The sequence below is a fragment of the Balaenoptera musculus genome, chromosome 10, assembly GCF_009873245.2.
Source record: "Balaenoptera musculus isolate JJ_BM4_2016_0621 chromosome 10, mBalMus1.pri.v3, whole genome shotgun sequence".
Taxonomy (NCBI): domain Eukaryota; kingdom Metazoa; phylum Chordata; class Mammalia; order Artiodactyla; family Balaenopteridae; genus Balaenoptera; species Balaenoptera musculus.
This window is the reverse complement of record NC_045794.1, coordinates 75,248,260-75,392,438: the sequence shown is the minus strand read 5'-3', so window position 1 is coordinate 75,392,438 and position 144,179 is coordinate 75,248,260. Positions and strand designations below refer to the sequence as shown.

Here is a 144,179-nt window from a genome sequence, read left to right as displayed (position 1 = left end):
TCCAGCTGACCCCCAGCTCCTCCACTTCCATACTTCTGGGAGTAATAAATTAATGATGACTTTTACAAACAAGCAAGTCTTCAAATGAGAAGTTAGAGTTTTGTTCAGATTAAAATGTTTAAGACAAAATGATATCTTCTAAATACAGGGTATGCTCTAAGCTATATTCAGCAATAATTGTCAGTACATAAAGGAATCAGTCCATTTGTTCCTTTAGGAATCAACCCCAGAAAATATTAAAATGGTCATATAAATGGAAAACCCAGCCAAAAAAAAAAAAAAAATGGGTTTGTGTGGCAATGTTTTTACAGAACCAAGATATAACCACATTTTTCTGCAACGAAGATATAACCACATTTTTCTGCAACATTTTTACATAACCAAGATATGACCAAATTTCTGCAACTATAACCACATTTTTCTGCAACCAAGATATAGCTACATTTTTCTGCAAGTTTTTTCATTTTGCAATTGATTATGGGCAGCCCTTTAGTTGAGTAGGCAAAGATTTATTCCATCCATGATGAACACTCACATTGTTCCCAATGTTGCCATTATAAGCAGTGAGGCAAACAAACAAACGAGAACATCATATTGGGTTGGCCAAAAGGTTGTTCAGTTTTTTCCATAAGACGGCTCTAGTAGCACTTAGTTGTCTTTAACTTCATTCTAAACTATTTTGTTAGATTGTATGTGACAGCTGTCATATCAGTGTGTGTTTAAAAAAAGATTGATCAAAATTGATGAATTTTTGTGTAACCATTTTAATATTGAAGATGGAAGAAAAAAAGGAACATTTTCAGCATATTATGCTTTATTATTTCAAGAAAGGTAAAAACACAACTGAAACACAAAAAAAGATTTGTGCAGTGTATGGAGAAGGCGCTGTGACTGATTGAATGTGTCAAAAGTGGTTTGCGAAGTTTTGTGCTGGAGATTGCTCGCTGAAAGATGCTCCACGTTCCGGTAGACCAATTGAAGTTGTTAGCGATCCAATTGAGACATTAATTGAGAACAATCAATGTTATACCACGCAGGAGATAGCCAACATACTCAAAATATCCAAATCAAGCACTGAAAATCATTTGCATCAGCTTGGTTATGTTAGTTGCTTTGATGTTTGGGTTCCACATAAACGGAAGCAAAAAAAAAAAAAAACCTCTTGACCGTATTTATGCAAGCGATTCTCTACTTAATGAAAACGTTCCATTTTTAAAACAAATTGTGATGGGCGATGTAAAGCAGATACAGTACAATAATGTGGAATGGAAGAGATCGTGGGGCAAGCAAAATAAACCACTACCAACCACACCAAAGGCCGGTCTTCATCCAAAGAAGGTGATGTTGTGTATATGGTGGGATTGGAGGGGAGTCCTCTATTATGAGCTCCTTCCGGAAAACCAAATGATTAACTCCAGCAAGTACTGCTCCCAATTAGACCAACTGAAAGCAGCACTCGATGAAAAGCATCCAGAATTAGTCAACAGAAAACGCATACTCTTCCATCAGGATAACACAAGACCACATATTTTTTGATGACCAGGCAAAAACTGTTACAGCTTGGCTGGGAAGTTCTGATTCATCCGCTGTATTCACCAGACTTGAAACTTCGGATTGCCATTTATTTCAGTCTTTACAAAATTTGCCTAATGGAAAAACTTTCAATTCCCTGGAAGACTGTAAAATGCACCTGGAACAGTTCTTTGCTCAAAAAGATAAAGAGTTTTGGGAAGATGGAATTATGAAATTGCCTGAAAAATGGCAGAAGGTAGTGGAACAAAAGGGTGAATATGTTGTTCAATAAAGTTCTTGGTGAAAATGAAAAATGTGTCTTTTATTTTTACTTAAAAACTGAAGGCACTTTTTGGCCAACCCAATACATATATTTTTATATATGTTACTATCATTTTGGTAGAGCCAAACAAAGGGCTTATAAAATTTTAATTATAATAGATATTACCAGACTATTTTGAAGAAAAGTTTCAGTTAACACCCTCCCACTAGCATTTTGGCTAAGAAAGTTTCAGTTTTCTCACATTATTAGACCTGAATGTTACAGGTATTTTATTATTGTTTAAACTTGCATTTTCTTTTGAACTCTGATTGACACCTTTGAAATTAATTTTTTCCGTCTTTGAATTGTCTCTCCTGTGAATTGCCTGTCCATCTCTTTTACCAACTGACTCTTTCCTTTTTAGTTGTTTTGTATCAATTTGTAGGATGCCTTTATATATTCTGGAACTTAGGTCATCTCCTAATTTATTCAGGTTTTATTTTATAGTTTATTTCATATAGGCAACTTACTTATGTTACTAATTTTGTCACTAGGTATTTATAGTTTTGTCGTATTTAGAATTTTTTTTGTCTTTTTAATTAAGAAGTAGAGCACATCTATAGCAAAGTGCAAGAAAATATAAATGTACACTTCAATGAATCAATACCAAGCACACATCTAAGTAACCATTTTTAGCACTTTTAGATCAGAAAATAGGCTATCACTAGCACCCAAGATGTTCTCTGCTATGCCACCTCCAAATTGCTATCCCTCCCTCTCCCAAAAGGTCACCCCTTTCTTAACTTTGAATATTATATATTTTGCTTTTTTTTTTATTGAACCATATACACAAAGAATAATACAATGTCTATTCTGCTGTGTCTGACTATGTGGGGACAGCAATATGTATTTCAGACTCATAGGATGTATATCTAGATACTTTATTGTCACTGTGCTGTATATCCATTCTATTGTTAATGGACATAAAGATTGTTTTCAGTTTGGGATTATTACATATGCAGTTATTGTGATTTTTATCTGCATTTACCTAATGATTAGTGGTGTTAAACATTTTTTTGTGTGCTTATTAGCCATTCGTGTCTTCTTTGGACAAATATCAACTCTTTTGCCCATTTTTGAATAAGGTTGTTTGTTTTTTGTTGCTGTTGAATTTTAGGACTTCTCTATATATTGGATATTAATCTCTTATCAGGTAAATGATTTGCAAATATTTTCTCCCATTTCATAGGTCACCTCTTTACTCTGTTGATAGCGTTCTTTGATGTACAACTGTATGTAACTTTTATGGAGTTCGATTTGTTTAATTTTGCTTTTATTGCCTTGTCTTTTGTGTCAGATCAAAAAAATCATTGCCAAATCCAATGTTGTGAAGTTTTGCCCTGTGTTATCTTCTAGGAGTTTTATTGTTTCTGATCTTACATTTAGGTATTTGATCCATTTTGAGTCAGCTTTTGCATATGTGTTAGGTAAGGGTCCAAATTCATTCTTTTGCATGTGGATATCCAATTTTGAATGATCTTAGAAGCCTTGTTGAAACTAATTTAACCATATATGTAAAGCTTTATTTCTGGGCTCTCTATTCTATTCCATAGGTCTATAGGTCTGTATTTATGCCAGCACCACACTATTTTGATTATCTTTGTAGGAAGTTTGTATCTTTGTAGTAAGTTTCGAAGTCTGAAAGTATGAATCCTCCAACTTTGTTCTTTTTCAAAATTGTTTGGGCAATTTGGGGTCCCTTGAAATTCCATATGAATTTTAGATGGATTTTTCTATTTCTGCAAAAAAAGTTGTTAAAATTTTGATTGGGATTGCATTGAATCTGTAGATCATTTTGATAAGTATTGGCATCTTAATAATATTAAATCTTCCAGTCTATGAACATGGGTTGTCTTTCCATTTATTTATGTCTTTCATTTCTTTCAGCAATGCTTTATAGTGTTCATTGTGTCTTCCGCCTCCTTGGCTAATTACTCAGTTTTAATTTTTTTGATGCTATTGTAAATAGAATTGTTTTCTTAATTTCCTTTTCAGATTGTTCATTGTTAGTGTATAGAAATGCAACTGACTTTTGTGTGTTGACTTTGTATTCCACAACTTTGATAAATTTGTTTTATTAGCTCAAACAAAATTTTTGGAGTCTTTAGGGACTCTTGTATATAAGATCATATCATCTGTGAACAGAGATCATTTTCCTTCTTTATTTTTAATTTGGATGCATTTTATTTATTTTTTCTTGCTCAGTTGCTGTTTAGGACATCCAGTACTATGTTAAATAAAAGTGGTGAAAGCAAGCAACCTTGCCTTGTTCCTGATCTTAGAAGAAAAGCTTTCAGTACTTTACTATTGAGTATAATGTTCACTGTGGATTTTTCATGCATAGCTTTTATTATGTTGGGGTAGTTTTCTTCTATTTCTTTTTTGTCTTTATATCATGAAAAGTTGTTGAATTGTGTCAAATGCTTCTTTCTGCATCAAATGAGATAATCATGTGTTTTTTTTCTCTTCATCCTGGTAATGTGATGTATCAAATTGATCAATTTTCATATGTTGAACGTTCCTTGCTTTCCAGGAATAAATCCCACATGGTCATGGTGCATAATCCTTTACGCTGTTGAATTTAGTTTGCAAGTATTTTGTTAAGGATTTTTGCTATTTTTCTAGACACCTTCAGTGTTCTTATGGAAAACAGAGCCAATTTCCTGGCTTCCCAGTTTCTTGACTTTATTTGCAAAGACTTTCTCCTTCAATATATCTAAGTCACTGACACCTTCAATCACACATATCTGCCTGGCCCCCAACCTTGTCCTTCTCTATTCTTCCCTGTCTGTGAATGGGCACGTTAAGTTTGAGGTATTAGTGAAGAATTAAAATGGAAATCTAACATATACAGTTAGATTTGAGTCTGGAATTCAGAAAAGTTGTATGGATTGGAGATATAAACTTTAGAGGCATGACCTTAATTAAGATGGCATGGGGATAGACTATAGAGTGAGAATAAGAGAGGGCCTAGGACTGAACAATGACTAGCTTCAATATTTAAAGACCAGAAGATAACCAAGAGACAAGGAAAAAAGTAGCCATAGAGGTAAAAGGAGATACTATTGTCATGGAAGTCAACAGAATAGAGTGCTCTGGAAAGAGGCAATTTAATGATGTCCTAAGCAGTCAAGATTGGAAAATAAGCAGGAGTTCGAATGTTACTGAGGATATTTGAGTCCATATTAAAAACTATTTTAGTGACATAGAGGAATGGAAACCACATTAAAGAAGGTAAATAAGAAGAGAGGAAATTTAAAAATAAAAAATATATCAGCTACTTTTCTGAAAGCCGGAGAAGGAAGCTTGTTTATTTAATTATTTTTTTTAAGGGTACAGTACACAATTTCTGATGTGTTTATCATTTACATTTCTTTCAAACAATACCAGGTCTCTGTCTCCTCTTCTGATCCACCTCTACCACCACCAGCAATACTACCCTCTCCTACCACCACCACTACTTTCTTGTTCCAAGTTACCACCTTTTTTACAAAGAATATAGCAATAGCATCTTATTGATGTTTCCTTATCCATTCCTCTCCTCTAGCAATAGATTCTTCACACAAAGCCAGTGATCTTTCATAAACATAAATCATATCATCTCTAAGCTTAAAACACTTTGATGGCTTCCCGTTGCTCTTAGCATAAAGAGTAAAATTCCTTATCTAATTTACAACACCCCCTGTGATGTGTTCCTGCTTTCTTTTCTAACCTCATTTCATGATATTTCCCTACTTCTAACTTTAAGTGACACTAGGTTTATTTCAGTTCCCTGAAGATGTCAAGCTTGTTCACTAGACTCTAGTTTCATGAGAGATGGATTTAGGTCTGTCTTGCTCAGAAAATTTTCTCAGGATCTAGCAGATTTCTTATATGTTCAAGGTGTGCAATGAAGATTTCTTGAATGAATAAATGATACTTCTTGTGCTTAAATAAAATATGGGGGGGCGGGGAAGACATGAGGGGAAAGAAAGGAGGAGAAAAAAAGCAGAGAAGAGAAAGAAAAAGTGGGGTAGAAAAAAAAGAAGTGAAAGAAAATGAGCAATAATTACCTTTTGTTCTAAATAAAATCCAAAATCTTTAAGGTATCTGTGGCTTACAAACCTCTTAATGGTTTACCTCTTAACTAAGCTTGAAGTTCTCTTCTGACCATTTGTCCATCCTCAGACATTTTTGCACCTATAGGCCTGAAAAACTACATGCATGAATTCCATATGGATAATCTGCATTATTTGCTATATTCTCTCTGACCACTAGGCCTTTAAATTGCTGTTCCTTATGCTGCTATTACTCATTCCTACCTACCCAAAGCCCAAATCACTTTTTTAAACTGTTTCCTACTAAATTTTATGTCTCAGCTTAGATCTTGCTACTTTCTGAAGTCTTTCCTTATACTAGTGAAGATTAGCATTATAGCAATAAATAGATTAAAAAATAACACTGCTCTTGGGGCACCGTGTCAGTTCATAAAATAATGAGTACTATTATTGTTGTGGTTGTTTTTGTTTTTATATAATACTCAGAGACATGAGAGGAATATGTTTTATTTCCTCCTAGAATTTATTACTAGGCTCTGATTTTTAGAGTTGAATTTTAATAGCAACGATGGGCCACAAAATGATTAAATCCATTATAATAACCAAATTGCTGCTAGTTTTAAGCCAAATCTAACTCATAGTATACAAGCAATATTTCTGTTGATTGAATTAATAAAATTGATGTTAAAATTGTTTTATTATTATTATTATTATTATTATTATTATTATCATCATCATTTTGTAATAGTGGCTAATAGTTGTTACACCAGGGATTTATTGTTGGTTGGGAGTTTGCAGTGATTGACAAGCCCCCTAGTGATGCACACGTCCTGGTACTCAGAAACAGAGAGAGACACTGGTGTGTTCCTTTGAAATCACACAAATGCAGGAGGGAGGTGGTTACACAGACAGTGATGGCTTGAATACAGAGTGAGTACTTTATCCTTGAATCCATGCTTTCCTTCACTTGAGGGGACGCCTTCTAAGCAAAACCCTATTTTAGTGACTTTGACAAGAGATACACTCTTAGGAACAATGATACATGCTTGGTTTTCTTCTGAGACAATCAGTCTTATTTTCTTTAAGAACGCAAGGCCTGAAACAAACAAAAACCTGACAAAATTTTAGTTATATTATAAACAGGGTAAATTGGCAGAAATGCTATAATCATTCTCCTGTATATCTGACACCATTAAAGTAGCACTTCATTTAAAATCTGGTATCAGGATTTACATGGTGAAGGGCAAAGACATATTCAATTGAATTCAAGTAAATAATACCTTAGATAGTCACAATTCCAGGTTAGAGCTATTTCTATAAGTATCATAGTTTTATATCAATTTCAAAATATTGAATTGACTTCATCCTGCATATATCTTATAACCCACTTTTCAAAGGGGAGGAAATCAATAATTCATTCATCAAATATATACTGCATGTTTACTATGTGGCACATATATGCTGTACACATATAATATGTATACTATATATTTTAGTAGCTGAGGATATAGCGGTAAACAAAAACATCTCCACCTTTCTTCAGTTCTAGTCTAATATGAGTGGAGAAATTAATAAACTTATGTCAGAGTCTCGAGTGCCATGAAAAAAATAAGTAGGATGGGTGGGGGGAGAGGAAGTGCAAGGAGCACGGGAGAGTTGCTGTTTGAGAAAGAACGTAAGGGCGGCTTCTGAGAAGGTAGATGAGACCTGAAGGTGGTAAGAAGGTTGCTATCAGATATCTGGAGGAAGAGCATTTCCAAGGGCAGAGAAGAGCAAGAGCAAAGACCCACATATGAGGCTGTACTTAATGTGTTTGGGAAATGGGGAGGAAGCCAGTGTGCCTGGAGCTGGTTAATTGTTTTAGGAGATACGGTCAGTGAGATAGAAGGAGCCCAATTGTATAGGGCCTGTAAGCAACTAGCATTTACTGTAATGAAATTGTGTATCATTGTGAGGGCTTTGAAATAAAAGGAGTGTCAAGAGAACAACTGGTTATATGAGTCTGGGTTTTGAGAGAGAGGTCCAGGCTAGAGCTAAAATTTGGGTGTATAGTTGCTTTGAAAATCATGATAAAATGTCCTAGTGAGTAAAAAAAAAAAAAATCACTGGCCAAACTATCAAGAAAATATTTAGTGGAGTAGTGGTGGTGGTGGTGGGTGAATGGATTCAATAAGAGGAAGAAGAAAATAAATACGGATAGCAAATATAGACGGTTTTTTTGAGGAGTAACGTTATAAAGAGAAACAGAAAAACGGGGTGATAGCTGGAAGAGAATGTGAAATCAAAAGGGACTTTTAAGATGTGAAAGCCTATAGCATATTTTTAAGTCAAATGGAATGTCCCAGGACTTCCCTGGTGGTGCAGTGGTTGAGAATCTGCCTGCCAATGCAGGGGACACGGGTTCGAGCCCTGGTCTGGGAAGATCCCACATGCCGTGGAGCAACTGGGCCCGTGAGCCACAACTACTGAGCCTGCGTGTCTGGAGCCTGTGCTCTGAAACAAGAGAGGCCGCGATAGTGAGAGGCCCGCACACCGCGACGAAGAGTGGCCCCCGCTCGCCGCAACTAGAGAAAGCCCTCGCACAGAAATGAAGACCCAACACAGCCAAAAATAAATTAAAAAAAAAAAAAAATGGAATGTCCCAGTAGAGAAGGTAAAAATGTAAAAATGAAGGTGTTGAAGAGATAGGGGTTACATGCTGGAGAAATGCCCTGAATGGGCAGTAAACTGAGGGGTTTGTCTTGAGAACAATAATAGAACCTCCATAATAATAAAAGCAAATACAAGCAGGTATATGGGGAGATGAGGTGGTGAGAACATGTGGATGTAGGCTTTTGATTGCCTCTATTGTCTCAGTGGAATCGGACCCAAAGGCATCAACTAAAAATGAGGGTGAAGGAAAATTGTGTAAGTTGGGAGAGATCAGAAAGTGACTGGACTAGGGGATTGTGATATAATTGCTATTATCATTAAAGACTCACTTAAGGTTAGTGACATGGATGTTTTTGTTTTTCTCCAGCATATTTGGTTTATGTGGATCCAGGTTCTGAGTAGATGAAAAGGGGATTTAACCAAGGTTATGGGTGTAGTTAGCCAGGTGAGATGAAGGGAGAGGACAATGTGATTGAAAATATGTGTCAAGTAATGATTATAATGTAGATAATGAAATCTAAACTAAATGAAAAGTATGGACATGGTAGAAACAGTGAAAAGTTCACAGGGCTAGTAGTTATAGGATTGCCAGAGATGGGATACTAGGGAAATGGAGGTCAAAATTGGGCTAACTGAAATCAAGAAAAAGGAGTGGCATTTATTGATAATGACCAACTCTAAAGTATGACTGTGAGAATAGTTGAATGGGATAGGGTGAAGGACAAGGACAAGGAAAAAAATGGATGTCAGGGAACAGAGAGGCGAACAATTGGAAGGATTATTTATGTGGCTATTGAAGTCATCATGAATGATCACATAAGTAATGGTGGAAAGAATGAATGAGGTAGGAAACTCTTTAAGAAATGAACAGAGTGACCTAGGGCTTGGTAGATGAGAACAACAAAAAATTGGTTTAGTATTCTGATAATAAGACATTCGATGGAGAGTGGCCTGGAATGAGCAGCTTCTGAAAGAGAAGAGAAGACACCTGGTTGGAGTGTTTGGGAGAGAAAAGAGCCAGTCTCGGTTTATGAAGGATGTGGGAGAAAAAAACAACCACCACTTATGAGGGCTGCCAAATAAGCAGTGACCTTGGGGGAAAGATGTAATTCAACTAAAGTAATAAAACAAAGGCAGAGGGTCAAAATTAAAGGTAGGAGATTTTGTTGATGACTGACAGTGAGTCAGTTACAAAATACCCAATGATTTGTCAACTTCACAAAAGATGTTTTGTGGTTTGGCCTCCAAGGTTTTATTTTTAAAACCACATACACGAATCAGTTATCATATGTGTTCACAGATTTGGAGGTAGAGACACAAGTGATGCCAAGTTTTCATAACTAGTCTGAATATAAAACACACAGAACCTTGGCTTGGTTCCGGTTATAGAAATCACTATTGTAAACATCTTTTTGAATTTAATTTCATTTTTCAGAAGAGGGGTCCTAAGCAGGCATAAAAGCAACAATTTATCAAACTGCCTGAAGGGTAAGATGTGAAAAACGATGATGAAAAACAACCACCTGGACAGGACAAGAAATGAAACTAAGAGGATTTTGAAGAGTTTCTACCCAATTTCCCTAAGTTCCAGGAAGTTTTCTTAGGAGAAATGGTGATGCTTGAAAAACACATCATTCCTAGGATAGTAGAGACTTCTGGTCAGCATATGTGACTTTAGGGAGAAATAAATAATTCACATTTTAGAAAAAATAATTAACTAAAGGTGAGTCTTTAATAAAGTCATAAAGTAAGCAGGAAATGGACATATGTCTTGTCTTCACAAACTCTTTCGGGACTCAGTGAATAGTAAATGGAGGTAACAACATAATTTTAAGGGAGCTTGTTTTCACTCTCTTTGTCCAGACTTACATTAGTGTGTGAAATAGTTATTTTATTGTATATGATGTGTGCCAGTGTATTTTATAATATTTCCTTAGTAAAGGCAGTGAATGTCTCATGTTTGCCTTTATATCCCCCACATTCTGGAAACAGAGTGGATATTCAAATATTGATTCAACTTGAAAAACATGAATAGTTCTAATTTTCCAAATTTTGCATTTTTCACAACATGAGTGAGTACCAATATCAGGGATAGTTTCAGAGGGTAAAAAGAATAAAAAAATAAAGATTAAGTAAAAATATTCAAAGATTATATAATTGAAAGTTGTTAAGGGAGTAAATATTAAATGCCATCAACACCAAAAAAAAAAGAAGAGAGATAATTCTGTGAGGGGATTGTGGTCATTGTTTCACAATATACACGTGTATCAAATCACCATGTTGTATACCTTAAACATACATATATGTTAATAATATCTCAATAAAATGGAGAAAAGAAAAAAATATTTAAGAGAGTTAAGTAAAAATAAACATAAATGAATATAGAAATATTTGTGATTAGCGTTTGTAACTCATTGTCATTTCTCTTTCTTCTTAGTGTTGCTTGATAGTAGTTATGTGAAAAAATTTCAACTCTGGGGAGTAGACAGTTGACTTTTTTGAATGTATGATGAACGCACTCATGACTTTTCCATAAAGAACATGTCAACTTTTAAATGTATATAAAAACTTGCTTTCTCATTGTCTTGTACCAACATCACTTTCAAACAAATAACAGCCTGTCAACCAAGAAGCAGTTCAAAGCATATTGCATTTTTACTGAGTTCTCTCTTGAAATTACCAAGAAGGCGGAGATGGAGAATATATTCTTAACACTTAGAAAAAACTTCTAATACATGTCCTTTCATCATATTTCTTACTTTAAAATATCTCCCACAAAGAAGTTGCTCTCCTAAATGTCTCTTCTTCTTTCTGATCTACCTCAAACTCTCCCTTCACCTTTGCTTATGTTAATCTTATATTTTTTCCTCCATTTCCTTTATTCTACCCCCTGATCTGCTACAGTCTTCATTTACATAGAAGGACCCAGAAATCTGTTAGCAAGACAAAATATTCTTTAGCTGAAGTGGGAAGGAAACTAGGCTGTGAAAACTCAAGCTTTAATATCTTACTCTTGGCCAAATAAATTGTAGTGGAGGCTTGAGTAGAAGGGGGTGAGAAAAAGAATTTTTTTACTCGATCTTTAAGATTTTCAACTGAAAATCTTGTAAGATGTATTTACATTAAGTCAAAGGATTTTGCTTGATCTTTGTTTTAGTTTAAATTGGAATAGAGATAAAAACCCAAGGCTTTCATTCAATATATGGATTAATTCCTTATCCAGACATTCTTTTGCTCCAGCTCACTAAGATCCCTAGATCTTAGGGATTTTCTCAGTAGTATCCCCATGGAAGAGAGAAGAGTACTCAACGAGATGCTTCCAACACAGAGCTCTGTAGAAAGTTGAGGAAAAAAGGAACTACTATTTTGCAGAAAGTCCTTAAAGTGAAACAGACCACAAATTCTCTAATTACCAAGAGCATACCCAAGGCAAGCAGGCAGCCTTCTGTTTACCTCAAGACTAGGAAGGAGACCTGCTGGCTTTCCCTCAAAGATAACAAATGGTATTTATTGCTGTGTGAAAGAATCTTGCCAGATTAAGTGTATTTGCAAAAAAAAAAAAAGGTTCACATTGGCATTTTTTAAACCCTTGAAGAAAATGAGTTTGTTATAAGAAGCAGCTTTGGACGTCAAGCTATGTGCTGTTCCTTTCCTTTCTTCGATACAAAATGAAAATAGTAGTACTTAGCCTACCCAGCCTCTTGAATTTGTTGTGAGGATCACATAAGATGATTCTTCTGACGGCATTAGAAGAAATGAGCTATAGGTTTCCATTTACATTCTACAGATGTAAAGTATTGCTCTGTACCTCCTGACTATTATCGTTATTGTTATTAGGCCAGTTTATAAAACTTGCTTTATTGAAATACAATTAATAGGAGGGTTTGACTACTGGATCCTCATGGAGCATGTAGAGCATTTTAGAAAATAATTGAATATTAAATAATCATTTAAAAATCACTTAGATGCAGCATTAGCTTTGAGGCTTCTAGGCTGCAGTGCACATTTAATACATATAATAATGTTTTCTTGATATTTGCATGTGTGATAAAAGAGGCAAACTTCTATGAAAAATGAGAAAAAAACTAATGAGATGCACATAATACCAAAAGAAAAAAGGAAGGAAAAGAATAATCAAAACAAGTGCTTCCAGATAGCAGAGTATCTTAATAATGTAAATAAGAGCAAAATGCAAGCTGAGAGATCACCAAAATAAAGAATAAATCTAGACTGATAAATGACCTTTCATATTGACTTAGAAAACAAAGAAAACCACTTTAATGTAAATATAACATTTATGATATGTACAAAAATTGTGTTTCTAGGTAGGAGATTCACTTGGTAAGCCAATAAGTGTTGGTATTGGTCGATATCACCAATAACTGTTCTATGTCAGGCCTTGTCAGTTGGAAGAGACTTCCGAAATATTCTAGTTTTTTTCCTGGGGTAGACGCTACTACTGAGATTCAGACTGAGAAAATTCTTTATTCTGTTTGGAAATGCTTGGCATCCCTGTTCTCAGGTAAACAAACATGAGGCGTCTCTCCTAGTCATTTTGACAAAATTGCCAAAATATCTTTACAGACTTCCAGTACACCATAGCTGGTGGTAAATCCCACTCCATCTTCCCAGGAGCCACTTCATTTTGCACCTCAGGAATCACAGAGTCCCAAGGAAGTTAAGTGATCCTCCAAAAGCCACTGAGAGGCAGACCTGGGAAGTGACTTTTCCATCGTGGTGCTTTTCCTCTACCTCAAGCTGCCTCCTCTCCAAGTCCCCTAAAGTGCAATTGGAACAGCTCTGGAAGACTACACAACAAACTTCTAACTGAGGTTGCTTTTTTACAGTGGGAATGAAGAGACAGCAGTGAAAAGAATTTTACCTTTTCTCCATATTCCTGTGACTTTTTTGAAGAATTCACAAGAAGTATGCATTAGATTTGTGATTTTTAAAATAAATAAATTCTATTTGGTGTCTCTTTTTTTCTATTCCTAAGATAATTGGAGAGAACATTTTGTATTACTCGGTGGAGTATTTCTTTCCATTTTTATACATTGAAAGAAATGACACATCATGCTCTTCTGGAGGTGTTATTTTTCTACATGATTACCACTTCTACTCTCTCTGTTCCTTTTAAATATTAAGAATTCTGAATAGAATTTTCCTTCCATTTGATTTTCCCATTGTTTTTGTTTTTTTTCCTCTTATCTTACTATGCAATGTTGATGAAGTATTCCACATTTCATGTATTGGTGTCCATGCACTGAAAAATAGCAAAATCATGGCAGGATGAAATATGTTGGACCATTGAAAACACAAAGGACAAAATAAAAATCACACATTTACAAATGTGTTTTTTCAATAAAGGCAGAATGCAAACTAAATTAAGTCATTTCTAAACTGACAAGTAAGATACCCATTTGAGAATCAATAGCATCACTTACCGATGTAAGATCACTAGTTTCTTTTACCAAATTAAGACCTCCCTCTTAAGTAGTGAGCAGACTACGTTCTTTGGGGCATTATTCATTTCTTCACATATTTTCTTCACCAAAGCCTTTCATCCTGTATAAATTCAGAAGGAAATTAAGTTGAAATAAAAAGAAACTCAAGGTACTATCAAGACCTATCCTCTGGAATTAGGCCAACTTCTCTCTCCTTATTCCCCCATGTCCACACTTGCTGGGACTTAGCATCTCCTTTGAATTTATTGTTGTCATAGAAACATGTGTTCCTAGTTGACCTTTTGTTTTTCAAGGGGAAAGATAAACATACCACCCACTTTGGGGCCCCAACTAGAGGCTATTCCCAGAGAAATGCACCTTCCCAGCTGCAGAGTCTGACATGCCCAGGAGAGCAGCCATCTCCCAGCCTTGTTGGCAGCAATAGGCAGAGAATGGATGCCAGCTGTACTGCAGCTGGAGCTTCGTGAACCTTTTCCTATTAGGCCACATCCTGTCTGTCTTTTAGGAGTGAAGGAATGCTTCAGGTCAAATAAAGAACAGTCTTCTGCAATATAACCCCTAAGATTAATCATTTGAAGATAAGAGCAGGCAGGCCACCTAAGGTAAAGGCTAAGTAATAGAATATCTCCAACTGGACATAATGGAAATATACTGCATGTTATAGATTAGAATGCTTAAAGGGAGGAAAATTCTAATGTTTCTAAGTCCTGCATACTATAAATGAATTTTAGATTTGGAAGACATTTCGGGTATTGAGGCTTATAATCTGGACCCACATCATAGCAGTGACCAGTGACACATCTAGTGTATCCTGGGCCATCGTGTAGAGTTTCTTAAAAGTGCCACTTCTGGGGATATGCCACTGAGTGCCTTTGTGTAACGCATTAGCTGCACAAGTACTGTACGAGCCCTGCTGGTATGTCTCACTGTATACTTAGCATTTTGACTTAGATGTTTCAGAAACATCTCAGACTCAACAGAGAACTCTTGGTTTCTTCCACAAACCTGATTCTCCTCCATACCCATCCCCACTTCAGTAAATGGAAGGCAAATGCATACAGTTGTTTAAGTCAAAATTGTGGTTGTTCTAGAGCCTTCCCTTTCCCCTTGGAAGCCCCCACCCCATTTGCCACATTTAAATGGTCTGAAAGTCCACCAATGTCACCTCCAAAGTGCTTCTGGAATATACGTTCTTCCAGTAGCCTCTAGTTAATCTCCTTTCTCCCATACATTCCACTAGCATGTTTCATTCTCCCCGCAGCAAGCAAAGTGTTCTTTTATAAAACCAACCAGTCTAGGTCACTTTTTCCTACTAAAACCCTTAAGTGTCTTCCACACTTTCTTGTAGTTAAATTCAACTCTTTATCATGACCTAAAAGGCTGTGCATGTTCTGAACTCTGCTTAGCTCTCTACCCTCCTCACACCATTATCTACCTTACTCATTGCACTTCATACTCTTCCCTCAAAAATACCAATCCATTTCGTGCTCAGAGATTTACATATGCTGATCCTCTGCCTGAACTATTCATTCCCTAGAACTTTCACATGACACCCAACTTCACTTCACTCAGCACTGTGCTCTAGCAGCATCTTTTCAGAAAGGCCTTCCCTTGGCAACACTCTTTATAATGAAGATAATAAATTAATTAAAACACTTAAAGAAATAAAACCCTTTCCTTGTTATTATTACATCACCCAGTGTATTTTCTCTATACCACTTATTGCATTCCAAGTTTACCCTTTTTGTTTCCCTATTCATTGACTATCTTACCCTACTAGAAGGTAGGGACCTCAACTGTTCCTAAAACATTGCTTGGCAACATGGTGTGAGCTTTATATAAATATACACATACCCATACCTATTTTTATAAATGGAAATTATTCCTAACATTGTGCAATAACTAATTTCTCCTCTCTATCCTCAGTGACACCTTAGTTCACTTTCTTTTTTACTCTTTTATTTTAGTCTTCTTACTTCTTCTATAATTGAAGAGAAGCACAACTGAGACTTACTGCAAAGGAAAAAAGTGGGTTAATCTGTAACTAGTTTCATGTTACTCCTAGGTGGTAATCTGGGACCCTAGATCACCATTCCCCAAAGAATCCTTGCCAGGAAACACTTTGATTTGTTGCTTTAAAGGAGATTTAGAAACATCTCTCTCTGCCTGGTTTGGCATGGAAGAGCGAATAAACATACTTGAACTCACTACATGCTTCAGGGCATATGTGTATAGTTTAATATAACATTCTGAAAACTTCTTTCTCTGGGAATACAGACACACAACCATGCAAACAGAAGACACCCGTTATTGAGTCTAATTAGCTCCTGGGTGGTCTGGCACTAGAATCCTCACGTTGACAGCTTAGTGTATTCTTCATAGTGTCTTGACCCAAAGAAATCAAAGATTCACTCATTATATTATTTTATACATTGTTAGCATTAAAAAGTATAACTTCAGTTATAATTATCACAGATGATTTTATTATAAAAGCAATAAATACATATTTATGCCCATGCTTTTAATTCTTCTATAGCCATTGACAACAAATTTTCCACAGTTGTATCTTGGTCTTTATTATTATTATCATTTTGTATCTAATAATGTCTTTATCTCCCAAATTATAACATGTATTTTCTCTCTTTTTCTCATAATTTTAGTGAGCTCTCATAAACTCTTTATATGTGTAGCTTATTTGTTCATTCTCTCCTCTCTATATCACAACAGAGATTAGGTGATTCAAAGAGACTTTGATATAGCCCATTTAGAAATCAAACAGATGTCAGTGTGATTCCCTCCATCACATCTCCTCCTAAGGCAGTCTCTGACTTTTTCTATAGAATTCCATTTCTGCATAACCTGATGATTTAGAAACTTTAATTCTCCAAATTCTTGGAAGTTCCAAGGTGAAGTGTCAAAGAGTATGATATGGTGAGGAGGGGGAAAGGGGCAGAGAGCAAGGCTGCGACATCCCCCTTGTTTCCATCTGCCAGAGAAGATCCTCTTTATCTCTTTTAAATATTAGACTTCCGAATAGTATTTATTTTGAAGAAATTATTTCTACTCCAAAAAAAAATTGAAAATTATTGTTTGACTCATGATTTGTGCAACTGTGTATAGCACGAGACAAGCACCAGGTTGAGGTAGGCTTAGTATACCTGATTCTACTCGAGGAACTTGGGTCTACAAGGCACTGAACTGTTTACACTTCCCAGACGCCTGGAAATGTGACCCTCAGACCTCAGGCTTGTGGGAGAACCTCAGGTCCTCCCATGTGTGTGCCTGGGAACTCTCTTGTTTCTAAAATTAATTAGACCATCTTGAAAGTGCACCATGTTCCTCAGTACTTGATTACAGTTGAATGAAACAATAGCCTACATCTTGATCCATTATATTTTCTACTTCCTCTTCTTTGCTTTTGATTATAATGTTCCTTAAGCCTAGCATCCCTCAACAGGAATCCCTACCTTCTTCACTCCAGGCATTTCCCTATCAAAAATCTTACTCATTCTTCTAGACTTAATTAAAAACCTATCTCATCTGTGAAGCCCCCCATGATTCCATCAGTCAGAAATGATTGTTACTTCTTCTGTACTGAACAGCCTGTACTTCAGCATAGGACTTACATCATCCTGCCCCAGTTTTTGGTTGTTTTATGCAGCTTGCCCCTGAGAGCCGACCTGTGTCTTACATTTCAGTATTCACCTCTTCCCCACCTGCTCACCCCAGGACATAATGTGGTTCCCTGTGCATGCAGTAAATATTCAATAGGAGATTACAGTTCTGGATTTGTTAGAAAGGTAGATGACCAGTCAAGCTTCTTCATTTTAGATATCATAAACCAACCCAGGCCACTGTAAAGAGAAAAGGAATTTTTAAAAGAATATTTAGAACTTGTGCTTAGACACTACACTATCAGGAACAATCTCTAAAGTGATGTCAGAGAATTGATTCCATACAGACCTCTATGCAACCACCACTGTGCACCGGCGCAGCTGTTGTACTGTGGAAACCATGAATGCTACAACTTGGGCAGGCTGACAGAATCACAACCATTGGCTGCTTTGGAACTGGATACATCTTTATTTGCTGCCGTACTCTTGCCTGCATGGATTTCTCATTAGTCCTGTTTCTTTGCATTAAATATCTTTGAGTTGAAGTGTTAGAATCTGAGGAGATTGTGTCTGAGAAAATGAGTTTTCACTTCTCCTGGAGGCCACCTCTGCCCCTACCAAGACTCACCAGGTAGAGAAGTGACCTAAAAGAGAAAAAGGTTTTAGAGGCCAAATGTCAAAAATGAATTTGATTACAGGTGTCATTTTTAATTCAACATTTCACACTTTATATTTATTGAAATCTGCAAATCTTCATTTTCTCACCTCTGAAAGAAAATCCTTAATCTTTTTTTGCCTTCCTGTATATGATTTGTTTACTTTCAGTGCTGTCACAATTTATATTTATTGAAATGTCCAAATCTTCACTTTCTCAACTCTGAAAGAAAATCCTTAATTTCTTTTTGCCTCGTCAATGATTTGTTTACTTTCAGTGCCTCTACGTATAAGATTGAGTTAAAATTCACTCCCAAATCCAATGCTTTTATTGTATAAAATAAAATGCCCCATGCTTAACTTATTTTATGTATACGTCTTCAGCCACATCTGTAGAATGTCTTTTTCCACCAAAATTTCTCACGTCAATTGATTAAAACAATACTTGGTATCTAGGCTATATGCATCATCTTGCCCTTACAACAGCTCCCTTTCCTTCACTCACTTTCCAGCTAAAACTCTTAATCCATCTGCTACTTTTCCTGAAACCATTGATATATCCTGATATCCTTTTACCAGGACCCAGCTGTGCCTTCATCCACTGTTGCATTATTGAAAATGAGGAACAGAAGTCTTTATTCTTGATCTGCTATGTGGAAGAAGTCCTAATCCTTTTGTAATTGTATGGTCTCCAAAATAAATCCATGTTCTCCCATCATCTGAAACTTGTATAAAAGCTTCTTTGGAAGCTTACATAAAATATTCTGTAGGCCACAAATAAGACATAATAATCAAGGCTCCTAAATGACCCATTACTAACAGCTTCTCTCACTGCTTTACTAAGTTGAGTGCATTCATATAACATATATTCTCTTTAAAAATCTTGTATGTATTGAAATTTAATTTATTTGAACCAGCCTTTATTGAGATAAAATATGAATCAGACTGTTCTAGGTTATGGGAATAGAAACTATATAAGTAAGACAAAGCCTCTACCTTCAAGAGGTTATGGACTAACAGGAGAGAGAGATGGTGAACAAAAATTGCAGTATTTTGTGAAAAGTACAAGAAGTAGGTTTAAGATATTTACAATGATAATATAGTGGTGGGGGGGGGATGGATTTTTGTCTGGGTACAGAGGTCACATTTTTTTGAGTAGATGATGTTTAGCTAGGTTTTGAAAGATACATAGGAACGTTTCAGAGTTGAAAAGAGAAAGAGATGACCAGTCAGAGCAGAGGGAATAGCATGCACAAAAGTTCAAGAACTTGAAGCAACATTAAGTAGAGAATTTTAAGCAGTTAATTAACAAGCTAGTTGTGGCTGGACAAGTATATAGGAACCAAAACATGCAGGTTCTTATACGCCTACTGAAGACATTTAGCAATAATTTAGCTTTAATGCTGCAGGTGATGGGAAGATGTTGAGGGAATTTTGAACAAGAAAATGACATGATCAGACTTATATTTTACTTTTATTAGAGATATCCCTCTTGGCAGCATGTGTAGGAAAGGATGGAAGAGGGTGAGATTGGAAAGAAGAAGGCTAATTTAATAGGAAGCTATTGTAGTAGTACACACAAGATGGTTAAAAGCTTAGCGACTAATGAAGGATAGCTGTTGACTTGATTCCCGTATTTCTTGCTTGGGAGACTATCTGTCTCTAACCAAGCCAGGAAATCAGAAACAAGAGCTCAGTGATGAGTGGAGAAAACGTAACTTCTAGTGAGATATTTTAGTGCAAATACCTAGTAGGCAATAGTTTCTATGGTCAGACACTTTGCAGAGAAGCCTAAGTAGAGATATAAAGTTGAAAGGTACCAGCATGTAGGTTTGGGAATTAGGTTCCCTAGGGAAGAAGATAGAGACTGAGAAGAGATATATAGTCAGAAACATAGAAATTTAAATAGCAGGGAAAAACATTTCCAGCAAATGAATCATATATGTAGGAAGAGAACCAAAAGAAAATGTCAGAGAAACAAAGAACATAGAGTTTCTACAAAGAAGGAATAATTAATAAAATGTCATAGTGAGACCAAGTCCTATGGATTTGATATTCAAATCATTTATTATCTGTCAGTGTGGCTTCCATAATATTGTATGAGTGGAAGAAGCAAGTCTAAACTTTTATGTTATTTTATTTTTTTGAAAACCTAGCTAGAAAGCAATATACTGTATTGGAGAAATTTCTCGAAGATAGAGATTAAGCATACATCTGAGCTGAAAGGAAAGATTCTGTAGAAAATAAGAGTTTGAAGGGAAAACAAATAAACCAAAGTTTAAAGATGAGATGAAGAGTACAAATGGAGTTTTTTTAGCCTCAACATAGATATGTGGAACCTTCTTTTTGGAGACTTGAGAGAAGGAGAAAAAGATTCTTGTGGATGGAGATGCTATTGTCATTAGAATGGTAGAATGCTGAGTCATTTGGTCCCTGATGGTCTCACATTTTTGTGGTAGGAGAATAATTTAAATAATAGAGTGAGCCACTCCGGGACTGGATGGGGCTTTTGGAGGTGGTACAGATTTGAAATAGCTACTGGAGAAATGTAAGAGGAGGTGTATCAAAGTGGAGTGGAGCAAGTGTTCTTGCCATATTCATTATAAATTTTTCTATCTTTATTTCTTATGTCATTTTCCATCTCAGAAGAATAATTAAATAACTCAGTAGTCTCTTGTTTGTCATTTTCTTTCTTAATTGTATTCTTTCTTCTTTTTCCTCTCTCCTCTTCCAAACTGCCTCAAACTGTTAGTATTTCCTCTTCAAAATTCCTATTTGCAGCTGACAATTGACATTTGGGCCAAAGGGGAACATTCAGGCTTGAGAACAGCCAGATTACAGTTTCACCCTTCCTGTTTTGTTCTTACAGCATTTTTTTCTTCTACTACTACTACATCTGCATGGTTTGTGCCTACATTGCTCATTCAGTAATCTCCTTTTTCATTTTTTTTCTGGAATTTTGAAATGCTGCTTTAAAGCCTGTCATAGTCCAATCTACTTCTCTCCTCATGCTTAGGAGCCATGATGGACTTTTAGTGGCTTAAAAACAAAGACTTGAAGGAGTTATACATGCAGGTATCTGAGAGCTATGTCCTCAGTCTGGCTTCCTTCGTTGTAGAGAAATGGCATACAGAGGTTTCAACCTCATTTCTGCATATCATACTACCAAGAGAAAGACCTTGTTTTCCAGTCAAATAATAGTTCTGAACTTCAATAAGATTGGACCAATCTGAACAGATCACTTTGGTCTAGAATCTAGGCTTCAGACTGTTTGGCCTAAACCCGGGTTTACTGCATGTGTTACTGAGGTGAAGGGGATAAGATTGCACTGATTGGTTCATATCAATTAGGAGCCACTTGGATTTGAGGGTGGGGGTCAATTCCACCTTAGCCAAATGAATCGTATATAATAGGGATGGGATGGGATGGAATGGATGCCAGGGAGTCAATAAAATGCTTTACTACTATAGGTTCAGTAGTGCTCATCCTCAGTCTGTCTCCAGAGAAAAATCCCCCCATGCAGGCTCATTTCATGTGTATGAGACCTATGTAGCTGCACACAATTACCATTTATTACGCAGAGTATGCAACACATAGTATATTATGTACAGGGTACATAGAAATAATTATCAAATTTTTGGTCTTCCTCCCCAAGTCTAAATTGTAAGAGAAGGGAGATATATTCCTTTTTCTACCCCTAGGACTGAGTGCAATGAATGGTAACGAGACAGAGGTTATCTTCCCAAGGATACAAAGTGCTAGCACCTGCCTTGCCATGATAGACAATTTTTTTGTTTTCTTTCCTCATCTTGCAGAGGTGAAGCTCAACATCAACTAACGTTAAAGAAGCTACATTTGTGATTCAACATATGGTCTTGTGCAATTCACTTTTTTTTAAAGATAGATGGAAATGGTAATGGTAATAATCTCTGTACCTTGCTGGCATGTACTGAATCCTGGGCCACTCTGTTTTTGTTTGTTTATTGTTGCTTGCTCAATTGCTTTTTAATGCTGTTTGCTAAAGAACAAAATAGCAATGTTTTAAAAATTCATTGTACATTTTAAATATTTACATTTACCAAATTAAAACTTTATAGTGCATAAACGTTATAATAATGGGGTATATAACCTCATTTGGATTTATCCAGATGTTAAATTCAAGGCTATCAAATGTGAGAATGAGGCAAAACATTCCTACTAATTCCTGCATGATAGTCTCTGCCTACGCCATGATTGCAGGTAGCAGAATTACAGGGCCTTTACATGCAGTTGTATTGGCTGTGTGCTGCACACCGTAGGAGGTGTCAGTCACATCACAGTTCCTGTGAATGGCGCTTCCTGTAGTTGTGCAGTGTGGCATGTGATAACTACAAGTCAATATCTACATTATGTTAATCCATTAACTTAAATGTTTTTCTCTCCATCTTTTTAAAGGGTCTAGAGCCATTTTAGAAAATGAATAATAAAGTAATTGCATAAGTAGGAGCTTAGAACACCTTAAAGGAATAGCATAAATATCATCATTAAATATCATTAATATCATAAATAAAATATGCTTATATCCCTTTAAATTACCAACAACTGTCTTTAAAAACTGTTTCTTAAATTCATATGCTCTGTCAAATGAGAAGTTTGACAGATTTCAGAACCTCCTAGCCTTGTATCTGAACTTTTTTTTTTTTTTTTAATATTTTTGTCTTGTTCTCAGGGAAATGTTTATTTATTATTTATTTTATTTATTTATGGCTGTGTTGGGTCTTCGTTTCTGTGCAAGGACTTTCTCTAGTTGCGGCAAGCGGGGGCCGCTCTTCATCGCGGTGCGCGGGCCTCTCACTATCGTGGCCTCTCGTTGCGGAGCACAGGCTCCAGACGCGCAGGCTCAGCAATTGTGGCTCACGAGCCTAGTCGCTCCGCGGCATGTGGGATCTTCCCAGACCAGGGCTCGAACCCGTGTCCCCTGCATTGGCAGGCAGATTCTCAACCACTGCGCCACCAGGGAAGCCCCTGAACTCTTTTTTATATGAACTCAAGCATCTAGTACAGAGTCCCAAAATAGGCCCTTAGTGTTTTTAGTATGCATGAATGAATCACTAAGGTAACTAGCATGAGTAACATGAGTTATGATTCCATTTATAGCAGGATAGTTATTAGCTGTTTGTTATGTATGCTTTCCATTTCTTATTTATCTGAAAAGGGAACTATAGCCATTTACTCAGGTGTCTATACATTGGAGTAAATATACTATTCAGATATTTCAAAGACCATTGGACATTTGGTATGAGTGGATATGATACCTGGAAACTTGAATCATCATTGTGACCTCTCTCATCAAAAGGGTGACCTATAGGCCAGATAATAAATGGAGGGTCTTGATATAGTCTGGCTTTCAATAGGACCACTGAGTTCATTTTCCTGGTCATTGAATGCATAATGTGGGTTGCCATACTTGGCAATTGGGGTGATCCCACATTGGGCCTCAAGCCTGGGGACTAAGTGCTATGACCTTCAAGGATGCAGTGGTGATGGTTCTCATCATATATTCATTTAGTATGCTACTCTGGTCCCTGTGAAAACTGGACAGATCTTGGAGAATGACTGTAGTCTACACAAAGCCCCAATCAGAGCTGCTGTGCTTAACATGGTATGCTTGCATGAGACGACTAATAAAGTCTCAGGTGTATGGTATGTGGCCAATTATTTGGCAACTGCATTCTTTTGTATCCAATTCATAAAAAACAACATACCCTGTACACTTTCATGGGAGACAAGTAATAATATTTATTTACAGTTTTGCCCCAGAAATATGTTAACTCTAGTAACCTCTGTCATGATGTAGTCCAAAGAGACATAGACCATGTGAGAGAAGTACCCCACAGAACATCACATTGATTCATCCCATTGATGACATTTTACAGTTCAATCAGAATGAGCAAGAGTTTATTAAGATTCTGGAGGCTTTGGTAAGACACATGCACTTCAGAGGCAGTAAGATAATCCTTATGAAGATTCAAGGACATGACACTTCAGTGAATTTTAAAAGGGCCTGTGGTAGGAGTATGCTGATATAACCCCTACAAAGTAAAAGATAAACTCCTGCGTCTTGGCCCCTTATTACAGAGAAGGAAGTATCATGATTGGAGGGGTTGTTGGGTTCTAGAGGCAACAGATTTTACATGTAAGTCTACTTCTCTGGCTGATATACCAGGTGACACAAAAGGCTGCCAGCTCTGAGTAGAGCCAAAAGCAGTACAGGGTTCTGCAGAAAATTTAGGCTGCAAACAGCCCTGCCAGTTGGGCCAAATGATCCATCCCCGTTGTGTTTGACGAGTAAGTGGTTAAAAAGGTGCAGTGCGGCATTAATGACAAGCCCCGGAGGGAGAATCCTAACACAGGCCCCTCGGGTTCTGGACCATGGCCATGCTACCAGCAGAGGAGAATTATACTCCTTTTGAGAAACAGCTTCTTGTAAGTTACTGAGCCCTGGAAGATGGAGAATAATTTCCGCCGGGTACCAAATAACCACGTCTCTGAAACTGCTCATTCTAAGCTGTGTTCCATCAGACCTGCCAAGCATGATGTCAGAAGCGCCCAGCACAGTCCATCATAAGAAGAAAATGTAATTGAGTTTGAGGAAGATCAAGGGCCTGAATAAGATGCATGGCCCAGATCCCCATATCACCCACCAGAGTTGCTCCTGTGACCTTCCTTCAGTTTTCATTTTCCCGTGGCCACATGAGGGTTTTGCACATCCAGATCAAAGAGAAGGAAAAAGCCTAAGTTTGGTTTATGGAGGTATCAGCATGATGCATGCGTACAAAACACTAATGAACAGGGGCAGCATTACAGGCATACTGGAAGGAAGAGGAGTGGAGGATCAGAGACATGGATGTCTGCAGTGGAGACATGCGAATGAACATAAGGAAATGGGGCTGGTGTGAAGATTTTTGTTATTGCATAGTATTAATAATATCCACGAGAAAACATTCACCCTGGAGAGGCACTGAAAACTGAGTAGATAAAATGATTCAGCCAGCCTTTGTATTCAGCTATCCCAGAACTGATACAATGGGCACATGGGCAGAGTAGCCATAGTGGCAGAGATGGAAACCATGCATTGGCCCAATGGGCTTCCATTTAGTAAGACTACAGACATCTCTGAATGTCCAACCTGGCAGCCACAGAAACCATTGCTGAGATCTTAGTATGGCACTGTTCCTCAAGGAAAGCAACTGACCACTGATGGCAAGTCATCTACTTTGGACCCCCTTCATTCTAGAAGGGCCAGTGTTTATCTTCACAGGGACGTATACATATTGGAGATATTGGTTTGCTCTTTCTCTCTGCAGAGCCTCAAACAGCATGCCTATTCAGTGGCTTATATACTGCAGACCTACAAACAGGGACTCTCACATACAATAGCATTCGACTAAGGGACGCACTTCACAGCAAAGTGGGTGCAGGAATGACCATGGGACTCACATAGTATGAATTGCATCACATACCAGACTGTGTAGAAGCAGCTGTCCTGACAGAGCATTGGGATGGATGACTAATGGCACAGTCTAATCCTTGGAGCAAGTGGAAATGGTACTAATTTTTCTGATTTTTTCAGAAGAGTTGAAAAGAATCCATTAATTCAAGGAACATCAGAGATACTTATTCCAACCTCATGATTTCCCCTGGCTTCTTGATCTCTCTCAAAATACTGGATAAAATATTAAGGTACCACCCCACAGGCATGAATTGAAACCCCAATAAATACATAGTCTTTTAGCTACACAACAAATCCTTTAGTTTTTAGTCTTCCTGTAGAAAATAATGCCAGATGAGTCTAATTGTGAAATTTTGTGCTGACTTTCTGTGGGTAAAAAAAAAAAAAAAAAAAAGAATAAAAGTCAGATTTAGGAAATTAAATTCATGAGCTAAATCCTCCTTTAATTTCCCTTCAAATAAAACCCTTCATGTAGTTTTGTACAAAGCATAATCTTGAAGAATATATTCACTAAAAACTGACTCTAAAGTTTAAAATTTTCAACCCCTTAAACAAAATATATTTAGTTCTCTAAACTTAGAATTTATTAAATTTCCTTATCTTTTCCATTTATTTTATTTTATTAAAATGGATAGCAGGAGCCAGAAGACATGAATATGATTTCTATTTATTTTGAGTTATTAATAAAAAAAATTTAGACCTGGCTTAGGAAATTAATGTTGCTTTTCAAATTATTGATCATTCTAACTCATAAATCTGAAACATTCAGAGTATATTTCTCATGCAACATTAGAGAGTTAATCCTGATATTTAAAATTCAGTTGACTATGATATTTTTTTCCTTTACACCCAAGGTCTTCTGTGTACTGAATTTCAGAATTATATTGTATTGTATTGAATTTACAGAAATTCTGTAACTGAATTTCAGCTTGTTACTCTGAATTTATTATTAGGGATCCTTTCTAGTTCAAAAAGAGATAACTGATTACCTTCTGAACCGTAAATAGACAATTTGTTACTTCATTGTTATTCCCTTAATGTTAACTGTGGCCTTTTTTTACCTCTCAACTAGATTTTACAGCATCCTAGCTGTCAGTTGGCTTTCTCCCTCAGGCCACTCAATACATAACCACTTAAGCGAACAATTCTGTCACATTTCCTGCACTAGCCAATGCACTTGACCCTTTAGCCAAACTGAAATATTGTACTTGCTGTACCCTTTTACTTGGGCCCCTGCTCCTTAGGTGTGGGAAGCCCTTCTTATTAATCTTTAGAAATCTTTCTCCTCCTTTCACATCTTGCTCCAAAGAAGCATGCATTCAGAAAAGGAAAACTCAACTGTAACCAGGGGACTTGGATCTTCACCCCAGTTCTGTCACTAATGAGCTATACACATTTTGGCTAGTTTTCACCTCTCTCAGACTCAGTTTTCTCATCTGTAAGTTGAGAATATGTGAACTAGATCAGTGATCCTCAGAGTGTGGTCCCCGGACCAGCAGCATCAGTATCGCCTGAGAACTTGTTAGAAATGCAAATTCTTGGTGCCCACCTGGGCTTTAATAAATCAAGAATTCTGAAGATGGGACCAAGCAATCTGTGCTTTAACACAGATTCTAGGTAATTCTAATTCCTGCTAAAGTTTGAGAACAACTAGACTAGATGATCTCCAAGGTCCCTCATATATATAAAATATCTTTATTCTATAATATCTTCCTCTTAGGTGTTTTCATAGCATTTTAAATCTCTCTTACTACATACATCACATTATACATTGTGTTAGAATCTTTTTGATGTTTCCTCCATCTCTTACGAGATGTCCTTTTGAAGATTAGAATTTCATCTTATTTACCTTTATACCCTGGACAACATTTAGCCCAGAGCCTTACACATGTTAGATATTTAGTAAATCTTAAAACTGATTTGTAATTTATAAGTAATAAAATTCACCAATTTTAAGTATACAATTCAGTGTTTTGACAGATATATGCATTTGTTTAACAACCTCCACAGTCATGATATTGAACATTTGCATCTCTTCAAAAAGTTCCCTTGTGCCCTTTTGTAGTCAACCCCCCTTCCCCTCCCCCCAGAACCCTAGGAACAATGATTTGCTTTCTGTTGAAGAGTTTTGTCTTTTGTAGAATTTCACATAAATAGAATCATATAGCATATAGTCATTTCTGGCATTTTTCATTTAGCATAATAAATTTGATTTTCATTTATGTTATGTGTATCTCAGTAGTTCATTTATTTTTATTGCTAGTTAGTATTCCATTGTATGGATATGCAATATTTTGTTTATCCATTTACTATTCGATAGACATATGAGTTGTTTCCAATTTGGGGCTATTATGAATAAAACACGTACAAGTCATTGTAAAAGTCATTGTAGGGACATATGTTTTCTAAACTTGGGTAAACATCTAAGGGTGGACTGCTAAAAGATGATAAATTTGACTGCATAAAAATTTTAAATATTTTGCTTTTTAAAAGATACTATTAAGAAAATGAAAAGAGAAAATTTAGCAAAACTCACTTCTGATTAAAAAAAGAAAAGAAAAAGACTTTGGTCCAAAATATATGAGGAACTCTTACAACACAATAATAATATTTTTTTTTTTAAGGCAAAAGAATTAAACAGATATACGGCCAAACAAGAATTTGTTCATTATTCATTCCTATTATTTGTAGAATATTGTGGATTCTACAAATAAAATCAAAATCAACAATTAATAAACAATTAACAATAATTATTAATACATTTTTGCAAGCTGCATAATTACTAGGGGTCCAGTATCTTGGTTTCTTTCCTTGGTATTAATTTTCACATAGTGCATTATGACAAAAAGTATCCATACCTAAATTTGTCCTGAACCTTAAAAATCAGTTTAATTCAATTAGGATCAAGTTCCTTCCCCCTCAGTTGATATAAACCATATAAATTCTGTCAAAGGCATAATTATGAACATAATTGCTGTCAATCATAAAGACAAATACTAATATTCTATTGTAACCTGCTTTATTCAAGCATTAATTAATATTCCATGGCAAACACATGAAATACTAATTGAAAATAAGTCTTATCCATCTCATTAAATTAGTCACAGATTTCTGTTGTTTTATCAGTTGTCAGTAATAAACATTACAATGATGACTCTAGACAAAATATTTTAGCAGTTAGAGCCCTAAGATTCCAGGAAAGTGAAACATATATATAAGCTAAAATTTATATAATTCATTTATATTATTAATATAAATTATTTCATTTAAATTTAATTATATTACATAATTATAACAAATTTTGTTATATATAACGTTGTACATTAGAATTATATTTACAATTTGTATAATCTATGTAAATATTTTTGTTGTAGAAATGATATTAGAACAATCAAGAAAATATTTTTAAGTGTTAAGTCTATTACACTTGAAAAACTTCAATAGAAGAATTGAAATGGAAATATGAGTTCAGATTAAAAGGAATGATGGAAAATTTCTGGCTGCCAAAGAAGAGCTTGTTCATGTATACTTTAATGGATGGTGGTGAGTGACATATTGCTTTGCAGTTTAAATTTCATTGGATATGATACACTTAAAAGAGAGACACAGTTTTATTTTTAAAAATCAATATTTATGATATGCTATAAATGAAATTCTTTGGAACTATGTACATTGCTGATGAAAAATTTTAAATATCAACTTAAAATAGGCAAGAGAGTACATGAGTTTTAAAAATCTTTTTAGAGGGTAAATGAGAAAAATACCTGTAGATCAGTGCCTTAACCCACCCAATCTGAGTAAGAAGTGCTGTTTTGGAGTAGCTTGTGCTTTCTTCCATCATAGAATTTACTACAATCTTTTGTAACAGTCTGTTGTTTACTTCTCTGCTTCCTCCCCTGAGCAGGAAGCTCTTTGTTGTCAGATATCAGGCCTTATGTAAGCAGTCTTGAGACAGAGGTTGTTGATGAATGTTTTTTGACTGAAAGCACAGATGAACTGATTTGTTTTAGATGCAGATTTCTCAGTGTTTTTTTATGATTTTGTGTAACGCCATTTACGCTTCGATTCTTACCTCTGAATTTTAAGATCTTCATGAATGAAATCAACATCATACTATAATAGTAAGAATAATATACTAAGATTTTGGATGTAGTCCAGTCTCTGACAAAGTAATTATGTAACTTAGGCAAATCATAAATTCTTAAGTTTCAAATTTCCTTATTTGTAAAATCAGGGCCTTTAACTAGATGCATTCTTAGGTCCCTTCCTGCCTTAAATTGATTTTATTTTCCTCTATAGTCAGAAGTGACTTAATTCATAAGTTACTTATTTCCTATATAATCACAAGTGAGAGTGCACAGGAATGGCTGCTGCCCCATTGCCCTGCTCTGCTGTTCTTGGTAGAAAAGAAGTAACAGTGACTGAAATTAACAACTATCCATGATCAATGAATAATTACACTTAAAACTAAAAGGGACTTTATACATTAACTGTTCCACTTTTATTTTCAAAATGAGAAAGAGGTCAAAGAATTTTAAATCACTTGCCCAAGGTGACACAGAGCTATTACCAAAGCTTAGTATAAAATTTGGTCTCATTCTTAATCCAGTGCTGAGTCCATCAAAAACGGTTAAGAATTCAGGTTTTAGAGTCAAGTATATCTGAATTCAAATCTCAGCCATAGAGTTTTGGGAAAGTTATTTAAAATTTTCATTTTTGTATTTTTCTTTTACGTAATGAAATAATAATACCTTAACTCATAGCTTGTTTTGAGGTTATTAAATAATAGCTGTAAAATCCTAGGAACATAGAAAACCAAATAAGTGATAGTTATGATGATTACTATACCGTTCAGTACAAGGGCTGCAATATATCAAGCTGATAATGGTAATTTTATCTTAATATCACATATAACAGACAAAAACAGATCCTTAAAAATTATGCTTATCAATTTAACTTTTGGTGCTTTAAATTTTACTAAATATCTTTAAAATGGTAATGGGACCCATGATCTAAAACATGATTATTTATCAGTTAATCTATCTTCTTACCTATTTATCAATTGTATTTAAATTCAATTCAAGAAACGGTTGGTGAATATTGTGTGCAGGTCTCTGTGTTAGGTATTGGGGATTCACACAGGAATGAAGTATAATCCAGTCTCTAACTTCACTGAATTTCAATTTGACATTTTGAGTAAAAGGTCCTAATGAGTGTATGAACCATTTCCTACAGGAACTGTACCTGGTGCTATCTTACTGAAATTAAGAAATTTGGCTTTGAAACCCAAGATCCCTGTAGTATAGCCCTTGTCCCTCTTGATATTAAATTGCTTCATCCTACATGGTATCAACTGAGATGTAATGAAACCTGTTATATCAGATTTCCCTTAAGTGATGAGAAATCCTAACTAACTCCATGGAACTTCAGTTTACTTAACCCATTTAAAAGAGATTTTGGAAACTGGTATCTATCTGAAAAGACTGAAGAAGGGATGAGAACACAACAATATTCTGCATTACAAACAAAGAAAATCAGAATTACAAACTGCTCTGTGCTCAAAACAGTTCAGATTTTGTAATCAGAACTCTCCCAGATGTTCTCAAAGAGTCCCAGGGCAATCATGAGAAAAATAAGGAGATGAGGCAATGAAAGAAATGTATATTCTAGGGATTTGTTTCATTATAACAAAATTTCTTTAAAGTAATTTATCAAAGTCACTGGAGAACTGAGGACATTTAACATGGCTTATAAAACCTCAAACATAGTGCTCTCTTTTTGAAAATTGAAAAAGCTGCAGGCTTTTTTGATTAGCCTTTTCCTTATAAAGTCAGATTGCCACTTGGCATAAATAGGAGTAAGGGAGGATGAGAAAGAAACTGCTGTCACAATTCTAGTAGCAGCTTCCAACTTCCAGAAAGAGATGGAAGTTGGAAGCTACTAATAGAATTTATACTTGAGGACATATTTAAAAACATGATATGTAAATAAGGCATTGACTACATGACCAAGCTCCCATTTCTGCTTTTGAACAAAGAGCACATTCTGTGGATTTTAAGTCTGTAAACATCAGGAACTAATCTCTTACATAAGCCATTTCTATTATCTTCTCCAAAGTTGAGGTCATACACTAGGGAGATAGGGGTGGGTTTTTTTATTTCACACACACCCAGTGCTGGCTGAATATAATATATAAGTAAATTCGTTACCCTATTAACTATATGAGCTGAAAATAATTCTTATTCATATCAGTCAGAAGAATGTAACTGCCTTTATAATAAGTAAAGGTAGAAATCACTTTAAAATATTTTGAAGAATTTTGTAAAAACACAGTTAGGACAGAGTCTGCTGCCAGTTGTAGAACTGCTTTTAATTAAAACCTTGTTCAACATGCTTACTGCAGAGTTTTCTTATTTTCCTGTTGCATAAAGATGTACTGAATCAGCAATTATTGAACTCTGGATACAGTATAAAACTTTCTTCTGAGACTATCTAGCCAACAAAATCAGATGTGATTCATTAGATAATAGCACTACCAGGAAGAATGTTCCTAAGTTCTCCCTTAGTTATAGGTCTTTGGTGACTGTGGAATACAAAGGCCCAAACTAAGAAAAAAGCCTTCTCATTTCAAATTTAATAGATGTCTCTGTAATGAGATGGTAAAATAGATTTACATATGTAAGGCCAGTGAGTCTATTAAGCAGAGTGTGAAAGATAAACTTGGTTCCATTCACAACTTTGTTAGTGATTGCTTTGCTATATGCCCTAGTACAACTACTATTACTCAATATTTACTTATCACAAAAAGTCAACTTTGCCTATTAAGAAATGCTGTACAATTTTCACACAATATGAGCATATTATAGAGGACCAGAAGACCTACACAGAACTTAATTCTTCGGCATCTACTTGGACTTCTAGAGACCAACTGGTTACGATTTGCTACTTTTTCCAATGCCAAATTTGTGTGTTTTGTCACTACCTATATGGAATATATCAAATATCTGTTATTTTATCTCTCTGTACTTTCTGAGGAAGAAATTTGTAGTGGCAAAAGAAGAACTTTCAAGATCACATTCTTCTGGAGATCTAATGCACAGTGTAGTGATTATGGTCAACAATACTGTATTATATCCTTCAAAGTTGCCAAGAGACTAGATCTTAAATGTTCTCACCACAAAAAAGAAATGATAATTATGTGACATGATAGAGGTGTTAGCTAATTCTAGGTGGTAATCATACTATAACATGTAAATGTATCAAATCAACATATTGTACACCTTCAACCTACACAATGTTATATGTCAATTATACCTCAATTTTTGAAAAAGATCACATTCCACCATAATTCTAAGAATTATAAAGTGATTAAGCTGGTATCTAAATGCTCTTCAAAAAAATGACAAAATCGGGATTTCCCTCATGGCCCAGTGGTTAAGAATCCGCCTTCCAATGCAGGGGACTCAGGTTTGATCCCTGGTTGGGGAACTAAGATCCCACATGCCACAGGACAACTAAGCCCGTGTGCCACAAGTAGGGAGTCTGCGTGCCACAACTACTGAGCCTGTGCACTCTGGAACCCACGCGTCACAACTAGAGAGAAGCCCATGCACCACAACGAAGAGCCCAAGCACCGCAATGAAGGATCCCACATGCCACAACAAGGATCCCGCATGTCGCAAGTAAGACCCAAAGCAGCCAAATAAATAAATTTTTTTTAAATCACAAAATCATAATTATAGTTAGGGAATTCAGCAATCCCCCTCTCAGAAACAGATAGACCTACTAAGGAGAAAATCAGCAAGGATATGGAAGATCTGAAGAACACAACTAACCACAATAATATAATTGACATTTATAGAACACTACACAACAATAGCTAGATACACATTTTTTCAAGGACTCATGAAACATTCTTCAAGACAGACCAAATACTATGTGATAAAACAAACCTCAACAACTTTAAAAGAATTGAAATCATAATGACCATAATGGAATTAAACCAAAAATTAACAACAGAGAGACGACAAGAAAATCTCCATGCACTTTGAAGTTAAACAATACACTTCTTAATAATCATGGTTTGAAGACAAATTCTCAGAGGAAATAAAATTCATAGAACTGAATAAAAAGGAAAATACAAAATATCAAAATATGTGGGATGCAGGTAAAACTGTTCTGAGAGAAAATTTTATAGCACAAAATATTTACATTGAAAAAAGAGCAAATCTAAATTCTAACTTGAGAAACTAGAAAACTAATAGTAAAATAAATGCAAAACAGGTAAAGAGTAGAATAATAAGGACAAGAGCAGAAATCAATGATATTGAAAATCAGAAAATAATACAGAAAAACAATGAAATAAAAAAGTTCTTTCTTTGAAAATAAAATTAAATTGATGAACTTCTAGCAGAACTGACAAAAATAAGACAAGAAAAACCACAAATTACATATACATGTGATATAACTACAGTTCCTACAGCCATTAAAAGGATAAGAAGGGAATACTATGAATAACTTATGCTCATAAATTCAATCTAGGTTAATGAATGGACCAATTCATTTTAAGCCAAAAAATATAAAAACTCAACAAAAAGTGAAATTGATCATTTGAACAGTCCTGTAACCATTAAAGAAATTGAATTCATAATTAAAAGTTTCCTGAAGAATAAATTTCTATGCCCAAATAGCTTCACTGGAGAATTCTACCAATCATTTAAAGACTAATGAACACTAATTCTGTCCATTCTCTTTCAGAAAAAGAAAAAGGAGGAGAAACTTCTCAATTCATTTTATGGTGCCAGAATTACCCTGATAGCAAAATTAGACAAAGATAGTACAAATCAATACAAAACAAAACAAAATAAAAACTTCAGACCAATATTACCCATGAATATATATGCAAAACTTCTAAGATAATTGAATCTGACAATGCATAAAAAGAATTATACACCATGACCAAATGATGTTTATTCCAAGTAAGGAAGGCTGGTTCAAAATTCAAAAATCAATCAATGTAATCAACCATATTAACAAGCTAAAAAAGAAAATAATATATAATTAAATCAATTGAAAAAGAAGTGTTTGATAAAATCCAACACCCATTCATTATAAAAACCCTCAGCAAGTTAGGATTAGAATGTAATTATCTCAATATAATAATAAACATGTAAAAAAAACCTATAGCTAACATTATGTGTAATGGTGAAAGACTGAAAGCTTTGTCACTAAGATAAGGAATGTGTTAAAAATGCCTGCCCTCACCTCTTTTATTTAACAGTGCACTACAAGATCTAGCCACCACAGTGGCTAGATAAAAAGAAATAGAGGTATACAGATTGAAATGCAAGAAATAAAATTGTCCCTGTTTGAAGATGACATGATTGTCTATGAAGAAAATCCTAAGGGATTTCCAAAAATCTCCTAGAACTATTAAGCTATTTCAGTGATTTGTAAGATACCAAACCAACACAAAATATCTCATTTTTATGTATTAACAAAGCATATGTGGGAACTGAATTTAAAAACAAAATGCTATTTACAAAAACCCAAATAAAATGAAACATATAAACTTAATAAAATGCATACCAGATTTTCTGCTGAAGTTTACAAAATACTGTTGAAAAGAATCAAAGAAGACCTAAATAAACAGAGAGATGTACTGTGTTTATGGGTTGGAAGGCTGAAGATGTCATTTATCCCCAAATTGATGTATCTGATTAGTGTTAATTCCCAGCAAGGTTTTTTTTTTGTAGATATGTAGTCAAACTTATTCTAAAATAATATGGAAACACACAGTCAAGAATAGCTAAAACAATCTTGACAAGAAGAATACAATGGAAAGAATTATTCTACCCAATATTAAGGCTTACTACCAAGCTATGCTACAAAAAAGTGTATTACAGAGATACAACCACAGATAAATGGAAAAGAACAGAAAATCCAGAAATAGGCCCATATAAATATGGCCAACTGATTTTTTTTCCTTGAGTGAGTTTATTTATTTATTTATTTATTTTATTGGAGTATAATTGCTTTACAATGGTGTGTTAGTTTCTGCTTTATAACAAAGTGAATCAGCTATACATATACATATATCCCCATATCTCTTCCGTCTTGTGTCTCCCTCCGTCTCACCCTCCCTATCCCACCCCTCTAGGTGGTCGGTCACAAAGTACCAAGCTGATCTTGCTGTGCTATGTGGCTGCTTCCCACTAGCTATCGGATTTACATTTGGTAGTGTATATATGTCCATGCCACTCTCTCACTTTTTTCCAGCTTACCCTTCCCCCTCCCCGTATCCTCAAGTCCATACTCTAGTAGGTCTGCGTCTTTATTCCCGTCCTGCCCCTAGGTTCTTCATGACCTTTTTTTTCTTTTTTTTAAGATTCCATATATATGTGTTAGCATACGGTATTTGTTTTTCTCTTTCTGACTTACTTCACTCTGTATGACAGACTCTAGGTCCATCCACCTCACTACAAGTAACTACTAGAGCTAATCAATGAATTTGGTAAAGTAGCAGGATACAACTTAATGCACAGAAATCTCTTGCATTCCTATACAGTAATGATGAAAAATCTGAAAGTGAAATTAAGGAAACACTCCCATTTACCATTGCAACAAAAAGAGTAAAATACCTAGGAATAAACCTACCTAAGGAGACAAAAGACCTGTATGCAGAAAACTATAAGACACTGATGAAAGAAATTAAAGATGAAAAGATGATACAAATAGATGGAGAGATATACCATGTTCTTGGATTGGAAGAATCAACATTGTGAAAACGACTATACTATCCAAAGCAATCTACAGATTCAATGCAATCCCTATCAAACTACCACTGGCATTTTTCACAGAACTAGAACAAAAAATTTCTTAATTTGTATGGAAACACAAAAGATCCTGTATAGCCAAAGCAATCTTGAGAAAGAAAAATGGATCTGGAGGAATCAGGCCAACTGATTTTTGACAAAGGTTCAAAAGCAACCTAAGAGAAGAAGGTTAGACTTTTCAACAAATGGTACTGGAGCAACTGTATATCCATGGAATGAAATAAACCTTGACCTAAGCATCACACATTATACAAAATAATGAACTCAGAATGGATCACAGACTTAAATGTAAAACATAAAACATTGATTAAATTGAACCTCATCGAAATTTAAAACTTTTGCTCTGTGAAAGACCCTGTTAAAAGGATAAAAAGACAAGCCACAGACTTGGAGAAAACATTTGTAACCATATGTCTGACAAAAGACTGCATCTAGAACTTATAATAAACTCTCAAAACTCAACATTGAAAAGGAAACAATTCAAATAGAAAATGGGCAAAAGACATGAACAGACACTTTATTGATGAGGGTACACATGAAAAATATTCAACATCATTTAAAACTACAATGAACTCATTACTACACAAGTATCAGAATGGCTAAAATTAGAAAATAGTGACAAAATCAAATGCTGGTAAGGATGTGAGGAAAGCGGATCACTCATACATTGCTGGTGGGAATGTGAAATGATACAGCTACTCTGGAAAACAGTTTAGCAGTTTCTTATAAAACTAAACATGCAGTTATTTTATTACTCAGCAATTGAATTCTTGGGCATATATCCTTGAGAAACGAGAAGTAGTGTTCACAAAAAAACCTATGTAAAATGTTCACAGTAGCTTTATTCATAATAGCTCAAAACTGGAAACAATTCAGACGTTCTTCAGCTAGTGAATGGATAAACAACTGTGGTACATTCATACCTTGGAACACTACTCAGCAACAAAAAAAGGAGCAAGCTACACTACACCATAACGCAGATAAATCTCACAGGAATTATGCTCACTGAAAATGGAGATGAAAAATGTTACATATTGTATGATTCCATTTATATAACATTCTTGATGACAAAATTATAGAGATGGAGAAAAGATTAGTGGTTGTCAGGCATTATGGATGCCGGAGGGTAGGGGAAGGTAGGTGTTATTATGTAAGTACAACCAGAAGTATCTTTGCAATGATAATTTGTAGTTATATTTTAAACAATAGAGAGGATATAAAGGTAAAAGACAAGTCTTAAGAGCACTACTGAGGTAACTAGTTGAAGAAATAAGAAATCAAACAAGATATCCTTTGAAACATCAACAAAACATTGAATTCGTGTAAAAACAGCAAATACTTCTGCAACGTAAGTAGCAAAATGAATTCTTAGTAATATATAACATACCTTACTCTTTCTGGAAAGAAAAAGCATTAGATATGCAACTTAAATTTTCAGAAAATACCAACCAGCAATTCTTCTTCTGGGAATGTTTCATGTGGTTATGCAAGGACTTTGAATAGGGCTGCATATTTAGTCATAAAATTCAGTCCGTTCTTGACATCAAAATTTCAGAGGATTATGAATCATTTCAGAGTGTTTAAAAAATTTTCAGAACACGAGTAAAGAGTTGGAAGAAAAATATCTCTAAGTTAAATCTGGAAGAATCAGCATGTTTGAGGTAGGAAAGAGAATGACATGAAGAAGCTATAAGTTTTGCAAAACGTTATTTGCCAGCGATCGGAGTTGGCTATCGTTTGTTTATACAGAGGTTGAAGCAGGGTGACACAGGTTTACTTCTCTACTTGAAAAAATTATAGCCCAATAATGAAACTACTTCAGTGAGTACACAATAAGAACTTAAATTTACTTAACCCTTATGTTATTAAATAGAAATTGTTGTGCTTATAAAAATGAAGATAAAGAGGGTTTTATTTTGCCAAAAGTTGAACCATAACTGGTAGAATTTTCATTATGATCAAACAGCACAATGGAAACAGCAATGAACATGACATTTAAACTGGGTAGAATATATGGTCTGGATCAGTGTGTTCCCAAATCATGTAGTTCACCTTTTATGTTCTATAATATTAAGCTCTAAATTCACTTTTAAAAAGTCAAACAAAAATATAAACCTCAGGTTGATATTTCTGAAAAGAATTCAAATAAATAAATTTATTAACAGTAATGCTATCAGTGCATTATTTTCTTAAAATAAAATATTGAAGACTTCTACCGAAGAAATGAGTGAAAGGAACTGAAAGTTCTTATATCTAAGGCTCTCTTTCACAACCCGTAATGATACCCTCAGCTGAGTAGTCGTAATAGCAATCTCTGAAAGTTACTCAACACCCCTTCAAGTAGTGAAGCAGATGATTTTGGGGAAGATGGATGGAAAGGTAATTCCTCTTTACTTTCTCTGCTCTTTTCTTCATTTCAGAGATGCTGTTGACTTTCCCTTTGGCATATTTCTCTCTTCCTAGAGGGCTCCTACTCTTTAGTTTATATGCAGGTAAATTCTTTTGCAGTTAGACATTGTGCAGATTCTCATTTTTATTAATCAAACTAGGCTTTGAGAATCACTGTGTTAGAAGAAGCATTTAATATTTGAAAAATCTCTTGGGACTCTAGCAAACACAGTGTAACACTTATTCAAACAAATATTGCCTCTTGTCTTGATATCAGTTTTTTTTCCATTCATAAAATAAAATAAACAATCTCTAAACTAAGTCCTTTCCATGACCACCCTTAAATGAGCAAATAACTCTGGAGGCTAGTAAAGATAAACATGATAATAAACTCTGACCTTTTAAAAAAGAATTCATCCTACTCAGTCAATTAACCATCATTTTATTTCAATAGTAGTTTTGGCTTAAATAGCCTTGGGAGGCAGAAAGGGGACATTTTAAAGAATATCGGCGATGTCACTCTGACAACAAAACTGATATCATGACTTTGATCAAGCATTCTATAAATCAACACCTTGGCATAATAATGTGATAGATAAAGAAAGGAAAATGAATTCTGATTGGGTAGAGGCTGGGAGAAGCCACTGTATGATTCATTAGTGGCTTCAGTAGTTGAAGTTAAGAAAGAACCAAAAAGTTCTATTTTTCTATGACTAAGAGTGGATGTCTTGATAGGTTCAGAAAAAGTTCACATTGCCCTTGAACAAATATGTTTTCCATATTTCATTGCCAGAATGGGGAGAAACAGAAGGCCAGAAATTAGTGAAAAATTCTGATCTCATTTAGTTTTTCTGGACTACCCTAGAGTAGGAAGTACCAGATTACCCTGGAGAGACTAATGCTTTTTTCCTGTTGTTTTTGCCAGAAGTGAAAAGTATTTTGCATAGCTCTACGCCTAAGCTAGCAAGAGACTCTAAAATTTTAGATTTTTTTTTCAAGCTCTCAAACGCTGAGGCATTTTCATATATCCAGTTAAAAACTCAAATATTAGAAAAAGTAATACATGGAAATGATAAGCTAACTATAAAATATTTTACTCATATTGAAGTTAACATGATTTCTTTTCCCCCAAGGAAAATGATAACAAAAAGTTTTGTTTTTATAAAATAAAAAAATGATAAAAATTTATACTTTTTATTTAAATTTTAAGATATAACTATTTCCTTGATCATTAAGCAATACTTAATTTGCCCTGAAGTAGATTAAGTTAATTTTAAAAATCTTTGCCTTACTACAACATAAAATTATGTGAAAACTAGACAATCCATATAAAACTAAGCTGGGAGATGCTGATACATTTTTAAATTTCCTGAACTTCTGGATTGATTTATGTACGTATGTATGTATGTATTCATTCATTTATAACAGATCTTACGAGATAATATTTTGAAATTGAATATCTACGGGCAATTTTCACCCATGAATTTCACATTGTACCTAGTTTGTTACTCCAGTGCACTAGACATTTTAAAAGATTTTCACAACACATAGAAAATGGTACTATTGCTATGATTTAAAATATAGGTGAAAAAATAATACTGACTGGGTTTCAAATTCTAGCTTTCCCACTAATTAACTGAATAGCTTTTAGCAAGTTACATATCTTCTGACCCTCAGCTTTCTCATCATGAATATGGAATAATAATATACTTTTTGGCTGTTATAGATATTAAGTGAAATAATCTGTAAAATGTCGAGCATAATATCAGACCTGAAATATGTGGTCCATAAACAGGGGCTTCCCTATTTTTCTCTTTTCCTTTCTTTTCTACACCATCTTTATTATCTTCAAAACTAACGGTGACAATAATGTTTATCTCATGAGCCATTAGGTCTATACTGCAGGGACATATCTTTTTCTCTTTGTGTTTGCAACAGCTAGCACATGGTCTATCAGGGTCTAATAAAGATTTGTAGAATGAATGCTAAGTTTTCTTTATGCATGTGGATGCAGCTCCAAATTCCAATTCCAAACAACCACACATTATTCAGGAGAGGCTCTCATCTTCTTTGCTATTTCAGAGATTGCCATTTCTTGTTAAACTTACGCTTAACATTAAATGTTCTTATGGTTGTTCCAAAAGGTCAGGAATACTACTTATTTTGTTCAGTAATATATTACAAATGTTCCTGTCCTTTAATAGGGACTCATTAAATAGATGTTTAATTAATGATTAAATAAACTATGATTAATTAATGAATAAATGAAGAGCTAAAGTATGCTATGGGTATTTAAGTTTCACAGTCCATAGCTGTGCAAGCTGCTGTGTTATTTTGCTAGAAGTTTTACTTCAACTTTTGCCTACAGTTCGCCTTACTCTGTGGAGGCTACTTGGAAATTCCACTACTCAGTTCTCCCCAGGAGATATACAATCTGTTAGGTTTGTGCTAAAATACCCTTAAAAGACAAAATCTCAAGACTGTTAGCCAGTATTCAGGCTTGACATTTACCATCCAGTGCAACTCCAAGGTCATATTAAAGGAAATGGACAAGGTACTTAATATATTATCTATTTAAGGCCCAGAAGCTAGTCCTTTAAAGGATCAGACAACTTTCTGCAATTATATCTGAATGTTAGACAAACAATGATTAGCTAACTACCCACCATGAGGCAGCCACTGGCTATGTGCATTTCTTATATTATCTTATTTAATTTTTTCAACACCGTTATTAGTATGTTTATTATCATATATATAGGGTAAGATTCCAACTACCATCAACAATAAGAGAAATACATACCGACTTTTGAGACTACAATATCAAACCCCCATATCCCATGAAGACATTTAGAACTAGATCAAATATTTTTCTTTATTGGTAATAGAATAATGATTGGTGCTAATGGTTGGTAGCAGGTTTTTAACTCTATAACTAACTATAAACTTGGTCTATTGGTTGGATTCTCCTGGAGTAGCCTATCATAACATCTAATTTTCCATTATTATTAATAAGTGTGTGAAAGAGTAGAGTACATAATCAATGAATGCATATTTTTTGAATTAGAAATTATATATGTGCATTGTAGAAAAGGTAGACAATAAAGGAAAAAATAAGCAGGAAAATATAATAATGCAATCATTTATAACTACCATCTACAGTCAACCACTATTAACATTTTAACCTTTTTCTGTAATTATATATTTATATATAATATATACACACACACGTATACATATGAGAAACATTATATTGTATATATATTCATTTTGTATCTTTCTTTCATTTAACATCAGAGTAGCAAGAGTCACAGTATTTTCTCACGTCATTAAAATTTCTATAAAATATTCTTGTTACATGTCTAATATTCTATTGCATAGATTTATCATCATTTGCTTTACCCAAACCCTGCTGTTGAAAATGTTTATTGTTCCCAATTTATATTAAATATTATGACTATCTTTGAAATGAAGAGCTTATCCTCATTTTCTATCAAGTAGAAGACCATCTGCATGAAATACATACTTTCTAGATGACTTTTTCCAGGATATTTGATGACTCTCATCTTCTATTGAGTTAAAAATAATGCCAGTAAACATTTTCTGCAAGGACCCTGGTGCAGGATGAAATAATACTATATAGAAGAGATAAAAGGGCACTTTCTGTTATAATTTGTACTTTAATCCACTGGCATTAAGAAATAAAATGAACAAAGACGTTATGCATTTTGCTTATGCAAGATAGTAAATGACTACTAGTACTGAATATATGGCAAATGGCAGAATTTTGGAGAGCAAGAGATCATTGAGGGTCAGATTTTAATATTCTTCCAATTTTCATGATTTCAATTCCCATCTCTTTAGATATATTATTTCACTTCCCTGCTGTTTATTTGATATATGACGGTAAATACATATACAGCTTTTTTTCATTTAAGGAGTTAACTTGATTTACATCTTTCATTGCATTTTTCTAAGATAATTGAGAATGCAATGATTTTGTTGGTGCCAAGTTAAAACATCAAGAATATTTTTCAAAAATTTGACAAAGATCCAGACTTCCTCCATAGTATTATAGATTTCCCTCTACAAATTCCAATGAGATTTCCCTATAATTATATTTCATCTGACAACATTGTTTCTCTAATGAGTTGTTTGAAATATTAGTCCAGATATCAATTCTTCTAGTTCACAGGTTTGACAAATCCATTAAACTGTATTCCAGACCATGAATTTTTTTAAATTTAATTTAATTAATTTATTTTTTATACAGCAGGTTCTTATTACTTATCTATTTTATACATATTAGTGTATATATGCCAATCACAATCTCCCAATTAATCCCACCACCACCACACCCAACGCTTTCCCCCTTTTGTGTCCATACGTTTGTTCTCTACATCTGTGTCTCTATTTCTGCCTTGCAAACTGGTTCATCTGTACCATTTTTCTAGATTCCACATAAATGCCTTAATATACAATATTTGTCTTTCTCTTTCTGACTTACTTCACTCTGTATGACAGTCTCTAGGTCCATCCACGTCTCTGCAAATGACCCAATTTCGTTCCTTTTTATGGCTGAGTAATATTCTGTTGTATATATGTACCACATCTTCTTTATCCATTCATCTGTTGATGGGCATTTAGGTTGCTTCCATGACCTGGCTATTGTAAATAGTGCTGCACTGAACATTGGGGTGCATGTGTCTTTTTGAATTATGGTTTTCTCTGGGTATATGCCCAGTAGTGGGATTGCTGGGTCATATGGTAATTCTATTTTTAGGTTTTTAAGACACCTCCATACTGTTCTCTATAGTGGCTGTATCAATTTACATTCCCACCAACAGTGCAAGAGGGTTCCCTTTTCTCCACACCCTCTCCAGCATTATTGTTTCTGGATTTTTTGATGATGGCCATTCTAACTGGTGTGAGGTGGTACCTCATTGTAGTTTTGATTTGCGTTTCTCTAATAATTACTGATGTTGAGCAGCTTTTCATGTGCTTCTTGGCCATCTGTATGTCTTTGGAGAAATGTCTGTTTAGGTCTTCTGCCCATTTTTGGATTGGGTTGTTTGTTTTTTTAATATTGAGCTGCATGAGCTGTTTATATATTTTGGAGATTAATCCTTTGTCCGTTGATTCATTTGCAAATATTTTCTCCCATTCTGAGGGTTGTCTTTCCGTCTTGTTTATAGTTTCCATTGCTGTGCAAAAGCTTTTAAGTTTCATTAGGTCCCATTTGTTTATTTTTGTTTTTATTTCCATTATTCTAGGAAGTGGGTCAAAAAAGATCTTGCTGTGATTTATGTCAAAGAGTGTTCTTCCTATGTTTTCCTCTAAGAGTTTTATAGTGTCCAGTCTTACATTTAGGTCTTTAATCCATTTTGAGTTTATTTTTGTGTATGGTGTTAGGGAGTGTTCTAATTTCATTTTTTTACATGTATCTGTCCAGTTTTCCCAGCAGCAGTTATTGAAGAGGCTGTCTTTTCTCTATTGTATATTCTTGCCTCCTTTGTCATAGATTAGTTGAACATAGGTGCATGGGTTTATCTCTGGGCTTTCTATCCTGTTCTATCGATCTATATTTCTGTTTTTGTGCCAGTACAATATTGCTTGATTACTGTAGCTTTGTAGTATAGTCTGAAGTCAGGGAGCCTGATTCCTCCAGCTACGTTTTTTTCCCTCAAGATTGCTTTGGCTATTCGGGGTCTTTTGTGTCTCCATACAAATTTTAAGATTTTTTGTTCTAGTTCTGTGAAAAATGCCAGTGGTAGTTTGATAGGGATTGCATTGAATCTGTAGATTGCTTTGGATAGTATAGTCGTTTTCACAATATTGATTCTTCCAATCCACAAATGTGGTATATCTCTCCATCTGTTTGTGTCATCTTTGATTTCTTTCATCAGTGTCTTATTGTTTTCTACATACAGGTCTTTTGTCTCCCTAGGTAGGTTTATTCCTAGGTATTTTATTCTTTTTGTTGCAGTGGTGAATGGGATTGTTTCCTTAATTTCTCTTTGTGATCTTTTGTTGTTAGTGTATAGGAATGCAAGAGATTTCTGTGCATTAATTTTGTATCCTGCAACTTTACCAAATTCACTGATTAAGTCTAGTAGTTTTCTGGTAGCATCTTTAGGATTTTCTATGTATAGTATCATGTCATCTGCAGACAGTGACAGTTTTACTTCTTCTTTTCCAATCTGTATTCCTTTTATTTCTTTTTCTTCTCTGATTGCCCTGGCTAGGACTTCCAAAACTATGTTGAATAATAGTGGTGAGAGTGAACATCCTTGTCTTTTTCCTGGTCTTAAAGGAAATGCTTTCAGTTTTTCACCATTGAAAATGATGTTTGCTGTGGGTTTGTCATACATGGCCTTTATTATGTTGAGGTAAGTTCCCTCTATGCCCACTTTCTGGAGAGTTTTTATCTTAAATGGTGTTGAATTTTGTCAAAAGCTTTTTCTGCATCTATTGAGATGGTCATATGGTTTTTATTTTTCAATTTGTTAATATGGTGTATCACATTGATTGGTTTGTGTATATTGAAGAATCCTTTCATCCTTGGGATTAATCCCACTTGATTGTGTATGATCCTTTTAATGTATTGTTGGATTCTGTTTGCTAGTATTTTGTTGAGGATTTTTGCATCTATATTCAACAGTGGTATTGGTCTTTAATTTTCTTTTTTTTGTAGTATCTTTGACTGGTTTTTGTATCAGGGTGATGGTGGCCTCATAGAATGAGTTTGGGAGTGTTCCTTCCTCTGCAATTTTTTGGAAGAGTTTGAGAAGGATGGGTGTTAGCTCTTCTCTAAATGTTTGATAGAATTCACCTGTGAAGCCATCTGGTCCTGGGCTTTTGTTTGTTGGAAGATTTTTAATCGCAGTTTCAATTTCATTACTTGTGATTGGTCTGTTCTTATTTTCTATTTCTTTCTGGTTCAGTCTTGGAAGGTTATACCTTTCTAAGAATTTGTCCTTTTCTTCCAGGTTGTTCATTTTATTGGCATAGAGTTGCTTGTAGTAGTCTCTTATGATGCTTTGTATTTCTGCAGTGTCCATTGTAACTTCTCCTTTTACATTTCCAATTTTATTGATTTGAGTCCTCTCCCTCTTTTTCTTGATGAGTCTGGCTAATGGTTTATCAATCTTGTTTATTTTCTCAAAGAACCAGCTTTTAGTTTTGTTGGTCGTTGCTGTTGTTTTCTTTGTTTCTGTTTCATTTATTTCTGTTCTGATCTTTATGATTTTTTTTCCTTCTACTAACGTTGGGTTTTGTTTGTTCTTCTTTCTCTAGTTCCTTTAGGTGTAAGGTTAGATTGTTTATTTGAGATTTTTCTTGTTTCTTGAGGTAGGATTGTATTGCTATAAAATTCCCCCTTAGAACCGCTTTTGCTGTATCCCATAGATTTTGGATTGTCGTGTTTTCGTTGTCATTTGTCTCTAAGTATTTTCTGATTTCCTTTTTGATTTCTTCAGTCATCTCTTGGTTATTTAGTAATGTATTGCTTCGCCTCCATGTATTTGTGTTTTTTACGTTTTTTTCCCTGTAATTGATTTCTAATCTCATAGCATTGTGGTCGGAAAAGATGCTTGATATGATTTCAATTTTCTTAAATTTACCGAGGCTTGATTTGTGACCCAAGATGTGATCTATCCTGGAGAATGTTCCGTGTGCACTTGAGAAGAAAGTGTAATCTGCTGTTTTCAGATGGAATGTCCTATAAATATCAATTAAATCTATCTGGTCTATTGTGTCATTTAAAGCTTGTGTTTCCTTATTAATTTTCTCTCTGTTGATCTTTCCATTGGTGTAAGTGAGGTGTTACCTAATGTGACTCTTCCTCTACAAACTGGACATGGAAGAAATGATATATCACATATTCCCCTTTAAATCTTAATAAATCTGACAATGATGCTCTGTCCCTAGAGCCAGCAAAAACTTAAATTTGAATCATTAACTTATTCCCTATTTCCCATTCGGATTATTTAAGCTCCCAGGGCCTTTTGTTCACAATGGGCTACCACTTGGATATCCATTGTCCAAGATCTCAAGGTACCTTGCTGAGCAGCAATGCTGTGTTTATGTCTATGTTTCATGAGCAAAGGATAATTTGATCATTGTGGAAGTCAAGGGCTGCCTCCCGTAAAGTGTCCTCCTCCCATTTCCATGGATGCTTCAAGGCTTTTGGTCTGCACTGTTCACAGAACCAGTGAACCTCTAGCCCCTACATTGGAATGAGGCAAACTTTTCTCCCCTTTGACCACTTCTCCCTCTTTCCTCTCATCCCTATAATCTTATTTTTAAATAGCTTAATTTTCTAAAAAAAGAAAGAAAGGAAAATTTGAGGCAGAATACACTACACAGACTTTTCTGGGGGTTAAAGGAATACAAAGTGTCTGCCTGCCTTGTTCAAATAGAGGGAATACAGAACAAGAACAAAACGTAAATTGCTATCTCAGCAGATTAACCTATGACTCTACCATGATAGTCATTAGTAAGTCAGAGCTAAGCAGAGGGTCTCTCCAGTTACTACGTCTCTTCCTTGACCTACAAAAGAAGCCCACGGTTACTCAATCTAAAATGATAAACATTTGTGGCCTTTTGACCCTTGTTATGCTTGAGAAAAAAAAGGTAGAAAGGGCTTCTGAGGTGCAAAATAAAAAAGGAAACACACCAGTGACAACTCTATCCCAGTCTCCTTGATGTGGAAGACATTGGCAATGGAAAGGCAAATTCTTCTTTTTCCTCCCACGTGTCTACAACCAAAGTAGCATTTCAACATCATTTTCAAGTTTAAACCTCTACTTAGCAAAGTTTAGCATATGCTGTTTTGGATAAACCAAACCCCAATAATGTATACTTATCCCAGGGCCAATGACAACCTCATGTTCAGAAAAAACAAAAAGAGACAGATAAAAGGAATTGACTCTGTAGTTGGGGATACTTGCTGACGTGTCAAGAATTCCCCTGACCCATTGTTAGTGATAAAGTCTGGTTTTGGTACAAAATTTTAATATTTATTCCCACTCTTGCAGATATATATCAACCCCATCAGACATTAACAAGGAACAACAATATAAAACAGTTTTTTCAAATGAATATTATAATTAAAATTTTATGTAGCTCTTTAGTGCTATAATACCTGTATTTAAATGCTTAATTTCATATTTTTATCTCATTCGTTGTATACACTTCAGATATTTCCTTAAAATTGTATTATTCTTAGAAAAAATTGTGTAAGGGTATGAGGATAACTTTTTGTATATTGGTATGTATTTCTTTGGGTGTACATTTTCCCTCTAAAAATGCAATTCTGTTTATTCATGTTTATACAAGAAATTTGACCAAACTTTAGCCAGTTCAATAACATAATTGGACACAAATCTTGTAACAAAGTATGACATCATCATTGCCCCATATTTAGTTCACACCTACAAGAAATATGGATCTATATTAGTGCTACGTTATCTTAATAGAATTATGTTAGGTGGGTATCTGTCCTTAAGCATTTAATAGTGCAATAGATAAACAAGACCAACGAGTACTAATGTGTCAGAGGGGTGTGTATGTGTGTGTGTGTAGCTTTGATTATATGATTAATTGCATAGTACATTTAGCCTAACTAACTCATTCAAGTTGAATAAATTCAGATGGAATGTTTTGGTAGGTAGTTTTGCATGATCATACAAAAATTAAGGACAACCTATTTAACAGGACAAAATTTCACTAAGACTTAAATGACAAGAAAAGAATGATTTGGGACCCAAGGTGTGATATATTAAAAGTTATTAGAAAGGTTGTCAGTGATGAAGGTAAGTCAGTATTAGAAAAACAAAACAAAGCAAAGAAACAACAGGAAGATAGTCAAAGCCAAATGTTAGGAGTCTAATGGGGTTGGGAGTGGGGTGGGAGGGAGGTCCAAGAAAGAGGGGATATAGGTATACATATAGCTGATTCACTTCATTGTACAGCAGAAACTAACACAACATTGTAAAGCAATTATACTCCAATAAAAAAAAAAAAGACTGGTAAGTTGAGTAAAGTCAAGATGATAAAATAGTAAGGACTCAAAGGAGATGTTAAAAGTATTTGGGATTACTTGATTTCTCAAATAAGATGATTGTCATAGATTATTGTAAGAGAGTTATAAAATATTAAAACTAAAAGGGACATAGAAATACATTTTCAAGTGAAGAAAGGGACCACAGAGTCTGAGATGCCAGTGTTTTCACAGAAAGTCATAGGTAGAGGGAATTTCGGAAGGCAGATTTCCCAACTCTCAATTACCTCCAAATACTTTCAGTAAGAGAGGAACTGGAAAAGCAAAGCAGAACTTTCTGGAATGTTACACAGATCTTCCTGCTGTGAAGCTATGAGCCATTGTGTGTGGAAATTTACTTTTTAGTTATTATATCAGGTAAATTTCTCAAAAGAAAATTGTTACTTAACTCTGAATAAATGGTCCCCAGGCCCCTTTATATTCACCTTGGGCCAACCAATTTCCCCTTTGACCAGATGGACACAGATGTGCAGACAGCCGTGGCCCATGTGCTGTGGCCCAGAGGCTTTCCTGCCTCCTGTGTCACTGCTCCTCTCCAGCGGAATTTGGACTAAGACACAAAAGTGTAATCTTCCAAGTTTCGTGCTTTTCTTCTCTCAGGCAAAAAAACAGGAAGGAATTGTTGAATCATTTATTCAGCAAGTTTTTATTGATTCCTCTGCTTATTCTAATGTTTGTGGTACCCTCCGTTATATTATAGCCTCATTTTTAAACCAACCTTTGGAATCTTGGACTTCTAACTGTCCCATCCTTCTTTTGCTCTATGTCAAGGGTAAAGCTGACCATTGAAATTGGTCATTCTGATCACATCTCTGACTAAAATTCTTCAAAGATTTCCACTGGTTAGAACCTAAAGTTCAGATTACCTAGGCCTCACTGATCTGGACCTCATGTTTTTCTTTAATCCAATACCTAGCCACACTCTCTTTCTCCTATAATCTAGTTTTCCCAACATTTTTGCAAATCCCCCAAAGCACAAAGTACCTGTGTATATTCTTAATCTCAATATTTATTATATCAATTATACTACTTGTCAGTCTCTCACTAAGGGCAGGAACTTTATCTTATTTTTCAATGTTGCTTAGTTCTGGGAGCATGGCTTACTGATGTGTGTCTGTTACACTGATTATCACTTTTTTTTTTCTGAAAATTGTTTACTTGTCTCACTACATTTTGAATTCTTGGAAAAGGACAGTGTTGTTCTGTGTTGTTTCTGTATTCCCAGAACTTAACCCAGTATCAACTACATAGAAATAGTATAACTGTTTGCTGAATGTATTAACAGATAAATGAACCCTAGACTGACCCATTACTGTTGCTCAAGCGTCCTTGTAACTAGTCAAACTACTCATCTGCTCAGACTTTTATTCCTTTCTCTTCACCTAGTAAAATTTTATTCAGCACAGTGTTAGTCACAATGCCTGGTGAATTTTAGCTGCTTGAAAAAACATGCATTAAATGAATGAATTAAAACTTCTCTCAAGTCAAACTCTACTTTCTTCATGTAGTATGTCTTGATCCCCATCTAGAAGTAATTTCTCCCTATCCTGAGTCCCCCAAAAATTAGTTTTGAGATTTGTTTCCACTGGTTTTCATGCAGTGAATGAAGATGTTAGCTACCAAAATCCTTTCCTCTCTTGTGTAAGGAAAGACAAATCTCTGCCAAACAGCTTTGGTTTAGGGCTTCCCCGTCCCAGTCCACATCTGCTTGAGTAGCTATTTATGTGAGATGGAAAATGGAAACTTAACAACCTCACTTAGTGACTCTCTGCATGGACTGTTAGTACTCAGTGAGACTTAAAAGCCATCAGAGCTGGAAAGAATTTAGGCTGGCAACAGTAGACAAATGTGTATATTTAGTAATACAAAGAGGCCATGAAGAATGACCACTTGGAATCTGTAAAAGCCAATCAAGTCTTTGTAATATGTGGGGCAGGGAGAAATTGTGTGCCAGCTGTTCTGTGACAGTGCACTGAAACACCCTGACTTTTTACTTAAGCTCAAGAATAGAAGTCTCCTGATTTTGTGCTGTAACCCAGATGTGCTGAAGTCCCTGGCTAAAAACAATGTATAAACAAAACATTAAGTTAAAAAAATAATAATAATAAATGAAATATTGAAAAAAAAATCGTCTTCATTATCCTAAGTAAATATGCTTTACGTCAAAAACGGGAGTTAATGAAAAACCAGTAGCACATTCATTTCACAAAACCTTGCTAAGTCAGAGAAAATGAACTTTCAAACTTAAAGTAACTGCCCTGTGCAAAGGATGGTCACAAATATGCAAAGAACTTCCCTTTCACAAGACCATTTTTTTCATATATTATCTCAATTATTCATACAATTGATTTTATTTCCCCCACCATATTGCCTCTTACTATTTTTAATGCAATTTATTATGTGCTTTATTTGTAAACTAAAATAAATAATACATAATAAAGTACAGAACTCTTTGAATTCTGCTATCCTCTTCCTAGTCATAGTGTCCTTTCCTTCTTTCTGGGTACATTTACCATCATGAATTTGATATGTATGTTTCCTTTCCTTTTAAAATATTGCTGCATACATACATATATGTTAATGAATGTTTTATATACATATTTTTATGCCACATTTTTTATTCAAATTATATTTTAAGGTTTATTTTTTTTTTAATTGAGTACTATGTGCCTTTCAATAGCTGGGCAGCATTGCACCATATGAATATAATACATATTATTTATCCATTCCATTTTCCTCTGAGAAAATTTGGCTTGCTTCCATTTTTTCCAACATTACAAATAGCACTGCAGACATCCTAGCATATATCCTATGCAAATGAAGCACATATTATTTTCCAAGAACTTTGCTACATAATCTAACTTAATCTTCATACAAACCCTAGGAGAAATGTTGTTTCATTAACATCTTAAAGATTAATATTTCAGGCTTCCCTGGTGGCGCAGTGGTTAATAATCCTCCTGCCAGTGCAGGGGACACAGGTTCGAGCCCTGGTCCGGGAGGATCCCACATGCCGCGGAGCAACTAAGCCCGTGCGCCACAACTACTGAGCCTGCGCTCTAGAGCCCACGTGCCACAACTACTGAAGCCTGCGCGCCTAGAGCCCGTGCTCTGCAACAAGAGAAGCCACTGCAATGAGAAGCCCGCACACCGCAACGAAGATTAGCCCCCGCTTGCCTCAACTAGTGAAAGCCCACGCGCAGCAACAAAGACCCAACGCAACCAAAAAAAAAAATTAAAACTTAAAAACAAAAATTAATATATCAAAAAAGTTAAGAAACATTACCAAGTTCACACAATTATTAAGAAGAAAGGAGCTGGGATTAAATTTTCATCTATTGCTATTGAAATCATCTCATTTATTTTTTCACATACTATTGTCTGTCACACTCGCCAGAATGCAAGTCTCATGAGGACAAGAGGGGTTGATTTCTACCAATAAGTGCTTGATAAATAAATGAACGTTGAATAAATGAATGACTAAATGAAGGAATACAATAGTGCTCCTGTATGTGGCAGAGCTCAAAGAGCAAAAGAACTGTTTCCCACCCTGGGGTCCCTGAATGAATTAGTCTTAATTCTAAGCAATTCCATGTGCAAAAAAGCCCAGGCATGCTCCCCTGGGTTTGGCTCATCAAATATCTGTGCTTCCTCAAACTGGGAATTTGGGGATGTGTACTGGGTGAGCAATCTTTGAATCATTTCAGATGACATACACAGGGCTGGCAGTTTGTGGTTCTGAAGAAGTCTGGAAAGTTCAATGGCTTACTATAATATTTTTGCTCATTTTGTAAACTCTGGAAAAAGTAAATCTTCAAAGTTACAGCCACAAGTTTTGTGACACACCAGGCTCTTAAGAATGAGTAATTAAAAGAATATGAATTGTGGTGTCTTAAACAACAAGAATAGTCCTGGTTCTGGGGAAGAGACAGTTTAGCAATCCACTGTATTTAGAGTCATTGGCAAAAATTTTTCATTCCTTCATTCTCTGCCATAAACATCAGATAAGACGTGAGGAAAATTCAGTGAGCATTCTTGACATTCGAGACTGTTATCAGCACTGCATTTGTTTGAGTCCTGCATTTTGTTCTCCGATATTACTACCCTGAAGGTCACTGAATAACCCTAACTCATAGAATATGATTAGTTCTGTTTATTAAATTTTCTAGTTAGCGAAAATGTGCAAAGGAAGCCTCTTTTTACTTTTTATCCCTGTTTTAGCAACTTTCTAAGATGTATTTAACATACTTTGTGGCCTGAGTTAATTTAGTGTAATTACCAACCCAATCTTCCTTTACAGATGTTGTATCTTTATGTATCTTAGGACCATCTTACTTGCAATAAGATCCTGTAAGTTTTTCTAAGAGGTGTACCAAGTCTGTAGAAATCACAAGACATATCCCAGAATTTATTTTTCAATGATTATATCTTACCTATCAATCTATTTGTGTTCATTCTACTCTTGCACAGATAATTGGACAAGATATTAATGTACGGTCCCAATTAGTTGAATTCTGTTGGATTAATGTATTACTAGGTTGAGTATAAAATGAACCAATATGCTACATAAGATGTCACAAGTGCTCACATTTTGGACATCATAGAAACAATAATTTATCAACAGTACTGAAATTCAATCAGCCTGAAACCAAAAACAACTTTATACCATAGCAGAAATGGTGACTCTATAGCATGCTTACTTCCTAGGATAGCTTCTAGTTACTTCCTGCTAGAATGATTATGTGCAGATGTGTGCCCCAAAAGCGGCAAATATTTTGTAACCTGTACTTACTTTCCTCAAAAATTGTATTACATTCAGTTACCTCTACATTATAAATTATAGTAACGTACTAAATGAGAGATGAAAAAAATGAAATAAATAAATAAAGAGATGAGCTCTTTCTACTTACCTTTAAACTTCTTATTTGGAAAATTTCAAACAAAGACAAAAGTTGAGAATACCATAATGGACCCCATGAACCTATGACCCAGGAATAGGACACAGCCAATCTCGTTTCCTCTATATCTGCCCTAGTATAAACATCCCTAGCATTCCCAGTATAAGCATGAAACATGGTGTGGTCGAAACACCACTGAATGGAAGACAGAAAATCTGAATGGAAGACAGAAAATCTGGGTCCAAGTCTTTGCTGTACCCTCAGAAACATCTAGTTTCTCCATAACTCACAACATGAGGCATATATAATCAAATATCTTTAAGCTTTCTTCACGATCTTGTTTTACACACTAGGCTGTAGTAGTATATGTTGGGTCCGTGTAGTCCACTGAATGCACTCTGAATCTTCAGTGACCTTTCTCTTTCTAAATAGACACTTGGATGTAATCTACCTATACCACAAAGGCAAAATTATAACCAACTTAAAAAAAAGAAAATAGAACTTACAATGGAATAGTTCTTTTAACCATAGCTATTCAATGATTATAATGATGTCAACTCTTAAAAAAGGCTGATGTACCAAAGTAGAGGTGCAGGCTAGATATATCTTGAATATACACATGCAATCAATGAAAAACAAAAACTGATACCATAAATATGTTGTAAAACTAAAACATTCTGAAATAGGCTGATGGCATTTCCAAAGCAGCCCCAAATTATAAACTAAATAGTTTCATCTCAGCAGTAGAACAGAATGTTCTAAAATTTATTTTAACGTGGTGAGGTTGCAATTAATCTGACAATTAAAATTGATTGCACATGCAGAATTCATGCAAAGATTAAGTGAAATAGAATCGACTCCATGTCATGTGTTGCCATTGTTTGCTTGTCATTAATTCTGTAATGCAGACCTAGCTTGTCTTGTTCACTGCTATATCCCCAGCACCTAGCAAAGTACATGGCACACAAAAAAATTATGAGTAAATAAATAAATTTCTAATCAGTGTATTCTATGGAAGAAATATAAACATAATACATATGAATCATGCACATCTGGTTATTTGGTTTATACTCATTGAGATGATTTTTAGATGTATTCAAATACATTTTGATGCTGATTATAGTTATTTATATCTCCTCACCTCATATGGATAAAAGGCTACATGCATTTAGCTATAATTTTGGTAAAATTAAGTAAATTGAAATTAGTGATGAGCTGTGAGGAAGAAAACAACTATCTCTGGACAAATGTGTCTACAAAAAGATAGTGATGGACTGAGGAGATGGGAAGTGTTACAAGGTGAAATTTACCAAAGGTAAATATGAGACTTTCACACATGTGCAATCAACAGAATTCACTGGTACAAAATAAGGAGACCATGACTTAGCAGCTTTATGGTTATCAGTGCATTCAATATCAAGTAAAGGAGTGATTTCATCACCAAGAAGATAATACCATTTCAAACTTTATTAAGGGAAGAGTACTGTAGTTAAAACTAGGGAGGCAAAAATTCAGCTTTGTACTGATTAGTCAATGCTTGGACTATTTCTTTCAGTTCTGGGTACCTTTATTTAGAACAATTTAGAGTAAAATACTTTCATAGATGAATGACTAAAATGGTATATGAGAAATATTTAAAGGAAGTAGAAAAATTTAGCCTAAAGATATGGAACCTTATTAAGAGGAATATAAAAGTTTTAAAAATTAATGGATATCATCAAGAAGAATTTCTGTTCCTTTTACTTTCTCATTATGTCTTATTTTGATGGGACTCTCTCTGAGCCACCATCATGCCTTGCCTCGACCCCCACGTCAGTTCTTGATCCCTACTCTCCAACTCTATTATCAACTTAGCAGTTAGAGAATTTCTTCTTAAAGGAACTTGTGATGTGAGCAGAAATGACAACAGAGCTTATATTTATGTTTGTCTCTTTAGATTCTTGCAACATCCAATGAAATAAATGTTACAGCCCAATTTTCTTAAGGTGCAGAAAGAGATCACTCAAAACAGTCAAGTGACTTGTTCAAAGACACATGAGTAGGAAGTTATGGATCTGTAATTAGGTCTATCTTATTTCAGAATCCACTTTTTTTTTTTTTTTTTTAAGAAACTCACGTTCTTTTATTTATTTATTTATGGCTGTGTTGGGTCTTCGTTTCTGTGCGAGGGCTTTCTCTAGTTGTGGCAAGTGGGGACCACTCTTCATCGCGGTGCGCGGGCCTCTCACCATCGCGGCCTCTCTTGTTGCAGAGCACAGGCTCCAGACGCGCAGGCTCAGTAATTGTGGCTCATGGGCCCAGTTGCTCCGTGGCATGTGGGATCTTCCCAGACCAGGGCTCGAACCCGTGTCCCCTGCATTGGCAGGCAGATTCTCAACCACTGCGCCACCAGGGAAGCCCAAGAATCCACGTTTTGTAAGCAACAATGTTATGGGCCCTGGGGCTATCAGGAATACGACTTTGGGGAGTGGGGAGAAATAGTCTGAAGTAGAGCTCCCCAATTAGTTATCTATTGCTCTGTAGCTAAATTACCCAAAACATAGGGCTTAATGCTGCAAATATTTATTATCTTTCACAGTTTCTGTGAAATATATCACTTTTATTCAGTAACATATTTCATGTGTCTAGTGCCTGGCACTAGGTGCTCAATTATTATTAAAATAAATATAAATGAATGAAATAATAAAAGTATGTGTGAGTATATGCATACACATATATATATAACTAAACGCATAAAGTATCATGGAAGAGGATAATATTTTTAAATATGGTTATTGCTTGTATGATTCCTGTTAGATGCCTTTTTTTCTACAAATCTGTAAATAACATTTGGGTGTGGTGACGTTTGGTGAATTTTGACTTTTTTCCAATCAACCTTACCTGAAAATACCTTGTGCTTTGGTTATCTATTGCCAAATGACAATCGACCCCAATACTTAGTGCCTTAAAACACCAATTCTTTTGTCTACTTGAGCACAGTTTGGCAATTTGGGCCAGGGTCAGTGGAGTTTGTTTCCAGTCAAGATGATTCCAGCTAGGGCAGCTTATCTGCGGGACACCAATTAAGCATCCACTTCAAAGATGACCTCAGTCACATGGCTTCTTTATGTAGCTAGGTTGTCTTCCTCACAGCATGCTGGTTTCAGGGTAGTCAGAGCCTTACATTATGGGGAGCTTCCTCCAGAGTGAAATTGCTGAATCTCCCATCCTTCTTAACCTTTAGGCCACCACTTGCATAGCATGACTTTCTCTGCATTCTACTGGTTAAAGCAGGTCACAGGACCAACTCAGGTTTAGGGAGAAGGACTTCACAAGACTGGGAATACAGAGAGGCATTGTTTATTGGGGAAAGAGGCCACATCCAGTAGTTCTATGAGGGCAGAGAACCTGTCTATATTGTCCACCACTACATTTCCTTTCTTTAGACCAGTGCCTGGTTCATACTAGGGACTAAAAATATGTATTGAAATTATTGAGTAAAGGAATGGATAAATTATATGAGGAATAGGAAAATTTTGGTTGACTAAAGAGGGGAAGAATTAAACACAAGACTGTCATAAGATGATGAAAAATTTCCAATTTTGAAGACCAAAGCTTGGATGAATTCCAGTGAGAGATTTCTGAGAGATGCTGGATGTCATAGGGAAGACAAGAAGCTGTCAGGAAGTCTGATGCAAGGAAAATTCATGGCCCAGTCTAAAGAAAATCAAGCTATTTAAGCAGTTTGAAGTTAAAACATTTGACCTTTCAACGATTATTCTTTCTCAATACATGGTAAACAGATATAAATGAAGGAAGAATTCTGAAAGAGAAGAACAAAAACACTAACATCTTCAAGGAATGAAGCTCTGCAGAACAAAATAATGACAAATAATCACTGCATTAAATTGTTCTATTATCAGCTCAATTAAGAAAAAAAAAAGTGCCAAATAATCACTGCTATAGATTGAATGTTTGTGTCACTTCAAAATTAACGTTAACATTCTAACCCCCAAAGAGATGGTATTAGAAGGTGAGTCTTTTGGGAGGTGATTGATTGGTCATGAGGGTGGAGCCCTCGTGAATAGGATTAGTGCCCTTATGAAAGAGGTCCCAGAGAGATCCCTCACCCTTTCCTTCATGTGAGGTTACAATGAGAAGACAGCTGTCAATGAGAACGCAGGCTCTCACCAGACACTGAATATGCAGGTGCCATGATCTTGAATTTTCCTGTCTCCAGATTGTGAGAAATAAATATTCATAAGCCACCCAGTTTATGGTATTTGTGTTATAGCAGTCCAAATGAACTGAGACAATCACATCCATAATAACTGCTGACTAATTTCCAAGTAAGAGGATGTCACTAGTATCAATTAATAATGTTTAGAAAGAAAGACTCCAATCAGGAAAAAAAAAAATACCAAGAAGAACTTATCTCTCTTATATATGTGTTTGTTTCTGTACAATTAAGATTTCACTAAAATAGAGATTATTTACTGGCTAGCTCTTTTTAAAAAGTTTAAAAGTAGAATCATAAAATTTTTTAGAAATTTCTGTTCTCCAGATAAAGATATGTGCCACTTTGTGAAAAACGTACAATCCTTATACCTAGCAGTGTCCTGCTGGAAAAACTCAAATTTCAACCATGATGGGTCACACAATAAATCAATAAAGTATATATTTATACCTTTGAGTTTCTGCTCAAAATTTTGTTACATACTTGGACCTTGGGCAAATGCTCAGAAACCCAAAATTGGCTGTGAACTAGTCACTGTTATGTCTATTATACCATTATTTAGTTTCATTTGAGAGTTGGGTTTTATTAAAACGCAGAAAAAATTTAGAGTATTAAATATGCTCAAAGTACATTTTGTTTGGCAAGAATATTTTCTAACATGGAGAAGGCCTAGATAAATAATAGTCAGCATATTGGAAAATAAAGACAGGCAATCAATTTGCCCTTTTGGGTTACTGTTCTGTATAGGATAAGCCTGAACTACTGACTTGAATATATGGTTAATACAGTAGAAGCTCATTCAATTATTTATTTACTAAATATGTATTGAGCTATATTATGTGCCAAGTCTTATTCTATGCCTCAGAATCAATCAGTGAACAAAATAATAATCTCTACTTTCATGGAGTTTACATTCTGATGACGGAGATATAAAATGAATAATGATGATAAGAATACATTACATTGCATGTGAGAAGGTAAAACATGCTATGGAAATAATAAAGTTAGAGCATGATATAGGGTTTTGGTGTCAAGGTATAAGGGAGGAACAGGATACAGTGTTAAATAGGGCACCATGTTAGCTATCATAGAGAGATAACTCTGAGCAGAGTTGTACAATGTAAGGGAAGAGTTTTTCAGGCAAAGGGAATTACTGATGCCAAGGCTTTAAGGTGAGAGACTACCTGGATTATTTGAGCAACAGCAAGGTATTAACAATAGTGGGAGGGGAGTGAGTGAGGGAGAGAGTATCACAAGATTAATCTTAAGTTATAGCGGTGATTAGGGGAGAGGGGTTGTTTCTGAAGTCTCATAGGCTTTTAAAATTTTTGGCTGATTTTTTTAAATGGAAATGCAGAGCCACTAACAGTTTTGTAAAGAGAAGTTGTATGTTGTGAATTAGATTTTAACTCCTCGCTCAGATTGCTGTACTGAGAATAACCTGGAATGGGTTATCCCTGCTCTCCCCTAGCATACAAATCTTGAGTCCCTGCCTCACTGCCTTGAACTTTTTCATCAGTCACCTTATGATGCAGCTGCTCACATGATTTGAACAAGTTCTTTGGAGCACATGGTTTTTATTTGCTCCTTTTTTCCCAATACCATGTAAATTAGTCATTAATGAAGAGATTTGGACACTTTAATAATCTAGACAGAAAAAATGTGATTTGTTTGACTCCAGCATGTGCATTTGTGGTCTTTCTATTGGTAAACCTCAAACATTAGAAATATTAATTAATTGAATGAACTAATTAAACAAATATTTATTGTATGTCTACTATGTGTCAGGTACTATTCTATGACTGGGGGATTTAGTAGTAAACCAAATAAATCAGGACCCTATTCTCATGAAGCTCATATCAAACAGTATATGCAACTCACAATGTATATATTAGAGGTTAGCTCCCATACACATAATTTGAATTTCTTTTCAAAGAGGTAGATAGCGGAAATCATACTTAGGCATATCACTTTCTTTCATAGATGCCATAGCATTAAAGATCACAAGATTATTTTCTGATCCAGTTTTGTGCTTTTGAAAAGGGAGGGTATAATTGTTTCTATCACATATGTTCCTCCTTTTTCTTGGTAACAGTCTGCTAATTTTATTTTATTTTCCTCTTTTTCTGAGCAGCTCGTGTGAATGGGTGTGGGGCGGGGGGGCGGGGAAGGCGAGTGGAAATAGCCCAAACCCAGCTCTAGGTATGACCCAACTGACTAAGCCAATAGGCACAACCCATGCTGTTGGCCTTCAGGGATGAGCACACGATCCAATTCAGGTCAATGTGACAAGAGGAGATGTTTTGAGGGCTTCTGAGAAAGAAAGAAGCTTTTGTGTTCTCCCAGGAGAACTCCTCAGACCAATGTTCTCTCTGTCTGCTGACAGTAATTGAGTCACTGGTAACCACTAGCAGACCCTGGCAGCCATCTGTAACCCCAAGAAAGAGCAGCCTTAGGTTGAAACAGCACTGGGAATGGTGGCAAGGAGGCATGGAAACAAAGGGTCTTTTTTGATGTCATCAAGAACATTTGATCAAACCTCGCCTAAATTCGGACATACCTCTGGTCGTCAGTTATGTAGCCCATTAAGTTCCTCTGTTGTTTAAGCCTGATTTTGAGTCAAGTTTTCCGTTACTTCAACCAAAGGATTCCTAAGTGCCCAGTGCTGGCAATAACAAGGGGGTAACACAGAGTCTGGGACCTCAAGGGGTTTACATGTTAGTAACAAACAGAAAAGTAACAAATTAGATAGAGTGATGAGTTTTAGGATAAAGGGAAAGAGAAGACTCCATCTAGCAAGGAGAACTCATTCAGCTTGTTGGTAGGGGACAGCAACAGGTTGCCAAGGAAGATTTCTTGGAGATGATCCCTGAATGCTTTTAATAAATAAGTGAGGCAGAGAAAAAGGAGAGTCAGTGGAAAGAAACAAGTCCAACACTCTTAATGATAGTACTCATTAACCTTTCTGGTCTGCTATCTCTCTGCTGTGCTCAAATATTTGCAGATATTGTCTCATCTAATTCTTACAACAACTCAATGAAGTAAATTGAGGCTAATAAAAGTTAAATGACAACCCATTTTCAAATAGCTAAGAAGTTGCAGATCTGGGAATTGAACCAACACTTTGGCTTTAGGACCCACGTCTGAACCCACTATATACTACTGGCTTCCAGAATCTGTGGACTAAAGCAAACATTTTCATGTCAAATATTTCTTTATATCTGGAGCGTTGGATAAGACCAGCAGTGGAAATAAGTGTAAGTAGATAGGAAATCAGGAGTTATATTATAAAAGGGTCTCATGCTCCAAAGCTTATATTTTAGGCCTGAAAATTTAATTCCTTATACAGTGGGATTCTAAATGTTATAATCTTGGATCTCACCAAGACATGACTGATCACCAGAAAACATCTGCATCAACCAGAGGCCAAGTACTGAGATTCAATAAAACCAACATGACTTGTGATTAGCTCAGAAGTGTTGTAGAAATTCCTCAGACTCATCAGTTGTATATCTAACTTACAGTAATATCAATATACATGAAATGTAGTGAACATTATCACAGGTAGCTAAAAGTGTTCTTAAAGGATATTATACAAAAACACATTTTTTTCATGTATATGGAATATTTTAGATATATAGTTTAAATGATGGCGAAGTCTATAAAACAACACTATTAAACATATATCAAATTTTTTTATCTTGTATAAACAAGAATTCCTATGATATGAAGTATAAGCTAACTGATGTTTAGTTATTAAACTATCCATACTCAGGAGCTATTTGGACTGATTTTATTTAGATTGTATTTCTTAAAATAAAAACATTTGTTTATAAAAACTCTTATTCTTTGTTGGTGGGAATACAAAATGATACAACCACTTTGTAAGACAGTTTGGCAGTCTCTTACAAGTTAAACATAGTCTTACAATACAACCAACAATCATGCTCCTAGGTATTTACCCAAATGAGTTAAAATTTTATGTCCACACAAAAACCTGCCCACGAATGTTTATAGCTGCTTTATTCGTAATTGCCAAAAATTGGAAACAATGAAATGTCTTTCAATAGGATAATGGATAAACAAATAATAATACAATTATGTGATGATAGAATATTATTCAGTGATAAAAATAAACTATCAAGCCACAGAAAAACTTGGAGGAACTTTAAATGCATGTTATTAAGAGAAAATAGCCAACCTGAAAAAGCTACACACCATATGATTCTAACCATATGATATTATGGAAAAGGCAAAACTATAACGATAGAAAAAAAATCAGTGGTTTCCCAAGTTCAGGAGAGGGAAACGGAGATGAAGAGGTGGAGCACAGGACACTTTTAGGGTTGTTGAAACTATTCTGTATGATACTATAATGGTGGACACATAACATTATGCACTTGTCAAAACTACAACATAAAGGGTGAGCCCTGATGCAAACTATGGAATTCAGTTAATGTACTGAATATATTGGTTTATCATTTGTAACAAATGTACCACAGTAATGCAAGATGTTAATAATAGGGGAAACAGTGAGAAGGGAGCAGAGAGTGTACAGGCATTCCTTGTACTTTCTGAACATTTTTTTCTGAAAAACTAAAACTGCTCTAAAAAATAAAATCTATTAAAATATAAAATAAAACATTTATTTAGAGGCCATTTGGGGGCAACATAGGCCACAGATAATTGAATTCTAAAATTAGAAGCGTAAGTTTCGATACATTTCAGAATTTAGAGGGAACCTGGAGATTCTCTAGTTTAAGCATGACTTTGTTCATTTTAGAACCTCAGTCTCAGATAGTTAAATGACTGTCACCATGGCCACAAAGCATGAAAATGGGAGAACCTGAATTTGGACTGATTTTACTTGAATTATAAAGACTTGTTTACTTGACTTATAGTTCATAACATTCTTCACTACACCAACTGACTGTACTGTGAAAGGGTCAAGGATACAGACCAAAGCATGAGGTCTTTTGAACAGCAGTGAAAATCTAAATGTACATTTCCTATGTGCTTTTTTCGTTTTCCAATAATGGTCCATATTTTAAAAACATGCACACACAAACACACTCATATATACAAACACCCTCTATCGGGGGCTTTTGATGTGTTTCATATAAAGAAATAAACTCAGAGCAAGGTAGAACCTGCTTATTTTATAGATTTATTGAACAATATTTGAGTTGTTGGATTGCATTCTTGGGGGCGAGAGGAGGAGAAGGAGTAGTTACCGAACAATTCCTAACTTGTATAAGTCCCTTCTTTTTTAAAATCTAGCATCTGTGTAGATTTTTGTAATTTGGCAGATCCTGTATCTGGACATGACAAATTTCATCTGGAAAAATATGTTGTGAAAAATCTTCAGATGTCATATCACGACTAGGGCCTCTGCTAAATCCAAAAGTGCAGCTGGACCATATTATTACATAGTTATTTTATTTGCATTCCTGACCCCTAAGGAGTAAGTGGATTTCCATCTGGTATATTATATCATTCTTCTTCTATGATGAGGGCAAGCATTTTTTAAAGTTATACTAACATCATAACTGAATTAAACATTATCAATCAATTATACGAAACAATGTTATTCTTTATTAACTTAGCAAGAAACTGCAAAACCAACTATATCTCAAAAAAGAATATTTGAATATGATCATAGCTAAATAACTTTGTACAAAGTTGAGAATTAAAAATAAAATTAAATATATTTTATTCAATAGGCTTTTTTTTAAATTATTTATTTATTTATTTATTTATGGCTGTATTGGGTCTTCGTTTCTGTGCAAGGGCTTTCTCCAGTTGCGGAGAGCGGGGGCCACTCTTCATCGCGGTGCGCGGGTCTCTCACTATCGCGGCCTCTCTTGTTGCGGAGCACAGGCTCCAGACGCGCAGGCTCAGCGATTGTGGCTCACGGGCCCAGTTGCTCCGCGGCATGTGGGATCTTCCCAGACCAGGGCTCGAACCTGTGTCCCCTGCAATGGCAGGCAGAGTCTCAACCACTGCGCCACCAGGGAATCCCCTCAATAGGCTTTTAAAATAATATATCTTTAAAGTATCTATTATCTGTCTAGTGTCATGGGAGTTCTTCAGAGTCTCAGAGCTAGTCATTATATAACTCTTGACCAAAACCCTAGGCTTTCCCTGAGTTAGAGGATAGCAGAGTTCATGTTGCCATAAAAAAAAAAAAAGAAAGAGAAAGAGACAGAGAGAGAGAGAGAAAAGAAAAAAGAATTATTTTCTCAAATAAACCATAATTTACATAAAGATTCTCATATCTGTTATGTGATTTCTACTCTACAGCAGGGCAAATATTCACATCCTAATGTCAAAGATGAAAGCATGGCCACCCACTGAGGTTAAGTGAGCTCTCTGAGCTGGTGGAGTCAGAAATTTACCTCAATCTTCTGCTTTAAATTATATCTAGCTACTTTAAAGCAATAGAGAAAAGACATTATGAAAACATGTTTTCTGTTTAATCACACACCAAGCCAGTATCTTATTCCCCCGAAATACTGTTGTGGAACAGTTTAAAAGTACCAACTATTTCACATGAAAGGAGTTCCAAAATTAAATGTACTGATATAAAGGGCAACTATTGACAAGTATCTTATATTTAATAAATTTACCTTCTTCTATTCAGAAAAAGATTAAATACTACTTGTGTTCAAAAGTGTGTCTTTGGGAGAGGAAAATGTAGTGGTGGTCTAGCTCCTCAGAGTTACCGATATTGGAAATGACTCAACAGAATAACACCGCTACACCTACACTTTGTCTTCACATCAAAGCGCCCTTGGCAATGGTTTTCCATTAGGAGATCAGGAGGAGAAGGCTTCCAGTACAGGGAACTTCTCTGGACTTGTGACCTCAAGACCCTTGGATTTGAAGGAAGAAGTCCATGTGGCTGAGAGAGAGTAACTGGCGTCCAGAGCAGTGGAGGCTCCAAGGAGGCCACAGCTGTATCCTGGATGAGACAGAGCAAGTGTTTGCTTGGCAAGCAGGCCCAGATTGTCACAATTCACACAGGAGAAGATATGGGACCTCAGGAGGAGACTGTCAAATCTAATGCCATGCTGGCTACACTATTTACCATCTCTACCCTGTCCTGTGCCCCAGAGGGCTGACCTCTATGGACCTCATTATGGTGCTTCCTTAGTCTCTGGCTTCCACTGCATCTGACATATGAGAGTAATATGTAGGGCAGTGGAGAATTGATTTGCCTCACATCCCTCCCCACCAGCTGTGATTGTGTCAGTGGCTGTGTGACTCTGCTTCTGCTGCCACATTTATTCAGGGATCCCAGCCTCCTAAGCCTACAGATTTCCCTGCATTCTGATAATACCAGTCCCTTCCCTCTTTCTTACAGGCTGGTCATTGTTTGCAACTGTCTGCTTGTTATGGATAATCAACCATTCTCTCTACTTTCTTTACCGCCTGAACACGCCTCTGTATATGTCCTTCATTATAAAGTCTTTTCAATTCGATACTTTGAATGTGTTGTTTCTGCTCAAACCCTAACTAACATAAAGTAATAATAATAGCGAATAAGTATTACTATGTACCAAATATTATATTTAGAAGTGAAAATGACCTATAAAATTTCATAATAAATGTCTGAGACTGATATATGTTATTTACAAATAAATATTAGAAAAGTTGAATGATTTCCCCAAGGTCATGCATTTCAAATGAATGAACCAGAACTCAAGCTCTGATTTTCTGACTTCAGAGTTTAGTCTTTTATTTAATACTTGATCTTACATTGCAAATCACCACAGTCTCAAGCAAGTATCAAAAGAGCCTTAGAAAATTTTGTAGTTGAGAAAATCAAATGAAGTCTGGCTTTCCAAATTGTATTTCCAAAAGGGTAAAATTTCCACATTCTGCTTAACTATTAGAGTATAAGATGATAGAGCAGGTATTCATACTTCCTAAAGCAACAGTGTATATTTTCACAAGTGGAAATTCTGCTTTTAACATTAGCTACGTGGTAGTGCGATGCCTATATAAATCTGCCCAACAACAAAAGTGAATGATACACCATCTGTCACTGTTTTTCCTCAAAAACACCAATAGCTTTGCAGCCTAATCCCATAGAGACAGACTGATCTCATCCTGCATTTGATGTCCTGAGAAATATCTACTGATCTATAAAACTTATCGCCAGCTGCAACAGAGAAAATCTGTTGTTAGTTGTTTAGTAAGTGTTAGTAGTTGGCTTTTCCATGGAAGCATAATAATAATGGAGAGTATCCTGTCCACAATTTTTTTAAATCAAGTAAAAATCTGTCTTAACATTTCCTATAATTATTATAGGGGATGTGATATTCAGACTGTCTGTTAGAGGTATGCCGAGGTTATGTTACTGTCAGAAGATACAAGGATGAATTCATGCTGGGGTCACAAAAGCAAAAATTATGGCTACACAGCTGAATTAGTATTATTTATTATAAGTTCCAGGCAGTTCATCTTCTTTGGTTATGTTATTCTATATCAGGAAAAAAAAGAAATATTAGCTGTGAGAGTTACAGGGAAACTGTTGAATTTCATTCTTCTATATTGTTCATTTAAAAACATGAATCCTATGCTCAAAACTAAATTTGGGCTTACTCATTTTACCTTACATTTCTCTCTAAAAAGTAAAAACTAATTGAATGTATGAATGAAGAGACCAATCAATGAGTGAAAAAACAACCAACTATTAGATTGAAAATTATTTGCCCTACATGTTGAGAGCTGATTAATGTAAAAATTACCTTATACAATACTTAAAAATTTCTACTTTACTTGATTCTCCTTCTACTCATAAAGCAGTGGGAGAAAATCTCACAATTATTGAACATCTTTTATGTGTGAGATATGGCTAATGAAATTATTTAAACTTTAAAATATCAATAATTGTAGCATGTAGGCAAAGATGATAAATGGTTAAGAATAAGACCTTTGGTGTCAGATCTGTGTTTGAGTCCAAACTGGTGATATGAGTAAATCCAGAACTACTGTATAGAAGGGATACTGAATTTTTAGGGAGTCACAAATAAAATTCATCTTGTATATAGCAGATAAAGTGATAGGATGAATATGTCAACTTTATTGCCAGTGAAACCTATATTGGAAAACGTGGCTTAGGTTAATGGCCAAATAGATTTGGGAATGCTCTCTGTTCTTTTTATCCACCCTCAACCCCACTCAAGACATTAGAATAGACCACTGAAGGAAAATTTGAGGTCTACTGAGGGCAAACCCACCTACCAGTAATTGCTGCCACTCACAGTTTTGGAATAAAAATGGAAGGATGCCAAATGAATAGAGAAGCACTCCCCAGTGCCTATAAACTGAGAGTCATTTAGTTCCATCTAGTTGAGCACAATGCCAGGCACAGCACAAATGTTCTCATTTTTCTATTCTAACCTAGAGTCTCCAAAAAGGAATGTGGCCCCACTGGTATCTTCATTTTAGACCAGTGAGACCATTTCAGATTTCTGACCTCCAGAACCATAAGATAATAAATTTGTGTTGTTTCAAGCCACTCTATTTGTGGTAATTTGTTACAGCAGCAACAGAGCACTAATGCAAACCTTTCTTCCCCACAACACACTCTCCCTGTTCCTAACTGGAGAAGGACTGAGCCGAAGTCTGAGATGTAAGGGCTGGGTTAGAAGGTGAGGTGGCATGAATTCCAGTTGTGCAGGAGTGGCAAGAAAGATATCTTGATGTAAATGGGTTACTTGCCACTAATATACTTTGAGAAATACTATATAGGAGATTTTGGTGAAAAGAGTATGGAAGAGTCAACCCTCTCACCTCAGTGACATGACCGCTTTTGGGGACACTGAATAAAATGGCAAAGACAGAGCATTTCTATAACATTTTTTCATGAACACATTGTGCTTCATAGGCAATTTTAAACCACATTGTCGTTCTGTGGCTCTGTCAGTAAAAACTGGTTACCAAAATACAGATTACTCCAAAGCAAAAGAACTCTAAAACAATGTATCATGTCCACTTAAATCTACCTTTTAATCTAGCACTAAACCAAAACCTTTTGTGAAAAAAATCTAACAGTAAGAAGAACTTGTTCTATTTTAGAAACTAGTAAAAATGGCTAATAATAGTTCAGGTGAATTATGGTCTTTAGGACATAAATTGACCTTTTGAAGTAGAGCTGCTCTTTCCACTGAGTTGAAATTGGACCTTTTATTTGGGTTCTACCTGGAAAGGAACCAACACCAACCAGAGGACATAAAGTGCCATGGGCTTCAGGTGGGATAGCATTAGGAAACTGTACATTATATTAATAAATCTTGGTCTTTTCATAGCAATTTATAGTAATGCATCAGAACTTTACAGAAGTTCATCTGTGCATGAGTTTTTTCACTGCTTCTTAAAAACCAGTTTGTGGAAGACGTTTGGCCATGCATTGACCCAGAATTCTGGATCCTGAGATCACATTTTCTTTTGCTCACTCACCCTTCCCTGGCCACCATTGCCTCTCCTTGCTGCCTGGAGGCTAAAATTTGAAAAGAATTTCAAAGGGCTTCTGCCCCCTAAGACCACTGCTTCTGCTGTCAGACAAAACGTGGAGTTCTGGGATGGCAATTTAAGGATCTGAGTTTTCTTTCTCTACCAATGTCTCTAGGAGAAGCAACTTATAAAACACATCTGGAACACACTCTTCTATGAAATGGAAATTCCCGGAAGTGAGTGAATGCATGTGATTAGTGATAAATATTTTCTTATGTATTCATTCACAGACTAACTTGCAAAATTTTGAGTAATCTTCCAGGAAAAACACATACAGTGTAAATAAAGGTGGTATTAATAAATAAGAGACGTTGTTTTCACAGATTTATAGCTATTTCTGAAGAACTGAAATTTGGATATAGATGTTCCCCTGACTCCAGAGACTTCTCACTCCAGATCAGGCCGATGGGTGTTTTAGGTCTTTTAACATGAATTGCACGCTTTAAAAGCCTTACTTTACAAACTTTGTATGTTAAAAAAAGCAGCTGAGTAATATTTACTGTTATATTCAGGGTTTAAATGTAATTTCAAGTAAAAAAATGCATTAATGTATCCCTACAAATACATAAATTATGTGTCTCCATGATTCATAGCCCCAGAGTCCACACAAACATTATGGGGAAATGAATTTCTTTTAGAGAACAACTAGGTTTGGTCAATAATTACTTACAAAATAAAGCAATGAGGGAAAAAAAGACAACCAATTGGTAAGAAATATGGAAATCTTGAGTTAATAGTTTAAATAATATATATATTATGCTCAAAACAGTATTATAAAATATCTTAACCCATCAATTTTTACATTCCCTCAATGAAAACTTGTAAAAATTTCAAAAATAAGAATTTTACATGTGCATAAATAAATATATTCCCTCTCTTTATGTTTTCATACATAAAAATCAAAACTCATCATGGGGGTAAGGTATATAGTAGGACCATTTGGCTCTAGATTTGACATTTACAACTTTTCAAATTTTGACTTTTAATACTATTTCCAAATAGAGATATAGTCATAGATATGCACTGTTGTAGAAATACACTGATGGAATTTAAAAGAAACCATGATAACATGTCTTTAAAAACACAACTGATTTCAAATCCTCTTTTCATGTATGTTACTTTTTAAAATGTTATCCTATAAAATGAAAGGGATACTGGTCTCTATTAAACAAAATGAGACAACAAAGGAATATGTTCCAGACGAAGGAACAAGATAAAACCCCAGAACAACTAAGGGAAGTGGAGATAGGCAATCTTAGACTGTTGATTAGTTGGGGAGAAGGTTTTGGCATTTCCTGAGGTAGAAAATACACAGGGAACACTTAAGTTGGTGAATAATGATAAACTCAGTTTTCAACATGCTGAGATTGAGGGGCCTATGGGACATACCAGAGGGAATGTTCAGTAGAAAGAGGAATAAAAAATTACAGAGTACAGGTCAAATGCCTGGACTCTAGTGTAGGGTTTGCCAAGCCAGGGTGCATGGCTCAAATCCAGCCCACTTCCTAGTTTTGTAAATAAAGTTTTATTTGCACGCAGTCATGCCTATTCATTTACATATGTCTATAGCTGCTTTTGCTCTACAATGCCAGAGCTAAATATTTATAACAGGGATTTATGGCTCACAAACCAAAAATATTTAATACCTGGTCCTTTACCTAGAAAAAATTTGCTGACTTCTACTGTAGAGCAGAATTCTATAATAAACACACATCCCTCAACCCAGTGTGTGAATGAATTCATTCAATTTGTTTGATCAATTAGAAACTATTATTTATTAAAAACTACCTATGTGCCAGGCATTAGACTAACAAATGATACATGGAAATTCTTCAGTAAAAGTAATAATTCAGCATTTAAATAAATATATGCAGATATAATTGTGATAAAGAAAAAGACTTAATATTAAAGATATTTTATTTTCCTCTCAAGGTATTACAAAGAAAAGTATCTTACCAACACAAATATGTGAGTTCTGCAAGTTTTGACAGTCTTCAAACAATTTTGTTTAGGTTCATGCAAATTTTCTACCATAATGTTAGGTGATATTGGCTTTTCTGTCATTTCTCCCAGAGTCATTCAACATTAACACACAACTCCAGAAAGAAGAAAATGCTTACAGACTGACATCTATGAAACTCCAAAGGAACTTCCAGCCTAAGCAGACCAATGATGAGGTGGTTTGAAGAGAAGACCCTTCTCAGCATACCTGCAACTCCAGTAATTTAAGTGACCATTCATTCATTCAGTCATTCATTCATCTACCCATCTACTTAGCACATATTTTTGAGGTACCTATTACTTACCAAGTACTGTTTTGGCCTTGAAGATATAAAAGTGAACAAAATAATGATTCTAGGAGCCAATATAGATATTGACCTAGCTGAGGAAACTATGTCTCATGGAGTTCTGAGGGAATATAATGGTAGAGTTTAACTAATTGTGTGGGAAATTGAACAAATGTATTAACCTCTACTTCTTCACCAAATTCCATAAAAATGTCAAAAAAAGGTCTTAACATCAAAAAGGACAATGAAAAGAAAAAATAAGATTACAGCAATAGAATTTTAGAAGCTAGAAAGACAAATGTCACTGACCTAAAAGAACTAAGACATTTCCAATTGCAGCAATAATATGTGAAGAGCTTGGAAGTAACTGCTGTTACAATTTAAAAACGAAAACAAAAAAACCCACAAACCACAAATATCAATGACTTTTCTTGAACTCGTCAGAAAATGGAGGTTTCAGGGCAAAACACTATACTGGCTAGACAGTTGAATTCAGAGACTCATAGTTGGAATCTGCTAACTGGAGCAGAAGCTGAGGTAGCCATAAACTGGTAGAAACACTTAAATGGTAATTTTGTGGTTTAGCATGAAAATGAGAAACTCTTAGGTTCTGAGGTCTTAGGGGAACCCCAAACTTCTTGGGTTTTACCTCTAGAAACTCTACCAGGTTTCAATTGAAGACCGGAGGAAGATCGCCTCAGAGCTCCGGAATGGGGAGGAGCTGTATAATCATTGTGTAACACACCCAGAGTGCTCTCTGTAACAAAGATCTACTAAATGATATAGTATCATTTTAATAACAATTGGATTAATTAAAAATGTATATTGGAAAATCTAAGGCAAACACTACATTTTTAAAAACTAATTTATGTGCTAAGATGTGAAGTAAAAGGGAATCATATGAGATGTTCATTTAGCAGCCAGACAAGGCGGAAAAGGGAAAAGAAAAAACCAAATTCAACAAATAGAACAAAGTTACAAACATGTTAGATATTAATCCAACTATATCAAGAATTACTCTCAATGTGAGTAGTCAAAGCACCAATTAAAATTCAAAGATTGTCAGAGTAGATAAAAAAGCAAGACTCAATTTATGTTGTCTGATGGAAACCAACTTTAAAAATAAAATCTCAGATTGGTTAAAAGGGATAGAGCAATGGACATTATGCTAACAATAATCAAATGAAAACTGAAGTAGTTGTATTAATTTCAAACAAAGCATACTTCAGAACAAGGAAATTTATCATGGATAAATGGGCATTACATAATGATAAAAGAGTCAATTTTAATTTCTCTTAAATGTGTGTTCCTAACAATAGAGTGTCCCAAAAAATGAGACAAAAACTGATAAAACTGAAGGGAGAAACAGACAAATTCACTACTATAGTAGGAGCCTTCAACACTGTTCTTTCAGCAACTGATAGATCATCAGACAGAAAATCAGGATATATTTAACCAAATTTAATCAATTTGAACAAATTGATATTTATGGACTATTCCATCCAACAACAGCAGGGTACACATCCTTCTCAAGCTCACATAGAACATTCACCAAGATTGACCACACTCTGGGATGTAAAATGTGCCTTTACAAACTTAATAGAATAGAAAACACACATAGTATGCTCTCAGACCCAAAGGAATTATAATAACAAATCAAACAGAAAGATAGCTGGCAAATTCCCAAATATTTGAAGTTAGACAACACACTTCTAAATAACTTTTAGGTAAAAGAAGACAAATGTTTGAAGAGAATTTTTTGAAAATACTTGAAGTGAATGAAAATGTAAAGACAGCTTATCAAATTTGTGGAATGCAGTAAAAAAGCAGTGGTAGGAAAAAATTTATAGCATTAAGTGCATGTATTACAAAAGAAGAAAGATCTAAAATCCGTAGCCTTAACTTCATCTTAGGAAAATAAACAAAATTTTTAAAAGATGTTTTTGAATCTTATGAATAGCCAAATTTTTTAAAAATGACATGACATATCTAATTTGAATATTCTTGTAATTATTTTACTTTAGAGCTGTTTGTAAATATGAGAAATTGTAGTAAAGTAGTATATTATAGATTCAATGTTTACAGCCCTTCGAAATTCATATATTGAAATCTAATCCCCAATGTGATGGTGTTAGGAGGTGGGGCCTCTGAGAGGTGATTAGTTCATGAGGGTGAAGCCCTCATGATTGGGATTAGTGCTCTTATTTTTTACTTTTTATGTTTTTACTTTTTATGTTTTTAATTTTTTTATTTATTTTATTTTATTTTATTTTTTTAACATCTTTATTGGAGTATAATTGCTATACAATGGTGTGCCAGTTTCTGCCTTATAACAAAGTGAATCAGCTACACATACACATATGTTCCCATATCTCTTCCCTCTTGCATCTCCCTCCCTCCCACCCTCCCCATCCCACCCCTCTAGGTGGTCACAAACCACCGAGCTGATCTCCCTGTGTTATGAGGCTGCTTCCCACCAGCCATGCATTTTACGTTTGGTAGTGTATATATGTCCATGCCACTCTCTCACTTTGTCACAGCTTACCCTTCCCCCTCCCCATATCCTCAAGTCCATTCTCTAGTAGGTCTGTGTCTTTATTCCCGTCTTACCCCTAGGTTCTTCATGACCTTTTTTTTTTTTTTTTTTAGATTCCGTATATATGTTCTCTTATAAAAGAGGCCCCAGAGAAGATCCCTTGCCCCTTCTGCCATGTAGGTTATAGCAAAAACACAACCCTCTATGAACCAGGAAGCACACTCTCACCAGATACAGGATCTCCGGAACCTTGATGCTGGACATCCCAGCCACCAGAACAGTGAAAAATAAATATCTGTGGTTTATAAGTCTCTGATATTTCATTATAGCAGCCTTTACAGACTAGAACACTGTGTCTTTTTCATAGATATTGTGTGAAATAACTGTTGAGAACTATTAGCTTTTTATGGACTTCTTTTCAGTGATGGGGTGATGTGGACATAAAATATCAGTATTGTTCTAGTTGCAGAGGAGGTTTGGGGAAGAATCAGCCATTTCTTTCCTCAACCCTCAAGTGCTAGTGTGTTTGAAACCCCTGGGTTAGATTACAATTCATCATACTTTTATAACAAAATGCTCTAATATATAAAGTCATGTATAAGTCTGTTAGCTTAATTTGTGATTTTTATATACAGTTGTCCCTTGAACAACACAGGTTTGAACTTGGAGGGTCCACTTATACATGGATTTTTTTTTTCAATAAATACATATTACAGAACCACACTGTCTGTGGTTCATTGAATCCAAAGATGTAAAAGGACTGTGTGTACAGAGGATCCAAGTATATGGAGGGCCCACTAACACCAGCGTTTTTCAAGGGTCAACTGTATTATTAACCTGTTGTAATTTGCTTGCTTATGGACTTGTGTCAAATGTCCAGTTTTTTAGTTTCAATGTTTTAACAATCTTTGAGCAACTATATACCTATTGTGCCAGATGTCAGGAATTAAAAGTGGAAAAGTCTTGGCCCTGACCTTCAACCGACTCATAGTTTAGTGAGATAAACAATTACAAAGGCATTTTCAAAATAATGGAAAATACTGTGAACTTGATTCATATAAAAATTTGGTTTGTGGTTTCCTATACTATAGGATAGGAAGCTCTTGTGGTGGATGTGGGTCATTGCTTAGATCTCCTCTTCAGTATTGAGGCAATTATTTCTCTAGCTACCAGAATTTTTGTCATCTGACAGTTCACATCATGGTCCCTTGGTGAAGGGAGCTACATTGCACAAGGTTAAGTCCCTTCTCAGAGGCAACTCACACACTGTATCTGGCTGATGTTGGGGTATAGGAGTTCAGCTGTCTTGCTGAATTCGAGTCAAGTCTAAAGTCCACTCAGCTTCAGAGCTTTCCACTGGATTCACCAAGGTTGTAGCTGTGACCTCAACACAGTTCAACTTCTCCTTCTGTCTAACCCTGCTTCCCTCTCTCCCTTACAAGGGTTGTTTCTGAGAGCTTTTTACAATCAACCTCCTGCAAGAAAGCTTTGTCTCAGGATCTACTTTCTGATGAACCTGACCTAAGGCATCTCTGAGTATATGTATATGTAAGAGTCTTAACTGTCAAAGAAAATACTGAGGGGCAAGTCTGGAAATAGGATAAGGCAATAATAAGGGAATCTATTAGGGAAGATCTAACGCTGGATTGATAGGGCGTTAGAAGGTCTGTGAGATTTGGTCTAGATATTGTTGTTCCAGGTAACTTCACCCAGCAAAAGCATTATGGGTAACCAGCCCAGGATCCATACAGAGTAGATTTAACACAAAGAAAATAAGAGTAGTGTAGCCTTTAGATTGCTGTTATTGGGAATCTCTGTGACACTTGGGAAAGAGGTTTGAATGACCTCACAGACATGGAGAACTAGGGATATGTTTCTGACCTGACCCCAACAAAATAAAGGGGCATCAGATAGGAAGCCCTCAAATATCTACATGCCTGATATCTATTATGGATTAATCATTATTAACATTGTCAAATATAAAATATTGGAATTTGGTTTTAAGAGTATTGGGTTAAGGATTATTAAATATTTTCCAAAAAGTAAAACCTCTCTCATTGATAGTAGGCAATGCAATTTTAGGGGGTTCATTGATAAACAGTTTTATTATTATAATTATTTATTTAAACATATAATAGGAAATATAACTACTATATAGAGATATGGTCTTTCAGACTTTATTTAGAATAATAGTCATTAAGTAAATAATTATGAAGTAAAACTAATAATCATTAGGTAAGACAGAGAAGATAAAAAGTTATGATGTTGGTAATCAACTTAACGAATTTTGAAGATCACTGAGTTATGGGGGAAATGACAGTTGTGAGTGAAAGGATGCAGGGTTAAAAAAACCTGGGATACGGAAATGGAAGTAAAGAGGCACATAAGGAAGTTTAGACAGATGAGGTTTTGCAATTCTATGTGTGGGTACCTGGGGATCATTTGTGGTGCTTTAAAGAGCAATTAGGGATGGTGAAGTCTGAACTCTGGAATGCGGCAGGGACAGCTGGAAGGACTATCTCCAAAATTACCAGTCTGAAGGAGGAACTTGGACTTGATCCTGTGCCAATCTAAGAGGTCTTTACCAGTGAAGAAAGATTCTTCTAGGTGTTTAAGGGATGTAACATGGAAGAATTGAATGTTGTATGCCCTGAAGTTGGGGACCCTCAGACCCTAGAGGGCTAGTACTCAACAACTATTTACCTTGGCCAACCACGTGCCATCCTTGTTTAAGCACAAGAAATATAGCAGTGAAACAAAGGGCAAATATCCCCGCTTTGATGGAACTTTCATTCTGGCACCCACATCTAGGATGCCTTAGTATAAATTAAATTTGGAGGGAACTGAATTTTGATTTTTAAATTATGGATAAAAGTAACTTCACTTCTCCCAGGGTAGCTTTTGTCTGGTACTGATATTTTTTTCTAAAAATCTTTGCACATTGCTTAAATTATTTCTGTTGTTTGGAATTAAACATTTAAGAAGTTTGTTTTTAATTTTAACATACTCAATATTTTTAAAAGAAATATTAAAAGCACTTTATAGAAGTAGATGCTATTCTTTCAGGAAGATATTGTCTTTAGTACTTTCATAAAAATAGCTAGTTGGTTCAGAAAGTATTTCTCGTAAGATCAAGATTAAAGGTTTTATTTGGCTATGCCACGTTAGTTTAAGTGTATTTTATAGTCACAAAACATACCCTTTTGTTCCTTATTTCACAAAACTGCTGTGACAAGACACACATACTTACTATAGCTCAGTTACCAGCACTGAGCAAAGAACTGAAAATAAATGCCTACCAGTAAGAAGTGTCAATACCCTCATTCCAAATGCATTAGCTGGCCTGAAAATTATATTCTCAATGTTTATAAACAAACATTTGGTGATAAGAAAGTTTCCTTGGTGAATTATTTTCTACAGAAAATTAATATATCTTAATTGTTACATTTTTGTTTGGTGCTGATTTTAATAAAGAATGTTAGGTGCCTTCAAATTACATCTTTGACATAAACAGAGCAAGCTCCCAGGCCCATCTATCAGGTTTAATGACTGAGGCCAGGGTTTTCCTCCTGGAAGAAACCCTTCCCTTGGAGCAACGTGGTTCTAGCTCTTTCATTGTCCCTGATAGTTTCTTTGCATTCCACTCTCCCTCCACTTAAATACATTCTTTTTTTTTTTTTTTTTTAATTAATTTATTTATTTATGGCTGTGTTGGGTCTTCGTTTCTGTGCGAGGGCTTTCTCTAGTTGTGGTAAGCGGGGGCCACTCTTCATCGCGGTGCGCGGGCCTCTCACTATCGCGGCCTCTCCTGTTGCGGAGCACAGGCTCCAGACGCGCAGGCTCAGCAATTGTGGCTCACGGGCCTAGTTGCTCCGTGGCATGTGGGATCTTCCCAGACCAGGGCTCGAACCCGTGTCCCCTGCATTGGCAGGCAGATTCTCACCCACTGCGCCACCAGGGAAGCCCCATTCTTTTTTTTTTAAAGCTTAAAAAAAAAAAAAAAAAAGAAAGCTTATTTTTTTCCCTAAATTAAAATTTTGTTGTATGATTCCACTTTATGTGAGGTATCTAGAATAGGCAAATTCATGGAGACAGCAAAGTAGAGGTTACCGAGGACTGAGGGGAGAAGGAAATGTGGAGTTGTTAAATGGGTACAGAGTTTCTGTTTGAGATGATGAAAAAGTTCTGGAAATGGATAGTAGTGATGGTTGCACAACATTGTAAATGTACTTAATGACGCTAAATTGAACACAAAATGTAAAATGATAAAATATATGTTATGTATATTTTTACTACAATGAAAACATACCAGAAAAAGCCCTTGACACCACTAGGTTTGCAACGGCATCATTAAGTACTTGTTAATGTAATGTTGGTGCCATTACGTTTTAATTGCCAGCTGGCAACCAGGGGGGTTTGCAACTACATGGATTAAAAACAAAAAAAAATCTTCCCAGTATTTCCTGTAATCTCTCAGCAGCTTTCACTACGTGGTTTTACTCTTCTCAGACAAGCACATAATGTTCTTATCATTCAGAAGGTAACAAATCTTTAAGAGCTGTCTTGATAGCACCAACTTGTATGATTCTTGGCCTATGGGAAGAATTAAATACTTAATTTCTAGTTGGATTTTGTATTGTCTCAGACCATGAGGAATGCCAGAGAAATTATTGAAACTGGCCTCAAGGAATGAAGATGTTTCATGAGAAGCCAACCTTTTGATGAAGAAAGCCCCAAAGAGAATTTAAACCTGAAGTACCATATGTGATCATGCCTCCATTTTCTGTCTTTTCCCCAGAGACTCATAATTATAAAGTAAGCTCACACATTGGTGATTTAATGCTTTTATAAATAATATGCTCAGACATCATTCTACAAAAAAATGGGCACATAAATTATTTCTAAGCAGTAATATTTCTTCAAGAAGTTAAAGTGGTTTTATTCAAAATAGAGGCTTGTTTCCAAAAATAAAAACACTCATGTGATTTAAATGGGAAAACATGGTTCACTTTGTTGTCATGTTAATATCTATCTGCATCAAAACTTTCATCTCATGAATTATTAAAGAAATAAACAAGAAAAAACTACAAAGGATGAATTATTGCTATTGAAGGGACAACTTGAATCAAGTCAAATAATTCTCAGGGGGCTATAACTATCTCAGAAAAATTTCCTAAACAAAGCCATTATTTTACAGTACGGACATTAGAATCGAACTTTTCATTCATTTGCCTACTTAAATTCTGGAGGACTGTATTCTGTGGTGGAGCATTTATTTTTTCCTAGGATACAGGGTAAACTGAAAGGAGAATATTTACAGACCAAATAGGTGCCCTGCAGTAAGTACACTGCACAGACATGGCCTGCATTTGCATGCTCCAAACTAAACAGGACATAACTTTCAGGTGAGAGTATGAATAAAAGGCAAGACGAAGAAGCAAATAATCTCTTAAAATTCTCAGTTTGTTCTAAAATTTGCGTTACTTGACATAGGACAGGTTCTGTTCTAAACCCTTTGCAAATACAGACTCATTTTATCCTTCTGTGTAATAAGGTGTGATTATTATTCCTGTGTAATAAGGTGCAATCGTTAATGGGGAAACTGCCTGAGGTCACACACATAATCAGTGGCAGAGCCAAGAATCAAACCTGAGCATTCTGGCCTCAGGGTGTGTGTGCTCAACTCACAATTCAGGCATTGGACATTATTGTGGTCTAGCTCATCTTCTGCTTGGCTTCAACTTTCATCTTCACACAGAATGTTTTTCTTCATTTGAGAAGGAAGTATAGCATTACCAAACTTTGGTGGGTTTGTGGTGGCAGGTTTCATTTCCAGCAGCACTAGTTAACTAATAAGTAAACAGGCAGGAGCACGGCTAGGAGGTGGTCTTTCAGATAACGTCTGGCTTTTATCTCTTTCTTTTGTAGTTTCCACTCACTTTCGATAGGCACATCTCCAAAGGTGGTCTTGTCTGTAAAATGTCAACATTTCTTCCATCACTCAAGGTGGGAAGCAAGCCTTCATGCAACCCAAGGGCTTTTCCCATGTGAGAATTCACAGAGAAAGCTTCTGTGTAAATCCTTCCTTTCTTTTTTTCATTCCATAATTTAGATTGCATGATTGCTCCATAATTATTCACACTAGAGTCACTATCAAGATGACTGATTATTTTAGTGCCTTAAAAGTTGAACTCACATAAAATAGTTAATTTCTTATGACTTTTGCAGACATCAAGAGCTTTAATTAATCATCTCTGTTTGCTGCTCTTTTCCATTTAAACAATGTTCTCCTTGGAGATAAAGATGCAAGCAAAGAAGTTAACTATTTTCCTGCCATTGCTTACATGACAAAAGCAGCTGGTTGGAGTGGTAAAGAGACCAGTGGGTGGAGTACAGAGCTTCTTCAAGCCTTAGTTCCAGGCTTTTAAAATTGATTACGAAAATTAATTATGATAGTGCATAACTGATAAGGTTAACATAAGTATCAATTGAGATAATGAATTTCAAGAACACACCACAGTGCCTGGCACAGAATAGGTGCGCTAAACATTTATCTTTAATATATCACATCAGCTTCCTGAGCAATTTCCTGAGGGCCCAATTTTTGGCCATGATCATCTTCTTGTTACTAAGGTATTAATACTTCAAGACTAAAGCAATAGCCTCCTAATTTCCTTGATTCCAGTTCCACCACCCTGCATATACTTGCTAGATTTGATTTGTTAAAATAAAATTGTATCATGTTATTACCTCATTCAAGTACCTTTGATGACATCCAGATGCTAGCACAGGAAATTGGCACATATTAATCATCAAATGAATATTTGCTGAACAAATGAATGAGTAAATAAGTGCCCCAGGGGAGACTTTCAAGTCCTTCCACAGTCATACTCTACCCTCATTTCTTTCCTTATCTCCCTTTAGTTATTATCATAAACATGGAACATTTATTTATTGTGTGATATCCACATGTCAGACACCACTGTAGTTGTTGAACATTCAAGGATGAGAAAAGAGCTCACGGCTTCTTTGAAAAGTGTCCTTTTAAGACAAATTTATTTATTTATTATCTCTTGCTTTCTCATTGCCAAGGTTTTGATAGTGCTGTTCTGCCAGTCTAAAAAAGCTGTCCCTCTATTTTCACGCTCTTTTTATCCTTCAGGATTCAGCTCAAACTGTACCTTGTTTTGCATAAACACTTAGCTAACCACCCATGTGTAAGGTGATCTCTCCCCTGTTCCTCTTCTGACTTGCTAAGACAATTATTTTTAATTCCATCATACTTTATTTTGGCCAGGAGTTATAACTGTATAATACATTATAAGTTTTACGGTACTACAACTCTAAAATGTTATTCTCTCTCTATATATAGCTTATGCCCTATCTCCTTACTGCAGTGTAAGTCCTTGGAGGTCGTGCCCTTCACTTATATTTTCTGTTTATTAGTATCCTCCACAGGACCTAGTATTAACATTTTCTTCCATAGTGGTTCATCAGTCAATATTTGCTGATTGATTGATTGCTTGATAGGTTACTAGATATTCGATAAACCTTGGCTTGGTGTCCCAGTACAACCTACTGATCAATTCTGTGAAAAGAGTAATAAATCTCTTGACTGCACTTGACAAAATAGATGCTCCTGAACATTCAAGAGTCAGAGAATTAAGGAACTGAATGCCTCCTTGTCATGCAAGAGAGGCACGTATCTCCATACCTTTATCTTAATTCATACCTTACCCTGTCCTTGTTTCTATTCCCACTTCTCCTTCATTGTTCAGAGTAGAGGTTCTTTACCTGGAGTCTCTGGATCCTTCTAAAGTCTATGAATGGATTTCAGCAGTGCTTGGAACCCAGTAAAACGTCATGCATGAAGAAAGCCAGACAGTTATTATACAAGTACAAAGTAGAGGTTTAAACCCAAGCTTATCTAACTGCAAAGTCCCTGTTTTCCCAACTATATCAAAGTTTAGGTGATATTTTGCGTTGCTAGGTAGACAACACCTTAGGCTAGGACAGGGGTGCAGTCTGATTACTGGACTGGAGTGTCCAAGGAAAGGTTTTGTAACAATCATGCCCACAAGAGTGGCAGCAGCAGAAGCAACGACAAACACTTATATATTGTTTGAGATGTGTCAGGTGCAGTTCTAGATGCTTTATGTATTAATCTTTTTCTAAACCTTACCACAAACCTATAATGTAGGTAGTACTATGTTTAGACACATTTTATAGATTAGAAACCTGAAAAACAGAAGGTTAAGTTACTTATGCAAGGCACAAGGACACTGAACACAGTGGCGATAGGTTGGGGGAGTAGAGGCATATGGGAAAGAAAGAAGATGGCCAAGGTAATCATTTTCTACTACCAATTTTGTTTCAAACCTGCATTCTAGGCCACCCTGAATTCCACCCTAGCCTTCTTTCTTGGCTAAAGAAGAAAATCTGTCTAGGGTGGCAAAAGAAAGAGCCCAACAACCCATTCCAGCTGCTGACCTTACTTTGAAGAGTCAGTCTGAGAATAAAGCAGTCACATCAGGTTTGTGAAGATAATCACTTGCTTCCAGACCTCTTTGAAAATAAAAGGGTGTCAGAAGGAGACCTTCCTAAGCTCTGGCATTCTTTACATCTTAGTATGCAGGTACAATTTAAATCACTTGTACTTGATGTCGGTGAGAAAGAGTGACTAGCCTTGAAATGAACTTTGACCACATGCAGAATATAGTCACCCTGTTAACTAGTGGCTTGTCACTAGAAATCACAGTTTAAGTGGTTTTAACAGCAGATTTGGTATCTGCTCTGTATTTGAATATTTCAAATATCTATACAGCAGCCAAGATTTCAGTGAACCCTACCCCCAAACATTCCAAGCCAGGATAAATTTCAGCCTCCTTTACACAAGCGTGGCTTCTAGCCTCAAAACTGTTTCATTTCCCATTTGATTGCAAGAGACCTAGGATTCTGATGATGGTCCTTATGGCTTCTTTTTGCCTTGCTGTATATGACTTTGTTGTGACTTAATTTCTTCCATCTAAAAGTGGTTATGACAACATATGTAACAACATCTGATTAAAGGTACAAATTTTAAATAAAATGATATTCAGTAAAATCCTTGGGATTTTGGAGGTGAGGTTCTTACTAAAACTTAAAAGATAGAAATATTTTTTCCTGCACAAAGATAAAGTTTAAAAAGAATTGTAAAACTTGGTCACAGTTTTTAAACTAGTCTGCAAAGACATGTTACCCAAGAATTTTTATTTTTGATTTCCTATAACTTAAGAGTTTGATCTTTCTTAAAATGCAGTATAGTAATGGTAAACTAGATTAGGTATGAGAAGGTTTGGGTATTCATTTCTGTTGGGCTTCTTACTAGCTCTGTGAGCTTGGGCGGATCATTGGACTTCAGTTTTCTCATCTATAAACTGGAAAGAGTAAAAATGATTTCCCTTGCCCCACTCAAAGGATTGCTATGGTATACATCAGAAAACAATAAAGACTAACATTTACAGGGAGCTTAATTTATCCCAGCCATGCTCTGAATTATGTGCCTTATACCTTTTGCCTCATTTCATCTTTATTTCAACATTATGTATTAGGTAATACTTTTTATGTATTTTACAGATATGGGAACTGAGACTCAGAGAGGGTAAGAATGCTGAGTTCATACTGCTTACTATCAGAGGGAAGAACCTGGATGTGAAACTTAGCCAGAATGGTTCTGCTTTATAAAAGTAAGATGATCTACATATCAAGATAATGTGTCTTCTTCTCCTCCTGTCCTACTTCTTCTCCTTCTTCTTCCTCTTCTTCTTCTCCTTCTTCTCCTTCTTCTTCTTCTCCAAATCCCCCTTCCCTCTTTCTCTCTCTCTCTCTCTGGTAACAATCACTACTGTTATTCATCATATACACTATAGCACTGTAGTGGATTGGGTTTTGATAAGGAGCAAACCAGACCTGAGCAAAACAATAATCATGGTATGATCCATAGCTAATGATCTATCTTCATGTAATAGTCATTCATCAAGTGTTTCTTGAGAATTTACTATATACTTTGTGCTGAGTGTGGAGACTCTTACAAATATGAAGAGGATGTACTTTATTCCTTGGGGTAAGAGATGTACATAAAAAACCATAATATGAAGAAGTGATTGCATGTTATAAGAATGAGATAAATGTAAGAGGAGTTCAAGTGGAAAAGTTAATTGATTCCAGGTAAGGGGATCATGGATTTTGCACCAATGTCCAGGGAAAATATTTGCCTTTTCCTAAACCATCAGACTAACTGGGCATGGGTTTATTAAATGCCAAGGAGAAAAGGAGTGGGGTAAGGTGTTAAAATTATGGAGACTGGGCTTGGAAAATAAGACAAAATAGCATGTGATAGTACCCTTCCTCCCTTCTTTAGATGCACACTCAAAATTTTAATTTCTTCACATTTCATCAAGGCAAAAGTATATTTACTGTAGAATTGTGCACTTAGATGGCTAGAGGAGGGAGGGAGGGAGGGAGGGTGGAGGATGGGAGGGTTATCCTCTCATGTTTCACAGATGTTGATTTCAAGTTTCTACCTGGTAACAGCCTGGGGGCCAGGACATAAAGATACAAGTCAAAACATAGAGACACACACTGAGAACTGACAGCATCCAGCAAGGGAATTACAAAAACTCAAAAAAGCTTTCCACTGGCTGAATAAATATCTTTCCTTGAATTTGCACTTTCTATTTACTGAATTTGGAAAGAGCCATAGACTTTATTGCCATTTTCAAAGTTCTGAATTATATAAAAGTGTAGCCTATGAAAATAAAATTTTTCATATACAGGTTAAATTAAATTGTGATCAACTTCTAATATCTATGTGTTTTATTTAAAAAAACACACACACAACTGGTAGACAACAAGAAAGGTTTTAAACTATGAGTAAGGAAAGTAATAAATGACATGCTTTTCATATAAAACCATGGCTTTCTTCCAGGACACTTTAGAAATACGTTCAAAATACATAGAAGACCTCCACAGCATAGTACTTGAACTTGCACAAACAGCCCAAGGCAAGTAAGAATCCGAATGACTACTCATTTATTTTCACAGACCACACTTAAAATAATTTCATTCCATTTGCTGGACTTACACATCCTGAAAGCAAGAAAAACTGTTATTTCGGTAATATGATAAATGTGACTTATAAACAAGACTAGAAAGGGTGGATAAAGGAGTAGGGTTGGGGGTGGGGAAATAAACCCTTTAGTTACAATTTTAGGGAAATGAATCGACGCGGTAAAACAAATTCCAAGTCAAGTTGCTCCACTGCTATACTACAGAAGAAGTTTAGAATCTTAAGCAGATGAAAAAGGAATAAAGCATTTAAATGGGGAGAAAAAAAGGCCGATAAAATTTCTGGCTACAATACAAGAGACATATCATTACCATATGATCTAATGTGGGTGTCAGCCGGATTGTGTTCATTGAGGGAAACCTTATTTTTTAACTGTGCTATGGAGTAGAAGCAGGAGGTTTTCAACCTAGTGACAGTCACAGAGCAGCACCTGCCCCCTCCTCCTTTCCACACCTGCAAACTCTTTTGCCTGGGCTGAATATTTAGTGTAATTACATCTCAGCTTTGAGGGCTCCTGTGGCAGATCCCCGGATTAAAAGGTATGGCTTTCAATAATTGTCCTGAACTCTGCTACAGACTAATAAAACTTTGATCAAGTTGAGAAAAAAGGGATTATTTGGTAAGAGGAAAAAGGAAAACAGTGTGTGCTAAAGTTTTAGTAACCTTTATGCATCATTTTAAACAAGTATTGCTTGAAAACAGAAAGTAAATATTTGGTAAAATGGTTGAATGCATTGCTTTAGTTCTTTCTCTCTGTTCTTGCAAAGATGTTTCTTAAGAAACTATAACCTAACACCATGACTATCTTTATTGATATATTTTTTATTTGTACTAATTAAATGTTTAGCTCTTTGGGAAATGTTTATAGAAAAGTATTCTAGACTGGCATATTATTCGTAGTTGGATTATATATTTAAGGATTTATTCTCCTCCTGGATTCTTGTATATTTTAAGAACTTTAAAACCTCAGAGAAGTGAACTCTGGTGATAACTTATAGAAGTCTAATGTATATTTCTACAACCTAGAAAATAATAGAAATTGTCACCAGAGAGGTGAAAATAAACACTGAATATATTTATGCTGATTATTAAGGACTGAACTAAGATAATCTCACAGTTAGCTACATAATTTCTGAAATGTAAAGAAGAGACCCTGCCAGAATTTTCGCTGCAAATAAAATTTTACTATAAGATACGTTCACTATAAAATGAAAGTGTGGGTTATTTTTCTTTCTAATTTCAAAACAGGGTAACATGATGACCACTGGTTAAATGGACTCCCAGTGGTGTAAATACCTGTGGCTTTTTCTTCAAATTGCTATTTTGACCAGAAAAAGAACCAAATGCCTCCTATAGTAGCCTTTATTTATGGATGGATACTGCTTTTACTGTTTATTTTTAACTTATTTCTATTATTATTGAGGTTTTTAATTCACCTAGTGCTGGGGGATTTAATTTGCTGTGCATTTACAGCTTCACTTATCTCTTGAGGGTTAAATTTTGACTTTGAAAATCACACCAAAGGCTTAAATGACATCATACAAATGTTGATCTGAATGGTATAATGAAATGAAGTAGTTTAAGAAACCAGAAATTATTATTTTTGATAGAACACATAAATTATGGCAATGAGCTTTAGTAAAGCAGTGACATTCTTAGCAATTAGCATTTAAAAAAGAGGCATACATTCTAAGAATACTTAAAACAGTTGAAATGAAATTTTAATAGCATATTATCTCAAGAATAGTCTCCTTGCCGTCTACATAGGCAACTGCTGGGGGTTTTTTGTTTATTTTTCTGATTTATTAAGAAAGGAAGGAAATGATTAAAGAAATCATCAGTATCAACAGCCCACATTAATTGTTTTAAGATGCTGAGTTTTTAAATATTATGTCACTAATTTTAAAGAAGTTATTTCATGGAGGAATTTGTATAAAGTACCTGGACACATATTATTCTTCCCCAGGACATTCAGGATTAAAATGCACGCACACGCATGCACACACACACACACACACACACACACACACACACACACACACACACGAAAATGATAAGTAATGGAAACTTAAAAGCTGTCTGAGTTCAGCTTCAACCAAAAAGATTATTGTATAGAGAATTTGTACCATTTTAACAAGAGTAAACAAATGTAAATGATAATATTCCTCTGAGCTAATGTTTAGCATTTCCTTTTTTTGGATTTGTGAACCAGGCATTTTCTGCTCTGGAGAAAGATCAGAAAGCAACATCTGCATTAATTCTCGTTGCTATTTATTAAATCTGCAATTAGTTTGCTTCATTTTTCTCAAAAATTGTAAGACATTAAATATGCAAGGCTAGCAAACTTGTGGTAAACCATAAACATTGCATTTTAATGAGAAACAGACAGAAAACCACTCCCTTAGATCCAATCCAAGGGAACACTGCCAAAACAATAGGGTCTCCTTTAAAAGGCAATGCAGTAACTGAGTGGGAATGGGTTTCTAAAGGAAACCTGATACTGAATTTAAAGGGGCAGTGTGAATAATAATCTTCATGGTATTATTTAAATGAAAAGTCGCTAGTCTGTATTGCATACGTGCTGCCTTAGATGTGCTTCAGTAATAAATATAAACTAAGAATAAAAGTGTAAGAAATTTTAAAACATTTGTTTCCCCTCTAGTAGATCTAGGCAAACATTTCCAGAAGATACATTAAGGTTAGAGCATACAAAGACTTTTTCTTTTCTGTATATGCTATAATTGGATAGTGACTGAAAATAATTCTCTAATTCTAATTATGAATGTACAACTTTAATATGAACCCTTATAAGTGTACAATTAAAGATGATGAGACTAAAGATAATATCTACAATGTGTTCTGGGAATACTTTGAGCAGTTTCAGTGGGGTTTGAAAATATAAGAACTCAAAAATTGACTGTTCCCCCATGATCAACTACTTTTTGTTATTCAGATTTATTAAGATTTTGTTATTCAGATACATTTAGTTCACTTCAGCCAACTAAACAACCGACTCAATAACATAGATGTACATATCTATAAGGGCTTGTTGAATAAATGGATAAAAACTGTATGGATTTGTCGAAATCATACTTTCTGTTTGTTGATTTGTTTACAAAATAGTCCTGTTGGTAAAATCAGATAACATATGTCATATAAAAATCAGATAGGATTTTCCATATATGTTTATTAGTTTATTAAAAATGATTAGTTTGAGAAACTAGCCAATAGATTTATTTTAAAAACTGAATCTTACTTATACCAAGTTGAGGTTATCAATTTGATATCTTTCTTATGCTAGAAATTTGATACTGAAAAAAGATAATCATATTTTTAAAAATCAGACTAGTTGGTTGCCTAGAACAAATTGAATAACGTGTATTGTTAATAAATTGATGGTCAATTGAGTCATTTATGTGCAAAATATTGTTCAAGGCCCTGGTACACAACAAAGATTAAGACACGCCCTGAAGGAGTACATCTTCTAGTGGGGGGGGCAGGCCAAGCATGCGAAACAAATTACAATATAATGTGATAAGATCTTTAAAAGAGGTAAGCAACGTGCTTTGGGAGCATAGAAGAGAAAGCAGCATCCTGCCTGAATGAGCCAGGGAATACACAAGGGAAGCCCATTATCTCATTTAGTCTTTACCACACTCTTACAAGGTAGGTATTTTAAATGGTGATTAGCTTTGAGTGTCAGGTTTGAGGTGGGGACTGGGAGTAGAGAGAAAATGGAGAGAAATATGGCTTGAAATATCAGTTGGTATCAAATTATGTATGGTCTTATATGCAACAAAGGGGATGTAGACCTTACTGGCAAGCTGTGAGAAGTCAACAAAGGGTTTGCGGTAGAAAATTAATACAATGAAATTTAATTTTTAGAAGATGACTTGGGCAGCAGAGTGGAAGATGGCCTGGAGCAGAAGAAATATTCAAGGCTGAGTCCATTTGGAAGCTCTTGTTCAGGGAGTGATGAGAAGGGTCTGGACCAAGATAAATACAGTGGGGTGGAGAAATGAGATTGGCTTCCAGAGATATTTCTGAAGCAGGAATTGGAGATCTCTCATGTGTACAGACAGAACTTTATTTAACTGTGGCATGGCTTGTGTTGAGTGAGCATTGAAAATTCCAAAGTGGTTTATCATCATAATAGTTTTGCAGGTGGCTTGACTATATAACCCATGGTCTTAATTCAGACCCAAGTTCAACCAAGCAGTTTCAAATACTATTCAAATTTTTCTTCATAAGTAAATAGCTGTGCGAGTTAGTCTCTAATGTACCTTGTTACCTTCCAAATATATTTCTAATGCTCTGCTCCTAACTATAAATAAAATATTACTTTTTATGCTTTTCTCTACGCTCATTCCACTGTCAGGTGTTACTTAAGAATAACCACATACACTAGGCAAGGCTACTCTTCTAAACCTTTCATTTGTTTCCTAGGTTCCTTGGTTGTGAAAATACATGAGATAAATCATGAAGGCAACTTTCATCTTCCTCTTGCTTGCACAAGTTTCCTGGGCTGGACCGTTTCAGCAGAAAGGCTTATTTGACTTTATGCTGGAAGATGAGGCTTCTGGGATAGGCCCGGACGACCGCTTTCACGAAGTTCCTGAATTCGAGCCTCAGGCGCCAGTGTGCCCCTTCCGCTGTCAATGCCATCTTCGAGTTGTGCAGTGTTCTGATTTGGGTGAGTGGGGTGCAGGCTCTCTTTACCTACCTTGTCTGCTTTATTCATGGGAATGGCTTCTGTGGGAGTTTAGCATTTTCAGTTTTAATTTCTGCAATTCCAAATGTGAGAGACAGTGCCACCTAATGAGGAGTAAGGGAAGCAGAGTAGGAGAGAAAGAAATAGCCTTGAAGTTAGGGGACTTTCTTCTAAATCCGGGCTCCATCACTTTGCAATCTTGGACGAGTTACTTAAAAAGAAAATCATCTTTCTGAGCTTCATGGCTCCATTTCTGTAAAATAAAATTTTGAACAAAATAATATCTTATGTTCTATGATTCCAGGGTGATAGCTTATTTTAATTTGATGATTTGCTCTCATGAAATCTTAGATATTAAGAAAACCTGGGTGATCTCTCTACTCTTGGCTTAGCCCAGATAACAGTTTGAACATTACTAAATTGTAAAGTATGCAGAGTTATCAAGAGCAAAACAAGTAAACTTTTAGAACAGAAATTTATCTTTCAAGTACCAAAATACTCCCTTAATCCCTGGGTCTTAGTTTTGCCTCTGCCTTTGGCATTTTGTAATCTAGCTGTTTATATTCTTTAGAATGTTTCAAAGGAAATCTTTATAACTAAGTTATGGTATAAATATTCAACATAATCATGAAGCATATATCTTTATCCTAACACTGTAAATACAGTTTGATTTATTAGCTTTCAAGAAAAATTTGGCCTGGGAATTCCAAAAGCAATATACTCAGAAGATAAATCTCCAGAAAGTTTGAAGCCCCAGCAGATGGGCCAAAAGGGAATGAATTTAGTTTACATGGCAGCTGATTCACATTCCTCTTTTTTTTGGTTCATTTTTCTTACTGGAAAGAAAAAAAAATCCTCACAGAATGATTCTGCCATGGTGCATTTCCTTGTAGAATAAACCCCATAACTTTGTAGAGCACTTATTTTTGAAATCCTATATTTATTCAGAATATGCTTTCTAGGAGAATTTTGCAGGAAAATTTGCTACTAACTCCTAGAATTGGAATAAACTACATACAGGAACCCAGGAAAATGTAAAACATGTTAAATAGTAACAACTGAAAAACAAACACTTTGAGATAGATTCTTTGATGCTGACATGTACTGTATAGTCATTTAAACCCAAATAAAACGTGTAAATAAAGGCTTTAAGAAGGCTACAGGATAATTCCACTAGATTAATTAATTAACTCATAAATTCAGAAAATATATTGAGATCCCATAACAGGTCAGATCTGTTCTGGGCCCTGGGGAGAAAGGGATGAGGAAGATAAATATGGTCCTAGTTCTTGTGGGTCTGATATTCTACTGGTGGTGGTTATTCCTTTTTTGAATTGTGTATTAGAGACAAGGGGGATTAGATTACTAGCAAATTCTACAGAAACTTTTATGGCATCTAGAGATTACCTCCATTACTGGTTTAGACAGGAAAATAATGGTGTTAAAAATATCTGAAGAAGGGAATCACCATATGATGGATATACTAGTGGTAAAGTTTTTCAAATATTGCAAAAATGGCCGAGTTCCTAAGAAATGTGATGCAAATTGAATCTCACTTTGCCTGAGAACAAGTTTAAAAGGATCCATAACTACCCCCTACTACACATATTGTTAACAATAAAGAGTTGATATTTTTAAGGAAGGCTTGTCCAGTCACTTCACTGAAGTTTTATTCTTCCAAAAATATAGTTTTACTTTGCTTTCATTATAAATAACTCATAAAGCTTGACTCTGATTAAAGCATTTGGACAGTTTTCTAATTGTCTATCACAAAAAAACTCCCAAGCCTATTGCTCCAAACTAAACAGAAAAATGTAGCCTTAGGGAACATCAAGTTCACTGGTGTGGATGTCTCATGATACAGTTTTTTGGTTGTCCTTGTTATTGTTTTGCTTTGTTTATTTTGTGTTGTTTTCAGATGAGAACGTTTTCCAAGTTATCTTTTTCTCTAAGAGCCCAGAGTGTACATCATTCCTTTGGGCTTACTGATCTTATATACAGAAGTAGCAGCTAAGACTGTAATAATGATTCGTTTTGGGGAACCATGTTTAAAGGGGAGTACTGAGTTCCAATGAGCAATGGTCTCATCCAAGTTACTTTTACTTTTTTTTTTCACATATGCATATTTAAATATATTGTCCAAAAAATCAGTCAGATATTTCTGAAACAGAAGATACATTTCTTAAAAGGAAAAGCAATCCACTGCCTTTAAAGAAAACACTGTATTCACATTTTCAACTACTGCATAGCCTCTGCTCCCTTTATGATCATGGCAAGCTGTTCAGAGCCTTGACATTTTCATCTGTAGCGAAATCACAGTCAGTCTTAGAGATTCGATTATCTGTGTGAGGTACCTGACCCATAGTAGAGCCTCAATACTTTTTTTCTATATGATGATTATGTGGAGTAAAAGATGAAAGAAACACAGGAAAAAAGCAAAGAAGGGGAAATGGGCAACCTCACTCATAGTAAAGGCAATGCAGTTTATTTTATTTTTTGTTTTAAGTTCTCTAGTAATCTGAACATGAAGCTTGAATTATTATAGCAAAGAAAAAATGCAATGCACTTTGGGATGAGAAATGTGAATGCCTATTTATACCAAGGACTAATATTTTCTTAAGGATTATTCTTGCTAGAGCTTTTAATGAGCAGAGCGGAGCTTCAGTGTTGAAGGACAATAGAGCTTTGTCATCTTATTATCTACATAATGTTTAATATAAGCAAACATGTCTTATTCAAATGTCTGACTATTTTTGCCAGTAAGAAGTATTTCTGACAAAGTTAAACAGCATCAAAATTTTAAACAGTTCTTTAAAAGCTAAGATATAAAAACTGTGAAATTAAAATTGAATAATCAGTCCATGGGAAACTTGAGGTGTTCAAGAAGATCCACTGCCTCTTTTAGTCCCTAGTTCCAACTTATCAGAATAGCATTATAATATGTTTTTCTAGAGCATGGGGGATTGAAAAAGTAAACATATATTTTAGCCTGTCTAAGAAAGTAATGAATTCTCCATTGATATTGGCCAAATTATTTGGCTGAACTTGTAATTTAACTTGTAATTTGAACCAGAATTTTATGAGACCCATATCTTCTTTTCTTTCTTTATCTATCCTCTTAAGACATAAAAAATCCACTCATAATTATAGCATTTATAAAAATAACAATATAAAAGTAAATGTAGCATTAGCAAATTCAGAACCCTATGGGTTTCCTTAAAATAATAATCCCACAGTGTTACTCATTCTTGTCTGAATGGCCTAATATTAATCCTGTGATTGGACGCTTTGTTTTATGTACTTAGTATCTTAAAGGAAGACAGTTCCCTTACTTATGTACTCTTTGGCTCAGCCATTCATCTGTGGATCAAGTGTCACCAAGAAGCATTATTTGGTACCGACTTTCATCTCATTTATTAAAGGCACATCAACCCTGCCAGGTGAAATAAGCCTAAGTATTGTTTTTTAAACTATTCTTCCAAATTAAAGCAATATGTATTGATATATTTCTTATAAACAACTTTCAAACGAATTGAAATACCCTTAAAAATATTTAATAGTGGAAAGATCTTGGGTCATGCAGTTCAACACCTCTGAACTCAAGTCCTGCTTTACCATTTATTACCTGTAACTTGGAAACTTTCAAAACCTGTTTCCTCACTGGATAAATGGAAATATCTCTTACCTTATTAGGTAAGAATAGAAAATATTTATAAAAATATTTTTCATAGTAACTGTTATGTTCAGTTGACCATTTCAGACAAAGTCAGCTAATAACACAAAGTTATTTCTCATGATGTTCTTTATTTTTATGTGAAATTGAGAAACACTAAGTATATGGCTTGTGAAGCTGGATACAAAATAGCACCTTCTCTCCCCTCCCCCCAAAGAAGGCCACATCACAAAATAGATAAAAATTAGAAAATTGTATAATTATCAAAATAGTATTCTCCAAATACTATTCCTTTGAACAAAATTGGTTTGGTTGAGTAGAGAGAACAATAAAGCTTTTGGCTATTTAATAATCACAGATGATTCATAGCCTGCATAGTTAGCCCTCTAGACATGATGCCAGAAGATGAAACATTTTATTTTACCAAGCAAAAGCGTTGTAAATGACTAATGGTCCCTAAAGTGTACCTCATAATGCAAAGGATATTTTACTTTTTAAAAAATCTCAGGAAAATGTACAACCCTTTAAATTGCATAAAGTTAGTTTTCTTCTTTTTAATCATTTTGCCTCAATTGGTGGAAATTTTGTTAGTGGTCACCACTTGGGACATAGATGCCAGAAGTTGTCTCTTGTTTGGGGAAACTGGTTTTCCAGAAGCAAATCTTATGCGTGAAGTAAATGAACCATTAGACTTCTTGCATGAAATCATCCTAGAAGAATAAATTAGGACTATTTGTAGAGGGGCAGAGAGAATGCTGGAAGCTTAGTTGCTTTCATTGTTTATATCTAGCTTTACAGCAGCAGGGATGTGGGGTGACTCTCATTCAGAGTTTCAGATGCAGCAAAAGGGTATCTCTAAGATGTGGTGCAGGAAGGAGGCTGTGCACAGAGCATGCCCATGGGTTGCCTAAAATAGTTTTGGGTAAGGATAGAGTACGACAGATCTCAGATGCAGCAAGAGGAATGCTCAGGTGTGATCCAGATAACCAAAGCCCCTGACTCAAGGGTTTAAAGGTGAGGAGGAGGAAGAGAGGGGTCAGAGAAGGCCAAAGGAAGCATCTGTCTCCTTCACCTGACTGACAACTGACATTTCCCTGGTTTCCTTCTTAGTCCCAGGAGGGAGAAAGAGGCAGCTGTGTGGGATCAAGGCATTTGGTTAGACTGCAGCTGTGATGCATTCTCCTCTGGAGGATCATTCCTGGCTCCAGAGGACAGGATGGGAATATGTTAGTCAGAATATCAATTTCCTGGATGAAAGAGGAAATGCAGGAGACCCTCTAATCTTAAATTTTCTCCTTCAAAGGAGTAGCAAGAAAATTATATATTTCCTTGAAAATAAGGATAAAGAAGAATTAACCCAGTTTGCAATCTAGTCTTAACAAAAGGATGAAGCCCTGTAGCAGCTACACTGTAACACTCAAGATTCAATTAACCCTTGACTCAGTCTGAAGATGGTTTTGAGGCAATTTCTGCAGCTTGTCTACTTCTGTGCTTTCACTGTAATCTGTATTTGCTTTGATGATTCTGCAATAATCAATTATATGTACATAGATAATAATTATTCATTATCTTTAATTGCCTATTTAAATATTTACTTTCTCTACCAGAAGAAGAGCATGGTGATAATTTATCTTTTGGTCTTCCACTCCAAAAAATGCTTTATACTTGGTAGGTTCTCAAACATCAATAAATGCTTGATAAATGAATAAATGAACATATGCATGGCTTAGTGCTTGAATGAGTGCATAGTTCTACAATATTCTTGATTCTCTCAAGCTGGAAACAGGGTGGAACATGGCTGACTGGAAATTAGGAGTCATGGAACTGTAGCGTATCCTTTCTTATTCTTTTTGAGGATGACTATAGAACCAGGAAGCTTAAACCTTCCTTAAGTTATTTGGAAAGAGAATCGAATTAAAATGATGATCTATTATTTCTGAATCCAACTGCCGTCAGAGTCGAATTGCTATTTTTTAAGAGGAAAAGAGGGAAACATTCCTGCCTTTGGAAGAAATGGTTTTTGATGGAGCTGGGACTCCTACATATTATTTTGATCATATGCCAAAACTAAAATGTATCACCATTGGCCTAATTATTAAATTGAAGACAGAAATATAAAAACTTTTTGGAAATCAACAAGAATAAATCTTGGAGTTTGGACCCCTGCCACAGGGCAGAAAACAACAAAAAAAGGCATGATGTTTTAGGATGACCTGGCCTTTGTCCAACATGATGTTTACCAGATTGATGAAATTTGCTAGCACAAAAATACCATTCATCACTGAGACAACTAGAAAAAAAAGTACAATTCTTATTAGCCTTTATTTTAGAAATGACTTTCTGGTAATATCTTAAGTAGAGTTTTATTTACTTTAATTAATAACCCTATTTTAAAGAAGATAAAGTTTCCTTTACTGAATTTGGAAGAGCAACTAAATAATTCAGTCTAGCCTTGAAAATAATTGCATTTTGATGGAAGATTTAGAATTATATTAAAGAATGCTCATGGAAAAATAATTAAATTTAGGAAACCACTTTTTTCCTGTTACTATTGCTGAATAAATATTACCTCAAAACTTAGTGACTTAAAAAATAATTTTATTTTGCTCATGATTTAAGCTACAGGGAGTTTGATCAGGGCTTAGAAGGGCTGCTCTCACTTGGGGTCTCGCATGCATTTGTAGTCAGGTGTTGGCTGAGGCCACAGCCATGGGGAGGATGGCCCAGACTGCACCTAAGACAGCTCACTCTCATGACTGGCAGTTTGTTCTGCTGTTGCCTAGGAGCTCAGCTCTTCTGTCATCTGGAGTGTCTCACGTGGCCTCTCCAGCATAGTGGTCTCAGTGTAGACAGACTTCTTACATGACCCCTCAATGCCCCCAGAGCGAGCATTCCAGAAGAATTGGGTAGCAGCTGAACAACCTTTTCTGACCTAGCTCCGGAAGTCATGCTCTGTCACCTTCACCACGTTCCATTAGTTCAGAGAGACATCATAAGGCCATGCCGGATTTGAAGGGACAGGAATTTGACTCCATCTTTTGATGGGGTTGGACAAGTGTGTATTGAATAAGAACATGTAAGATGGGAGATATAATTAATGCCAAGGAAGGCAGAAAGGATGGGAGGGAGGAAGGGAGGGAGGAAAAAAGGGAGGGAGGGAGGGAGGAAAAGAAAGGAAAGAATATCCTAATATAAACAAAGACTGATATTTTACAGATTTGCAAGCCTGTAGGATTTGCCATCATTGAACTAGGGTTAAATTGACCGTGAACAGCTTTTTGGGGGGTCTAATTGTTTTTTGGGAATATGTGCCTACTAAACTGAGGGGTTACCATCCAAAAGTGGGGGGCTTGGTAGACGAGTTGTCCAAAGGTCTTGAACTTCATGGGAAAAATGATGACTATAACAAGCCCACAAAATGACTGACAAGAAAAACCAACTCAGAATCAAGTGCTTTAGGTGAAAAATCTGTGTGTGATAACAACTGAAAAATAGATTGCAGTTTCCAGGATAATATGCATTATAATTGTATTGTACAGAAAATAAAAAACAATCATTTGTCACAGACTTACAGACTAATAATCAGCAAGATAATTAGAGTTTTACCCTCTCTTCTCATTATTGATAATAATTACAGGTACCAGGAGTTGGGACCCTGCTATGCACTATAGTAGGAAATTATTTTATAGAATAGCTGTTGAATTCTGAGCCAGTTGCATCCTAATAATCTGGGAGATTTATTATGAGAATATGTACCTTTATGAAAGAAGGATGTGAAGAGATGATTGTAACAAAACATAGCAGAAAAGGTCTTGAAGCCATGGCCATGAACTTTTCACAATGGGACAGCAGAATATACTATGATTTTAAAACTAATCAGTCAAAAATTTATTTCTGTACATAGGGCAGTAAGACCAAAGCTCTCATGAAAAATAGTCATTTGTCCCTACTTACCCAGAATTTACAGAAAAGAAAGAAAACTAAAATGTGGTATAATACATAATAAGTTGATAGATCAGAATTTTGGAGGAGTTTGTTTTCTGGAGTGGTTATGACAAATATTATAGGGGGGGTGGGGATAGTGGGTACACTTTAAAGGATTGTCAGAACGGAAGTGGAAGAAAATGAGTGGGTGGAGTATTCCATAAAACAAATTATATGAACAAAATGAGTAGCTGGGAATAAGCACAGTATGTTCAGGGGACAGTGTAGATCAGCATCTTTTAAAAATATGTACATCGTTTCCATGCATCCATGGCATATCAGGTAGTTCTAGAGTGAGGACTCATGCATCTTGTTCTTGGTTTAGTTTAGCCATGAGTCACTGTGGAGAAGCCATTTAACTTCATTGGGTTTCTGTTTCTTTACCTATGAAAAGAGAGTATTAGACTGGCTTGAAAGTTCCTGATTTCTGGGACAAGTAAAATTTTTTGAATGTTGAACAAGTTACTTTCTTATGAAGGTCAAAACCAAATCCAACAAAATAACAGCAACCTGGCATCTACTATCAGAATCATTATTTTAAAGAAGGTATATTTAAAATGGAGGCAGGAGCTAATCTCAGAAATGTGTGTGTGTACATGTGTATGTGTGTCTAATAATTTATATTAAAACTAACCAAATTGCCCTCATAGTTTTCTGATTTTGATATAGACTGATAAGAACCTCATCACAGAGTCTACCTGATCAGAATTTGGAAACCATAGATTAGCTGATACTCAATGGTCCTTCCCTTTGTGACATTCTAAGAACTCATAGCTAGGATAATTTCCCCTTTGTATTCTGCCTATACTTTTTGAGTGAGCTAGTTAACACCCCAATACCTTGTCTAGCCCTTAAATGTACAGCATGTTATTGGGTCTGATGTCAGAATAATTCTTCTTGGGGATACAAATAGGTATGATAGGAAAAAAAAGTATCCTGTTGGAAGCCAGAAGATTAGGCTTTTCATCTGCATTTTGTCACTCCTAGCTACATGAGCTTGTTCATGTCACCGAACTTTTTCTAAAAATCATCTGAAAAAATGAAATTATCATACTGCCTTACCTGTCTCATTGGATTGCTGTGAGGTAAATGAGATAACATATTTTCAATTTTTTTATAAATTGTAAGGCTAAATATAGTTTTAATAATAAAGTGCTGATATGTGAAGTCCCTCAAATGAATATGAATTTTCTAGTAATTCAGAGAAGATTGTAGGATTATGATTTTAATCATTATAACAACTCTCTAAGAACTAACCTGCAGAAACCACAAGCCTGGTTTTTTTTATGCTAAATCTTCAGGGAAAAGATGTATATAATTCACCCCAAGCAGTTCCTATTACTATAAAATTCTAGGATGACATAATCAAAATTGTCAGCCATCCAGATATATCATTTTCTCTTCACATCTGAAATGTTTCTTCACTTTGGCATTGAACAATTGTTAAGGGGGCCACTATAATGTAAGTTCAACAATGTATAAAACCAAGCATAAGTGGGAATTAAGACTTTGACAAAGAAGCCCACTAAGTAATGATGAAATGTAGGCAGTAACTTTTCTCCAAATGAAAGGAAATGTGCCTTTTCTGCGTTGAAGAACACTAATTATCAAAGATTTGGCAGAAGTCTACCACTCTTAATTGCATGAAGTTAGCAAACTGACTTTTCTGAAAATGGCAGTGATCATGAGTGTATAGTGCAGTTAAATATCCTCCTACAAGGTAGCTGTTCTGGTGGTTTGCTGTTCATCACTGAAAACACTTCATTTTTGTTATTTCTCTGTGAACTCTTTCTGTAGTGAGTTCTTGGAATATATTTATGCATGTGCAGAATCACCTGCACTTTGATATTCAAATTTATAACCATAGCTGATCACTGACTTGGGAACTAGACTTTTTGCCATTATCAACAGAACAGTGATAATGTGAACAAAAAAATTTTTTTTGGAAAGAAATCAGAAGTTGGTATTTCAGATACATTGTCTGTAATATTCATGGCAATATGAAGATAGGAATATGGTTAGCATGATAATTTACCTGTATGCTTGCATAAGATTGAAAATTGAAAAGATATCTTCCCAACATAGCAGTTATTATGTACCCTGTTTCAATTTCCCTTTTAATTGAAAACTGTAGATTGAACTCTTTTTTCCATGAGGATATGGGCAATTTCTGTCTTCTTCCTGCTATATCCCCAGAGCCTAATAAATTAATGGTGTCTAAAAGGTATTCAATAAGACGTTATTGAATGAATGAAAGAATGATCTTCAGCACTTTTAAGTCTCAGATATGATGGAGAGGTTGAAAAGCGTTTCTGATTTATGTTGTGCAATCTTAAAATATGAAAATGACCATAGGAATTTGAGTTAATAAAATATCAAATTTTTGCTTACATCAATATGGAACAAAGCCAGTGGAAGAAAGAAAGGAAAAAGGCTATATAATTTAATATTTTCTCTGTTAACATTCATAATGATAATTTATTTTAAATGCCATACCTTTTGAATAAAAGCAGTTTATCCTTATACATCTAGTTGAATGACTATTGAAATGTCTTTTTTTAATGTTATAGAGCATTTGGTTTTTCAATGTGTTTATGTTTATAAACTAAAAACAATAACTCAGTTATTTATATCTAAATTTAAAGTCCAAAAGTAATGCTTCATATAATAAATTTTAGAGAAGTTATATTAACAAATTTTGTTCATTTTATTCTGATTAGCTACATATCTATCGGTCATAAAATTGATACTGTTTTAACGTTCCAATTAAAACTGAAAGAACCGTTCTCCTAAAAGTTTGGATAAATTTTCAAGTTTTTGGCACAACAGCGTGGTTCCATATTCAAATAATTTTAATTTTATATGTAGATCTGTGATAGCGTTAGGTTTATCAAAAGGATCTTTGATGATTTGGCTAAAGGTCTCTCTACTGAAAGGATATCTATGTAGAAAAATACAGGTTTACAAATCACTCCCACTTAACACTTATCAAAGGAATGACTTTCTAAAACAAGAACAATGAGGTAAAACACACTGTGTACTGAGACATTTGAACCACACCTTACAAAATATTAATTTTCCTATTATGCAGAAGAGTAATTACATGGGGTAAATAATGTGCTCTGTTTATGATTTTTTAAAAAACCATTTGACTTTGTTGGAAAAGATAGAACAGATATTTTAAACTACAGTTGATATAATTCCTAGAAGAAGAAAAATATGGTAGCGGTAAAACTATCACTGAAACATTGATTTCTCTGTAAACACATCCTTTGTGATTCTGTAGTCATGTGTCCCTTTTCACTGAGTGCACATTACTTTTACTCTCATGCTAGGTCTGGACAAAGTGCCAAAAGATCTTCCCCCTGACACTGCACTGCTGGACCTGCAAAACAACAAAATAACTGAAATCAAAGATGGAGACTTTAAGAACCTGAAGAACCTTCATGTAAGAATTATTATTTATTTGAGTTATAACAAGATCTAACTCAAGGTATTTTTGAAAACAAAACTTAGGTAAGGCCAAGATTACCATATGGTAATAAATAAGCACATAAGTGTTTATTAAATTCTCTTTTTAGGGGGTGATAAAGGAGCAAAGCATCATATTCATTAACCCCTAAAAAAACATCCAATTTTCTTACATATACCTCATATAACTTTAGTATTGGCTTTCTAAAAGATATGTTATATCTTAATCTTCTCACACATTTTATCGATAAAAATCTTTATCTTCCCAATTAGAATGTACTTCAATAGTGGAACAAAACACAAAATGGACTGATCTTAGTATTATTTTATTTCATTGTTTCTTTTGTTTTCTTTCATTCATTTTCTAAGACATGCAAATGGCTTTGTAAAGGCTCAAAGACTGGCACCAAGAGAAAAAAATAAATGTCTATATAGCTGTATATTTTGCTTTGTATTTAAGATTATGCATGCTGCATCCTTATCTGTATCTGTGTTTTTATTCTGCTTTTTCACTTACTTCTACTCTATTGTAATGTAACACATCCAGTCTACCAGTCAGGATTCCAGCAGAAAAGAGATGGCATGATCAAGGCAAGATTTAGTTATCAACTTTCTGACAGCCAAGATGAGAAAAGCAATAAACATTTATCCATTAGGAGAAAATTTACCAGATTTTTAAAAGGAAACAAAGAATTTTTCCTTGAGATTTTAAGATTGCCCATGGAACAGTTGACAAAAATAATAGCAAGTAATAAAATGGCATCATCAAATTACTGAAGTATCCAACAATATAAGCACATTACAATATAAGTAGTGAATATTTCGGGCACTAAGTAAGAGAAGAAAAAGACATACTCTTATATCAGGTTACCCAGTTAATGTTTTGAGAGAATATGGAACAAAGGGGTCATAGAGGATTAGCAGAATTTTGAAGGGAAGAGAAGAGAGTTTTCTGTGCAAGAGGAAAGGAAAGGCAGAAGAAAATGAGCAGCAAACAAAAAGAGAAGATGGCTAAAGTGAAAGATACAGGCTCCAAAGTAGTGGAAGGTAAGGCTTGTGCTGGAGATCTTGAACCCTGGACCAATTGGATCCTTCTCCACTGATAGGATACTGGACATGGGCCCCTACTCACCTTCTCTCTGCTTTCATGTTATGATCTCACTGGGAGTGAGATGATAGAGATACCAACAAAGTTTGTCAGTGAGTATTTAAACTATCCTTGGAATAAGTTAAAAGAGGTGATAATAAAAAATGAATATATTAGTTTCAATAAACTAAAATATTAAAAAGCTTCATTTTTTTTGCATAACTTTAGCCTAAAGCTACTTTTTTAAGGAAGGAAAATTCTCTTATACCCAACTTCCTGTATGTTTAAGTATAATCTCAATAATTTGTTTAAACTCCTCATACCTTAAATAAGAGATACCTAGTTTCTGGTTCTCACTAAATCTGGTGTTTGTAACAATGTGTTCTTTCTTTTCCACATCTCCTGCTAAGTATGTTTTTAGGCAACTTATCATCTTGGCAATCTCTTTCTGTCTGCTTTAAAGTATACACTGGAAGAAGACTGAGTTTATTAGAGCTTCTAACCATTTAGAGGATGTTAAACAGCTATTTTTCTCTTACTCTTTCATTCATAATCATTTTTATCCCTGTTATTATGCAAATAAACATCATAATTTCAGCCAGGAAAGCCACCCTTGAATGAGAAGGGAGAGAAATAAAAATTTACCAAGGATTAAAATAGAAAGGATTTAACAGAAAAATGTTGCCTTTTTCTCAATAATTTTATTAATTTACAACCGTGCCTCACTATGAGCAGTATATATTGCTTAAGAGTAGTTGTATACTTATATATAGCAGAAAAAAATACATAATTATTCTATAAAGTAATGGAAAATTCAGTATAATAATATCAACATTCAATATATTTCCTTTGAATTAAAACTTAATAAATCTAATTTTAAAAATTTTTAATTAAAAATAAACAAAAATTGTCAAAGATTGAATAATAGCAAACACTTCTTTAGCCATTACTATATACTAGGCACTGTTCTTAATATCTTGTATACATTAACTTATTTAATTCTTGTAACTATTCTAATGAGGTAGACACTCTTGAGAACACCTTTAATACAGATAAGGATACTCAGGCACAGTGAGGTTATGTTACTTGCTTACTGTCACACAACAAATAAGAGCCAGAGTTTGAGATCCAAACTCGGGAACAGTCTGGCTTGAGTCTGTGCACTTATAAATTGCCTGTAAATATGATAGTAACAATAAAATCCCTTAAACAACACCTGGTACAGTGTGAGCCCTACATAAATGGCTTTGGAGAAAATTGTACATACTATTAAGTCGGGTTTCAACATTTTTTTTCAGTTTTATTGAAATATAATTGATATACAGCACTATATAACTTCAAGGAGTACAGTATAATGACTTGACATACATATATTGCAAAATGATTACCATAATAAGTTTAATCAATATCCATCATCTCATACAGATATTAAAAAAAAAAAGAAAAACAAATGTTTTCCTTGTGACAAGAACTTTTAGGATTTATTCTCTTAGCAATATTCAGGTATACCACACAGCAGTGTTAACTATAGTCATCGTGTTGTACATTACATTCCCAGTACTTATTTGTCTTATAACTGTAAGTTTATACCTTTTGACCACTTTCTTTGATGAAGGTGGTAAAAATGCTTTTACTCCTCCTTCCACTCTATTTCTATTGTCACTCACTTTTTTCGTCACCTCTCCCCTACCTACCAGGCTAGATCACTTTTCTTTAGTTACCAGAGAAGTAGGCAGTCCTGATTTTTTGAGCCTGGGCTTCAATTTCAGGTTAAATAGTACTCAAGGCATTTCCTGACCCTTGAGCAACAAGGTCTCTCCCAATTCGACTTCTCTCGGCCTCTTACCTAACTAATGATAATCCATTTCTGCTTGTGATTCTTTTTTTCATCAGTTGATCTCCTGAAGAATATCTGCGGTTCACCTTTGATTCTTTCTCTGTTTTGTCATTAGCCAATGTAATTAGTCAGTTTTTTCCCATGTTGACATCTTTCCATTGCCTGTTATAATATTATAACTATGCTTTCTTCAATACATTTCCCTGTGTATGAAACTAACATTAACCATCTTTAGCAGTACTGTATATACATGAGTACCTTTTTTCACATATGGATCTGTTTTAGATGAAGCTCTAATTTATATATATCTTAACATTTTACATCATGATGACCAAAATTTGTATGGTTGATTCATTTTTCACATTTATTTTATTCTGAAAGTGGAGATGCTTTTTGCTGGACTAGACCTTTCAACCAACAATGCCATTTGAAAGGTGCTTTCCAAAGAAGCAGACTATATGCATGATCATTTTTTCATCCTAACAACAGCCTCCTGTAGGTGTTATTATAGTTTCTACTTTACTGAATAATTGGGAACAAATGTCACACCACCCCAAAATTTAGCAGCAGTTATTATTACTACAGCATACTCACCAGTAGAGACATTGTCTAGTTATTATCTAGGAAAAGAAGTAATATTTTAATACCTGAAATTGCAGATAACACATCAAGAATCAGGTTGATTCTTCATAATAGGTTTCAACATTTAATGTAAAATAAGACAGATTTTCAGACCACGTTTAATTCATTTAATTGTATCAGTCTTTCAGAATTTTCTTCCATGGGTGGCAATTAAGGATGGCCTTTGCCTTTATAATTAAGCATCCACCATTGTGGCTGCCTTTTAATGATGCAAGTGCTCTCTTCTCTCCTCTAGCTCTGGCTTTTACTGATCTTCTGGACATTTTGCTTGTTAATATCAATTTCCTATGACTTTAACCCTCATGGGTTTTTGAACTTTCTGTAATAGTCTTTGAAATTTCCTCGGATTTTGTTTTAATCAACCAATGTACCTGTTAGGATTAGTTAAAAGATTATGTTACTTGTAATAAGTTTTAATTAGTCAAATAATGTGAACTATATGAGGATGTACATGGGTCATTAAACCAGCTGTTACCTTCAGAAGGTAGTCCTGCATTTCTGAGACAGAAAGCTCTCACTGTTCTATTACTCTAGTTCCTATTTCACCCCTCTCCATTTTCATATGCTCCTAAAAATGTGCTACAATTGAAAATACAGGTTTCTTAAACCTTGATAAAATTATTCTAAATTCCTTAGGATTAATTGATAAATTGACTTAAAATAATATCAGTGTTGTTCTGTATACATATAGATCATTGGAAGAGAATGAGGCCAAAAGTAGGTGTAGCAATATCTATAGTATAACAATAATGGATTACAAGTAACTTCCTATATGAATGGAACTCAGAAACATTTTTAAATTACCCCAAAAATAACATATTTGACTACATAAAACCCTTATATGTAAAAAGGGCAAAAACAGAAGAAAAATATATTGTCTCTGCATATCGTATTATCTATACCTTTATTCTGTAAACCAGTTATTAAAATACACTAAAACTTAAGAAAAATGCGAAGTTTTGTGAGCAAGCAATCCATTTCCTCCAAACAATAAATGGTAGCAAAATAAAAAAGGAAATTTGTTTAACCTCTCAAGTGACAAGGAAATGCAAAGTAAAGCAATGAGCTACAACATAATGTGCTAATTTGGCAAACTTTTGGAAGGCGATTATATCTAACTCTGTGAGGCTGCAAGAAAATTTTACTCTCTTGCATTGTTGGTGATATTATAAATTAGTACCACCCTTTTGTAGTGGAATCCATGACAACAGCCAATGAAGATGGACTTTTAGGTTGAAAAGCTGACTGGAGAATGGATGCCTGTGGCACACGATTCTTTTCAGGTCACTCTAGTAATTTCAATATTTTGGAGTATTTATTTTTTAAAAATTAAATATCTATATCTCTATCTATCTATCTATAATCTGTATTTTATCAAATTTCTCTCCCCTTTACTCCTGATGTTCAGGTCCTCATATGTTTTCAAGTAAAGGAATCAGATCGGTTTAATTTTTTTCTGATTTCTTCTAATTTTGCAGATTTCTCTGCTAGTCCCATGAATGGAACGAATAAACCACACACTTGCTTTACATACATATTTATGTGTGGAAGGTTTTGGAATTAAGATGTTGCTTTTGTTCACTGTCTACAGACGTTGATTCTTATCAACAACAAAATTAGCAAAATCAGCCCTGGGGCATTTGCACCTTTGGTGAAATTGGAACGACTTTATCTGTCCAAGAATCAACTGAAGGAATTGCCAGAGAAAATGCCCAAAACTCTTCAGGAGCTGCGTGTCCATGAGAACGAGATCACCAAAGTGCGAAAGTCTGTGCTCACTGGATTGAACCAGTTGATTGTCGTAGGTACAGATATTCTTATAACTCTAAGACCAGGCAGGATTCAAGGTTCACCTTAAGAGATTACAAGTAAGCTTTAGCTACAGGAAGGTAAATTAGCTAGAACTTACATGTCTTAATACTATAGAAATAACAGTAGCCGGGCCAGGAGAAATGGGATTTTGAATCTGTGCCTTAAGACGTTTTTATTCTTGTCCTTGAGGATCTGAGAACGTGGAAGAAAGCTCTAGGGCCAATGCTACACTAGCTGCCGCATGCCCAAGGTACAGGATGGAATTAAGTAGTGCTTTTTAGAGATATTTGGAGGCTACCTTTCTGTTATGGGAATTTGTTCTAGTCTGAACATCTATAAATCACTTGCTTTAAAAAAATGTGTTCTAAAGCTTTTCTCTATGTGCGGTAAAATATTTGTAATATTATAATTGGCTTAAAAAATCCTAGATTCAAATTATTTTAACAACATTTTAATATATCTTAGTAAAGTAATTGCCCCGTAATAAGTGTGATTTGTAAACACTTTTGTTGACTTCTAGGCAGACCTGTGTATGGACCTTAAATAATTTTGTTGTTATCGTTTTTGCTACTATTGCTTTTTCATAAATCTTTGGGGTTTTTTGTTGTTGTTCGTTTTTTGATTGTTTTAATAAGGGACATTTTTACCCCATTTGCTATCGCTTTGAGAAGCATGTCCTTTAATTTCTCTTTTGTTTTTCAGGCAAGTTGTTATTAACCCAAATTTCTTCTTGTTGAACAGACACTACTCTGACTTGCAATATCCTCAAATTGTCCTCTAAAAGCTTTGCACTTATTGCATTTGTAGAACTTGGCACCAACCCTCTGAAGAGCTCAGGCATTGAAAATGGAGCCTTCCAGGGAATGAAGAAACTCTCCTACATCCGCATTGCTGACACCAATATAACCACCATCCCTCAAGGTGACGAAAATTCTCCAAAGCAATTTGAATATCTAAATCCAAAGGCTTTGGCACTAAAAAATGGTTTTGGAAATTTGAATGGTGACTCAAGTGGCCATTCTCTATCCCTTGAAGTGTTTCTACTGAACCTAGCTGACCACTGGGCCCGCTAGGCTCACAGTAGAGATGGCTAGACTCTTTCACCTATAAAGTCTCTTACATCTAACATAAAATGTAGGTTAACACACAATGATTTTATATTATGGAATTGTGATATCACAAAGAAAAAAAGTACAGTTATTTAAAAAATAGAGTGCTTTAGTGGTACTTTGTTTAAAAAAATGATACGTGGAAGTACCTCTGATATTGAGCCAATTTTTACTTTGAGTCTCTAATCCCTTAGTGAATTCCTTTCCATCTTAGGACATTCTAGTCATTACTAACTGAATAACAGGACTCACAGTGGTCACATTCTTATTTAAGAGTGGTGGCGTGTGTTGTAAAGAGTGTGGATTTGGGGGTTCATTTGCGTGAGTTCAGACTGTCACTAATTGGCTCTACGATCTTGGACCAGTTATTCAACATCTATGACACATTTTTTAAATCTGTAAAGTGGTAATAATATTAACATCCACTTCATTGGGTTGTTTTAAAACTAAATAAATAATTAGAGAAATATCTGGCCTGTAGATAAGTAGTGGATTAGTATTACCTTCTATTATTCATTAAAAGTGTTTTAAACACTCCTTTTGCCTAGGCAAAGTACAAACACTGGAGACAGGGCAGTGAATAAGATGTAGACCTGCCTTCAAGGATCTTATTGCATAGAACAAAGACAGGCAAATAAACAGCAAACATCATACAGTCACAGGGGTAAGCTCATCAAGCTAGGGCTTAGCCAGGAGAGGCACATAAGCCAATCTTTGTGACAGAAAAGGCATCAAATCACCAAAAATAAGTTTCTCTAAGTTTTACATTTTTCTGGTCCCAGGTTTTTCAGTCTCACAAAACTGCCTCTGTATTCTCAAATATTCCCCTTAGTCTGGCCCTTCCTCAACTTAGATATCTTGTTCTTGAACTGGGTAGAAAATATAGGTACTTGCCCACAGAAAACAATTTCCCTTTACTGTGCTTCCACAGAAACTTCAAGTCTAGAGAGTACGGAGTCCATAGAATGGTTCCTTACTACCCCTTGCCCTCTCCACAGTCTTTTTGCTACAAAGTATGTTTTTGATGTCCATTAATAGCAACTACTGGTGCAGATGATAGATAGATAGATAGATAGATAGATAGATAGATAGATAGATAGATAGATAGATAGATGGAGGGAGATTGATTTATAGTTCACAAAGTACTTTCATGTTGAGTCTCTGACTCGTTACATGTAACAAGTAATTTTTTAATCCCCAGTGCAAGGATTTTATATTTGTAAATATATTTTTAATTTATATTTATAATAGTATATTTTATTATATATATACATATACATATAATTTTCTATATATATTTTGCCTAAAGCCTTAGAGCTGCAGGAGGTGAAGTAAAGTAGCTAGAATTTAAAGTCCAGGTGTTTCTCACTACTTGATGCTACCGGATGAGTTGCATTAAGTACAATCTTTGATTTTGCTGTCCTTCTAACTACAGCTCCTAAATATACCTCAGTAACACATTTCGTCATTTAGTGATCAGTTTTACTTGATTTCTTATATGTGTCTATCCCCATGCTAGGTGCTCTTTTCTCATCTTCTCTAGCTTGCTTTTATTTACTAAACTCTTAATAATATTAAAATCATAGTAAGTAAGTTTTATTAAGCACTTGTGCCAAATGCTTTTCATGGCTTCTGTTACATGAATCTCAAAACAATCCTTTATAGTAATATTATCACACCTGTCTTATAAATGAGGAAAATAAGTCTTAAAGAGATAAAGTAAATTGTGACCAAGGCCTTAGAGCTAGGAAGTGGCACAGCTGGGTTGTGCTGGGCTGACATCAGAGCTCATGTGTTTGACCATTTCACTCTGCTGCCGTCTTAAGTCCTTCTTCCTGTGAATATTTATGCCTGTGTCATGTATGAGTCTACCTTCCTAGGCTGGGACCCTTATGCCTGGATGTCACCACTTTCCAAGAGTCTTAATTTCCACATATTATGTCCCATCACTGATGGACATGAAAAGTCCATGGAGGAGTAGAGAGATTATAAATTCACACTCTGGAGTTAGACCAACCTGGGTGAGAGGCCTGACTCTGTCATTTAGCTGTTCTGTGACTTCAGGCTAATTATTCCACATCTCTAAAACCTCAGTTTTGTTACCTATAAAATGAAGATATTAGTGACACCTATCTTCTAGGATATTTGTGAGGATTAATAGATGTATCAATAAATAAGACTTGTAATATATATATAGTCCTTGGTCCAGAGTAAGCTCTCAATATATTTTATCTTAAAAATGGAAAAGGAAAAGAAAAAAAAAAAAGTAATGAGTATAGATTCTTTGGCTAAATGCTATAGTGGCAAAAGCTAATGATATTCTTTATAAATTTGCCTCTCTCCATCCCATTGCAAAATTTCCTTCCACAGTCAAACTTCCCATAACTTTTCCTTTTGGAAACTGATGTTCCAAAAGGGAAGACACTTAGAAACAAGGTAAGAATGATGGATGTGATGATAATTGGTGTTCCAGAGACACTACATTTTTTTAATGTCTTTTCATAGTGATAGGGAAAAAAGGACATACACTCATTGCTTTGTTATATACTCACTTGCTTTCTTTATAGAAGTATTTTTAAAATCCACGTTTATTTATTCTAAGGAGACTCAAGTGGTTGAAATCCCTTATTCCAAGAGTGACTGATTTCCTGACATTTACTCATAAGAATAATGCCATTGTTATTTCTTTTGCCTCATTTAAGAGCATGCTATTTTAACTCTCTTTGGCCATCTGGGAGCATATTACTTTCCCCACTTAGTAGCTAGATAGCCTACAAAATGGGTAATTGTGAATCTCTGTTTCCTCATCGATGAAACAAGGTTAATGAAAAATAATTTATACATTGAAAAAAATTACATGAGCTAAGTTACGAAAATGCTAATCTCAGTGTTCAACACATAACAGACATTTAGTAAGTAGAAGTTCCTTTCCTTAGTATCTCCCACACAAATCATACTACTATTGAGAAACTAATAGTCATTTTCAAATCAAATATGGAATAAACTTTTACATTAAATAGACAATCTTGACAGAATTCAGTGGGATGCAATGAAAATTTCAGACCAAACATAACCTGTGATTTTCCAGTTTTATTCTTTATGGACAAACAACCAATACTATTGGGTTGGCCAAAAAGTTCGTTCGGGTTTTCCTGAAATAGCTTATGAAAAACCCGAACGAACTTTTTGGCCAACCCAATATCTGCTAAGCAGATGTTAGTTCTACATGTAACCAATTTGCTATTTTCTTTGTAGTTGTTGCTGTTCTCGTAAATGGAACAATATGCCGTTTAAAAAGCTGTATAAAAACCTAATAGAGCCTCAGATGGCAGGAGGAAATGAAAATAAAAGATTTAAACTTTTATATTTACATTACTAAATTTTTAGAAGTCATAGCCATTCACGAAGTACTATCCAGAGGTTTAGTGGATACTTTGGATTTAAAATTTTTTCCCCAGGTGCCCCACATATGGCAGATCACTTGATTATAGGTCTCTGTACTCATCTTGTATAAAGAAACAGTCTTGATTTTAAAGGAACAAGTAAGCTTTAGCTCTTGCTACACACTGTATTGCAGAGGCATTTGATGTTTTTATGGAAAACTTGATTACAACTAAAGCCAGCACAGTATATAAGTGTTAGTTATTAATTATGCTCATTAATAAAATACCTGGTTAAGTTTGTTTATAGGTTGAACTTATACATAATTGTTTTATTATGGTGCAAATGCCCATCTCCTCATTTTAAAGTTATTATCCTTTGTCAATGGCAGTGCTAGCCCATTAACAAAGCTGTAAGAAACTAATGAGATTCAGGGTTTTTCTTCAGTTCTACAACTGTATCCTGACAGTGGCTAAGACAAAAATCTACTACATGGTAAACCCAGTCCATGTTTTTGTCATAATAAATCTAGGAGAAAAGCAGAAAGGGCTTGTACTACTTCCCAAAACATATATTATTGTATGAAAGGGATGAAGGAAAAAGATGAAAAGCAAAACTGATGAATCTGATGCGAAGAAAATCCTTTGAAACTGTATGTCTTTTGGAAAATTGATGGCACATGTTCTCATTAAGTCTTTGTACATTCTCTAATTACATTTATCTGCTAATTTAACTTCTTATATTTCCATATTGCAGGTCTTCCTCCTTCCCTTACTGAATTACATCTTGATGGCAACAAAATCGCCAAAGTTGATGCAGCTAGCCTGAAAGGACTGAATAATTTGGCTAAGTAATAATATTCTTTCATAACATTCTATCAGTAAAATGGCTAGGTATATTGTGCCTATATGCTCAGAATTAGGAACATGATGATTGATTTTTTTGCCTAAACCACATTTTTTGTTGTTGTTTCTACAAACCTCAAACTTCAGCTTGCCCAATTATTAATATTAAAAAAAACTAATGAAATAGTGTTCTTATCATAACCCCACCAAAATCACCCTTATTTTTTATGAATACCATATTATTTTTAGATTAATTTAGATATATCATATATACAAGATATTTGATTAAATCAGTATATTCATTCAATCTGTTCTAACTTGATTGTATGAAACAGAAGGCTAAGTAAATTATAACATAGTATCCAGAATTTGAAAATGTATTAAAATGAAAGCTACCAGACATGGGAATATTGGGCATCTCACACTACAGTACAGAATAGTTATCATGAGATTCTCTAATTCCTATCCTCTAAAGAGTTTAAAATGACTCTGGACATTTGATGTACTCTGAAAAACATTTTTTCTGAGCCTTCTTAATTTTTTTTGTTTTCCTTATAGATGATCACTAGTGCCCATCCTGCTTTCTAACCTAACTTCAGTCTTTCTGTATTTGCAATGTGGTGAAGCAATAAAAAAAGAGTGCTGGCAGACCCTTTCAGCTGTCTTCAAGGGACACCCTGCTCTTGATCCACACATAACTGCTGAATGTTCTTACAGAGAAGCACAGGGTTGTACCAAATTGGCTCACTCCTTTTTTTTGCATATAAATTTCATAGTGGACAAATAAATATAAAGCATATCATTTGTCTCTGAGAAATACCTAAGAGCAGATGGGTATATAATGCAGTTTTTCCCATTTCTGTGGGTATCCCACAGTGACCCAGTGGAGGTGAGGCCTGAAGGTGTCATATGCATGTGACTATAGCTGCAATATATAACCCTGGTGTCTCAAATGATAAGAAATCCTTTATCTAAAGCTATTTTAATTACACTCTCTAATGAAGAAGATATTTTTCAAAATACTGTTATGCATTACCTACCTTTCTATGTTGATTAGGTCTCTCTAGCTGGAGAAAAATGTAGGAAGATAAGTTGCATTGCTTATTGTGTAGAACTGTCTTTTGGACAGCTATTATTATTGGATTATTATTATTAGGAGGAGGAAGAGGAGGAGTAGAAGTAGCAGTTGGGATTGACCATAGTATAAAATTCTAAATATGGTAAATCAGTCGTAATATTTGTGCCATTTTAGAAAAGTAAGTTTATTTTGTACTGAAAGTAGTATGGAGATTTTGAGTTTCCTCTCTTTAATATAAAATCATATGCTTTGTATCAAAGAGAAGTATAGAAGTATAAAGAGCTAATAAACTTTGAAAAGGTCAATAGAAATGAAGATTTCTGTTTAAATGGATTTTGAATTCCATTCATTAAATCAGAGGAAAATACCTCATTGGCCAACAAACTTTCCCAACTCTTGAATTGATTAAATACATTTCTCTTTGGAATCAAGTCCAGAAAAATCCATCTATTAAACCATCAAATCCTTATGTTGTTTGCTCCTCACTGATTTTGGAACATGAAGGGTATTTTGGTGCTGAAAATCAAAACTGAGGAAAGGAGAAAAAAGAACATTGTTGCAGCGCAAATATTCCGATTAGTTACTAGGAACAAGTGAAGAGAAAATACTGTATGTCCCTCTGCAAAAAAAATAAAGTGTTTTAATCAGGCAAACTTCCCTTTTCTTATTAAGCATATATATCATCATCTCCCCTAACAGGTGGAATATTCTTCGATGGAAAGAATCATGGTGGTTTTTGAGCCATGTCTCCTCTGCCCTCACAAGCCTAGGATAAAAGTCTTTAACATAATAGGTTCTCAAAAACATTTGATAAGTGAATATAAATTAATCATTGAAAATGTAGTTTCCTTCAATAGATAATTAAGATTATTATACTCTAAGAAATGTATTAGCCCAAATTGGATATGGGATTTAGAGTGCTATAAGAAATAGACATGATTCTGAAATAGAAAAGGAAAGACCAGAAACAAGAGATGAAAGTTTAAGACTGGGAAAAAACAAAATATTATGAGACAAGATGCCAGGTTGATAATCAATAGGTAAGACGAACCAACTGTGCTATTAATAGCCTAAAATCAGTACACTTTAATCTCAGTTATTTCAAATACCAAGTCATGATTAAAATTGGAAGACTTTGGTTACCTAAACCAACATCTAAATCCCAAAAGGGCTCAAAGATCTCAACTAGCTGAAAGCAAGCAGGAATCATCCTACAAAAAGAGCCCAAGTCTTTTTCACTAAATTGAAGGAATCCAATAGATTCTTCCCCTTTCTCTTCCTTGGAGCTTTCTGGTTCTCTTCCACAACCTTGTTGCCTCATCTCTCTCTGCCCTTTTGGATTGACAGAACCCTGGTTCTGACAGAGATTTATTCCTAGAACGTTGGGTACACAAGTTTTGTCTTCAAGTCAACTTCTCCTGACTTTTGAATCCCATTTACTGTGAGGGGACATCACAGCTGCAGACTCTCACTTGTTAAACATCTAATTAAAAAAAAATACAACCCAAAACCTTGAGTGGCATTGTATAAGAAATGTCAGAGGGGCCAAGATCAGAGTCAGAGATCAGGGCTCTAGAGGCCATAGCTCAGAGATCAGTGTCAGGAGGCCAAGAATGTTGGCACCAGGCATATTCTGACAGTTAACAGATGGTCACTGATAAACTCAAACAAATGTAAAATGCTAATTCTGTTAACCTTTGTGGCAGGTAGGTTTATTGACTTATTAGAACCTTTCACTTTTTATTTACAACAAATAAATTTGCATAATAAATATACAATTGCTTGGTTTACAAAGTGCAGGAAATGATAATGTTCCTTTCATTTTTCTCTCAAATGAATTCACTGTATTCATTATACAGTCAATTCAGCAGCTATTCATTGATCATATCAAGCTCTGTGTTAGTACTGGATATACCACAAGACAGTCACTTTTCTCAAGGCAAGACACACAAGTACACAGTCCCTAGAGTTTTACAAGAGGGTGATAACAGGATGCTGTATGAGCATTCACTAGGGGTACACCGTATCCAGTCTGGTACTGTCAGAGGAGTTTTAAAGAGGGTAAGTCTGAGCTGAAACCTTAAGAACAAATGGGCTCTATCCAACTCAGAAAGTTTGGAAAAATCACATTAGGCAGAGGTAACAGTAAATACAAAAACAAAACAAAACAAAATTCTTTTCCTATTGACTCGATTAATCACACAGTGCCTGTAAGAAGGCACCCACATGTAGTGTATCCATTCATTTCTGTTTTCTGTTGCAGGTTGGGACTGAGTTTCAACAGTATCTCTGCTGTCGACAATGACTCTCTGGCCAACACTCCTCATTTGAGGGAACTTCATTTGAACAACAACAAGCTTATCAAAGTGCCTGGTGGGCTGGCGGATCATAAGTACATCCAGGTAATGCAATGCCACTAAGGGATTGTGAGGGATATCTAGGGAGCAAATCCTCCCTACTGGGATGCTAGGAGGCAGGAAGTTCTGCTTAGAAATTCTTCTGCAGAGATATTTTTAATGTTTCTACATATTCATTCTGGTTTTGTGAAATCTATAGGTTTAAATTAGTATTACTTTTTAAAAATTAGGACTACTGCCTTGAACTTACTATAATGCTTGCTTCCAGAATGTAATATTTTTTTTATGAAGCAGGGTAGTTTCAAGTCACAGATCAGTGTAACAAATACATACTTGTTGGAAAAGATGATATCATCTGTTGTGCATAGATATGGAATAAAATAGTAGTTTTAACTTTTAGCTTCAGCAGATGTCATATAGGTCAAAAGACAGTGTTTATCTATTGATAGTAGTGTGACTGACTGAATTAACTTTATACAAATTATCAAGTTATAGTGTATTCTTAAAGATAAGAAGATATGGTTCAGTGGCCCACTATGGTAATATAGCTTTACAGTCCATAAATCTATAAATGTAAAGTGTGCTTATTACCTTAAATAATCATAGTAATTTCATATATAACAATATAAGATTTCCATTGTTACCTTGAGGAAATTAAACAAACACATTATTTAAATTATATATTTTTAAAAAATAAATAATGTGGTCATCGACAGATTTTACATATTTGTATATTTCTTCTAATTTTTCAGTTTTTTAAGATTGTATTTAAATTGTTTCTTTCAGAAATTTTAGTAGGTACTTAGTTAAATCATGGTGATTCAGAAACTGTATCTTAAACTGACACTCTTTTACAGATAAAACCGTTTTATAAAGTTGACCTTTTGGTAATCTAGTATCTCAACTTCTTTGTTTGGGGTTCAAAATGGGTTTATCCTTTACTCTGCCGTCAACAGTGTCAATAAATTTCTGATCTCTTTTATTTTATTGAGTTGTGCCAAAAACTCCAAATTAAGTTTACATATCACAATCTACATTAGCTAGCTTTCAGTAAAGTGTAAGAATTCTACATATGAAGATGAAATTAAAGACGTTTTATTTCATGCTGATTCATTTTCAGTGGGTCTTTGGTGGTGGTAGAGTGGTGAGTAAGCATAGCTTGGAGCCACAAGTAAAACCAAGATGCTTGGAAGACCTAACAAAAATAGCTAACGTTGTCATTATTAAGGTTTTTGTTGGTGGTGGGCTTTTTTGTTTGGTTGGTTTGGGGTTTTTTTTTAGATCTCAGAATAATAATTTTCATCTTCTTGATTACTGTTTTTCAAATTTTAGTCTGGACATATTACTGAGTTCATAAAATCAGTTTAATAGTTTCATTTGGAACATCCCATGGGATGGGATGGAATAAGTTGAATAGAATAGAAAATATCACTGTAATGGTAAGTATTTTATAAAATTTTTGTTTCATATGCATAGATCCATATATACTAAAGCTCAATATATAGTGTGTGTCTTATTGTGGGTCACAGAGAAAAAATTCTAAAACATGCCATTTTGAAATCTTTGTTGAATATCAGCAAATCTCATGGACATTCACACAGAGCCCCACATTCAGAAGCACCTCACTCTTGGTTTTCCATCTCTAATTGGCATCCACGTACCCATTTTACCTGCATTTCTAGAGGGTCCCAGGGGTTTCACCTACTCTACTTTCTTTTCTATGTCTAGAGTAGGGTTTCACCTACTCTAGTTTCTTTTCTATATCTATATAGTCCCATTATTTTTAGCAAAATCATGTAATTATTCAACCATCACCACAATCCAGTTTTAGAACATTTTGATTACCTCCAAAATATCCCTTTTATATATTTCTAGTTGTTCTTAATCTCATCCCCACCCACGGGGAACCATTACTGTACTTTCTGTCTCTATGGATTTGCCTTTTCTAGACATTTCATATAAATGTAATCATACAATGTGTGGCTTTTGTGGCTGGCTTCTTTCACTTATCATAGTAATTTTAGGTCACCCATATCGTAGCATGTGTCAGTAATTCATTCATTTTTATTGATGAATTGCATTTCATTGTATGGATATACCACATTTTGTTTGCTAGTACTATACCTTTTGATAACTGTAGGTTTTGATTATGTTTAGAAATTAGAAATGAAGGCCCTCTAATGTTGTTCTTATTTTTCAAAATTTTGGCTATTCTTGCTTCTTTGCATTCCATTCAAATTTTAGAACCAACTTGTTCATTTCTTCTCAGATAGATTGCTAGGGCTTTAATAGGAATTGTGTTGAATCTATAGATCAAGAGGAGAGAATTTTCCTTGTAATAACATTGAGTCTTCCAATGCACAAACATGGGATATCTCTCTATTTTGTCTTTATTTTCTCACAGCAATATTTTGGCATTTTTAGTGTGCAAGTTTTACAATTTTTTATTAAGTTTGTTCCTAAATTTTGTATTATTTTTGATGCTGTTGTGAATGAATTGTTTACCTTAATTTTATTTTTGAATTTTTTGTTGTTAGTTTATAGAAATTCAGTTGATTTTTGTGTATCTTTCTTCTACCCTAGTGCTGTGCTGAAATTGTTTTTAGTTGCAGTAGTTTTTTGTGCATTCCTTTGGATATTCTACACTCAGGATCATGTAATTTGTAAATAAAGAGAATTTTAAGTATTCTTTTTTATCTGAATTCCTTTAATTTCTTTTCCTTACTTCATTGCATTGGCTAGCATCTCCAGTACAATGTTGAATAGAAGTGATAAAATTAGACATCTTTGCCTGGTCCCTAGTTTAAAAGGACAATCAACCTTTTGCCATTCAGCATGATGCTAGCTATAGGTCTTTTGTAGATGCTCTTTATCAAGTTAAAAAAGTTCCCTTTGATTTCTAGTTTACTGAAAATTTTTATCATGAAAGCGTTTTTTCAAATGCTTTCTCTTTTCTATTGAGATGATCATGTGATTTTGTCCTTTATTCCTTTAATATGCTCTATTAAATTAATTGATTTCCAATTAAATAAGTTTTACACCCTTGAGATAAATCATGCTTGGTCCTGGCCATGGTGAATAGTCCTTTTATAATGTTGTGAGATACAGTTTCCTAAAATTTTGTTAATTTTTTGTCTATATATGAGATATTTGATTGTAGTTTTCTTTTTTGTGATGATTTTTGTTTGGCTTTAAGAAAATATTGACCTCATAGAACAGGTTGGAAATTTACTTTCCTTTTTACACAGACTAATACTTTCTTTATGTCTTGATATTTCCTTCTCTCATTTTCACTATTAGCCATAAACTCTCACCAAACACCTCTCTCCTTTCTTGTTAATCACTTCTAAGAAATGGAGAATGGTCAATGACAAGAAGAAATTTTCAAAGTTTGAGAATCACACACACACACACACACACACACACACACACGAACCTCACAGATACTGTTTTGATTTTAACATTCCTTGTTTCTATTTTTGTAATACATCTATTGTTCTCCTTCTAAACCCTTTCTTAATCAAAACCCTTTTCACCAGCATATGAGTGCAAGTGTTCTGGTAGGTGGAACAATATTTCAAGTCAATTATTTTAAGGGAGTACCTCATAGGTTTTATAGCTTGCTTTAGAAATTATTGCCTTAGCATTATATTTTAGCCTTGGTTTTATGATCAATTCACTTCTTATTCTTCAGAATTCACATATAGATAATGGGAATAAAAACTCATTTCTATAATTCTTTTTAAGTCTGATATTAATTTCCCTAAGAAAGTCTATGAACAAATTACCATTATCTTAAACATAACCATAAAATATATTTCAGAAAAAATTTCTGATGAACTATAACATTATATTCATTGAGCCGAATTTGTAACATAGAATACATTTTTGTTAAAAATTTCTAGGTCTATATACTCCAAATGCAGTGACATTCAAGTATTTCTTAGAGTTTGTGATTTTTAATTTTGATTCTAATACTCTATACCCTCTCTTACTTCACTATATATTACTTCCTTATTTTATATAATTCATTAAAAGGTCTATCATTTTATCTTTGCCCTGAAAACATAACGTTCCATGTAGACACAATTTATGAAATAACCATGAATTCATTCATTTATTCATTCAACATATATTTGTTGAACACCTACTCTGTTCTAGTAGATACTGGAGATACAGTCACGAACAAAACTGAACAGGTTTCCTACCTCATAGAGCTTTTATTCTAGAGGAGGAAAACAGACAAAAAGCAAATATATATGTAATATGTTATATAGTGATCATTGCACTAAATAAAAATAAATAAGTATAATTGGAACAGAATATGGCAGAATGGGATAGTCAAGAAAGACTTCTTTGGTAAGGATAAATGAATTACATGAGTCAGTAAGACTTGCAGATATCTTGGAGAAGTTTATGCCAGAAGGAGGAAACAGTGTGTGTCAACCTGAGGAGGGACCATCCTCTAGAGAAGAGAAACAAGTAGGTTAGGGCGGTTGGATTGAACAGTAAGGAGAGATGAGCTCGGAGTAGAAGGATGCCAGATCATGTAGGATTTGTCAGCCACTGTGAGAACTTTGGATTTTACTCTGCATAAGATGGGAAGCTGCTGGGATATTGAGGCAAAGATGATATAACTTGCTTACTTTTTAAAATAATTGGTGAAAGGAAGGAAGGAAGGAAGGAAGGAAGGAAGGAAGGGACGCAGGAGGGAAGGAAGGAAGGGAGAAAAAGGGAAAGAAAGAAAGAACAGATTTCAAGAAGGCAAAAGAGGAAGCAGGAAGAACAATCAGGGCAACTTCAATAATCCAGAAGGAAATAATGTTGGCTTTGGATAAGACTGTAGGAGTAGATATGGGGCAGAACTGGATTATATGTGCATTTTGAAGGTTGCGCTAGTGGGATTTGTTGATGGTTGGGCAGAGAGTATAAGAGACAGGGAGAGTCAGAGATAATGTCAATGTTTTTAGCCTGAGTCATCTGGAAAGACTGAAATGCCATATACTGAGATGAGGAAGACTAAGGGAGTGAAAAGCAGATTAAAAAGAGAGAGAGAAATCAAAAGTTTGGTTTGAGAAGTATTAAGGTATTTAAACTGAAGGATGAGTGTACTAAAAATGAATAAAGTATATATGTGTATGGTCTCAATATATTTAGAGGAAAATAACCATGTGCCATTATTTTGGGTTGTAGGTTGTCTACCTTCACAACAACAACATCTCTGCAATCGGCCCTAACGACTTCTGTCCACCTGGATACAACACCAAAAAGGCTTCTTATTCTGGGGTGAGCCTTTTCAGCAACCCAGTCCAGTACTGGGAGATCCAGCCATCCACCTTCCGATGTGTCTATGTGCGCTCGGCCATTCAGCTCGGAAACTACAAGTAGCTCCCAAGAAAACCCTCGTTCTTATAACCTGGCAAAATCCCGTTAACGTCACTGCTCAAAAAAAAAAAAAAAAGAAAGCTAGATACTGGAAACCTAACTTCAATGTGGATGTTTTTCCCACATGACTTATTATGCGTAAAGCCAAATATGCAGTTTAAATAATTGCCTACAATAAAAAAAAAAATTTTGCCTGCCATTTTCAGAATCCTTTTTTGAAGTTTATTATTGATGTTAACTGAGCTATTGCAGCTATTCTTATTTCACTAAATGTAAAATTTGGAGTAAACAATTTAGTAGAGCTTTTAATTTCCAGAAGAAATCAAATAAAAATGGTATCAATCTTCTGTAACTCATAGGGGGGTTAGCGCCTTTGACATAGTCTAGCAATAATGTATTCATCCCCATTATTACTGATGAAGCCTCATTTGAGTGTGTAAATTCAATACAGGCTATGTAAAATTTTTGCTAATGTCATTATTTTGAAAAAAATAAATTCACAAGTACATTTTAAATTACTATTGTATAAAAGCGTAATTGTAAATCTTCCCTAACCTCAATTTTCTGAAGGGAGTAAACATTGCTTTCTTGATAAAAACAGCACACCTTTTCAAGTTCTTAGGTGTGTATTCTACCTCTGTCCTTTGACATTTGCGCATTATAACTCACTTTATCTATATTCAGTATTAAGCTGATAAGGCACAAAACTGACTTTCTCTTATTGGTCTAAAACACCAATATTTTCAGTTACTAAATACTGAATCAATTTTAAAACTATTATGTGTGTAATCAGGCTGAGCATTTCTGTACTTACTAGATGTATTAGAAATATTTCCTGCATTTAGTTAAACCTTCGATTTAAAATTTTTTTTTCTGCAGGATTTAGAAATAGCTATCAAAGCAGACCATTCAACAAGCCTGGGGAATGGGCTGATTTACCAAGAGTAAATATTTATCAAAAAATACATTTATGCTATCACCATCTAATAAGTAAACATGAGAAAACAGTTTATTTCTTTTATAACCTTGGGTGTTTTCTGATTGTAAATACTGAGACCCAGATCCAAACTGGTAACGATAAAGGGAAATACAAAACAGTCCTGCTATTAGATGAGCCTCTAGAGGAGTTTCTCTGCAATTCTTTCAGCTTTGCCTTCCTTCATTACATTTTCAGGCTGGCTTCACGTATGGTTGCAAAATATGAATCTCCTCCATCATTTACCCACACACAAAAGCATATTAACACAAAATTTCAGGAAAAGTCATGAGATTCTCTCTCATTATTACATACAAATTTCACAACCCTATAGAGTAAATGAGTAAATACTGTTGTTATTCCCATTTTGTAGAAAAGTAAACTGAAGTTAGGAGAAGTTTAATAACTTTCCGATAGTTAAATACCTGGCGATAGAGCTTTCTCTTTTAACCTTTGTACAAGTCAGGGTCTGGTAGAAAACAAAATTTACCCCAGAGAATTTAAATGAGGATAATTTAATGAAGGGACTATTTTAGAGTGTGTGCAGAGTTTATGGCATGAAATTAGGGATGGTGAGGCACCTAGGAATGGGCAATGGAGGAGAGGCATTCTCACCCATGTGGCTAAATGGACAGCAGAAGAAATTGAGTTTCTGGAGCTAAGTGAGAGGACACCCATGGAAGGTTTCCACGCCCAAGCAGCCATGTCCCTGGAGGGATTGCAACATCCACCAGAGGTGAAGTACTGAAGCAGGGTATCAACCTTTCTTTCCTCCTGCTTCACATCCTTTCACTGATCAAACCTAAAGGGAAGATAACCATCAAGAAAACCAGGAAGATTCAGCCTCCTCCTGGGGCCGAGCAGAGAAGGGAGGAGAATGGATCTGGTCAGGACACTCAAAGAATAACTAGCCCAAACACTATAACAATATCCGTAGGATGATTGAACAAATTCTACCAGCCTCAGCTAAGCATTATATTTACATCATTTGTCATCCCAGGCACTTTTTATGACCCCAATTATTTTAGACTTTTCTGCGTTGATCAGAGATGCTAATAAATACAAAAATATTTGATGAAACTTTGTCAAATGATTAGCTAAATCTGGTTTTCCATTATGAAACAGCAGACTGTTTTTATAATGGCTCTGACTAAAGCAGAGTTTACTTATTGAAAGAAATATGGTTAGTATTAAAAATCGAAGAGTAAACAGAAGATGCACACTGTCAATATTAACGGGCAGTCAATTATGTATTGTACATAAATTTGGCAGAAAACCAAAATAATATTTGGATAATTATAAGAATCATAAGAGGGCTTCCCTGGTGGCGCAGTGGTTAAGAATCCACCTGCCAATGCAGGGAACACGGGTTCGAGCCCTGGTCCGGGAAGATCCCACATACCGCGGAGCAACTAAGCCCGTGCACCACAGCTACTGAGCCTGCGTTCTAGAGCCCGTGAGCCACAACTACTGAAGCCCACGTGCCACAACTATTGAGCCCGCGTGCCTAGAACCCGAGCTCTGCAACAAGAGAAGCCACCGCAGTGAGAAGCGCGCACACCGCAACGAAGACACAATACAGCCCAAAATAAAATAAATTAATTAAAAAATAAATTAAAAAAAAAAGAATCATGAGAGTCAGAGCACAGAGCTCTAAACTGTTGCAGTTAAAGTCATATTCTCCTCATACCAGTTACTGCCTGGAATGTACAAAGCTCTGTACGAGCTATTTAATTATGCAGTGATCATGTTAGTGATATTTATTCATAGTCTATTATCAGCCAATAACTGGAAAATGCTATTTATTGCTTTAACATACTCTATTCATTCATTTGTTCATTCATTCATTCATTCAATAAACTAGCACTGAATATATTGCAGACATGAGATAACTCCTGGTAGAAAGATAAAAACAACAACAACAACAGTAGCAACAATAGATATTTATTTCTGGAGTTTATTCAATGCATACAACAAATTGCCAGCTTCTGTGTTTGGTTCTTTTTGGACCATGTCTACCTATCACAAAAATTCCATAAGAATGTACTATTTCCATTTCACAGATGATGACATTGAGATATAGGAAATGCAGAGTCAGAATCATAGCCCTGATCCAGTTAGGGTCAGCCCTTGCTTATACAACAGTTTATGCAATTCATAGCATGTCAAGACCAAAGGTGATAGTCTTAAAGATTATGAAGGGAATCTATCCATGGTTCTCAGCAGTTCCTCCGCATTGTGCTAATAGGTTAGAGTGTTGAGGTGCAGGTGCCATAAAGATAATCACTATTATTTATTGAATACTATGTCTTAACTGTATATAAAGTATCTTCTTTAATGTTTACAACAGCCCTGTGGGCTCTGTATGGTTATTTACTATCCCTTTTACAGATGAGCAGATGGAGCCACAGAGAGGTCAAGTAATTTTCCCATGGATACACAGCCTGTAAGTAAGAAAGGCAAACTTTCCGTCACTTCAGTGTGTTGCTTTCTGCTACTTTAGAAAAGAATGTGCCCGACAATGAGGAATCACTGAACATCCGTAGCATCTTCCATCTTCTTTGCAATAGTGTGCAGGGCTATAAAATAATGGGCATCCCAGCAGTCCAAATTAGTGTTTTCACATTTCAAAAAAGATGAATTTGTTCATAAAAATTGAAACTATTGTACAAAAACACTGTTCAACTTTGAAAATGTTCTATATCAATACTGTTCAGTACTGTATCCACTAGCCAAATATGGCTATGGAGCACTAGAAATGTGATAGAATTGAAGAACTTACTTTTAAATTTTATTTAATTTTAATGAATTTTAAGTTAATAGCCATATGTAACTGGTTGGTATCATATTCTAAATACTCCCAATGACTTTAAATATGATTTTCATGGTACAGAGTGGATTTTTATTCATGGAAAAGTATTTACTAGATCTGTGCCAGACACTGGGGATATAAGAATGAATAAGATGCCATCTTTGACTTTAAGGTGATCAGAGTTTAACAAAGGACACAATCATTTAACCAAACAATAGAAATACAGAGGGATAAATTTTTTCATAGGAGTATATGCAAGTTACAGCAGTAGTTCAGACGATCTTCCAAGGGTAGGAGAATAAGCACAGAGGAACATGGAAGACTTCACTGAGCAGGTAAGGGTTGAAGTGGGTTTTGATGAATGTGTGAAGGTTCAACAGGGAGATTTGGGGGAGACTAAGTTCGACCACTCAGAAGTGTACATAGCACATCATCTCTGATCCGCTGGCATAAAGGAGGGTTTGCTCCTTTACTTTCTTCTGAAGCAGAAGCAGTGGTTTGTATGTACATTTGATATACACGGAGCTGAGGATAATATTAGCAGAAGTGGCCTTTTTTACTTTTTCCACAGTCTTGCTGGCCCACAAAATATCAATTTCCCAGAACGTTCAATAGGAGGGAGGAAATGTCTTTCTTCTTCTTCCGTCTCACACCTCTCAAGAGATCCCACTCTCATGACTACAGTGAAATGGTAATCTCTATGGGAAGGCAGTTGGCGTTCAAGGTCTACGTCATCTCTAGACAATTTTTTCAGAGCTGGACCTTGAATGCTGCACTCTCCTCTCTAGTCTTGTCTCCTTCATGCTGTAGCTTCCTCTTGTAGGGGAAGAAGTGCAGCTACCCTGCTGCTTAATCTACAGCTGGGTGAGGGATGGATAGAGATAGAACGATGGGGAAGATTTTGGACTTTCCTCTGCAAGGTAGATACTCCAACACACCTTTTCCAGCAGGAAAACTGTTTCTAATTTTGTTCAGATCCATAGGAGAGAGAGGACTAACCCTTCAGCATCCCACTCTTAGGTATCAGCACAACTTCTTTCTTGTATATTTTTCTTTTGAAATAAAGATAAATGCGGCTCATTTCCTTGACTTCAACATTTGCTATTCGCCTACTTAGAAGAGTTACTTTACCTTTCTGTGACTCATTTCCCTGTCTGTGAAATGGGAATAATAATAGTGCATACCTTATAGATTGGTGTGTGAATTAAGTGGGTTAACTTAGAGTATAACTCTCAGATCAGAGCCTAATACATGAAAAGGGTTTAAATATGTTGATTGCTGTTGCTGTTTTTCCCCCAGGCTGCATAGTTTGGGCTGCAATCATCTCAAGGGAAATTATGTCTCAAGTCTAGGGTGGGGTCTGAGATTGTGCATTTCAAAAAGCTCCCAGGAATGTTGCTGTTCCTTGGTCTGTACTTTGAGGAACAAAGCAATAGAGTCCTCTCATTTCCTATTGGACCATGTCTGTCTCTTGTCTCCCACTGCTTGGCCCCTGTGAACAACCTCCCCTGCCCCCCTGCCACCCACTGTATTAGTGTTGTAGTGCTGCTGTAACAAAGTACCACAAACTGGCTGGCTTAAAATAACAGGAATTTATTCTCTCACAGTTCTGGAGGCTAGAAGTCCAAGATCAAGGTGTTGGCAGGGCCGTGCTCCCTCCGAAGGCTCCAAGGGAGACACCTCCATGCTGCTTCTAGGTTCCAGGTAGCTCCAGATGTTCTTGGTTTGAGGCAGCATAACTCTAATCTCTGCCTCCGTCTCCACATGGCCTCCTTCTCTTGTGTGTCTGTCTTTTCTCCTCTTTTATAAGGACAGCAGTTGTATCGGATTAAGCCCTACTCCAATTCAATATGACCTCGTCTTAACTTGATTACATCTGCCAAGGTCACACTCACAGGTACTAGGGGTTAGATCTTGAACCTATCTTTTGAGGGGACATAATTCAACCATTAACACTCACTTTCTTTTTATCTTTATTAGAATGCTTATTTATTTTTTGTTTTCCTTTTTATTAACACTTTTGTTTGACTGTGTGTGGTTTACATAACAGGTTGGAAAGTATGAATTTGGCGCTGACCCTTTGTGGCTGGGTAAGCCCCCTTCATACATTCAAGCTAGCCTAGGCTGTACACATTTTGGTCTTAAGAGCTGTCATCTTACCATATTCAAGTGACCCAAATTTTCCAGAACACAGCATTTATGTTCTTTCCATGCATTCCTCTTCAATGACCTTGATCTGGCAATGAAAGTTACTATGTCATTCTCATCACATAAATCAGGCGTAACCTGGGTGTCCGCTTTTTTTCCCGGTTCACTCATTTTACTGAATCCTCCCCATACCTTCCTTTTCTTTTTTCCTTCCTCCTTCTCCATAATACAATTCCTCATTCCACGGTTTATTGCAGCTGCAGATGCAGGATCTCATTCCCTTATCTTCCAGGCAAACAAAGAGATGCCTGATCCCTTAAGTAAACTAAAAACTAAAAATGTATACACAACACTTTCTCATTCATCCAGAGTTCCAGCAAGGCCTGTTCTAAGACTGCCCCTCAATGCACACTGTTAACTCTTTACAAGACTTCATTGCCCTTCAGACTCTCATCTCCTGCAGAACAGGTGTTACAGGTGGCTGAGTTATTTCATTTCTGATTTTGCTGCTCATTTTTTAATTCCCACACTTATTGCTAAGTAATTTCTTTTAAGAGATCTGTTTATATATTCTAGTGCACCATCTGTCACAGTTGCTTCAAGTCACAGGTCTGCGACAGAATGTCAGTTTTACACTACAAACCGTAACAGTGGAAAACAAAGGAAAATCAAGAGAGGGAAAACACTAAACTTATTAAAATCAAACATAAACATCCAGGAATGTAAAACAACCTTCAGATGGAGTTAAGTTTGAAGTAAGAGAAAGTCCATATTTCCCCCCAGTTCACAATAACCAGAGAAGGACTGGATGAAATGCCCCCCTGAGTGCATGACTCCCAGCCATTGATTAGCCGTTGATGGTTAGGAGACTTGCCCTCCAGGCTCCTTATTCCAGTAGGGGCTATGAGGGCTAAATTCATGCTCCCAGGCCTTCACAGACAAACGTAGGAACACAAATCAATTTTTAAGTCTACTCAAACATCAAAATAATCTAACCCTCCTATCTAGGCCTGACATGTCTACTAGCACATATCACTTTGTTCTTTCAACACATATTTATTAAAGACCTACTGTGTGTCTGACATTGCCCTGGTGGCTGAGATAGAGCGATGAACAGTGTCTCACCCTCATGCAGCAGACATCACAGTGGGAGGAGACCTTCCGGGGCATGACAAAGAAAACAGAGGAAAGAAAAGGATAAGGGAATAAGGAACATGAGAGGATGGGACTTGCTATTTTATATAGGATGGTCAGAAAAAGACCATCAGATAAAGTGACATCTGAGCAGAGATATGAAGGATGGAAGGAAGCAAGCCAAACAAGGAGCCCAATGTTAGGAGGATGCATGGCAGGTTCTAGTAAGAGAGAGATCAAATGTGAACAGGTAACATGAATAAAGGAGAGGGAAGATATGGCATGAAGTCAGAGAGGTAATGGGAACCTAAATTCTGTAGGACTATTTTAGGCAATTTTAAAGACTATCTTTTCCCCTGAGCAAGACAGGAAGCTATTGAAGGGTTTTCAGCAGGGGAATGACTTGATTCAAATGTCTATGAAAGGGTACCTCAGGTTGCATGGACCCAGAAACAGAAATGGACCCAGGAGGGGTATTTAGGATGTGATTGTAATAAACAATAGATGATGATGGTTTTTGACCTGGTTAGTAACAGAGAAGACGGTGAGAATGGGTCACAACATGGAAGTGTTTTGAAAATACAGAGGACAAGGATGGCTGAGAGATCAAACGGGGTGTGAGAGAGAAAGAAGAGGGACAGAGACGACTCCAAGAATTTTAGTCTGAGCCACTGGGAGGATGAAGTCACCATTGACTGCGTTGGGAAACACTGAGGAGGCTGTGGTGGAGAGCGCTGAAATCAGAAGTCTGGTTTTGGATTTGTTCCTTTTAAGATGCCTATTCAGTTTCTATGAGGAGGTATAAAAGAGGCTCTTGATCTAGGAGTCTGGAGCTCAGGGAGAGGGTTGGGCTGTAGACATAAGTTTGGGAGATGTCAGAGTATAGATTGCCCTCCTTTATCAGCACAGAAATGACTTGACTTTATCGAAACTAAGCAGTCATACTCTAATGTTAGCAACACATTTTACAGGGCCAATTCTGGCCTTTTGCAATGTTCTTGTGGTTTCTAAGATAAATAAACATATTATATGTTTCCCTCTGGATGCCTTTGCTAAGATCCTGTCAGCATTTCCAAAACAGTCCTTGCTTGAACAATACCAGGGAATAAAAACCTCTTGAGGAGAAAGCATTTTATTGTTTTTGAAAAAATCCCTGTGTTTTCTCTTATGAGTTAAAAATTATATAAAAACACAGTCTAGTTTCTGTTTCCCTCAAGGGTTCACATTAACAAAAATGCAGCTTGGTGCCTGCCTTGAATGTGGATGGATAACTTTCCGGTGGTTTGACAGTTGTGAATAAACAGTCCTGTACCATAAAGAAAGCATATTCCTCAAACTGCAGGAGGTCTCGGGGGGCCTCAGGCACTGTACCAACACATTTAACTAGAAAACCACGGAAACACGTATAAATTCCATAGCTGATCATTATTTCATGGAATTCCAGCATAGACAATTCTGTTATAAATTCTATTGATCACTAGTTTATGAAGAATCCACGAGGTCACCTGATCTGGCATCGATACGTAAAAAAATATAAAACATTTCTCTTGAAATAATTTACTTTTTCTTATCTTCTCACAAAACCATGTATGTGGGGGGGTGTGTATGGAGGGGGTATCTTCTTGTAATCTTAACATGCTCATAAGAGAAAAAGTAAAATTCTACTTAATTTGATCATTCATTCATGTATTTATTTAATTCACACATTTATTGAGGACATAGAATATGACAGGAACTATGCTAGGTCTGGAGAAAATAAAAACAAAAAAATGTATATTTGATTTCCGGTAGTTAATAACAGTGGGATGTGAAAGTGAGATATTATTTCAATCAACTTTAAAACTGAATGAAATGGTAATACCTGAGAAGATTCTGAGAGGAAATGAAAGTCAAAAGTATTGTGTCCCTGTTCATGATTAAAAATTATAATGCTAAACAAATTTCCTGTGGCTGTCTTTGACTTCAGGAAAAACATCTGGAACACTGTGAGAAATACCAGGCCACCTACAACTCACAAAGCTTTTTCTGAGGTCTAGGAAATGATAAATAAAGCTTATGAGACCAGCTGTTCATGAATGCTGTTATTTTGATTAAGACCCTTTTCATAACATCTGGACTGATAGATGGATTTTTTCCTCTGGTATATCTTCCTAGCTTCAGCAACTCTCATTGATAAATATACTAGAAATCTATTTACCTAAGATGAGTGATGATAGAGTTCGTAGTTTCTGAAAGGGAAAGTTAGTGCAGAAAACTCAGCTACTCATGAGTGGGCTGTAGAACACAGCTGGGATATAAAAGTTGCTGTCACATTCACAAAGCCTACATTTTCTCAGATATCTAGGGTCCACTTTAAACTCCTTTCTGAGAAAGAATGCCTTTGGTCCTAGTGGGCAAGAACTGGAAATCAGGTAATAATGTAAACACAGTCTTTTCATAGGTTGCTAGAACTCCTTGACCTTGGTCCTTTTTGACTCTGAAAATAGCAAATTGATTTGAAGTTGTTTTGGCTTATTTTTTCACATGGGCAAGCATGTATTTTTTCCCAGTTTTACTGAGATATAATTACAACTATTATTACAAATACTATAAATAATAACATTATCTTCAAGGTGTACAATTAACCCTTGAACAACACCAGTCTGAACTGTGCAGGTCCACTTATACACGTATTTTTTTCAATAAACACATGTAGTGATACGCAGTTAATGGAATCCATGGGTGCAGATCCACAGATACAGGGGACTGACTGGGACTTGAGCATCCATGGATTTTGGCATCTGTGGGAAGTCCTGGAACCAATCTGCAATGGATACCAAGGGACGACTATACAACATAATAATTTGGTGTTTACACACACATACTATACATATAGTGGTGAAACGATCACCACAATAAGTTTAGTTAACATCCTTCAGTTTATATCCTTTCACTGGGTTTTCTTTCAGTAGTAATAATAACAATAACAATAACAATACTTTGCATTGATATGACAGCTTTTGGTTGACAAGTGTATTCACTGATAGAATCTCATTGCTGTTTTACGACCAACAGTGGAATTTGTTTATATTCTGAAAGAGACAAGGTATAAGTAATTTTAAAAGGCTTTGACAGAGAAATGAAATTAAACATAGGTCTAAATCCATTAGCTAGGGGACAAGGCGTGGCATTGCTAACAGACTGGGGAAGAAAAAGATCTTTTTTCCTGCTCCATATTCTTATTGGTATCTCCTCTACCTCTTCACTGGCTTACTCCCTCATTCCCTCTTTATCCATTCCCTCCCTGTTATGGCCTGAATGTCTGTGACATTCCAAAATTCACCTGTTGAAACTCTATCCCCCAATATGATGGTATTAGAAAGTGGGGCATTTTTCCGTAAGATCAGGAAAAAACAAAAAAGACTAATCTTACCACTTCTATTAAACATTGTACAGAAAGTGCTAGATAATGCAGTAGACAGGAAACATAATGAAAAGAATGAAGATTAGAAGATGTAAAACCATCTTCATTTGAAAATGACATGAATATAGCCATAAAAATACTAAGATAACAATAAAAGATACCTACTAAAATTAATGTCAGTTTAGCAAGATCACAGAATGCAAGGTTAATATACAAGAATCAGGTTTGTTTTAGCTTATCAGCAGCAAAAACCTGGAATTTTTAAAATTTTGTTTCTCTTAGAATTATAAAATGCATGTTTGAAAACTTATGAATAAATTGAACAGGAGACATGTAAGACATATACATAAAAAACTATAAAATATCCCTTATAGAAATCAAAGGATAGCTAGTGGGAAGCAGCCGCATAGCAGAGGGAGATCAGCTCGGTGCTTTGTGACCACCTAGAGGGGTGGGATAGGGAGGGTGGGAGGGAGGGAGATGCAAGAGGGAAGAGATATGGGAACATATGTATATGTATAGCTGATTCACTTTGTTATAAAGCAGAAACTAACCCACCATTGTAAAGCAATTATACTCCAATAAAGATATTTTTTAAAAAAAGAAATCAAAGGAGACCTTAACAATGGAGACATATAGAGTGTTCATCATTTGACAATTCATTATTGTAAGATAATTGACCTATAGATTCATCACAATTTCAATCATAATTCTAATAAGACTTTATTTATAAATTGACAAGCTGATTCTAAAGTTTACATGAAAATGCAAACAACTGAGTAGATACAAAGCTCTTTTTCCAAGAAAAAAATTGATCATTTACACTTTTAAAAAAGTTCTGTGAAGATAGTGTGGCACTAGCCAAGGGATAGATATAAAAATCAATTGAACAAAAGAGAGATGAGCCCAGAAATGAGCCCATACATATACAGTCAAGTGATTTTCAATGACAGTGACAAGGCAATTGAAACGGGACAGAAAGGCACTTTAACAAATGGTCCTGGAACAACTAGATATTGGTATGAAAAACAATTCAAATTGACCATTACCTTATACTCTACCTAAAAATTAAAATTAACTCAAAAGGGATCATAAATATAATGTAAAAATTAAAACTATAAAATTTCTAGAAGAAAACATAGGAGAAAGTCTTTGTGAACTTGAGGTAAGCAAAGATTTCCTAGATATGATACATAAAACATGAACCGTAATAAAAAAAAGTTTATAAGTTGGACTTTAATAAAATTAAAATTTTGTACTCTTCAAAAGACATTTTAAGAAAAATAAAGAATGCTACAGACTGAGAGATAACAATTCCAATACATATATTTAACAAAGAACTTTTATCCAGAGTGTGTGTGTGTGTGTGTGTGTATGTATACACACATAAACTTAACTTCAGTAAGACCAAACAACCTTCAAAAAATGGACAAACTTTTGAACAGACATTTCATGAAAGAAAATATGTAAATAACCCAAAAAATATATGGTAAGATCAACGATGTACAACATGTACAGATCACGTAGTCCTCAGGGAAATGCTGTTTAAAAGCTCATGATGATTATTGTTAATAATACTGTTTTGAATACTGGAAATTTGCTAAGAGAGTAGATTTCAGATGCTTTTACCACAAAGAAAAGAAAATGGTGACTCTGTAAGAAGATACATTAGTTAGCTTGACTGTAGTAATCATTTGACTATTTATATGTCTATCTAATCATCATGTTGTACACTTTTAATATATATATATATAATTTTTATTTAAAAAACAGAAAATAAAACAAACAAAACACAATAAGATGCTACCCTGTACCTATGACAATGGCTAAAAGTAAAAAGACTTCTAATACAAACTCTTCAGTGAGCAACTGGAATGGTCATATTTGGTTGGTGACAAGGTATAATTATCCTACCAAAAAAATACTGGTTCTTTGTCAGTCAGAGTAAGGAAACCAATACTACTATTTTTTGGGGGGCGGGTTGTTCTTATTAAGACATAATTGATATATAACATTGTTTATGTTTAAGGTGTAAAATGTATTGGTTTGGTAGTTCTTTAACTGAAGTATAGTTGACTTACAGTACATGTAGTTATCAGGTTACAACATAGTAATTTGATACTTTTACAGATTATACTCCACATAAAGTTATTATAAAATATTGGTTATATTCTCTGTGCTGTATATTACATCCTTGTGTCTTTTTTATTTTATACCTAGTAGTTTGTACCTCTTAATCCCCTTCACCTATCTTGCCCTTCCCCCATTCCTCTTACTACTGGTAACCACTAGTTTGTTCACTGTATCTGTGAATCTGTTTCTTTTTTTTTTAATATTCATTCATTTGTCTTATCTTTTAGGTTCCACATATAAGTGTTAACATACGGTGTTTGTCTTTCTCTGTTGGCCTTATTTCACTAAGCATAATATCCTCCAGGTCCATCCATGTTGTTGCAAGTGACAATTTTTAATTCTTTTTTTATGGCTGAGTAATATTCCATCACACACACACACACACACACACACACACACACACACACACACGTCTTCTTTATTTATTCATTTGTTGATAGACGCTTAGATTTCTTCCATATCTTAGCTATTGTAAATAATGGCACTATGAACACTGAGGTGCATATATCTTTTCAAATTAGTGTTTTCATTTTCTTTGAATATATATACAAGAGTAGAATTGCTAGATCATATGGTAGTTCTATTTTTAATTTTTTGAGGACCCTCCATACTGTTTTCCATAGTTGCTATACCAATTTACTTCCCACCAACGGTGTACAAGTTTCCCATTTCTTCACATCCTTGCCAACACTTCTTATTTGTTATCTTTTTGATGATAGCCATTCTGATAGGTGTGAAGTGATATCTCATCATGGTTTTGATTTGTATTTGCCTGATGATTAGTGATGTTGAGCATCTTTTCATGTGTTTGATGGCCATCTGTATGTCTTTGGAAAAATGTCTTTTCAGATCCTTCGCTCATTTTTTAATTGGGCTGTGCTTTTTTTTATATGAGTGGTATGAGTTATTTATATATCTTGGATATTAACGCCTTATCAGACATATCATTTGCAAATATTTTTTCCCATTCCGTGGGTAACCTTTTAATTTTGTTGACAGTTTCCTTCACTGTGCAAAAGCTTTTAAGTGTGATCAGATCTCATTTCTTTATTTTTGCTCTTGTTTCCTTTGCCTGAGGAGACAGATCTAAAAAAATATTGCTGAGACCATTGTCAAAGAGCCAACACTACTATTTATCTAGAGTCAATTTCTGAAAGAACAAGAGCTTTTATATTCTTTAATCTTATGCCTTAATTAATACTTTTTTGCACTAATTTTGGGATTGGAGTTTCAATAAGTTACATGCAAAATGGATAAAAATGGTATTCCATGTGCAACAGTGTAAGTTTGGAAATAGGCAATTCATTTTTGTAACATCTTAAACAGGCTTTTTGTTTTTCTGTTTCTTGGCAGAGCCACAGAAATGATGCACTTTTGATTTTCTATGTTATTTTTGAAACTTTCCTCTTTTCATTGTATCTGGAAAGATAAGATGACCAGGTGATGGAACCAGGAATTTCCTCCTTAGCTCAGCAAATTCACAGTCTAAAAATCATTGTAAAAGACCAGAATGCTGCACACCACTTAGTTTCCTTGCTTAATATATAAAAGGATTATTTTTTAAAAGCCGAAAGAGAGAAAAAGACAAGAAGAAGAATCTGAAGTGTTTGTGGATGGGCAAAATGCCAGCCTGAGTAGAGATCACTCAAGGATGAGAAAACATTGTTAAAACAGCTAGAACTTTAGGAAAATATTCTGCAACATACAATAAAAAGGAGAACTGAACTGGCGTTGGGGGTGGGGAATCACTGCTTTGAAAATCATTTATCTAGAAAACAGAAATTTTGAAAAGTTCTAAATAAATATTGAAAAAGTAGCATTTATGAAATAAGAGATACTGAGATAGAGGGAAAGAGAGATCTGGGTGATAGGCAGAGTTTAAAGAAATGAAAATACATTATGAGAAAAATAAGATCGTTTCAGAAACAGTAAAGAGGTAAATCAACACTGCAGAGAGAAGGCAAAGGAAAAAGACAAAGGTGTGAATAGTTCAATGTGATGACAAATAAAAACAGAAGGAGAAAACCGTCCCATGGGTAATTGTTGTTCTTTAAAACGAAACTAATTCAAACGTGTGCAAAACAAATAATCAAAGGCAAAATTGGAGAAACATTCTGAGTTGAAGACTGGAATCTGGAGCTTACAAGGGGGCTCAAGAAGTATTAATGGAAAGAAAACAGTCTTAATGAAACCTGGTAATGTACTTGGATATCAAAAATGAACATAACACCAACCACAAAAACATCACACAGGTATAATGTGGGACAAACAATAAATAAAAGAGTCTATCCACAGGAGGAAAATAATTACACCTGCCTTGGACTTCTCTACAGCACTAAACTCCAGAAGAACATGGAGCAAACTTTTCAGTATTTTGACAGAAAGTTTTGTGACTATGTCCACGCACTCTTTTGTGTTATTTCCCTAAGACCTGGCTTATAGTAAGCAATTAATAAATATTTGTTAATTGAATTAAGAAGCAATATCAGAAAAACAAACAACCCAATACAAAAATGGGCAGAAAACCTAAATAGACATCTCTCCAAAGAAGATATACAGATTACCAACAAACACATGAAAGAATGCTCAACATCATTAACCGTTAGAGAAACTCAAATCAAGACTACAATGAGATATCATCTCACACCGGTCAGAATGGCCAACATCAAAAAATCTACAAACAATAAATGCTGGAGAGGGTGTGGAGAAAAGGGAAACCTCTTGCACTGTTGGTGGGAATGTAAATTAATACAGCCACTATGGAGAACATTATGGAGGTACCTTAAAACACTAATAATAGAACTACCATACGACCCAGCAATCCCACTACTGGGCATATACCCTGAGAAAACCATAATTCAAAAAAAGTCATGGGCTTCCCTGGTGGCGCAGTGGTTGAGAATCTGCCTGCCAATGCAGGGGACACGGGTTCGAGCCCTGGTCTGGGAAGATCCCACATGCCGTGGAGCAACTAGGCCCGTGAGCCACAACTACTGAGCCTGCGCGTCTGGAGCCTGTGCTCCGCAACAAGAGAGGCCGCGATAGTAAGAGGCCCGTGCACCGTGATGAAGAGTGGCCCCTGCTTGCTGCAACTAGAGAAAGCCCTCGCACAGAATCGAAGACCCAACACAGCCAAAAATAAATAAATAAATAAATAAATTAAAAAAAAAAAAAAGAGTCATGTACCACAGTGTTCATTGCAGCTCTATTTACGATAGCCAGGACATGGAAGCAACCTAAGTGTCCATCAACAGATGAATGGATAAAGAAGATGTGGCACATAAATACAATGGAGTATTATTCAGCCATAAAAAGAAATGAAATTGAGTTACTTGTAGTGAGGTGGATGGACCTAGAGTCTGTCATACAGAGTGAAGTAAGTCAGAAAGAGAAAAACAAATACTGTATGCTAACACATATATATGGAATCTTAAAAAAAAAAAAATGGTCATGAAGAACCTAAGGGCAAGGCGGAAATAAAGACGCAGACCTAGTAGAGAATGGACTTGAGGATACGGGGAGGGGGAAGGGTGAGGACAAAGAGAGAGAGTGGCATGGACATATATACACTACCAAATGTAAAATAGATAGCTAGTGGGAAGCAGCCACATAGCACAGGGAGATCAGCTCAGTGCTTTGTGACCACCTAGAGGGGTGGGATAAGGAGGGTGGGAGGGAGGGAGATGCAAGAGGGAAGAGATATGGGAACATATGTATATGTATAGCTGATTCACTTTGTTATAAAGCAGAAACTAAGCCACCATTGTAAAGCAATTATACTCCAATAAAGATGTTAAAAAAAAATCTATAAGTGTAAGTTTTAGAAAGCCAAAAAAAAAAACAAAAAAAGAAACAAGGAATAGTAGAGAAAGCCTTTTCAAATCACTAGTGTACTGTAATAAACCCACTGAATTTTAAACAAGGAGTATGAGTTTTACTTATTAAGTAGTAATTAGTGCACCTGTTTTTCAACTAATCGTTATTAATATTCTTAGGTTTTTGTTGTCCAAAAGAATGCAATATGATTTTCATTCCCTTCATGTTATTGAAATAAACAAACGTTTCTTGCCAGTATGCTACAGTCATTGATTAGTTTACCCAAAATCTGGGAAGTTTTTTGATAATCCATCAGTAAATACTACTAACATAACATCCAAAGTATATCCTCAATAAGTCCCCTTTTCATCAACTCTGCTATCAACCAATTCAACACCATCATCTCTCACCTGGGATGTAAAATATTCGTAGTGATTTTCCTGCTTCCACTCGCCCTCTCTCTCTACCCCACTCCTACACAACCCCACATCACAATCTATAAGGCTTTACACAAACACTTCCTTGTCCAAACCTCTGCACTTAACTCTCACCTGTAGCATGCTAATTTGGTCCTACCTCAGGACATTTATATTTGCTCTTTCCTCTGTCTGGAACACTTTGATCTGTGCTCAAATTCCATTTCCATGACCACCATTTATAAAACAGCATATATTCTCATCATTTTCCATCCTTTTACCTTATTTTATTTTTCATAGTACTTAAACTATTTTTGGACAGTGTCTTGTTTACTTATTATCTTTTCCCCAAAAAAACTCCTTGAGAGCAGGGACTTGTCCATCTTATCCACTGCTATCTGTCAAGAACAAAGGCTAATTCTAAACACACAGTTGGACATTCCATATATCTTGAGTGAATGAATGAAGGACTAAATGAATGAATGAATGTCGGAGCAAAGGAGACTATTTGGTTAGACTCTATACTCACACTCACAGCCAGCTACTCAGAAGGTTTGAAAGTATTATTCAAAACTGCAAACTAGCTGCTTTTATTTACCTTCTTTTTCTTAATTTTGAGTGTTCAGGGTGAAAGAGTTAATAGAGATATTTTATAACAGGGGTTCTGCCAGAAGAACCTGAGGGAGTAACTTGGATTCTAGAAGGTGGAGGCAGGGGATAGGTTCAAGGTGACACAAGATTAGCACATTTAGTAAAGTCTTCATTAGTCCTTGTATCTGCCTTATGAAACAGGTGTGTGCCGGTAGCATTTGTGATGCTGAAAATTCACTTCTTTTTAACAATGTTACTTCCATTTAGCCATAAGTTTCCAAAGAATAATTGACTGGAGAGAGAGAGAGAGAAGAAGGAAGAGGAGGAGAAGAGGGAGAATTAGTAGTAGTAGAAGGACAAGGAAGAGGAGGAGGAGAAGGAGAAGAAGAAGAAAGGAAAGGAAGGAAGGAAAGAAGGAAGGTGAGAAGAGAAGAGAAGAGAAGAAGAGAAAAGAAAAGTTCCATTTCAACAGCTGGATCAAATTAGAAAACCAAATGAAATTCTATGGGTTGGGTTCTGAAACCAGAAAACTGCAGTTGTGGTAAAACACCACATTATTTTCAGCAAGCAAAATGAGGGAAAATCACATCTGTTGTACTGGGTTCTATAAATGTTGGTGAGTTAGACCGATTCCTTAGGGGACAGTCCTCAGGAATTCTGATCGTTACTGATGAAACGGAAAATTAGAGTTAATGAAGTTTAAAAACAGTCACCTAAAAGATTCCTTTTTGCAAACTGAGCCAGGGTTTTTTTGAGGTTGGCTTGTGTTTACATGAAGCATAATGTCTGAAAAGCCTCCTTTGGTCATCAGACGGTACATTTATTTAAAACTATTTTTTTGGGGTGAGGCAATACTTTCTGAGTACCCAGAGTACTTTCTTCAAAACAAATATGGGCATAAAATGAGGGAAGATGTTCTTGACAAAATGTATCATAATATTTTTCACATTATTTATAATAAAAATGTGAATAAATTCATAACATATATAATTAAAATTTTTATTTTATCTTTTCTCAAATTTGAAATACAAAGTATAATTTCATTTCAGAAAACTATTATAATTGTCAAAGTATAAAAATTAAATGAAAAGTTTTCAATCTTTTATCCAAAATGCCCACATACGTTTGACAGTCAAACTCTTCACTTTATTTCTGGTTGGGGTAAGAATACATAAATAAGATCATAATTACAAAAAAAACCCCATAAAATAATGAATTCTGTATCTGCATTTAGGAATTATTAATTATTAGGAATTGCTTCTTAGTAAGATGATTATTTTGATATTAAGTTGTGTAAAATTATGAGACTAGAGATAAAGATATCTTTAGTTCAAGGAGATAATTGTGTCAATGATTTCACTTTAGTATTTCATTGTTAGGTATGCATGCTGATGCAAGAGCATACAGCTCTATATCAGTGCAAAGAGAGATTATGAAATTATATATTGCACTTTTACTGATTTATTTGAATAAAAATGTTTCCTCTTTATTACATAATATGGGTATAATTTTAGTAATGTATTATATTTCATTACATGAGTTTACCATATAATCACTTACACATGCTTTTTTCTCCTCTAATTTAGAATTTCGTCCAACTTTCTATTACTCTAAAATAATACATAATGTTGAAAAAATTATGTAAGGTTGAAAAACTTATTGTCCTGATTATAAATCACTTAATATTTTGATATCTAGATATGGGGATTACTGGATCAACGGCTTTGAACATTTCATTACATTTTGCCAATGAAAAAAATTTTCTTAATTAATATTATTTCATAGGTCTAAAATGGTAACTGATTTTCTCTGCTTACTATTACTTTTGTTGTTGTTTTTTTACCTAGTTATACTTTACTAACTTCATTATAATGAAAGATTGTAAAGTCCAAAGAAGTTAAAAAACTGCCCCGGGGAGAAAAAAACCAGCAAATTAGTTAAAGAACTAATCCTACCACCTGTACACAAGTTCTGTATTCTTTATCATTTACACGCAAACTTAGTGTTGATGGCATGTTTTAAATTGGCAATGAGAGACTGTTAAATCTGTGAGACTCATAGTATGAATATTTCTGAAGCACAAATTGGTTGAGAAGTGAAAACTTAAAGACTCTACTGTGAGGCAAAAGGAACAAACTTAAATGCTTTCATGACACAGCCTAAGAAGTGTGGGGAGATTCGGATATCTCCCAGACTTTTAGAAGACCTCACATAATCCTGGAACTACCTCCATTACGGTTTAATTCTTAAAAGATATTCATCAGACTCCGAATCGAATTCAGAATCCTTTGGCATATACAATATTTTAGCTGTGAGTAGATTAAACCATGATCTTCATGTATTTGTTCATTCATTCAACAAATATTTAAACTCCTACTCTGTGCAGAACTTTGTGATAGATGCTGGAGATTTTACAGTGAAAACAACAACATAAAAAGCAAGTATGATCTCACTCCATTGAGGAATACACACATACAAGCACAGAGTAAGCAGAAAAATAAATAAAAGGCAAATTGTAATAGGTGCTATTGAAGCGGAGCAGGACCCTATGGTCCTTGTCTGCAGAAAAACTTTAATAAGTTTAATCAGAGAAGTGAGAAAATGCAGAACAGAAGCAAAGGAAAGCAGTCAAACAAGACCAAATATTAATAGTTTAGTCATTAAGCGTAGTCGAGGACTTTTAGTTCCTCCTCAAGGGCTATAGATAATATTCTGAGCCATGTCCTGTGAGCTGTCTTATAGATACTAAAACCCCCACCAGGAGGAAGAAGTTAACTACATGATGACCAGACTATAGCCATGACATAAGCTGCCACAATTCCGCGAGCTGGCCTCAAAAAATGGGAACAAATAGATCCTGGAACTGAAGATTAACTGTACTTAAAACAATCAAGATGACACTGATCTGAACACCGCATGACCAACTTCAAGATGACTGTCAGAGCTGACTGTGCTGTTTCTGCATGTAGACCTTCCCTCTGCCTACAAAAGCTCTTGCCCACTGATTGTCAGTGGGGGAGTTGGCCTTTGGACAGGAGTCCGCCCTCCCCCATGGTTGCTGGCCTCCAAAGTAAAGCAAACTTTCCTTTCCATCAACTTTGCCTCTTTATTGGCTTTAGAACAACGAGCAGCCAGATCCCACTTTCGATAACATTATACAGAAACAAAAGAGTAACTGAGACAGACAGCCTGCTGAGAGAAAAGCCCTAGGGCTTACATGTACCATGTACAGTGGAAGAATCCGAATTGAGTTGGGGGTGGTCATGAGGGGTGGTGAGAGAATGAGTATCCAAAAGGAAATGGAAAACATGAGACAGTATCTCCTCTTTCAGGGATGGTGGAGCTGAGAAGTCAAGGAATTTGGAGGCAGATGTCCTGTTTCTGAGGCCTGATTTTCTTCATCTTTAACACAGACTTAATAATTTGTATTTCACTGAGTTTTAACAGGGATCAGTTCAAATAATATACATGAAAGGGCTCTCTATATTGTAAATAACTAAAACGTTAATGATCTTTATTACCTTTGTCAAGAATGGTAAACGGTGAATTTCTCTAGATATCACTACCATGAAAGACTCTTTTAAGAAATAAGGAATTAAAATAAACTGCTCATGGAGCTCTGCATATACAACAAGATGTATTTAGAGAGACCTGATTAGATCTGGTGTTTTAGAGTGACTGTCTTCAAACACATAATAATGTCTTGGACATATTTCACCACTTCAATTGGAAAGATTCCTATATTAGTGGAAGAGGGAGACCTTGGAATTTCATTTAGGAAGAAAGTAACATTTGGAATTGAGGAAGGGAAGCAGAGGGCTCAAATTCAACCACATGTTAGCCCTATTTGAAAAATACATACTTTGCCTTTCTTTTCTTTTTCTAAGGAATGCTCTCCAAATATATACTATAACAGTATTCCTTAAGAAGAATCATATATAAAAGCTAATTAAATTGAAGTAGTGAATCTAAAACTAATGGTACACTCCCTTCCTTTGTTTACTTTCTTGTTCTATTCAGTCTTCTTCTGTGTGGAAACCATAATAACTAAATGTATATACAGTAAGTCCCCTACATACCAATGAGTTCCATTCTGAGAACTCGTTTGTAAGTCCAATTTGTAAGTCCAACAAAGTTAGCCTAGGTACCCAACTAACACAATTGGCTATACAGTACTATACTGTAATATTATAATATTTTTCACACAAATAATACATAAAAAACAAACAAAAAATAAAGAAAACATTTTTAATATTACAGTACAGTACCTTGAAAAGTACAGTAGTACAGTACAACAGCTGGCATACAGGGGCATACAGGGACATCTTTGAAAGTTCACAACTTGAAGGTCCGTATGTAGGGGAATTACTGAACATGTTTTTATATATATATACATTACATATATACATATATACATTTACTTTACATTATATATATTTATATATGTAAAATAACAATTATAAAATATGTAAATATATATTAATATATATTCACATTATGTATATATTTACATTATATATAAAACAATAGCAGGTGCTGCGTTTATCTCAAAGTGATCATAGGAGCAGTAAAGGGAAATGTAACTGGGAAGTAGGCAGGAAAATGGGGAAGGAGGGAGTCGGCGTTAGGAAGGATCCTGATAAAATTCATGGACAAAATGATATTAGAAAGTTGGTACTCATATTGGGATTAGTATTTTCAGTGGTTGTGATCCATGATCCAGCACAACCACATAACTGTTTTTCTCTTAGATACTCATCTTTTTCTTTTTTTCCAAAGTGGCAAAGTGAGATATGACTCATTTAGGGATTCTACTCTGAGTCATGACCATGGTGATCACAGAAATAAATGGAGACTTGTGAGCACTCACACCCTCCTTTCTGAGACTGGTTGCCCAGACTAGTATACAACAACACTTCTGGGAAGAACAACCCACATGCCCACAAGGAAATGTCTCACTGTACTTTTTAAGTTACTCCCAAGTCTATTCCCAGAAAGGACATTAAGCAGAACAGGAATAAATTTATTATAATTTTATTTTCCCTTGATTCCAAGGGAATATTAAATACACAATTTGGCAATGTATAACAGCTGAATCACGCTACTAAAAGTCATATCTCAACTCACCTTTCTAGCTGGATAATAAAAGCTAAAAAATAAAAAGTCTAATTGTCTAATGTTAGAGTATAAATTAGGAGATACTATGTGATGTGGCTATAATTGATTTTTTAAAAATTATGATCAAACATATTAGAAGTCATAGATCTAAAGAGCACAACTTTCTTCTAATCAAACATCCTTGGAGATTTAATTTAAATGAACCCATAGTTCCCCAAAATGTTTTAGAAACTATTGTAGGCAAAATAGTGGCTTCTCAAAGATGTACACATCCTCATTCCCAGAAGTTGTGAACATATTACATTCCATGGCAATGAGGATTTAAGGTAGTTGACAGAATTAAGAACACTACTCAGTTGACCTTAAAATAGAAGATTGCCCTTGTTTATCTGGGTGGGCCTCATGGAATCACAGGGTCCTTAAAAGTGGAAGAAGGAGTCAGAAAAGTTAATGTCAGAGTGATGTAACGTGATGTGACTGTGATGTGATGTGAGAAAGACACAACTGACCATTGCCGGCTTTGAAGATGGTGGACTTAAGAGACAAAAGAAAGTGATGTCTCTAGAAGCTGGAAAAGGCAAGGAAATGAATTCTCTCTTGGAGCCCCCCCAAAAAATGTAGTCCTGCTGACACCTTGATTTTAACCCAGTGAAACTCATTTTGGATTTCTGAGCTTCAGAACTGAAAGATAATATATTTGTGCTGTTTTAAGGCACAGAGTGTGTGATCATTTATTACAGCAGCAACAGGAAAACCGATCCTGAAACTCATCTAAGTCTCTTCTTGACCTCCCTCACTCTACTCTGGCCTTGGTTCTATTACTGCAGTGATTGCAGACAACCACCCAAGCAGAGATTTATTTGGGAGTCATAGCCAAACATCAGGAAGTTACTCAAAGCCAGCCAGAGATGGTGAGAGATGAGCATCATAGAGGATTGATGGGTACACAATCCACCCCAGAGATAAGAGGCCACAAACTCAGGAGCCAAAATCTGCAGTGCAGGAGTTCATCAGTGAAGATACCAAGGAACAAAAGAACCACCATACCAATCCTAGTAGCTGCTTCTTCCCTTCATCAGCCCCTGTCACCAGGAAGATATATTAAGTTCAACACCCAGATTCCATCCTGTAGAAGATAATGTTGAGGGAGTTAAACTCTGGAAGGCTGAAGGGACAATCTAAATTGAAAGAGACTATTTGAATAGATAGAGACTAACAAAATGTTAACTACTAAGCTCAGATTTCCTACCATCTAGTGTTGGTGTAAGGGAGATTAAACAAAAAATAAAATATTGTAATTTTCTTTGTCCATCTGAATACAGTGCATTAATTTTCAATCAACATAAAATGAATAAATATTCCACGACTAACTAGCTTCTAGATTTGCCAGAGCCCATGTCTGGACCAATAAGAATATTCCTGAAGACCCTGAGTCTTTTAACATCTTCTCTCCTCAAATTTGCATTATTAATAGACTGAATAGATAGTCATGAAGAAAGCTATGATGAAGTCTTCGCTTCCCCTATGGGTCTTTCTGATTAACTAATCCTGAATTTCCTCCATTGGAGTCACACGTTTTTCACTTAAAAAAAAAAAAAAAAAGGCAGAGACACCCTCTCCATAAGACAACTGATAAGGCACAGGAATTACGAAGGGGCTG

The 144,179-nt window shown here is 35.3% G+C and overlaps 1 protein-coding gene across 2 annotated transcripts; it reads left to right on the top strand.

Annotated features, from left to right (window-relative positions):
* The first annotated feature begins 84,776 nt into the window (after positions 1 to 84,776).
* On the top strand, positions 84,777 to 120,110 carry DCN (decorin). 2 transcript variants are annotated; one of them, XM_036866755.1, is made up of 8 exons: positions 84,777 to 85,139; positions 89,047 to 89,293; positions 100,304 to 100,416; positions 105,597 to 105,810; positions 106,625 to 106,738; positions 111,064 to 111,157; positions 114,494 to 114,632; positions 119,781 to 120,110. In XM_036866755.1, the coding sequence occupies exons 2-8, from the start codon at positions 89,080 to 89,082 to the stop codon at positions 119,973 to 119,975; spliced, it is 1,083 nt and encodes a 360-aa protein (XP_036722650.1). In that variant the 5' UTR covers positions 84,777 to 85,139; positions 89,047 to 89,079; the 3' UTR covers positions 119,976 to 120,110. The 2 variants fall into 2 exon arrangements, with proteins under 2 accessions (XP_036722650.1, XP_036722651.1); XM_036866756.1 differs by lacking the exon at positions 84,777 to 85,139 and adding an exon at positions 88,117 to 88,266 and having other exon boundaries at positions 119,781 to 120,108.
* The last annotated feature ends 24,069 nt before the right edge of the window (positions 120,111 to 144,179 follow it).

What these genes read in the sequence shown, in the direction of transcription:
- DCN (XM_036866755.1), top strand. Translation starts at nt 89,080, where the DNA reads ATGAAGGCAACTTTCATCTTCCTCTTGCTTGCACAAGTTTCCTGGGCT. An exon ending in TGTGCAGTGTTCTGATTTGG is followed by an intron (nt 89,294 to 100,303) that starts GTGAGTGGGGTG and finishes CTCTCATGCTAG; the next exon opens with GTCTGGACAAAGTGCCAAAA. An exon ending in TATAACCACCATCCCTCAAG is followed by an intron (nt 106,739 to 111,063) that starts GTGACGAAAATT and finishes TCCATATTGCAG; the next exon opens with GTCTTCCTCCTTCCCTTACT.